The 104,914-nt window shown below is 39.4% G+C and overlaps 1 protein-coding gene and 1 long non-coding RNA gene across 4 annotated transcripts; one reads left to right on the forward strand and one right to left on the reverse strand.

Moving 5' to 3' along the window:
• Positions 1-14,128: 14,128 nt before the first annotated feature.
• Positions 14,129-51,640, reverse strand: LOC119703987. Of its 3 annotated transcripts, none has more exons than XR_005257813.1 (5): positions 46,176-51,640; positions 37,163-37,290; positions 19,328-19,424; positions 17,135-17,299; positions 14,129-14,528 (listed from the first exon to the last, which is right to left on the reverse strand). It is a non-coding gene; the product is annotated as an uncharacterized LOC119703987 (long non-coding RNA). The 3 variants fall into 3 exon arrangements; XR_005257814.1 differs by lacking the exons at positions 14,129-14,528; positions 17,135-17,299; positions 19,328-19,424 and adding exons at positions 24,526-26,619; positions 27,471-27,644; positions 34,358-34,451; XR_005257812.1 differs by lacking the exons at positions 14,129-14,528; positions 17,135-17,299; positions 19,328-19,424 and adding exons at positions 24,526-27,644; positions 34,358-34,451.
• On the forward strand, positions 45,110-74,851 carry SNX7 (sorting nexin 7). The gene is made up of 9 exons (XM_038144547.1): positions 45,110-45,846; positions 51,653-51,835; positions 53,671-53,781; positions 54,187-54,351; positions 55,298-55,499; positions 57,329-57,528; positions 60,894-60,980; positions 66,461-66,613; positions 74,457-74,851. The coding sequence occupies exons 1-9, from the start codon at positions 45,673-45,675 to the stop codon at positions 74,535-74,537; spliced, it is 1,356 nt and encodes a 451-aa protein (XP_038000475.1). The 5' UTR covers positions 45,110-45,672; the 3' UTR covers positions 74,538-74,851.
• The last annotated feature ends 30,063 nt before the right edge of the window (positions 74,852-104,914 follow it).

The following is a 104,914-nucleotide window of genomic DNA, read 5'->3' on the forward strand; positions in this document are numbered from 1 at the left end:
GAGACACCGAACTCGGCTCCGAAAGCAGAGTGGAGCGAGACAGCCCCTGCCAAAATGCCGCTATTTCTTCACGGAACACGAGGAGAAGCGTGCGGGAGCGCTCACGGTGCGCGCTCAAGCGCTCCGAGAGCAGGCTCGGGGCAGGCCGGGCAGCGGGGCCGGGATGAGCTCACCGTGCCCCGGCGGCGGCGCTCGCCTTCCCCCGATGGCGGGCATGGGATGGCGTCACCCTGACCTGCGCTCCCCGAGCGGCAGAACAAAAGCAGCGAGGGCGAAGCAACCGCCAGCCCCCCCAAAGCCCCGCTGCAGCCTTCCATTGTTGTGTGCGGTGCCTAGATTGTATGTCAGCGATGCAACATAATTAATTAGATTTAGATTAGATGGGAATACATTAGACACAGTGAGACACTACCTTCCTGCCTGTCCATCCCTGGAAGAACTGGGCACAGTTTCTTTCCTTATGCATATTCCCTTAATAATATATTTGTCACAAGGATTCTTCCTACACCCATCTGGCATATAGATATTTTTCCAAATTTGTCATTTTTTTATGTTCCAAAACCTATTTTACTTCACATGCTTTCATAATGAAGCAGCAAAAGCCTGCCATAGCTTGATATATGGAGCAGAAATCACATCTGTGCCAGGCTGTTTTCTAATCAGATAAAGCACTGAATACCTGCAGTGCTTTTTCTTCTGGCCTTTGAATAGATGTACCTGAGTGACTTCCAGTGCTTGTCTAGCTTTGCATTTACAATTACTACAAAATACCATTCCTACTTCTAGCTTTCAGCTAATTTCAGTGCTTTTAAAGCAAAAGCAAAAGAACCATTAGAATTGCCTAGTGGTCCCCAGCACAATGGGAACCATGGAAAGTCATTCTGCAACTTGGGCACCAGCCCAAACACTCGAGCTTGAACTAGAGTGTACTTTTCAGAAGGACATTTGCCCTCATTTCTCCTTTTAATGCTGTCAATCACACCACAGAATTTAGATATCTGTTACTAGTGAGGAGTGAAATGGGCAACAGAGTGGGGACTTCAGTGAGTTTGCTCTTACCAAATTTGGGCTCCAGACAGAAGGAGAAAAAGAGGCGTGATGTCCCATTTTCACCAGCAGCATGTGGTGCAAAGAACTTCACTTAGCAGAGTCGTAGGAAGATGCTTCTACTTTTCTCTGAGCCTTCACCTGCCCTGCTGTGGCCTGGCTCCTCACCACTGCCTGGCTCCTTTGCATGCACTCAAACAACAGGCAAGATGGATTCTGCAGGAGATAATTTCATCTGAAGCCACATTAACTCCCCAGACACACTGTCTGCTTCTTGTGGTACATCCCAGGAGAGGCTTCGTTGGCACAGCAGAGACAGGAAGGCTGATGGTTTGTGGCACTCCCCTATGCCAAATCCCGGGAGAGACTTCCTCCTACTTTGAATTTCCTCTGTTCATATAAAGCAAAAGGACAATCTGAGGCATTGCTCTCAGTATAGTTCAAAACACAGTTTGAAGTGTGAATTTTTCAATATTTGAAGCATTGGCTTTTATGATTTATTTATTGATATTCCAGGACAAGCATCACAGAGTGAGGCTGGCACCTAGTCCAAATATAACAACAATCATTGGATGAATAGCAATATTTTCATAGACATTTTGTCCATTACTATGCAGATAAATTTTGTCTCTGTATAATAACACAAAGATATCAAGATGATAAGATCAAGCATATTGGAGAAACACTACAAAAACTCTGCTGTGCACTGGAACAGTTCATATTGTTTCATTTCTGACAACAGCATGCACTTTATGAACAGAGCCTGGCTTTATAGTGGGTGTGACTCAGGCATAGGAGGTGTGCAGGTTTTGCTGTCTTTTATCCCTTGAGTCCACCTTGCAATATTGCTGGTATCCGTGTGTAACAGATAGTGTTGTGCACTGGGCTGGAAGATAATAAATAGATGTGAGCTGATGATTTACAGGAGGGTGCTTGGAACTCCTTGAACCGCTGGGGAAGGGAAACTGTGTCGGTACAAGGTTGTGCTGTCAACCTCGCAATAGTTTTTCCTCTCTCCTGAGGGCAATTTCTCCAAGATGTAACTTGCTTCCTGCCTCATCATCTGGAAATTCACAAATCAGAGGAATTGTGGTTAATTACTAAAATGGCTGATCCATAGATCCTTAGCTGTCAGAGCCTGGGGGGAGGGGTTTAATTGTTGTTTTCCTCTGAAAAGATTTCTCCTAAAGTGATGAAATAACTCACATTAATGAAGATTGCAAATAGAAGACTTCTGTGATTATTTCCAATTGTTGCAAGAATTGCTTATTTAAAATGCATTGCTTTCTTAAGTGAAGAAACAGATATTTTTCCAAACATCCAGAATAAATTTAGCCCTAAAACATTCATAACAAAGGATGAATGCATATCCAGGCTACCACTGCATGTGATCTCTGATCACATCAGTAGATCAGAGTAGTAGTTAAGTTTTACAATCACAGTGATTTATGGTACTAAACTGTGGAGCCTCATATCTGCAGAGGTGTGGGTAAAGGGGTGGAACTCTCATCAATCAAAAGACTATACTTGTTCAGCATTTGGATAATTAAGGCAGACAGTTAAAAAGCATGAAATAATATTTTTAAAAATGAAATCAGAATATCTATTTGCATAGGGGTGTTAAGCAATACAGCACTGAGACACCTTCTCAAAAACCTTTCCTAGAAATCCACTTGTTATCTTGTAGCACTTGGTATATGTGTTCTTCAAATTCACACTGAGGGTATTTGCAGAGTTGTTATATAATACACATACTGTCCTCAACTCAAAAAAACAGGATTACAAATAAAGGCTGTCCTTTCAGTTTATTCCAAGACATAAGCAAAACAAAAGAAAAAAATTTAAAAGCACAAGCAATTTTAAAGTGCAAAATTCTGAAATCTCACTCATCCTATTGATAGTGCTTTTCTTTCAATTCACCAATCCCAGGTAGTCAGGCATAATGAGGGGCTAGCACAGGGGAACTGTATTAATCAAACAATGTTCAAAAAAAAAAAAAGTTTAATTAACTGCATATTTTGTAAAAGCCACATTTCATTACTGTTTGTTAGGAAGATGGAAGCATGCACTGGAAACACTAATTCTAATTATTACTTGAAGTGGGAGTTTTTGGCAGAAGGTCAAGGAATAATAGAAGAATGTGTGAATCTGTGCTACAGCATAGCAGTAAGACTAATCATTTGAATACAGCCAGTTGCTTTTTCTTGGACTGTCTGTGTGCTGTTCAATGTTCTGGATGAATCTAACACAATCAGCCTGTTCTCTGGTGTATATCCACTTCCTGCTGACTCAGGGCAGCTTGCCTCTTCTGCCATTTATTAAAATGAAACATTCCTATTAAAACACAATTTTTCAGAGAGATGACCAAAGAGATATTAGTAATGACATTATTAAAACTATTTTGTTTAAAATGAACTGTCACACTTGTGTGTTGCAAAGCAACACAAACAAATCTATTTCATTTAGCGAGAGATTGCTTTGAAAAGCTGGATTTCTTTCTTTCTATTAGAAGGTATTGCAGAGGGGATGTGATATGTGCTCCAGGAAACCTCCAGCTTTTATAGCTATTAGAAAGGAGGAATATTGTTTCTAGTACTCTCCACAGCAAATAATGTATAATTCATGGATTTGATTAACATGCAAATATGATCCATGGTCTCCAATGTTTATATCTCCTAATAATCTATTAATGGGGTTTTAAAAGTAAAGGGTAATAGAAACGTTTTGTATGAGCAACATTTACTCGTGGCTGTCTGTGTTTTTCTCTAATTGTACAGTATAAGCATGTATAGAATTAAAACAGAAACAATGGAAATTAATTAACCTATGATTCTCAAATAAATATTTATTGAATATAAGGTCACATGGCAAATAATTTGAGATTTGCTAGTGAAAGACCCTATTATCATCAGATGACAACATGCCTTAGAGAAATTGTGCTAGGGAATGGAAAGGTACCTGTTCTATAACTATTGCTTGAAATGACCCCTAGATTTGGAAATAGGATTTGTATGGAGATTTCAGTTCCCCCATCAAACATGGAGGGGACAAGAAACAAAGAAATTTGACATACATCTCAAAGACTTGGACATTTTCAGTTCTCTTTGTAACAGCAGTGGATAGATGAGAGTTCATGCGGGTACAACCTTGTTTAATGTTTTAGGATCAGCTGCTCTCCACTTCCACACTTTATCTGAAACGTTAGAATTGTCAGTCTGAAAAAATGCCAAAACCCACTTCTTGCTTTGTCAGAGCAAACATACAGCAATGGCAGGCAGGTAATTCCAGATTTTGGGGTTTTCTTCTACTCTGAGCACTTGCTGCTTGAAGGCTTGCATGTTTTGCCTCCAACTTTCTGCAGTACTGTTGCACAACCCCTCACCTTCCCCAGCTGGTACCGCAGCCCATTGCTGAGCCCCTCACCTTTCCCTCTCCCTCTCCACAGGAGGATCTGCCAAGGTAGTGATTCCCTTCAGTATCAGAAACCACAGAAACAGTGCAAGACACGGCCACATCTGCTCTTTGTTAAAAAAGACATTTAAAGTAACAATGCTGTAGGCAACAATAAACCATTTTAATCAACTAATGGAAAGAAACATCCTGTCAAGGACAGTTTTGATGATTTTCATTTTATAACCCATAAGAACTGGACAGTATTTTAGACCAGGGTTGAGGACTTTTTCTCTGAGTCTGAAGAGTTTGTCTGAGGATAAGGAGAAAAAAAATATGTCAATCTCCACAGCATCTCTCTATATATCTAATAAAAAATATTCCTCATATCACATAAATATGAGAGGAATGATGGACTTCTGAACATTTATTAGCAAATAAATATAGCGCAAATGCACATATGATGTCAAAACCCTTTATTGTATGAGCTGTTCCCTTCCTAGAATGCTGATTTCTCAGAGAAATCAGAGCAAATTATGTAAGGCTGGGAAACACAGACAGGACTTTGAATCAGCACCTTAGCTCATCCCTTTGTGGGTGACTCTGTGGCATGCAGATCCTGACCATAAGCTTGTGCCAGTGCTTTAATCCTCATGTGTGATGATCTTTTTCAGGCTAACTGTGACTAAAAAATCAGTCTCTTATCCCCACTCTTGTATGTTATACCTCTTTATATCTTCCTCTCCTTTGAGGCATGGAAGAACACTCATAACCCTTCCAGAAATGAGAATTGCCTGAAAGCTACTGCTGTGTGAATTTGGGAAGCTGGGTGGTGGGTCCACTTCAAGAGAGGCAGTTCAGAAAACAGTTTATATGCTATTCATATTGACCCATATGTGTAGAAAAAAAAACTGATTTCTTTAGTAGAGGTTACCTGTCAGTATAAACAATCACAATCGCATTCACAATGAAAATGCACCAATTTTGCACAACAAAAAAGCCTGTTGGTACTTAGACTCCACAGTTCGCTACAGATTTCCTTAATTAAATGAATGTAACAAGTTGATTAGACTTGAGAAGCTCTGAGAAAAGTCAGATCCATTTATACTGAAAAGTAGGACTCAGAAATAAATTATTCACAGTTGATTAGACTAAGACAAGCATTTCTCAGACATTTCTCAATACTTCAGAAAAAGCAACATATTGAACTCTATTTTACTGTGAGGCTCAAAATGGCAATTAACAGTCCTAAGCTGCATATAAAACCCAGTATGAACCACGTTTACAAGAACATTGTGTGTGAATCAAATTACTTTATCTTTGGTTTGAAGAACTTGGAAATAATTGCCAATAAGTATTCATGTATAGGACCAGTTTTTTGAAACAAGTTATTTTAATTACTACTAGTGTCAGGAGTACATGTAGGCAATTTTATTAGATTTAATGTGTTTAGTGAAGCTCCCTGAACTGTAGCTGGTTTATTTCTGTAGAGGATGAAATATTTAATATTACTTTATTATTGTTACTTTCTAATATTGTATTTATTTCTAAATGAAATCCCAGCATTTGAAGTTTTCTTTGTGTTCACAGAGAATACCAGGATGAAACACAGCAATGTATTTATCCTCCTGAACATCTGAACATCATGTAGACATGGCTTTCTATAGACTCCCCTTGTAAAATACATTCCTTTCAAGCTGCATGTATTTAGAGCCTTTTCCATTTGTACCCACACCTGGACCCCTACACAATGATGAGCAGAAGCTCTTCCATGAAAGAATGTGAATCTGAAAAAAAAAAACAGAGAGGAAAGGTTCCTGAAATGTAAACATCACGGTCCTGAAAAATGATATAAATCCTCGATGATTTTCATTTAGCAGCACTTTCACTTCTAGCAACATTTTTCTCAAACATGGAGTTCTTTGAACTTTCCACATCCAAATTACTAATAAAATTAACAAACAAATTATATCAGCAACTCTGTCTGTAAATAATGCTAAGAAGGCAATTCCTAGATATCCATACAGGTGAATGATCAAATCTCAGCATATGTCTAACAGCCTTTCAAGTGATATGACTTGTGGATTTGCTTGCTCTTCTGTTTTCCTTACCCACTGAGGCCATAGACCCAGGCCATTTCCAACACTGCAGGGACAGTCCAGCTGCCCAGAGCAGCTTGTACAGCTCAGGACACTCCACTGCATCTGCCACAGCTGAGGGATGGGCAAGGGCACAGCCTGCCTGGCACAGGAACAGGCACTGAGCAGCCACGGGCACAGGAACAGGCACTGAGGGGGCACAGGAACAGAAAGAGGCATTAAGGGGTCACGGGCACAGAAAGAGGCACTGGGGGGTCATGGCACAGGGACAGGCACTGAGGGGTCACAGGAACAGGCACTGAGGGGTCACAGGAACAGAAAGAGGCACTGAGGGGTCACAGGAACAGGCACTGAGAGGGCACAGGAACAGGCACTGAGGGGTCATGGGCATAGGAACAGGGACTGAGGGGTCACGGGCAGAGGAACAGGCCTGTGAGGGGTCTGTTGAGGGATCATGGCCACAATGCCACTGTCTCCTCCCTCCTCCAGGAGCAGACTCAGCCAGCTCTACACCATCAGGAAGGAGTAAGACAATAAAGGTAAAAGAATGTGGCACCACCATCCATATTCTTCATCACCCAATTCCAAAGGTAATATCCAAAGGTATTATCTTGAACATGTCAGTCCCATGCGAAGGTTTACAGACGTCTGCAAACATTCATACTTCAAGGAACACAACAGTTATGCACTTTGCTGGTGTGATATAAATTAGCAGTTTCCCACTCTTCATTGCCACAATAAATTGACACAGGAAGAACTGTTGGTATATACAACAACATCAAAGAGCCTGGAATAGAAATAGTGAATTGCAGTTATAAAAATAAATTCCTATAAAGAAGAGAGAAGTGAAAAGGAGACGAATGTTCTAATCTTACCTTCATCATAATCTTATTAGCATTTCTCAGTGAGTAGTTCAAGTATCAGTCTATACTCTTATGAATCTGTCTCATAAATATGTCAAGTGCAAAGTATAGTTATTTTAATAGTCTGTGTTGGTGGGCTATCATGGATTTAATTAAGAGACAACTAGTGTATGAAATATGACACAAAAGCACCAAACTAAATGGAGAAATGTTTTACTGCAGATTTAAATCAGGGACACAGAAGTAATGATGATCTGGCCTTACAAACCTACCTACATTTAATTAATGCAGACCAGCACAGACCTGTTCATACAAGGAAAAAAAAAATAGGCATTAAAAATAATGATTTAAGCTATAATATGTTATTTATAAAGACATTTGCATTATCTCCAACAGCATTATGTTATTCATAAATGTGTGTTAGTTTGTGGATCTTAAATTAATTTTCAAAAGCCAGAAAGGCACCTCCAATAAGAATTAGTAAAATACTACTTTCAGCTATCCGTTTTTCCAAAATGAAGCCGTTATTGAGCTTCCTGCCTTCCTTTGAAGGGTCTCAGAACACTCAAATAATTCTGTTACAAAATTGCCAATAGTCTCCTAAGGTTGCAATGAAAACTGTTATTTTCCACCCAAATCTGCTCTTTCTCCATCTTTCTCCATCTTTCCCCATCCTTCCCCATCTATTAAAAAAATGAGGGCATGCTTAGCACTGTGAGTATGCAGGATTAGATATTTGAGCACTGCACAATCCTTCCTGCTATCATTTTGGTGCACTGCTTTGATTTGATAGGAGATTTGGCAAGATAGACTAGTTTTAAGAAGCAGTGCAAGCGCATATATTTTCACGTTTAAATTCCTTAAATTCCTACTTACGAGTTTAACACTATTTTAGAAAGAAAGAATCCAATAATTCCCTGAAACCATTCCAGTATCTTGAACTGATCTTGCAAAATCATTGACTGCCAACAACATCAGCTGCACTGAAGTCGAAAGCAAGGTTTACTATTGATTTGTAAGGGCACAGAAGCAGACTCTGACAATAAACAGTTAAGAATACGCCTGTCTGGCTGTAAGAATTGATACCTGGGTCAACTGCAGGAACCATATTTATACATGATTTTCATGTCTAAGGCTTTGCTTTTTATTAACCTGATCCAACAGGTACTAGCTATTTCATGTTAACTTTTATAAATTCAAGTAGCTTCCAGTCATTTAGAATAGAATAACCTTTAATTGGTTGGTTGATCTATCAGGCAGTTAAAGTATTCAGAGATTTTTATTAACCTTTTATTACTAGAGAAGAAAAAAGACAGTGGCTAGAAAGCATCATTAAGTAAACTTAGTCCTTATTTTTAGAAAACTTAGAGCTGTGGACTCTAGGTGCTCTCCAAACACCATAATTTGGACTGCCAGAAATGTAATAAGAACTGTAAAATGACACAAAAATGAAAGTACTTGGAAGAAATAAATTCGTAACTAATTTTATTTTTTGGTGAAGAAAACATCAAAGGTTTGCAACTCAGCCCAGAAGGCAAAAATGGATAAAAGGATAGAGCCTATAGTTTCAAAATATTTTTCTCTTTAATGAACAGTTGAAAATATCCATAAATCTCTTCCAGTATCACTGTATTTAAAAAGCAGTCAAGTCTTTTGTGCCCGACATGTTTACAGTAAATCTATTATCATCTGTCATGTTTGCATAAATTGTCCAAAAGTTCATCCTGTCTTGGCTGTCTTTCAGTATTCATTAGTACTGAAGTAATTTTTGGAGTAAATGAAGGGAAAAATGCCCAGAAATTGAGATATGCATAGAAAGAACGAGACTTCATATAACTAACAGGAACAAACAGAGCTTTTTTCAGCTAAATTCACAGAAATTTGGTTTTTTTTATTGAACTAACCAGTACATAAGTGCATAATAAATAACCACAGACAATCAGGATGAAATTATAAATAATATATGATAAGGTAGTAATATAGTCCCAAATAGGTATTTCTATGGGCACCTAACCCATCAAATGGCTCTTGTCACAGGTCTGCTGTGAGCCGTCACCTGAATTTAGCATACCTTTGCACCTTCTCTGATAGTAAGAATTACAGTGCAAAACCACAACTGAATCCCTATCTTCTACCTGCTTCCTCAATTAAGAAGACAAAAACAACAAAAATTGAGAAAATAACACTGACAAAGAGTTGCTATGGGGGTACAGGCTGAAACACAAGGCTCCTGTCTGAGGGGAGGCACGGCACAGCTGAGGGCCCCTGCCTTCTCATGGGACAGATGATTTGGGTGCCTCCAACCTCCAGAGTGTGTCCTGGCTTAGCCATCCACTCCATCCAGGATGTCCCCAGTGTGTCCTGGCTTAGCCATCCGCTACATCCAGGATGTCCTCAATGTGTCCTGGCTTAGCCATCCGCTCCATCCAGGATGTTCCCCAGCACCCATGCCCTGCCTGTTTCCTCTCCCAGCCTCCATGGGTGTTTGCAGGAGGCAGCACGAGCATGGCCTCCTTCCCATCAGGGAGGAAGGAACAAAACCAGAGCTTTCAGCTTCTCAACCAACACTACCAAATTCAAGCGCTTCCTCTCAGAAATAATTAGAGGCACTTTGGGTGGCATTGTAACTGGAGCATCTAAACACCTTTTATATTCCTTGTAGCACAAGGTGACTTGTGACTTGTGCACAAGGTGACAAGTGACTTGATAAAAAGGGTTGAAAATCAAGGACATAATCTTGCTGAGTTATTCAAGTAAGAAAGAGGTGAGTAGGTAAGAAATAGCTGTATTGCTTCACTGCAACCAAAGAAAAAAGGAAACACAGGGCTTTCTAGTCTAGACTCCCATGGAATCAAACCTGAAGATGTGCAGGAAGAAATTTACCCTGGTCTACTCTCCACACAATGTGTTCATTAGATTTTAAAATAATAGGGCACTATATCTCTTCGCCTCAGGGCACAGTTGCTTGTGATTTCCATTAAAAGTCTTGTTGACAGCAGGGTTTGTTCAATGAAGTGTGAACATAACAATGGTTTTACAGAGTTTTACAAAGTAACTTACATTCACAGAAAGCTCCCCACACCTCTGTATCAAAAACAATTTGTAGAATTAAATATTTAACAAACAAGTTTGAGATCTGCAGTGATTAAATTAGTGAGATAATTAGCAAGATATTTAAGGTTAATGTTTACAAGTAGGTTAATTATATCCTTTCCCAAATCTCTGTTTTCATTTCATTTGACACATGTTGCAGTAACAGTGAAAGTGAGGCCACACTTGCAGAGGTGGCAGTCAAGGCAGCATGTGTCACCAAAGGTGACTAAATGCACACTCTGAGGGAACTTTTTTCCGATACACAGTGTTAGAGCCTTATGTTCTTCATGTCCCAGCAATTCTCCACCTTTTAGGGTGAATTTGTTCAAATAACACCTCAGATCTGTATAAAGAAATGCTTTCTACTGGACTTCAGGGATTTTGTAGCTTCAAGGCTTCCTAAAGCTGTCTAATGTTAATTACAAAAGTGATGGCATTTAATGCTCTGTACTGAATTTAGTCTGCATGAACAGCTCCTCTGTACAAGACTGCAGACCCAGGGCAATGCAGAGAGCTGAAATTCCCTCTGATTGGATGTCAATGAGGTTACTTCATGTTTATTATAATGAAATGAAGAACAGAATCTGCGACAATGATCAGCAGGATGGTTGTAGAGAATCAAGAAGGGAATCATGTGCTTCAATAAAGTTTTAAAAAACTATTTAGCAGATATTTGTGCAGAGACAACAGGACATGCCATCTGGATTAACTTACATAAAGCTATTCTGAAAACATGTCAAGTCACCATGGCCATGGGCTCTGAGATTCCAGGGAACACAGCCATGTATGCAGTGAGCTCAGCTACAAGCTGATGCTGTTGAAGGGAAGGGTGCTGAAGCTTTCCAGTAGCAGAAGAAACATTTTTCAAGCATCTGACCACTGTTCCCTCTTCCTCCTGACAGAGTACTTGTGCTGTCTTCTCAGCACACCAGAGCCCAGGACCAAACTTCCCAAACTGATGGGACTAAAATCCCACATATGGGGATGAGCCTCAAAATTTCCGCCTCTAAAACAAGGTAAGTCGAGAACCAGATATTGTCAAACATTACAACATTTGATATTCAGATCTTATTTAGACAGCACATGTGACTTGTAACCACTACATCTGCCCCAGCACATTTTACAAGGTTTCCTCCTTGGTAAACATACAACTTGTAGTCTGCTGAAGGCCTCTCAGTCCAGCCACCCTCCTCCAGCCACTGGCAGCCTCAGAAAAAGTTCATTTTTCATTCATTGCCAGTTTTTGGTTCTTCCATCTGTAAAGACAGTTGCCATTCCCACAGGGTGAGGGCTGCTGGGGGACCTGTTCTCATGAGCCATGGGATGCTGTCCTGCCCAGTCCCCTGGAGTGTGCGCTCTAGGCTGTCACTGCACAGCAAGGGGGACTCTTGGAGAGGCTGGGCTAATTTTCATTTAACACAGTTCCACTGCTCCCATCCCCTGGAATCAGGCCCATTCCTCCCCAGGAAGAGGTTGCTTTCTGGCTGTTAATGACACCTGCTTTCCCTCACGTGGACTCATGGCCCAGCCTTCCCTTGGGAGAAGCACAGGCCAGGCTGCCAGGCCCAGCCTGCCCAGCTCCTCCATCCCTGCCCTCCGCTGAGGGGGTCATAAAGCTGTTACCGGGAAAGCAAAGCACACTCACCATGCCCCAGGGGAGGAGGGCAGCCAGGACTGTGGGGGACAACTGGATATTACTGGACGAATGGTTTGTGTAAAACTTTATCCAGCTACCATTTTACTGAGCAAAAGGATGGATCTGGAAGTCTTATCCTGTCTAGGGAGGATGTGTTTTTCTATACCTCTGCAGCTATAGGAACCAACCTTCTGAGCAAAAGGAATCACCTTTTAAACTAGAGTGAGCCACAGCAGTTTGTTCTTGGGTTCTGCATTCTAAGAAACTCACTGCACTATGTTGAAACTTTAATTGTTTTCTGAATTTTTTAAGCAGCAACATTTTACTCAGTGTGATTTTGTTTGTTTTGTTTTGGTTTATTTTTTTTTTGTTGGTTTTTTTGGGGTTTTTTTTGTTATATTCTAGTATGGTGCTGTTATTTGATATATTATTTGATCATTTTGCCATACCATTATAAAACATTAACATGCCCACGCCTGCTGGACACTGCTGATAAGGAGGCTCACAAGACAGGAGCTGGTGCAAATCAGTCTCTGTCCTTTTGAAAAATTAGTTGAAATAATTTTACATTTTTACTTTCCCAAAGAGACACTGCAGCTATTTCTTTCCCTTTCTTATTTATGGTTCAAATCACTGCAATGTAAATATATACCTCTCTATCCTACATCCCTACTGCCAGAGACAAGCCCTCACCTGCAGCATTTCAGGGGCAAGCACAGAGGTGGGGATGCTCTGGGCTGCATTGCATTTTCACAAGTGACTACTGTGAGCATACACACAAGTAGAGCAACTGATTTTTGAAAGGCAGTTAGATACCCAACCAGTAATTGTGTGCACAATTACTGTGATTACACATGTAATCATGGTCATTGTGCTTTTAAATGATGCATGTGCTATTCTAAAAATTCACTGCTGTATTACTAAAATTAATGGGAGCTTTGCCATCAATTTAAACTGATGGAGGATCAAACACTATGCATTGTGACAATATTCAAGATATATCAAAGAGCAAATGCAATTTTTGCAACACAAATGCTAAATCCTCAGTATACTTAAATAGTCAAAGAGGGATGGGGACATAGTTTTTTAGCATATGTAGGTATATATTCATTATGCATTCATTAATAAATTATCATTTTTAATAGAGTTCTGGATTTGATTCAAACTACACTGACATGAAGAGAAAACCACAGCTCTAGATCAAGGCTTCTCCCTCTAATGTTTCCAATTAGCTCAGGTTATAGAGATCTGCATGCATTTGTTCATGACAAAATCTTTGGCTTTTGACTGCCTTGTCTTTCAAGAGTTAAACAGGATTTTGCAGTGAAGATGCTGTGCAATACAGTAGGTATAGTGATATGTAGTATTTCACATCTAGTCTTTGTCCATGTTCTAACAATGTGCATTAAATGTGCTACTATTGTCTCTTTTTCCGATTAGTTTACAGCCCTGTAGTTCCAGCTGTTTTATTCTGAAACTCTAAAACCCTGTCACTAGGGAGTTCTGTGTAATTGCCCATAATATGCACCACATTATCCATTTCAGGAACTGTGCTGAAAGACAGCAGCAATAAGGGGTTTTCTAAAGGCAGTCTGGTTTACACTAATGGATCTAACAGGAAGGAAATGCAATTTGAAAGAAGCTGATGCATATGTTCTATTGTTGAATATAATGTTTGATTTAATTATTAACTGTCTGTGATGGAAAGTCAGATCCTGCTCAGTTCTGCTTACAGTTTGGTACTCTGCTACCAGTAAAAACAGACGAGATTCAGTCTTAGGATTTAAGAGTTCTTTGTAAAGTACTGACATTTAATTGTGCTTTTATAAAATATCAGCTGAGGAACTTCAATTGCACACTTCTTCCATGCAGACTGGCTTCCTTTTATCAAGCTAAATATACAATATAGAAGCCAACTCTCTTTCATTTTCCCTTGCATAAATCAGGAGATTCTCAAAGTTAACAATCTGCTGTAATTATTTAAATAAATATGATCCAAATTGAGTTCATATTCACTGCTGTTCATGACCTATTCATTTTTATTTTATTTTACTTTCATGTCATACACATAGCACTGCAGTCAATCTACCGTATCACCGAGGATCTTCACAATGGACCCAAGTGAATTTTTAGGAAGGAGTTAAAATGTGCTGGCATGACTACACCTATCCTTCTTTTATCAGGAACAGAGGATTTGGCAGCTCGTTTCAGTCCAATTCTATAATTGGTGTTTTGTGATGTCTAGTAAATTGTTGCATTGTGTTACAAAGGTCCCTAATTCCATGGGTGGGTGTTAACATGCTGTAAGGAATGAATTCATTATGGAGAACTCTTACCTGAAATTCCATTATCCTTTCCTCACCATGGTGACTCCTATCAAATTCATTCATATAACGTAATCTGGAAAGAAATAGGTACTGATGCTAAAGCTGTATTTTCAGAGAAGCTTAAAAATCACCGCTCTTCTGCATGATTCAGAAAAAACCAGTGGTTTAACACCACTAGTAAACAAAATAATTGAGCAACCTAATTGCAGTTTTGTATTTTATATCTGTCTGGTGAGATTATTATCTTTGAAACTATCTTAAACAGATGCCGAACTGCAGCTGAAATTAAACAATAGTAATGATATTTGGAGTGCATCCAGAATGCAGCTTTTGTTAAACATACCTTTCTACAAGTAGTGCACACAGCATTAGCTCTGTGGGACGCACCTTACTTTGCAATCTCCAAAGAGATTGGTTGCTTTTGTCGGGAGGGTAATAGAAAGAAATTAAGTTCCTAGGAAATACACCACCACGCCTCAGATCCCTAGCTGATTTTGGCAGCTTAAGAAAAAGTAGAGACCCTGTCCCTGGCATATTTGTGTTCTTGGTGTCAGTCAGTAAACTTCAGGCAAAGAGTATGAAAGAGCCATTAGAGCAAAATCCATCTCACTTTTATCTGGAGAGTTTTGCTTGTAATCTGTTTTCTGTTGTAAGGATCTGAAAAGATTTTCTGAAAATCTCAAACATTATGAATATTTTGTTCTAGAAAAATACCTAAGAGCTTAGATCAAAATATATCCAGACACCTTCAGCCCATGGCTCCCATCAGAGCAGACAGGATTTCTGCTGGATCTTTCCTGGGTCAAGAACATCATAAAACCATTCATAGGTTGTTGCGGGACTCCTGAAAAGGACTTCTTCTGAAAAACCTTGCCAGAAACCAACAAATGCTAAGGTGTGCAGCATCTTTTAAAAAGTTAACAACAAACCACAAAACAGGTATGAGCTGAGGTCAGCTCTCATTTTGCCTGAAGTTTTCCCTTAGTTTCACTGTTACTCCTACTCCCAATTAAAAGTTTATTGAAGCACTTTGCATACTCTAGTGTATTGAAGAAGCAATTGTTGGAGTGAAAAGGAAAACTGTCAGTTCTGAAAATAGCTTGGACTACTCATGTGTCATTCTCAGTGTATGCTGAAATATCCAGAAAAACGTGGCTCACACTGCGGATTGCATCAGATACCGACACATGTATAAGCAACTCTCTCCCCACTTTCTCCTCCTGAGGCTCATTTTTACAAAACACATGGCTAGAACTAAGCTGCGCTTTCTGCCATTGGAGTAAACTACAATGGAGCAGAGCACAAAGGAAATTCATTCCCCATGCGTGTGTAGGATCTGCCTGTAGAGCACAGTGTGAGAATTAACGGCAGACACGTGTAACCAGCACACTGCAGGGGAGGGGGGAGACAGCCTGCTTCATTCTCTTCAATCTCATGACCAGACCTCAGGTGAAACTCTGTATGTGCCGAGTGTCAGATCATTTGCAGATGACAAACACAAGGCTCTTGCACAGGTCCTGGGAGCTCATCTTCCTATCTTAGCCATGCCAGAACCCATCTGGCCTGAGCATCCCCAGTGCTACCCCAAAGCACCTGTGTGACCAATCCACCCACTCATTCCCTGCTTCCCTTCTCAACATGCAGCACACCCTGCACTGTTTGTGCTTTGTCTCCATCCCAAAGTACCTCTCTGTGTTTGCTGGCTTAGGCATGTCCAAGAGGGGGATTGAAAAGGGTCTCAGGGGCTACACAGAACAGCAATGGAACAAGGGTGGAAATCATATTCACAGGGAGACAGAACTGAACTCACGCAGGTGTTCCTCCATGTCTGCTGTGACTCCTTTAGGCAGCAAAACAGGTGAGTTCACTGCATGCTAATCAGGAAAAAACCATCTGAAATATGCATCTGCACAAGAGCATCTGTGCAGAGTTTCTCCAAACCAGTTCTCAAGTGCATTTTTTCCCTGTATGGGCCTCTTTTGTACTTTGTTGTGCCAAGAGGCTTATTTTGTATAGGTGGAGAGACCCCTACCCACCAGTCATCAGGGAGTGCTATTAATATGCAACATCTTGAATGCATGAGCTGAATGACAAGTTGGCAGTGTTTGAGAATGTGTGGTCCAAGTTTATGTCTCTCCCTGAAGAGGCGAAAAGCCCCTTCCCAAACTCTCTGCCAAACTGTGCAAGAGATGAAAGAAAGGAGAATGGGCAACCTATTTTTTTTTGCTTCTCTCTTCCTAATACCTTGACACTATCGTTTCCTTCCTGTGGCCACAGTTACTGTCAATGGCCAATTTCAAATAGTTTGCTACTACTTTCAACATTGAAACAGAACAGGACAGCATAGTTGTTAATTTTTTTTTTCTTAAATGCTTCTGGAAGAAATTGGAAACATTTATTAGTCTTTTTATACAAAAATTATCTTTTGGATTCATATGTCATTATCCTGTCTGAAATGAAAGTGAGTTAAATTGAGGTCCTGAATTTTAGGCATTTTTGCACTTTGCTTTTGATCACACAGTGTCACAATGCAAGGCTCAACCCAGCGAGTTTTTAAGCCTGGAAAAACTTGCTGAGTGTTTTATGCGCCTGAGTAGTAAGAAAGGATACCAGCATGTCCCATTATGGATTAGCTACAGGATCTAGGAAGAATAAATGGGTGTTTCTTGTACTTCTCACCAAGAAGATGGGAAAGGATGGGGAGGGAGGAGGAGGAATCAGGCAGTCACCATTCCTGGTCTCTAAACCAGCCTGTGGCTGTTCCCAGACATTCCGTGGGGCTCAGGAGCTGGACTCTGCTTGTGCAATGTAGCTGCATCTACTGAGATGTTCACCTAGGTCCTCCTGCACAAGAAATGGGCTGGATGCTGTTATGACATAACATAACAGAACCATGCTGTGGTTTGTTTGCAGCACTGGCACCTTAAAGACATATCTTTGGACTTCACCAGCTGTTCAGCTTTGGGGTGATCAGAAAGAATTAGAGAAACAAAGGCCCACAGATTAAAAATTTGCTTCTGAGTCTTGTGATAGAAGAACCAGAAGTACCCAGACATGCCCACATGCATCCATGTAGTCTAGGAGCAATGTCTACCATGCTAGCAGAACTGAACAAGCCTACCCCAGAGATTTTTCCTTGGTAGTCACTCCCACTGAGTCCATGTGGTCAAGCAAGAAGCTGGTTTTACAATTCTCCATGGCAGTGTGGAGTTAGGACCTGCTTTTGCTGTACTCGATCCCAGCTGGCTGGGGCCTCCCAGGTTCCAGACCAGCATCTCCCCAGCAGAATCCTGGCTGGAGCCTGGCCTGATCAGCAAAGGGCTCCACCCCAGCTTCCACACAGAGCAGGAAGGGGAACAGCAAACTGGGCTTTTCAGACACCAGCTGTTTCCCTGGCATCACTGCCTCCCTCTCTGCATGTGCCTTTGTCATTCCCTGAATCTCTGCCCACTGCACAACTCTTGGAATCAGTTAAAATGACTTTTGGGATGTTTTCCTCTTGCCTTAAAGGACTCATGTGCTTTGTTTTTCCCTCAGTCACAGTAGAACATAGAAAATGGTCTACATGGAAAATATGAAAGATGGTTTCTATGTAAATGGAAGGTAATGTCAGCCAAATTAATTTGTTCATTCAACATCTATAAATAATTTTGTATTCTGCATTTACAAATTTATATTATTTCTTATAGGGAATCTATTTTCTGCATATTCAATTATTTTTTAACTGCTCCAACCATTTTTCACCATTCCATAAAGCAGGTTCATTTACAAATTATGCTTATCAATCACAAGGGAAATTACCTCTTTTTATTTCTTATTATGAGATTGAAATTCTGTCCTTTTTTGGGGAAGATTTTGTAGTATTTTACAAAAAATTCGATTCAGGGAGCAGGGGAAAGTAGGGAAGGTCAGACAAATGCTGCCAAAGGAGTAAAATTACTAGCTACAATAATCAGCTTAAGAAAAAAACAGCTACAGTTTGTAGAGTGACATGGAACAAGTACAAATACATACTTTTATAATGTTATGACCTTCCTTAAAACTCATTTATGCAAATTGGTTAAAATTTAGGTAAGTTATTAAGAACCCCATAAAATAGACAATCTATTAATGCAGAAGGAGCTAGCAACATTGATACTTTAAATCTAGGAAATATGGCTTTTTATCAGCTTGCCCTCAGAATGAGTGAAGAGATTTTCCAGGATAAGAGACACCTGAGTGATTTAAACTTTCAGGCTGACATAGCTCTGTTGTTGAGTGCATGTAACCTCCCCAAGATCACAGACAGGTGCTAGACACAGGTCTTCCACAGAAGAGGAAATCAAAGCTTTGATTCATACATTGAAGGGCTTCTCACTGAGAGAGAAGTGAAATAATTTTAAACAATATTCTGGATATTGAATAAACACCACAGCAGCATGGATAGCAGCAGCAGAAGCTGGAGGGTACCTGGGCTGTTCCCCAGCTCTGGCCCTGGCTTTGCATAGTGCTGTGCCTGGGATCGGGGCAATTCCAGCTGTGCCAGAGCAGATGTGGGAGCGTCCCCACAAGCAGATGGATTAGCCACCTCCTGTGTGGGCAGCACCAACCTCTGCCCACTAGAGTGGCCATGCCTGCAACATCAAGCATCCTTTCTCCAGGCACACTGTGGTGTTTTCCAGTCACAACCCCTCTGTGGATGGCCAATACCCTTACAAACATCCTGTTCCTTCTGTGAGACATGGTTGCTTTACACCAGCAGGCAGCATTGGAAAGAAATAATCCCAGAGTTAAAATGCACCATCTCAGCCTCCTGCTCTACTGCCCGCCAGAAAACACCACACAGATTCAGGCTAGGAGCTACTTTAATGACACCAGATAGACTCCACTCACCCTGCTGAGGGTGTCCTCTGATGCCACTACAGTGAGGAATAACTTCTCCCTACACTGTCAGCAGGACAAATGTGGATTTCTTCAAAATAACAGAGATCTGAAAATAAAAAAGATATTGATTTAGGCAGTGTTGTCAATCACAGGAAAGAACAGTCCAACAGGTATAGCATAAAGGGAGTTTGTAACAAAATGTGCTTTTGTTTCTGAAGACCAGCAGATATACATGGTTTTATTGTTGGTTGGATGGACTATAAACTTCCAAACATTTCCTCTGAGACAAAGTATTTTGCTGGAGACAGGCAAGACCAAGAGAATTTCCACTGGACCAAAAAACATCATTCAACTAACAACTTCATTAGCACCTTAGAAGGGCAGCAGCAGGAATATCTGAGCAACGTGCTATGCAGCTGAACTTGGCAAGCATCTGGTAATCTCACCTTGTGCAGATCCCTCAGCCACTGTTGGCATTCATGTATTGCCCAGGTTCCTGATACCTGGTTGTCTTGAGGTGCTACTTACACAAAAGCCTCCACCACTTGGATCTTGCTGTGTTCCCCCTCATTCCCAGCAGGAAGGTTCTGCCAGCCTCGGGCATGCTGCTCCATGCTGCCAGTAACCCCAGATCCTACGGCCAGCAGGCATTTGCTATTAAAATGCACAGGGAGGCAGCCCAAGGTCTCACAGCACAGGCCTGCAAAGACAGACCCATGGCACGGGACACTACACAGTCTTTATATTAAACAGAGCTTCAAAGCTGCAAAAATATTAACAGACACCAAAAAATAGAAGCATAAAGGTCCTTTAATAGCCCTATGCTGCTCTTGCCATGAGCTCAAGCGCTTAGTGAGGAAGTGACCTTTACAAAATTATTGTTTATGATCTCTTCGTGTGTGCCAGTATAGGCACAAAGAGTATTCCAATTTATTTAAAAGGTTACATATCAAAACTGAATATGCAGTACAACTGTGTTATCACACTGTATAGCTTTTACACGGGAAATCCAATCCTTGAGTATGACTTCTAGGCATTGGAGCCAGATTCTCTCTCACTATTCAAACCAGAAATGAAGATGCAATATAACAAAATAATTTATTCATCCTACATTTCTTGGTTTTAAATTATCTAAAAATCACTCAGAAATTTCCCCAAATAATTCTTGGCTTTAAATTACTCACAAATTTTTTTCCAAAAAACAGTATGTTAGCTTGCAAACTATTTAAACATAGAATTCAAGGTACTCAATATCCTAACAAGCCAAGGCTGGTCATGCTGAAAAATTTGTTTGTCTCAGTTTCAGAGCCTGATTCAATTTCTTTGGAGTAGTATGGTATCTCTTATGGTACCTTATGCATCATAAATAATCTCCCCCTCGCCTGCTGCTTGTTAGAGGCACTGGCTGTGCCTGATGAGGGAGATTGACCCAGCACTGCCTGTTACCTGCCCTCCAGCTGGCTCCAGTAACAAGGTGGGAAACCACTCCCCTGCTCCGAGGGAATACTTGTGTGTGTATATTTCCTTGCTCCACCAGTAAGAGAGCGCCTCGAATCAGCCATAGGGAATACACTCTTCAGCTGCCAAGGTGAAAGATGAAACCAGGACACATTTAGTCCAGAAAAATAAGTGCTTACGCTCCTCTGCACAACAATGGATGAACTCACAAAATAAAAACTAAACAGAAATTTAAAAGTGCATTTCTAGACTGCTGTTTTGATGAGGACCTCTCCTCCCCTGCTAGATTAGTAGCACAGGGGCTGCTAAGGCCAGGTGCAAGCCTCACTCAGGCTGTTCCCCCTGAGCAGCCCCTTTCCCTTGTTTGAGCTGGGTGAGCTCACCTTCCTGGGCTGGCCTGTGGGGTCCTGTGGTTGCCTCTGCAGGCTGCCAGCAGCTTCTCCTCTGAAGCCTCCCCACACATCACAGCTCTGGCCAGAACTGATTCTACTGCATCCATGGAGGGGTCAAGCATCCTTCCTGCTTCTCCTTGTTTCTAGGAACACAAAAATACCTGTGCCAAGCAGGCCCACACCCCATCCTCTCACCTCACTTGCTGATGTTGGTTTCTTCTCCTGATATGGAAGACTTACCAAACTATAATTTCTCTTGTGTCCCTTAGTAAGAGTATTGTTTTCACCTTCAGTTCTTCCTGCAAGTCACCGGGCTCTAGATAATGTTTAAACTGGATACACCATGAGAATAGTTCTATACAAACATCTTCTTAGATCTAGGACTTCTTTTGTGAAGTCAGCTTCTAATTGAAACCACACATCCCATGTTGGAGCTCCAATGACAGTCATTGCATGCATACCACTTTTTCTAAGCTACCCCAAACTATCAGCCATTGCAATCTATCATGATTCTTGTCTTCAGTGATTAAAAATCCAAACAATCACTTCTTATTCTGCTTGGTTATTCTGCTTGGACATAGTCACTGAATTCGGCCATGATCACGGCCTGACAACACAAATGAGGAGAAATTGGCCTCAAAGATTCACCTCATACTGAAGTACAATGTTCAATATATTTTTTTAAAAATCCTCAAATGAAAATTGGAAATCTGTAGAGTTTCTTATTTTCTTGTATATTCTCATTTGTTTCTGCTTCTTGATGAATCCTGTAATTCACAAGGTAAAGGTTTTCCAAAGTGTTCCATCCACCTAAAGCCTTCCTGGAGGCCTTCAAATATGCAGTCCCACAGAACACATCACAAATATCAGGCAGCATGATGTAAAATCCAAATCTCACAATTAAATATATCACTCAAAAATTATTTTCTGCAAGTATATTAAATATCTAATTGAAAATTTGCTTTTTCAAATATTCATGAAAGGTAATTTCAAGTGCATGTATGCTCATAGAAAGCAAATTCACAAAGTCATAGGCATGATCAATTTGGAGTTAATTTTTGAATTTAAATGAATATTCATAGACATTTTCAACTATTCGCTTAACTTCCATACAGATTCATCAGCACTCATTTGCACCTAGTTTTTATTAGTGCAAATCAAGATTAAAAACACTGAAATTAAAAGTTGAGCATGTCTGAAAAATCCTTAAAAATCACAATTAAACAGCTTTTCTTATCTTCAGAATGAAATAAATCTAGCTTTCTTTTTCTAGCTTCCTTTTCTATCAAAATTTGAGAATGATTAGTTAACTTTTGAAGTTATTGTTCTGCTGTCAGCTAAAGCTATTTATATGCTTTGATACTAAACATTACATAATGGTGTCTCTTCCCCCCAATTCCTTAAAAATTACTCATCTGCAATACTTTCTTCCACATTTCCTAAGATTCATTTAAATGAAGTTTATAAAACTCTCATAAAATTTTCTATTTCAAGCTGATTTCAAATGCTATCAAGTTGAATATTAAAAATTCTTCCACTTACAAAAAAATTTGACAATATCAAGAATAAGGAGGATTATATTTTAGGCAGTAAACCTAAGCAATGGGAGGTCAATGAATTATTGAACAATTTTCCTAAAGAGCAGCAACAGTCATGCTTAGGTTACTTACATGCTTTGTGTTCTGATGTGACTGAAGAACTAGTGGGATATGACAATAAAGTTGCATTGTTTGAAAAGGTTTAGTCATAAAACTTTTTTTTTCACATCTTATGATTTATTCCTTAGTTTGACAAAAACACAGCAGTTCCTTATTTTATATTTCTTCAATTTTATCTGGAAGTGCTGGGATGACCCTGAAGCTGTTAAGAAAGATGGGACTATATTAAAGGTCATGTTTTCAAAGATATTCTAGGTGAGTTAGAAGTGTAAAGTCTGTTCTCCTATGGGATTCAAAATGTCCTAGTCACTTCTAGAAAGGGCATAAATCTGTGACTATTTGGCTCTTTCGACTGTCTCACTAACATGACTTGATCAGAGCAATGCACAATGACACACACTGAGTTGCATCACAAAAGCTAACAAATTACATTAGAGCTAATCGAGTTTGTGCTCTATGATATCAAACATAAGCCTTTTCGGAAAATCCAACAATGAACCTGATGCCCATCATTCTTGAAGACTAACCAAGCCTTTCTTCCTCCTTTCTCTTGGAAAGATCAAGAACAGATGTGGAACAACATATCTTAAGAATGTCATGGCACATTCTGGATGCCACAAATGCAATATTTGCAGTTATTATTTGCATTTCTATGGAGCTAATTACTTCACTACAAAATAATTTTCTGGGAAGTATTTGCAACAAATGACAAATCAAAAAAAAAAAAAAGAAAAAAAAAGAAAAAAAAAAGAAGAAAACAGGGTTCCTCTCCCCTTTTATTTTTGAACCATTTTTTTTAGATTATCCTAACATCTAAAATCAATATTTTTCCTTCTACTTATTTTCTTCACAATCCAGCTTCTGGGCATGTTTTATACAAGGCAAAGTGAAAGGCTTAGCTTTGAAGTCACAGAAAATTCACTGGCCAAGTGTATCAACAATTCATGGAAATACATGTGAAGGCATAGAGCAGAGAACTGGTACAGATCAGAGAAACTACCCAAGCTGCTGTATCAGTTCAGCTTCATTTATTAACAGGAACTGACAAGATACTCTGTATTGGAGTCTCAGATATATTACTTACAGAACAACAAGTCAAACTTTATGAGAAATTTCTGTTGCTGTCTTTTGAGGATGCAAAGGTCTTACTGCAGGAGGATCATTTAACTCCTCCGAGACAAGACATTCTCGTTCCATCCTCTTCACCTTTATTTTTTAGAGGATATTCACTCTTCTGCAATAATCAGTAATTATCTACAGTTCTGAAAATACAAAGGAAACATGATATTTCCTTAAATCCTTTCCTATTAGAATACTGAGACAGTCAATGCTAATTGATTAGCTAAGACATGTCTTAGTGAAGGAAACTGGTTTAACACAGGTTTTAATTTCAATTGCAGAATTCTGCAGTATTCTTCCCATTCAGCAGAAAGAATTTTCATCCTTGTCCTCTTTGCTTTCTTATTCGCCCCACAGTCATTTATTCAACTCTGTGGTTGTGAAGATTGCAGTAGCTGTTAGTCTACATGAAGAAACTGTTACAGGCACACCAAATAGATGATATGCAAATATACCATTGTGATTCATATGTTTCTTTAGGCTAATTTATATTTTAATGAATTTGGTCATTGGGAATTGAAGTACTTTAGCTTCAGAAATAGAGCTTGTTGAAAACCTTTCACTGAAATACATAAATTTCAAGCATGTTTTCAGCCAGCTCAAATCATTGTTGAGATCCTTTATTTAGTGAACCAACACTTCAATAAATAAGACAGAGATACAACTTTTGTATAATAATCCATAATTTGATATATGAGAGATAGGGATAGCAGAGAAAGCCATGCCCACTGGGACAAGCTATTTCTGAGGTACATCACAGTTATAAACCACAATCTGAAAATTCTAAAATCACTTTGCCATTGTTTTGTTGCAGGAGTAGCTTCTTTCAGGAGATAATTCAAAGTAATTTGAAAGATGGCATCAAGATTGAATAGACAAGTTCTAGTCATAATTGGGAAACACAGGAGTGGCTCACGTGTCAGACAGGCAAGAATAGGCTGATGGGAGCACTCATGAGGTGGAAGTGGTCAGTGTTGCAGCCTGGTGTCACTAGAGCTGATCTGAGAAAGATCATCCATACCTAAACTCCCACAGATCCGAAACAACTGTAAAACCAGCAGAGTTCTGATGTTAGCATGCAATATAGAATTTTGGTGGGAAAATCCAGAACTCTGGTTGGTGAAGAGAATTCAGGCACTAATGAAACTGCTTTGAGAAGGGGTGTAAGCTCTACCCGCACTGGGTGTCACAATGACTAGCCAGTGCCTTCTGAATTCATACTGAAGCTATAAGGCATGCCTTTTCCCTGAAAAAAAAGCACTGCATTTGAATTTTATCTAGGCTGGATACAGTCCAACATCTGAAAAATCTAGACTTCCATTGTCAACACTCAGCAACAGGAAATCTGAGATTTTAAAGAAGCCCCTTGCGCAATGGACATTTTGGAGCTCTGGCTCATTAGCTGTGGATTACTGAGCTCACTGCTGCTGGAAAGCCTGCTGCTCACTGCTGCTGCCATAGTCAAGCCAGAGTCCACGGTGGCCACTGTTGGCTCTTTAAATAGATTACTTCAGTTTGGATGGAAAGAACATGCAGATCTAAGATCACAATCAGGAGGATAGGGAAAGACAGAATGAGATTAAGAGATATCACTAGAAAACCTCACATGCTGAAAACAATGGCAGTAAAATCACAATGACAGAACAATCATTTATGTCATACCAGTTTGAGAGAACATCGATTTAAAAGGTGTAATCAGATCCATTTATTGCAAGGACTAAAGAAATATGAAAACTGTGAAAGTGAATACAAATACATCCTTTGCTGTATTTTAAACCAGTAGCATAGCTTTACCCAATTAGAATGAAATCCATCTTATAAGAAATATCTAATTAGATATGGTAAACTTATTTTATTTTAAAAGAAAGACATTGATGACTCCTAATTATACACATACATGTTCTCTAAGTAAATTACTCATTGTCTAAGGCATTACGCCCAACATGTCCTTATACAACAGTGGCATCTAGTGGCCAGCGGCCAGGCTCTGCTCCAGCTGGAAGAGGGAGACGGTCAAACGCAGGAGTAATGATAAACACCACCGGGGTTTTTGTTTGTTTAATAGATCGCATTATTTCAGATAACGAAATTCTTCATGGATTATTATGCTCACGGTAATTACGGGCCTTTTAGCATCCTAGCAGAAGGCACGAACCGATTGATACTTGCACACTGGGAGAGGAAAGGGAAAGCCCATCCACTGCCAGTCCAATGGAAACTAGGGCTGTGCCAGGTGCTTTCTGCCATGCTAGCAACATCGACACATGTAGTCTCTTTCTGTACCTCCAGATTTGTTCCCTGTAGTCCATTTGGTCCGGGTTTATCGTTGAAGTTGTGAGAATTTTTGCCGTCAGCGGGGCGTTGAGCCGGGAGCGGACGCGGCGGCCCCAGAGCCGCGCCGGCAGCAGCGGCAAGAGGAGCCCCGGGCGCCCCCGGCAGCGCCGCGCAGCCCAGAGCCACTCGCGCACTCCTCGCATCCAGCTGCTCTGCTCCACGCCCCACACCTCGGCTGTGGCCGGGAAAGTCTTTTGCAAGCCCCTTTGCTTCTTGATAGCCACCCAACGGCACACCGGTGAGAATACAGCAGCATATGCTGCCTCTGATTGCAGCATTAGAGATAGAACACCCAGTGGAATAAATAATTACATTTTACAGACCTGCATCCTGGAAGTATCTGTAATTAATGAGAAACAGAAAAAAATGATGTGATGACAACATGCCCTAAAAGCAATGCATCACCATGACCCTGACTAACGTGCCATCAACTGAGCACTGCAGTTACCAATAAATATCATTTTATGAAAAATAAGAACTTTATATTCTAGAACTAGCTGTATGTTCTGGATAACAACATCCTGAGTATACACTCTTGCTATAGATGACATACACAGGCTTCAGTGAAAGCCACATTTTAAAAAGTGTATGCCTTCAAGATCCATTACTGATCTTACTGGTCAGACATGCAAACCCAAATAGTATTTCTCAGCTCCTCATTGTAACAGGCTGCTTCTATTCCCAGAAAAGCCTTGGGGCTTGATACCAGAAGTCCTGAAAAATCAGACATCATTGAATTGTCAGATTGGCAAGCTGTGATCTTGGTTATCTGTGATAACCAAATAAAATTCAGATTCCACCTCAACTCACAGGAATGCAGTACTATTTCCGAGAGTCTATAAACTCAAACATATTCCTGGCAGATCTGAGCCCTTATTTCTCGACAAATAAATATCATAATTGAGATCATTAATTGAATTTGGAAGGTCTTTTTTTTGTGTGTTCTCAAAAAGAAAATCACAATACATTAAATACGGATTTTCAGCATCATCCACCTATTACAACTAGCATTGTCTTATATTTAATTTGTCTGATCAATGACATTATAAAAAGACAGAATATCTTGTAGAAATCAGCTGCTTTGTCCAGTTTTTTTTGGAGGTAAAAGACAAGTCAAGGATTTCATGCACCAAACCTCATCTCTAACTAGTCTGGGATTTTCCCAATTCCCTGCTGCTGGGTCCCACTTACCCGGCTTTTTCTCTCAATCCAGCCATCCTGCGAAGGGCTGCACTAAGTCAGCATTCTTCGACTGGATTGTTCCAGTGATCAATAGAAAAAGGACAATGATTTATTTATAAAGCAGCAATGCAGCACTGCAAGAATTAGTTCTCTTCTGGAAACGTTTCCCATTTTACACATTTCCTACATAAAAGAATGCACAATAAACTTCAGCATGAATTGCAGTGCAAACCACATTTTAACTGTACTCCTTCATTTGCTTCTTTTTAGGAAGCATTTTGTGGTTTTGTTGTTTGGCTGTTGTTGGGGTTTTTTTGGGGGGGTGGCGCAAGAGTGTGTATTTATTTATTGATTTATTTAAAGCTTGTTGTGTATTGATTTAGCAAGGAACAGGTAATAGCCATATCAATTTTCTCATAGTGAGATGTATTGGTAGAAAAACAATTTTATAACTAAACAGAAATGACTGATCTATTGGCTCGTATGAGCTATTGTATTATACATAGATTACAGAGCTGATTTATATAAATAACTTAAGCGAGGTCTGTATTTTAGATATGCTTCAACTAACATAGGCAGTATTGTTAAAAGCAAAAGGGCCACATCAGCAGTATAACATGCACTAGAAGCTAATACTGTGCACAGGAAATGGGATATATGTCTCTGAGTTCCGTATTATGTTGATTATTACATTGGGAGAAATAACATTGAGTATTATTATGGCAGCTTGAGAAATAACAATATATCTGAATCTGCAAAAAATACAGCTTGTAACAATCTGAGCACACACTCAGTGTTTCAGAGAAAGTAAATGTGATAGAAAGTACGTTTTACATCTTCAAGAAGAGATTCCCTCCCCCCCCACACACCTTTTGGGTTGTATGTTTCTTCATAATCATAATTTTGCAATCTAATGTCAGAACGAAGCACAAAAGAGAATTTTTTTCCAACAATTGGAATTGCCATGGCAACACCCCAGATCTCAGATAAAGTTTGGTCCTGTACTGATAGTCACATTAGCATTTGTTTTTGTCCTAAGTGCAATACTGCATGTGAAAAGTACCTCAGTCTCTCTAGTTATGTATAAGAAGATGTAATTTGATTATTTCAGAAATGTGAAATATAAAATTTTGACAGCTCCACAGAAAGCCTCACCTTAAAAATCATGCTTTTGAAATGACACAAATCATCAGAAGAAAATTAGATACGACTATCAATATTAAATGCAGTTGTTTGCATCTCTAGTCTCACTTATGTTGAATCTGAGTAACTGTCCACTGTCCCCTTTCCAGCAGCTCTTAAGTTTCCCAAACATATTGATCTTCAGTCTTTGAATTCACATACATATATAAAGAAACTGATGAATTTAAGCAACACCTACTAAAGAATCAAAGGAGACTATTTTTACCAGACATATTTATAACTGCCTTACACTACTGCAAATAATCCGTTGATGATAAAGACAGACATTTCTTTTCTGACACACAAAAATCCTGTCCAAAACATAAGGCAACTAAAATCCTCGAAATTACAAATATTCCATGCTGGCAAATCCACATATCTATAAAAAATAATGCCAAAACATTTAGGATGTATTCAGGAGGCTTTTATTCTGTATCATTAATCTTCAGGTTTGTAGAACAACCTACCAGAAACAAAATACAGAGGGACAACCATGACCATTTGAGCTGAAACCTGATTCCTCCCCAAGCAGAAAACAAATCCAGCATATACTTTCTATCATGGTAGCATACAGTTCAGATTTCAATCACTGATTTTTTCAAACACTGTAGAGCCAAATGCTGTGTTTAAAAAAAACATGATGGAAATATCTAGGAGATAATCATAATTGTTCCCAAATAAACTGCCAAACAAATAGACACAGTGCCAAACCACTTCTTACGAATTTTAACAGTTCTGATGACAAAAGAAATAGCAGAGAATGCAAGAGGAGACTGAAATTGTGTTGCAAAGAATAAGCTTTGAGTGTAAATCATAGGGCAAATGTCATGAACAATTTTTTAAAAAAAGCAGTTCAAGTATGTGGTCTTGCTATACTCAAGCAAGTACCACATACTCTGCAATAAATACAGTATACAATGTACCACACAATGTTTCCAGCTTCAGAGAGTAACTCAAATGCAAGATCTGTGTCTCCTTTGTCTTTAAGGGACAGATAGGTAAACAGCATTGGCTAGGAAAGGATCTTCCAGAAGCCTGACAATAAACAAAGCAGTCATGGCTGTCATTGGAAAGATCCTAAATTCTAACATTTTATGAGTATACAGGGTCTGCCTGAAATACATGCTGGTGTTTGAAGTGTAACTATTCTCCTGTTCCTATTACAGATACAACTTCATGGATCCAGGATGACAAGCTTAACTCCTCAAATTCAAAACCTGACAAGCTGCAAACTGTATTTAAGGGCAGAATAAGCTAATGTCCAAAGCATGAAGCTATGAAAATGAAAAAGCCTAGGACCAGATACTGCTGGCTGTTGTGGGGCTCAATTTCTGAGAACCCAGAAGAACTTTTAAATCCTTCTTTACTCACCCCAAGAAGTGAACATTATTCTTTACTGGGTATCTCAATACCTTCACACAACAGCATCCTACCCTGACACAAAAGCCCTTAGAGCTAGATTAAGAGTCCTGCTCCACTTTTGAGATCAACAACCTCGACAGTTGCAAAATCCTAGGCAGATAACTTCTGCATGTCCTGAATGAGGTCCTGAGAAGCCAGGAACACATGCTGCACCGAAGTCAACTAAAGTGTGATTCCTTTCTAATATTTACTGTGGGATACTAGGGAAGAGAAAGGAACATTATGCTACAATTCCTCAACATTGTTTAACTTTTTTCTTTATCCTATTAATTTCTATCCTGCAGAACAGGCTGCGAACTTTACAATCATCATTTGGGTTTACCCCTGCTTTAATGCACAAATTCTAAATTAAGAGACCTTCGTTATGGAAAAGACAAAGTAGTCTGTTAATTCACATCATATTGCACTCTCCCGAGCAAAATATTTACTTTGTGCAGGTAAAAACTGGGACCTTTTTGAAGACATAGGCATACTTTGAATCAGCTTTTCTATATTTGACATTGTTAGGCATTCTCTGTGATGTGAGGCAAAAAAATAAGTTGAGCTATGAAAACTCAGTATTTTGGAGATCATAAGCTGAAGCAGAAAGCTGGGAGGGAGATGGGAAGACAGACAGCAGTAAGACTACATCACTAAGCATCTGGTTTTTCCACACATTTCCTTGCTGCCCTACAATTTTTCTAGTAGCTCCTCTTTGAAGGGAATAACACATAAGTAGCTGTGTCACTGGCAGCTCTATCTGCAAGCATGCAGTTGTGATTTGCTCATGTGTTTTAGCAGCCATTTGAAAGCATGACTGAAATATCCCATTGCACATTACGATGACTCTTGCACCACTAACTAAGGATGTAGTCCCCAGGAAGTGCCATTTGTGTCAGTGGAGCACAGCTGCTCTGGAGGAAAAAGCCTGGGGCACCTGCAGCAGCCACTGGGAAGCAAAGAGAACCAACAGCTTTGCTCTGATTTGAAACAGGATTCACCTCCTTTAAAGTATTTATCTGAGAACACCTTGCCCAACATTTTAAAGGGGTCTCCATTTTTTTTTATTCTTAATTGTTTATTTCTTCAGGTGTTTAGATTATTTTGCTAATGTTTCTCCACGCAAATATATCTATTCCTTTTTAAAAAGTCCATTAGTTCCTTTTTTAGCATCCAGTATGTTTATACATGGAAGTTACACATTAAAAAACGTATGCCCCTTTTCAACTTGTTCCTGAGCTCAAATGGAGGAAAACCAGAAACCTTTGAAACGTCTTTCTTTCTATGAAAAAAGGGTTTTTTTTTTTTTCATTTTAGAAAAACATTACAGAATGACAATTGGAAGCAGTAGTTTCTGAAAATGTTTCAAAGAGGTTTACAACAGCTACTGTATATAGTTATAATTATTTTGGTAGAGAGGCACAAAAAGGACAAAAATAAAATTCAAGACAATTCCAAACTCCTCACCTCTTCCTAAAAATCAGGACTATGTTTCTGATGACTCCTTATTTAGTAGGCTGGGCTAGGAATCTGCTTCTCATGCTGTCAGACTTGTGTGTTGTGATATGGAACAGGTCACTCAATCTGTATCTGCTGCTCTCCTCCCTTCCTTAGCTGTCTAATTTATACAGTGAAATATCAGGACAGACTACAACACTGCTGCCGACACAGCACATAGAAAAATGAGGCATGATCTTTTAAATATAGTATTCATTATAACACTGGCACTGGAAACACTTCACTCTTTTACAATGCAAATAAGCACATCTTAGTTATGGAGGTTACATATACAGATGTCACAAAAGCACATTTAAAGGCAAATATATGAAAAAACCCAGAAGAATCTGAATGAAGATTAAATTTCATGGGGTACAACTCTGATCATGGACACTTTCAGCACAGTGCATAATGGAGGGTACAGTGTATTCTTTTTATATTCCTCAAATGTGCACATTTTCAGTGTGTACAGTTTGAGTAATTAGAAAAGAAATTTGGATGTTAGAGTTTACATAAATAACAAAAAACATCAAGATGCCTTTCTCTTGTGATATTTTTTCTTTTTATCTGCTCTATAATTTTTTAATTTCCTTTATACGATCTCAAGATATTACAGTCCAAAGCACCTAGCTATATCACTGACAAAATAAGTCATATGTCATGCTCAATTCTAGAGTCATTAGCTATCTGCAGACACTGTCTTATGCAGTGGAGTTAAAAAACCTAAAGAGAGAAAGACAGAATATATCTGAGGGTAAAAAGCCTTTGTGGGTGTTGATGGGAGTATATGGAAGAAACCAGCAAGAACAGTGGATAATGGAAGATTGCTAGTGCAGGTAGTGGGCTTATCTATATGACAAATTGATGAAGAATGAGGAGGAAAACTATGTTGATTTAATGCTGGCAATTTGAAGCATAGGCTGCACAGCTGTTTCAGACAGAAATACTAAGATAAATTCAGAAGCAACCCCTGCTCTGACAGATTAATAAAAGACCAGGAATTATTTGAGCTTCTTAGAGGAAGGGATCACTAAAGAGCCCTTCAAATACCCAAGATATTGCACATAAGAATAGAAGAACAGCTCATCCAGCCCTTGCCTGTCTGTTATCAAGAACATGCTTTAAACTGAGAGCCAAGCTTTTCTAGCAGACATGAAAAAATACATACTACAAGTAAAAAAGTAAAGAACAAAGCGAACACTTGCTACTGATACAATTTTAGGAAAAAAAGCCATTGGTAGAACCTTTGAACAGGCTACTTAAAAAAAGGCTTACCTAACATAAATTTTTAAAAAAGCTGTTCTGGGTCTTCTGATTCAACTTGTTTCTTAAAATCATTGCTAGCAATAGGACCATTTATCCATGTGAAGTGAAAATACAGACTTTTTACACTTCAAAAGTCAGACAAACAAACTCCATGTAAACACTTCTCCCAGTGCTTTAAACGCGCCTGTGGTCACTGAGCCCTCCATTCTCTGGTCAAATACACAAGGGCTCAGTCCCCTGGTTCTGCCAGGAGTGTACTATGTGTCCTGCATGCTCACTGCTGGCCACGTAAGCCTACACAGTTATTTCAAACATATTTTAGCACATTTTACTGAACAGCCAGCCATGCTTCTTAGCTGGCTTTCTGAAAGTTTGATTTAGTGGCATTATTGTCCAGTTCCAGACAACCCAGCGCTATCAGAAAGGTTATACTGCATCAGCAACTCTTCACTGCTCTGATCCAGAGCCCTTTGGAAAAATCATATGGATTAAAGTTCAGAACTGAGAGTTACCTCTATGTTAGGAGAGAAGGTTTGTATGGAAGACTACTTCACAAGTGTTAAGACTGCAAGGTAGCATTTAAAAACAACAACAAAAAAAAAAAAAAAAAAAAAAAAACAAAAAAACAAAAAACAAAAACAACAAGAACAAAACCAAACAAACAAAAACCCAAAAAACCAAACCAAAACAAAAACAAAACAAAAAAAAACCCCAAACCAAAAGTAAGTAACTTTGGTATCTCTCCCCTGCTCCCTCAAAAGGAGGGAATACTTCAGAGTGATAGCTCACTAATTAATTATTCACAGAAAGGTAGGGCTTTCTTTCCCAGAGGTTACAGCAATGTCAAGTGAAAACATGTCAGTCTGCCAAGAAACACCAATGGTGTGGAATATTTCAACAGAAGGTGACACAATCACCCCGCTAATGATGTGAGCTCTTTTGGTGAGTGTATCTGAATTACACTCCTACAAAGGATGCCAGGTATTACCAATAATTTGATATTTAATTTTGGGAAAATTTAAAGATTAACAGGCTCCTCTGAGCAAATTCTAAAGCCAGGTTTTATTTTTAATTTATCAGCATTGTCTAAGCTTATTATTCATCACACAGTCCTCTTCCAGCACTCTTCATAGAGAATAAGCACTCTAAGTAATAATTTTAATACTAAAATTACCTATGTTGTAAAAATGGCCACCACCATCTCATCTCAGTTTTGGAAAGAACTTCTTAAACTTCAGTTCAACAGGCAGTCCTAAACGGTGGGGAAGACCACAGGTCACAAAATGTGACTTTCTCCCTGATATTTGGGTTAAGCCTATTTCTCTTATAGTCCCTGTAGATATAGTAGAGCAAATGTGGTATTTAGGATGCTTTTTGTCAAGCTGTTGGTTCTGATGGCCAAGAAGAAAATTCCTTTGGGAAACCTATTGGCAAAAGATCTGTGGGTCTTTTCACCTCTTAAATACAATTTAAAAACAAATCTAATTTTTCTGAATAGATTGCAATTCACAATTTATGCCTAGTGCTAGTAAAAGGTCTAAAGCACTTACCTTACAGGACAAAATTTGAAATTCATCCAGTGGACTTGATTCTTACAGGAAAATATTTGTAGACTCAAGTGTGTTCTTCACAATCTCTCTCATCCTCAAGAAGAAAGTTAAGATCATTTCACAGAGTTTGCTGCAGTCATAAGTCAGTGGGAGGGGAATCTCACAAAAACTCCACAATCTTTATTCTGCACCTATATTAAGTTTTGGTGCATTGTATGAGACAATTTTAGCCTATAACTGAAATTCATGTTTATGCAAATCTTGATCTGCCCAGTATGCACAAAAAGTAAGTTACAGGCAAGGAATTAAGAATAATTTCTAGACTGAGGCATGTTTAGACACGTAAAAAAAAAAAAAAAAAGTCTAATACTGCTTAAAGATCCAAATTGTACAGAAATGTTCCAGCCCAAAGCTGGGGTAAACTGGCCCCTAAGAACACGTGGCGTCTGAGAAGGTGTGTGTGCACTGCCTGCAGCGCTGCCAACACTGGCTGTCCTGTGACAGCCCACGCTCAGAACCAAAGCTGGAATCAGTCAAGCATTTATTGGCAGGTACAGAAAGGATTTCCTTTAAAAGTTCTTCTCAAGCCTCAAGGTAGGACTAATGCACCCATAACCAGTTGGGTCATTATTCCTGCTCCCTAATCACTGTGTATTTGCTGTCATATGGTCAGGTATAAGACTTCATGAGCCAGTGTCTTTCTGGCCATGGAACAGTTGGTTGCCACCCTTCACTCCACCAAACTGCTCGGATCTCAGTTGCAATGGTTTTTAATCAAGCTTGTGGACTTATTCCTATTATGCAACCTCCATTTCTCACCATAATCAGCACCAATGCCTCTACTGAAGACAGAATAAAACATTTGGTTTTTTTAGGGCAATACATTTAATGCCTGAACAGTTGCTACATGTTGTTCTTAGGAGTTTGTTTCTGAAGCTGCTCACTTAAGGCTGAGTAATTTTATCATGTTTAATATCCAGCACAAGGTCTAGCTTTGCTTGACTTTAATTCACCTTACTCCTATACTTCTTAAACTCTTTTGCATACATTTCTACGCCTGTCAGTCCTTTCTGCAATATTTTTACATTCTGCTAATTTACTTTTAATTACGTGGCTATTGATCCAGTTATATTATTTCTACAATGCTTCTTTCTTTGTTGCAGGTATTAATGCCAGAGAGTGTTAAAGCTTTTGAATAAGGAAGTTCCAGACCCTTTCCATATTTAAGTTTCAGGACTTCTTTGGTAGATTGTTTCACATCTGTAGAGTATTGAGCTTTGAAATCCTCAGTTAGGTACGGATTTCTTTTCCTCTTGTCATTTAATTTTATCTGAATCACACATCACACATTCATCAATCAGGTCATCTAGAATATCTTCATCACTTAAATGAAACCTTATTGAGGAAGTGAAAAAACTGTCAGCTATTATCAGCAGAAATAACCAGTACTATCAGGATTTGTTCTCCAAGCTATTCTGAAGAAGTTAAATACTTCCATATGCAGGGCTGCCCACCCATCTGGTCACAACTCCTAGTAGTACTTAAAAGCTTTAACCAAGCACAGAATGTTAAACATAAAATGCTTTAAAAAGATCCCCTTTAGTATGCAAATTCAACCCTACAATATCCTACAGACTCACAAAACTAATAGACTTTTTCTACCATTCTCTGATTTTGAGGTGTTTTTGATTCAAAAGGCATAGTTACACTAGAGCTATTGACAAGAATTTGTGCAATTCTACCTTTTGTGATTACCACATCAGACTTCTCACCTGTTGTTCCACTACACACCTGTAATCCATCTAACACAGAATCACAAAGGTTGGAAAAAACCTCCCAGATCATCAAGTCCAACTTTTGACCTAATGCACCAGGCCCACTAAAGCCTATCTCAGTGCCACATCCCCTCATTTTTTGAACTGTTTCTCCTCATTTTCAGCTCCATCATCATTGGAAAACACTTGAACTGACTTTTTCTTTTAACAGGAGGTAGGTTAGGCAGTCCAAAAATCTGTCTTACCCTGTTTCTTGGCTTCAGACTCATTTTGTCCATCATGCCAACCTCAGCCCCCAGAGGCAGATTACTGAAGCTATTTCCTATTTCCAGCTTCTTCAGTACACAGCAGTACATTCCATTATCTACCAGATAATTTGTATCCATTCTGCTCTGCATTGTGGTTACCTAAAAACTGACTGATTCATTTTTTAAATACACATAATTTTGTTTAAAAATCCTTTGCATTTCAGGCCATACTTTTACTGGAGACTCATTCCTCCAGATTCCATGTTGATCTGCATGTTACTACATTACCTGGCTTTTTTTGTACTAAAAATAATGAGCAAAAAATGCTTAATTAATTAGATTATACTTTTAAATAAATTGCATAAACAGGGGATTGTCAAAACCTTTTTTTCATCTGGGTTTAAATTCATAACTTCCATGTTTGCTTTTATTGTTTCCTTTCACCTCCTTTCCTTACTCCTATCAGGCATGACTCTCTGCTCCAGTGTGCATATAAAATTAAAGTTAAAGCATCCTAAAACCAGTAACATATTTTCATGGAAACCTTCAGCTAATTTGTTGTCTCGTGAATAATCTGAATAATTCTCTCGTGAATAATCTGGTTCTGCTAAAGCACAGGAATTTGGAATCTTCTTGGGGTACGCTCCTAAACCCCTCAAAAGGCACAGAGATATCAAAGGAGATTTGCTCCAATCTACTCAATGACTCTTTTTAGCAGAGGGAATAGCTGGAAGCAAGAATGGCTGCAGCACTACATCCAAAACACTTCTGTATTGCCTTACCAGCATAGGGCTTCAAACAGAATCCATGCAGCTTATAGGAAATTATATGAGATATTTCTGGTGGAGTGGGAGCCAAATATGAGTCTTCCAAGTCTTGAATCATTCCTCCTGGTGGCTTGAAGGGCTTTCTGAAACACAGAGATACAAATTCACATGAAGGCACTCCTAAAGTATTCCAGCCTGCTAAAGATCTGGAATAATTCCCAGCTGGCTCAAAACCAGATGAGTTTATCACTGAGACTCTTCCCCCTACACTCAAATACTGAGTCTGGCCTCAACAGAGTTTGCCCATCTAAGATATAGACTCAAAGGTGCTAGAATGGTTAAACTGGAATGTCTCTTGAGCAAAACCAAAGGTGCTTTCAGAGATGTTGCACATGGAAAATGTACCCTTTCCAATAGTTGTGCTCTCTTCATTGCTTCTTTTCCTTATGTGTGTCACAAGACAACAGAAAAATCTTTCAATAGTTTCATATACAGTTCCATATAGAGTTTAGAAATGTGAACAATTTGGGAGCATTAATCATTAAGTCAGTTTGAAGAGAAATTTTTACAGAATACCAAAACAACTATTATTGTGTATGTGGCCACAGGCTGAGAAATGCAATCTAGCAGATGGTCATTTGCTGTCTGAAGTGATACGGCATATAGAAAAGAAAATATTATTCTGTTAATACTTCAGAAGCCAAACAAAGCCAAAAATAGCATGCAACTTTGCTTCATGGATTAAAAAAAAAAGCACAACTACATACTTATGGCAGAAGGAACTGACCTCTCTGATTTCTGAACTTTTTCAGAGTATGGAGTAGGTTAAGTGTAAATACTGTTTGAATACCTCTTAAACTCTCATATATTCTTTCCAAAAGTCTTTCTTTTTGAAGTCTACAGCATCCTTCTAGCAATTCCTTATCAGAAAGATGAATAAAGAAGAGAAATTTAATGTATTTAAGCTTTCATGTAATATGATAGAGATTAATTCCTAGGAGCTGGAGAGGCACACCTACTCTTCCCTGCAATTTCATCTTGCCTAACAGCTTTTCTCTTTCTCTCAGTGGTAAACAAGTACCAACGCTAGCTACAGAGCTCACTGCAACTCACCAGAACACAATATTTCAATGCCATAGTCTACCCACCAACCTCATTTTAAACAGAAGTTCTCTTGCAAATCCACAGGGACAACATCATCAGTGCATTGCTATCACATCATCCCTAAGTGAAAAATCTGCTGGATATAATAATGACCTAATTAATCCCATTGTTTTCCCTCTAAGTCACAGACCAATCTGGTCTCTTTCATTTTCTCACAAAAGAGAAAACTGCAGGAAGCAAATGACTGCTTGTGTTGCCACTGTAAATCACATCTGCTGGAATACTTCCTTCCCATCTGATCTAGAGCTCTTGCAGCTGCAGTCTGACCATACTGTCCAAAGTCACTCTATTCCTGGACTACATCATGGTATAAAGACTTGAAATTCGTTTCCCCTGCTATTCTTTTCTAGAATTTGGCAATAGTTCTTAGTATCTGAAGACAAATACTCCTCAGTTTTCAAGACACAGAGCCTCCAAAATTGTACACAATGCAAACACATTAAGACATGCTAAGAGGAAATAAAAAACAACTCCAATCTACAAAATTCCTGAAGTCTGCTCCCCTGTGCACTTGTGCTCATGCACACATTCGCTGTATAGCATTCCCACCAGATACACCACAAACCTTAGCTAATCCCAAGCACGTTGTGCAGTGGTGAGGGAACAGACAGTAGCTGGTTTGTTGCTTTTTATCTGTTCTGAGCAATGGGAAATACTCTGTCACTTTACTGTCCACCAGAAGCAACAGATATTTTTAAATCATGAAGACATTTGGGGTTAAATATAAAATTAGGGCACATGAGTAGAACAGTTGTCTACCATACTGCCAGTTTTATATGTATGTATCCTGGCAGGGAAGTTTTGAGGTTTCCTGCAAAGTTTTACCTAAGGGGTAAGAGATTAACCTATGGCACAGTGCAAAAAACATTAATGCTTCTATAAATCTATCTCAGCTCTTTTTGAGATTTAGGCATCTCTTTTAACAGTGTTGAAACTATTTTGAGCTATTTAGCAGCTTCATAACAAATAAAGTTCAGAGAAGAAGAGGATGTCAAAGGGAAGAAAAATCTTAGACCAACTGTCAAGTTTTCCCACAAGGGTTTTTCCACATATTAATCTTTGATAAGATAACTATCCTTAAATAGTACTGTGAACACAGCTGTTCCCATTTTAAGCTTGACATCTTCTGTGTTGGGTAAGCTCAGTCCTCACAAAGGACCCAAATGTTACTCCTTTGTATTTTTAAATTATTCATAAGCCAGCTTCCCTGACCAATCAGATTGTCTGATAACATCCATTGTTCTTTGGTCACTTCGGAGTCTCACCAGTTTCCAGATTTTTAAAACAACCTCCACTATTAACTAAAATGCATCATTGGTTTGCCAGGACCTAAAAACAGCTCCTCATACACTGAGAACAGTTTTTCCCTTATAGATTACAAAAAACAAAATCCAAAAAACCAACAGTTACTTTGCAAATGACAAGTCAACTTTGCAAATGACAAGAAAGCTATCCAAGAAGTAAATTCAGAATTTATACCTGAAGACACTTCAGGTATCCCATCAGGCTGTGTGGATTTTCCTCCAGCTCTGGCAGAGTGTAATTGTTTACTTAACCTGGATATTGATTGTCGTTAGACTGCTGGCTCACTTCCTTCAGCTGCAATTCTCATTTTGGCAGTTTCACATACATCACGTAAAATTCCTCTCTGCAGCCCTGCTGTTCACATTCTTTCCTCTGGGTCATAATCTAGTAACATGACCATACTTTTATTTCTTCATTATGATGAGGGGGCTTTTTAAAAATTCTCTGATCTTTGTATAACAAAAAGCAGAAGCTTTTAGCAAGAATGACCTTGAGTCACTGTCCTTTACAATTAGTATTATACTATAGAGTTTTATAGGAGAGCTCAGATAAAAGGGAGAGATTCTCCAGCAGTGTAGCTGCAATATGAATTTTCTATGTGTTTTATGAATACCTATATACCTGTCACTTTCTATCAATTAGTACTAAATTGTTAATTAGGTTGCGTGCTGTTCGAAATTTTATGTCAAGAGTTCAGATGTGAATTTGAGGACTAAAAAAAATCTCTAATATAAAACTTTTTTAGTAGTCATCTTGGTAGCAATAAACTAAGGCAAAAGGCACACAAATTTGCTATCTAAAAAGTAAATCTATTAAAACATTATGAATAGGGAGTGTAAATTCAACCATGATGTGTATTCTGTATTGGTTTAAGTTCTCTCACCTACTACAAATGTACTTAGGCTCACCTACTAAAAAGTTTTGAGGATCACTGAAAGCACGTGCAAACATTAAAGATTGCCAAATCCATACAAAGCAATTCTGTAAAGGTTAATTAACCTTGAAATGGTGGCAAAACCTGTGCCTAAAGGTCAAAAAATGATCACCAGTTTGCACAGTGTTTTCAGAGCCATTACACTGTACCAGCTGAAATACACAATTCTTCAACTGAAATAGATTATAAACAGACACATGTAAAGAAATAACATTCATATCAACCATTGTCACTTTTCTTGGATTTTTTTAGCAAGCAGGACTACACCTGGTCATTGACAAACAGAATAACTGAGGTCCAGTATTACTCTGTTTCTCTTTACCTAGAGTTCCAAACTAGGCATGAGAAAAATTAAAACCAAAGAGAACTCCAAGTCCTGTATCAAATTAATTCAATCAGCCTTTAAATGTATTTAATGTATGAATATTTTTGCATACTTTCTGACTAGGAGATACTCTAGTATTTCATGCCGTACAGTACAGATTGCTAAATATACAGTTCCTAAAAAAACTAGGACAGCAGCATTTATTTGAAAACAGGAAACCATTTTTTTCAGCAGAAAAGACAATGCTATATTAGACCAGATAGACTCTATTTCACAACAATGCAAAGTATTACACCCCTTCACCCTCTCCCCCAAAAAACGATGCTTTCATATCTAATGAAGCTTGACAACTGGTTGTAGATATTGTAAAATATATGAGACCAAATAGTGCTTCACCTCGAATATTTTCATGTCGAAAATTTGACAGTAACATAACTTAAAAGGATAGCACATCTCCAGATATTGATCAGGGGTTTGTACAGATGCAATGCCATAAAAATCATCTGCAGCTATAAAAGAGATAACATGATTATGAGTACACTACATTGTAATTTCCTTTGGGCAGTCAGAAAGGAATAACAGTCCGACAGTCTCTGAAAAAAAATAAGCTTGCAGGATATCCACCATCTGACAGATGAATCATGTTACAATATTCCAATTAAAGAATCTTCCAAATTTAAATTAACAGCAACAGAGAAACCCCCACAATAACTTAACAATTACCTTTCAACCACAAAACAAGAGGCAGCTGAAAAGCTAAGCAGCTCACAATGTAGAGAGTTTTAATGTTCCAACTTCCTTGTGAGTTCAGGCATGGAACACAAATAGTTAACCTTATCCTAAGCCATTAAATGGAGCTTACTAAAAATCTTGCTCTAATAAATGGTATGATATGAAGGTCAGCCCTTAATTCACCATCAAAATATCTTCTGGGTGTAAACATAATGACTTCTGCTTATGCACTACACAACCCTGACAAGAATGCTACTTGACAATCCATTTCAGACCTAGAAAAACGTTCTCATTTGCGTCAAGGTGCTGAATGTCAGCAGATTCACTAACACGCTTATTTGCACTGCAGTGGTGGAACAGAGTAAAACACCATGAGCCCTCCATGCCCCGCTGCTGCCTGGCTAGGGAGATGGTGAAATAAAACAAGATTTAATCCTGTCCATATCACTGTGCAGTTGGTGAAACTTGACAAGTCAACATTAAGTATTCAACGTGGTATTGTGGCCTAAAGGGATCACATGCAGCCTGCACATAAGAGGAAAGGAATAGCTTGGTTCTGCTTCGGTGTTTGTAAATTTAATTTGTTCAAGGAAAAGCAACTCTGGAAGGGATTACTAGCTAAGATCAACACTCTTACCAAAGAAAAAGAGAAAATGCAAGTAGGAATAATACTGATGTTTTTGTAATACAAAATAGCTTTTTAGGTTTAAGTGAATAAATGAAATTTGGAGGCGATTGCAGCTTAACCCCAGCATATGAGAATATTCCAGTTAGTGTTCCTGAGTAGGAGGGCCTGGGAAGCTAGAGTATTTCATGGAAACTGCATAGGAATTTAGAAAGAAACATATTTTGCAAAATGTTACAATTTATTTAGCAAAATATTGTCAAGTATTGTTTCAGTGCAATACCTATTTCTTTAAATAAGTGGGGCAACAATACTCATGGTACAACATCTAATATATTGACTTAATTATTGTCAAGATCTCATTCCAAAGGTTCAGTAAAGGTTATCTGCTGATATGTAAATGTGTAAATGTGTAAGTAAAATGTGTAAATCTCTGGTGCCCAGAAAACATGGAGCTTATGAATATACACACATGGAAATGAAGAAAAACCAAGATCTAAAGAAATGCACTTCTGAAATTAAAGTATAAGACACCCCTGCAAATCCCCTTTGCTAAGTGTAGCTCTGTATTTACACTATCTACAATATCATTGAGAAGAACAATTATTCAACTATTTTAAGTCACCTCTGATCCTCCAGCAGGAAATGAGCACAAAATTCCTGAGTCTGTAAAATGCTCGGTTTGCTAAACAATGCAGGGGAGAGGTGCTGGCAACCCCCCTGGGACTCAGCATGGGTGGGAAGGTGCCCTGAAGGTGCATTTGCTTACTCAGCCCTTTTAAGAGAAATTAGGGACAACTGGCGTAGAGGGTGGGGAAGGCAGCTGAAAGTAATCACAAAACAGTCTCCTATTTTGTTTCAGCAGGAGTCCTTTTGATGATTAAACCTCCAAAATGACTGTTAAATGCAATGCATATTTTTCTAGAGTGAAGGACAATGAATACCTTTTCCTTACTGATGGATACTTCAAATATAAAGCACAGAAAGAGAAGCACTGCCAGAAAGGAATCTAAAAATATGTCTTCTTAAGCTTGATTAATGAGCTAATAAAAAGCAATAATAAGAAAAAAAATTCAATTAAAGCATCTTGTAATATTTCTCTCAAACAGAAATAAAAAATCCAAGAGCACAGTAAAACTCTGGAATATTAGTATGACTCAGACAACAGCCTTAATATTCAAGCCTACAGTACATCAATTTTATACTTTCTTTGACTGGCTGTCCTTTATTTATCATCTCTGATGTGTATTGTCTGAAATTATGGTCCTTGATGAGTTTTATTTTGTTATTGTCTCAGAAGTATATAATCTGAATTTAAATACAGACATATTAAAAACTCGGGCATTATACAGGTTGTAGGTACTTACTCTATTCAGAAAACCTGCAGGCCTCTAGCAGAACATGTGGAAATAAGGGCAAAGCCACTGGAAACTATATGCTATCAGCTATAGATAAAGTCAGAAAACAAATTAGCCACACTTCTCACTGATGGACAAAAGACAGAGTGGAAAATTTATATTGTAATAGTCGCTTTTCATCAGTCTTTGGTACCTGAAGGTAATCAGAGGGAACAGGAGCAGCAACGACACTGGAAAGGAGCCGTGAATGACACAGAGGTAGGAAGAGCTGGAGATTTGACACCAGACGAGAAGCACCTGCACCACAAGGAGCCCCAGCACGGCCCTTGCAGCTCCTGGAGGTGAGCAGCACTCAGCCCAGGGCCCGGGCACGCTGCGAGGAATGCAGCGCACCGAAGAACCCGCGGGCCCCTCAGGCGCAGAGCTGGGGCACAGCGAAGAGCAGGAGGGCAGGGACAGACTACACAGGGGCACAAAGAAAAGAAGCCTGGGCATCTCGTACCAGGGTCAGCTGGTTTTTAATACTACAGGAGCCATTTGTTTGCACTTACTGCAAGGTCCTCAGGCATCAGCGGGTGTCCGAGGCTCCAGGACAGGCGGATCCCACCTCCCTGTGCCGGCGGCTCCCTGCGAGGCCTCCTGCAGCAAACGCTGCTGGCGCCTCAGGTGCGGAGCGGGCCACTGCCCCCGCCTCCGCGTGAATTGCAGGGTATTTTTTAAACAAAAATTAAAATGTCTCAGTAAACACTCTCTAATTAGGCAGACGTAGTCTTTGTCTCTTTGCACAGTTCAGTGAACATTTGGTGGTTTTTAGTTTAATCCCTTTATTTCAAGTTGTGGTTCAAGACTTCGCCGAAAACCGTGAAATATCAAATGCATTTCCTCCATCAGCTGCCTGCAGCGCTTCACGAAGGAATACTTTTCAAAATATTTTCGTTTGATTACGGGGTTTGCCTTTTCTAATTTGACAGCAAGGGAATCAAGATACAACATTGTCTTTGTGTATCTGCCTGTTTAAGAACCCGCCCACGACTCCTGAAATTTACATTAACAACAAAGTTGACTTCAGCTATTTCAGGCGGCGCCTGGAGAGACGCGCCCTGTTGCACATTGAGCGAACGCGGGTCCCGGGGACGGGGACGAGCCCGGCCCGGAGTCGGTGCCAGGGAAGCGCTGAAGCCCAGGGCAGGTCTGAGCCGCCTTCCCCTCCCGCCGCCTCCCTGGCTCCGGCAAGGAACAGTGCCAGCCATTACTTCCAGTTCATTACTGGAACTTCGAAATCCCACAATTTCTATGGTTTTACTTTAAAAAAAAGGGGCAGCTTTGAGCTTTTAAACGTTTGGTGTCTCTCTCCCCGCTGTTTTTCTGATGTAACGTGCTGTCACTTTGTTCTCACAAGCACATTTCTGATACCAAAGAGTCCCTGGCCTCAGCATCAGGACACACGCCTGACCTCACGGCGAAGGGGTCCAGCTACGAGCGACAGAGCGGCTGCTCAAGAGAAGCTGTACGAGAGGCAAGAGACAAAGCAGCAACGCGCGGGTTTTGCCGGCTACCCGGTGGCGGCACCTGAGTGCCTGCCAGGAGGGAAGAAAGACCGACCCGGAGAGCGCAGGAAAGCAAGCCTGTGTACGCCCCCGCCGGGCCCGGGGGCTGCCGAGGGAGCGCACGGAGCTCTCCAGACCGAGACACTGCACACACTTTCCAGCGCCTGCGGCCAGCGGCAGCCCCGTGGGCGGCTCGCCCAGTCCCCTGGCAGCCCCGGGGGCGGCCCGGGCGGCGTCCCCCGCGCCGCCACGAACACGCCTGTGGGCGTTGAGCCGCCCCGTCCCGCCTCCGCAGAGGCCGCAGCCGCAGTCCCCACTGTTCGGGCCTGCCGGCAGGCTCGACATCTCCCGGCCCCGCTCCCTCCCAGCCCTGCCCGGCCCGGCAGCGCGGCCCTCCCGCCGCCGCTTCCACTCCTGCGCACTGGGCGCGCCCCCCGGGCCGGCCGCGGCCAGGGGCGGGCGGCGGAGCCGCCAATTGCGGCCCCGCGGGGAGCGGCCGGAGTGGCGGGGCTGCCGCCCGCGCTCGCAGGGCAGGATGGAGACCGAGGGCCGGGTACCGGGGCCGGCGTTCCCCGCCGGCGGGGAAGGGCCCCGAGCCGACTCGCATCTCGCTGCGGGTGCCCTCGGCACGGCCCGGGGGCCGCTGCTCGCCGCCGCCGAGGTGCTGGCCCTGGACGATGAGGAAGACGACCTCGAGGTGTTCAGCAAGGTACGGCAGCACCCTCCGCAGCGGGGGCGGCCGGGCGGGCTCGCCGGTACTTTGCCCCAGCGGGCGCCGGGCGAGCCGGGGTGGCGCGACGGGACGGGACGGGACGGGACAGGACGGCTCCGCCCCGGGCGGCGATCGCGGCCTCTGCCCGCCCGCCCGCCCGGCGGACGCGCGGCGCTGCCCGCTGCCAGCGGGGCTCCGTGACGGGCCCGGGGGCGCGGGGCTGACACGGGCAGCGCTCGAGGGCGCCCGCAGTCCCGGGTGATTCTCGGGCACGAAACGCGGAGTCGCTGCTTCGGACCAGCAGTGCGAGTCATGACTGCCCTTACCTTAAATGTTCCATCTAATCTGGTCTCGCTGTACCCTTTTCATCACTCATGCTCGTCAGGTGCCATCTATGTATCTGTAAATTAAATAAACAATCGTGTTTAGTAATTGCAGTTGTGTTTGAGCGTAAATAAATGTTTCCAAGTTTCAGTTTGAGTTTTCTTTTAAAAGATGAAGTCTCACACCTTCACATGGGAGATTTGAGAAGAGAATACCTGAATTTTGATGAAAGAAATAAAATGAACGTAATTGACAATGTATCAGGGTCCACCTTCAGAGAGCACACAGCCAGGTACACGTGTGCCCGTCTGGCTGATAGTGCTGGTTTTGATTAAACCAACGAAGGGGGGGGGGGGGGGGGATGGATTCCACTTATATTGTTTCCCATTTAGTACAGGTGAAGGAAGACAAGACTTACCTGTTGTCTCCTCAGTAGTTAAAGAAGAGAGCATGTCATGGATCTATTTGCCTTATCAAAGCAGCATCTAAAACATAAGTGCATACAGAGAGCTAGAGTGGAAAAAATGCGTGTGGGGCTAGGGTGTCCTTCACCACCTGAGACTGGTGAACTGCTGTGATAGGATGTGTGCCGTGGGGGAGAAATAGCAGTTACATTTCCGATTTGAAAAAGTGACAATGTATTTCTATTCAGTAGGACAGATTGACATAGGGAGTAAATGTGTGGTTTTTGTATTTCTGTAGGTGAGAAACTGTTGTGGTATGAATGAATACTACTCTTGGAATAAGGATTTCCTTCTTAGGAGCTATGTGTTTAAACTCTGTAATAGAATTTATGTATATATTGCTATGTATTTTAAGTGTAATAGAATTTTTGAAACTCATGGCTTTTAAGGCCAGAAGCGACTCTTAGGTGATTTGATAGTCTGTAACGTGCAAGAGATTAGGCTAAATTTCACCAAGTTACCTGTATTTTTCTGAAGCATAACTAGGGTCAAGCTGAATTATATTTTCTTGGAAAGCACTAGTCCTGATTTGACTTAAGAAGATGAATGATTCACTGAACTTGCATGCAGAAGCAGTGCTAAAATATAATTTTAGTTGTTTATGCTCACTTTGCATCCATTTCCTTTTATGAGTGAAGTTCAGGCAGTTCTGCATGAAGGTATCTGCTTATCAAGACAGTGTATTGGTGCTTGTGCTGCTTCCTTATCAAGAGCAATTCTCCTTAGGAATAAAAAATAAAAACAAGTAGAGTTGATACACATTACTGCTGCTTTATAGCAAATAGTGAGATCTTTACATTTCTGCCTAGATTCATGCCAAATATTTTTTACATATATGAAATCTTAACTACTGTTAATGCATGCTACCTGATAAGTTATTCCTGCAAACAAGAAAATTTGTCATATTACATGAAAATACAGCTTTCCTTCCAAAGCTTGGATACCTGCATGTAGTGGTTGCATATATCAACCAGAAATTCATGGTTTGTTTTCAAGTGCAATTTGAGATCTGATCTTTTGATCTGATGAAAATCTGTGACATTGGTTGGGCTTTACACTCTATTTATTCATGTTCCATATATTCAAAGGAATCTGACAGGCTAAATGTCGCTTACAACTAAGTTTTGTAAAACCAATTTTTCCATAACATAGTGTTCCAGGACTGCCTTGTTTTAAATTGCATCTTAATGGGGTTCCTCATGCAGTGTTTGTAAGGCAGTGGTGTAGCCTTTGCAGGCCAAGTGGGACAGCAGCAGCCATGCACAGCTCGCTGCCTGCCACTCTCCTCAGCTTCATCTTTCTCACTCTAGGCAGTGGAATGTGCCAGCTAATAAAATGGTGAAAAATGAGATTCTTAAAAATTGTCAATCTCAATACCCTGAGTTATTACTCAGAATGTAAACACTGGGCTTTTGTTTTATGGAAATCCATAGACGTTTAACCTGATAGTGTTATAAACCATTGACCTGGTATCCTCTGCCATATCTCAAATATTACAGACCAGCATCTTCAGCAGCTCTGATAAAGCATTTCATGATGTGATATGCGTTTCACTTTATCCTGGTTTCCACTGCCACTGAAAAAGTTTGTAATTTTTTTTAGCAAAGACAAATTCTGGGAGCTGAGTTATGAGTCAGACAGATGGAATGTTTTCAACCTGCTTTCTTCCCTTAGCTTCAAAGTACAGAGTACTGCCTGTATCACAAATACCCATTCAGTTTTCTTTTGCATTCCTTGATAACTGATAGGTAGCATTGACAAAGCTGTCAGCAGTTTGTTTAGTACTTAAAATCTTTAGCACCTCTGCTTTCAAACTCAGTTTCACAGTGGTTGTCTGCATTTCATAATTACAGAAAACTTAATGATATTTCTGAAAAACATGTATATACCACTTCAGAATTGCATAGAAGCTAATTTTTCTTCAAGATTTTTCTTCAAGTTCATCAAGGATTTGAGACAGAATAGTTCCTTGACCAAAAAATGTACTTATAAATCAGTCCTTCTGAATCTCTTTGCTCTTTGAAGAATGCTCCAACAACCAAGCTATTCACTTGTAAAACAAACTCTGCCCCATGTCCCGTATCTCAAGACCTGGTTTTGGATCCTGGCTTCAGATTGTTGCAAGCTCTGGATCCTTGCTGGGATGGATGGATGGATGGATGGATGGATGGATGGATGGATGGATGGATGGAGCACAGACGTAACCTTGGGTCAAGGACCTATGCTCTGGGAGAGGGAGCATTGTTTAGACAAACCCCCAGGCTTAGTGCCTTCTCCAAAGAGCTGCAGTCTCAGCTCTGTGCGTAGCCTGTTTTGAGGCTGCTCTGGCTGCAGGAGTGTTTTCTTCCCTTATGTATTTTGGAGTGTTACTGACCAGTTGCAGTCAAATGTGAGACTGAGATAAGGTAACTGCAAGTGTTAGAGAAAGCAGACACAGAAAAAGGCCCTCATGCTGCGAGGAGCTCATTGATTTTCAGTTGCTTTGGTCTCTTGGCCAGTAAATCAAAAGGCATGAACCTGTTCGTGGACTGGCACTCACAGCTCTGCCAGCTGCTCTGTCAGGAGGGAAGGGGCTTGGAAAGAGAAGGGGTACTGCAGGTAGGTGGGGATGAGGGAGGTGTGGGAAAGGACATAATTTTCTGGGACAGGGCCTTGATGTTCTTTGTATGGATGAGGAGGAAGAAGGTTACACAACCTGAGAGCTGTCTGTTTTTCCTGTGCTACAAAACTCCTGCCCTCATCTGTATGCACACAAAAACATAGTTCCAGCCACAAAATTACAGCTGTATAGAAAATTATCATGGGTTTTTTTAACTGTGATGTGATGTTATCAGGCTTAGGTCACATGAACTTCAGGAATTACTGGAAGTAAACCTGAACTATCATGAGGATAAAGAGACAGATGCTTCTTTAAAACTCAGGTGTATTCTTTCATGTGCACGTGAATACTAGAGCTGTATTAAACAAAACCAAGGACTTGCTTATTCTGTGGATTATTATTGCCCATATTTTGTTTCTCAAACCACATATTCATAAGCCCTTCCACACAAACACATACTTTCAGACACCTGCATGAATAGAGCAATTTTTAGTAGCAACCTAGAAGAAGGAAGGAAACATTATGACATTAATGCTCCATGTAAAATGAGAAAATACGAAACACATTTACTTTGATCCAATTTAGGCCTTGCAGAGTCATTACGGCTCAAATTATATGGCCATTCAAGTCCCTTACATGCTCACATGCATTTTTCTTTCCCTAAAAATTTCCCATTGCCTCAGCACTTTGAATTGCATGGGCTGCTCTGAGCTAGCAGTCCTCATTCTTCATCTAGACCACAGGCAGCCAGTGCTAGCAGGCCCTGGGAGCAGCTCTGTTTATTCTGCACGACTCAGAGTAGTGCTGGCTGTATAGAAGTCATGTAGAAACACACTGAGAACAAGTAAAATTACTGACAGGCGTATAAGGAAGCCACTGTGTAATATTTAAAGTGCTGTCTTCAGTCTTCTGTGTTGCTTTTGTCTCCCTGTTCAAAGAACTGCATGTAAGTGAGGGGAGGAGAGCTAGTACCTAAGCACTTTCTGGGCATAATTCCTGGTAAAAATGTCTCCTCCATATTTGAATGAGTACATTGCTAAATCCAAAGAAAACGAACAAGATAAGGTGTTTCTTTCCAGAGAAAGTTTTGATCCCATTGAATTCAAAGGACAAAAAGCAACTCTAACACAGTTCAGCAGCACTAAAGTGGGATTCCCTTCATTCCTGTGAGATCAGCCTTGGGATGATGCTGTGACTCCAGTTAGTGTGGACTTGCACTATTCCAGTCCTGTCATTTGAGCAGTTTTCTCTTTAACTACATCCCTGTTCTCCTTCCTCCATAGATAACAACCACAGCAACCATAACAACCATATCTATCCTCCATAGATAACATTGGAGAGGGCAACTCTTTGCCACTCCTAGTCAGTGTAGTCTAACAACCCTTTTAGAAAACTTCTAGAAAATACATTAGAGTTTGTTCTGAAAATAATTCTTTGTATTACATATATTAAAAAAGCCATATACAGTATTTGATATTTAAAATATAATGATTAATTTCAATTTCTCTGTTGCCTCTAATGATTTATTAATTTGTTATGCTCTTTTATGAAGTTAGTGAATTCAATTTATTTTCATGGTAACTGTATCCTTCAAGATTCTAGATTAGTAGATCTCACCCAGATTTGTATCTAAGGAAGAAGATGAGATTTCTGGCCCATTTCCAATTTCCACCTTGTTTCTCAGCAGTTGAGTGAGCACCATTGAATGTACTAGCAGAAGCAGCTGCTATGGGGACATATTATTATTGAGTTGTGTGGAAGTGGTCAGTGGTATCAAAAAGAGGTTTTTCACTTCAGCAGAACAGTGGTTTGACTTTTTTTAATTTAGAAATTAAGCAGCAAATTTGTACTGCATCCTTACTGTTTTCCTTAAGAAAAAAAATATTAATTTATATACCTTTAATTTTTTTCCATTTAAAATTTTATTTAAAATAAATGCAAACTGAAATATCCACTTCCAGTAAAAATTCTGATTTGGATTTTGCCTTGTTTTCTCGAATCATCATTTTTTTATCCATCCTGTTCAGGTAATTAGAGATAATTCAAACATCATAAGTCCTCAGTAACTGGCTTCTAACAATTTTAATAAAACTGGTAAGTACCCTACACAATTAGTGGTGCTTGGTTCATAACTAATTTTACTATTCATAGGCAAGTTCTCTTTCTATGCATAACATTCTTCTCAAATGGTAGTATTTTGTTCTTTCATCCATTTTAGAATAAATCTCATTTCTTACATCCTCACCAAAGCAAATACTGAAAAGGATAATGGATTTGCTGTGTACTACATAATTCTTTCATTTGCTCCAAGTTTTATCTGTTCTATCAGATAATTTTAAAGCTTGCTATTTCAGCATCAGAGTTGTGTTTGTATGCAAAGATTATTGATATGGATGTCCTCATGTCTTATTTGTAGGATACATCTCTGACTGAGGTAAACTCATTCAGTCCTTCAGTGCCAATATCCCCCTCATCAATGATAAACCAGTATAAATTTGAAGATGGGCCAGAATTAAGAGATCTCTTCATTACAGTCGATGATCCTGAAAGCCACATTACAGCCATTGAAACATTTATCACATACAGAGTAGTCACAAAGGTAAATATCTATTTGTGGTTTAACAGCTTGCTTTGATAACAACTGGCATTTTCACTCTTCTTGCACGCCATTCTCTGGCATATTGCTAAATTTAAACTTTAATTTTCCCATGAGTTATAGACAACTAAAACTGCATGAAACTGCACTATGTAATGGAAAAAAAATCAGTGTGAGTCTGCATACACATGTGCTTAGATTCTTTATGTAGAGAAAGTAGTTAATAATTCTTCAATGGCAAAATGAGTGCTGTGAGGCAATAACATTTTCTGTTGTGATCTTCAGCAGGAACAGGAAACAGCCAAAGGACTGACCCACTGTGACGACACTGTATTAGCACAAGTTTTGATGACTTTTGGATGACTTGCAGGCTCCCAGTCTTAGATCTTGCATAAACGTTACCTCCTACAGTCTTTCAGTTCCATTCTTTTCTAATTGCAGCGTCCATTAACTCAGGGATGTTTGCTTCCCATGTACAGTTGCATGTAATTTCTGGGGAAACTGCCACAATTCTCTAATGAAAAAGTAGTATTAGGAAACAAGTGTATTTTTAGTTGTCCTGCATGCAACTTATTTACAGGAAATAAGGAAGAAAATCAGCCTTGTGATACCAGCCAGGTCTTCTGAGATTACCAGTAAATATTCTGCAGGCTCCATTTTGAGAATTGCACTGTTAATTTATTTTACTTTGAGTTCTTTTTAAAATATTCATTTAAAAGCATATTTTCAAATGGGAATTATTCATCTTTAAATAAGAGATATCAATTCCTCATAAAATATTTAATGAGTAGGAAGAGAGCTATCTTTGTTATGTTGCTAGCAATAATTTTCACTTTATGCCTGTTTCTGTAGACGAAGGAACATTTTTTCTTCAGGCAAGTATGAAGGGGCTGTAAGTTGGATTGGTCGTGCTTTTTTTATCTTTTCTATCCTTTCTTATAATATTTAATTTGGAGTGCTGGTTGCTGATGATAAAGTAATAGCATTCCTCCCACATACCTTGAAAAATTTTTATTCAACTCTCAAAAATGTTTGGATTACCAAAAGCATGTTTTGAGGTTTTTAGAATTTACTTGCATCGCATTATAAGTCTCTGTGCAACAAAGAATGCTAAATAGCACATGGTAATGAAAACATGGGCTCTTTGTGGCTTGCCTTCAGAAGACAGAGCAGTGGTAAAATAAATCTCTGAGTCTGACAATTTTTTAAACTGTAATAAGCATTTTTTTATAAGCATTAAAGGTTTGTTGGCAAGTTCTGACAGGGGGCTGCAAAACTGGAATCAATGATAGGCTGCAGAACCCCTCGAGCAGTGCAGGAAGTGTTATTGCTGGGATATGCTGAAGTTTTCATGTTTTGAAAGTGAGGATTATTGAGTAATGTCACCAGGTCCCAAGGACGTGTGTCAGCTCTTTGGGCTTTGTTCAGAGTGCTAAAAAATGGACTTTCCTCACTTGTAGATTACTAATCACTTCAAGAGAAGTGCCCTCAAAGTAACAAACATAACTGTGATTGCTGAAAGAAAAATGCCACGCTAAAGTAATTATTGCAATAATTTGGAAACATTGTGGTAAGATAACCATTATATGTCACTGCGCAAAGTGCAGCTTAGTGCTCACTTTTTTTTTCTCCCCCAGTAGAACTTTGATTTCATGCTGAAATATGATGTGTTAACTCTTCAAGGAGTTGATCATTGTTCTTTAAGATAACAGCAAACCAGTAACAGAGATCAAATAGAATTATGCATTCCCTCAAGTACTCAGTTTTCTCCAAAATCTAAAACTTTTCTCTCTCTGGTATTCTAACCTAAGCCTGTTTTTTCTGCTTTTGGTTTTCAGACAACCCGTGGTGAATTTGACTCCAGTGAATATGAAGTCCGAAGACGGTACCAGGATTTCCTTTGGTTGAAGAGCAAACTTGAAGAAGCACATCCAACACTGATCATTCCTGTTTGTTTGCTAAAACTTAAGTTATTTTTCTTTGTTTATAAGATGGCTCCAGTTTTATACAGAGATGTTTAAGGTCTTTCTTCAGCTTCTGAAGTTTCACAAATATTAAGCCAACCTATTTTCCTTAGCTTTATGTGTATGTGACAAAAATCACATAAAGGTATTTCTTAGGTTAATTTGCAGTGATTTATGTCCTTTCTTAGTTGTACTTGTGTTCTTCTGCACTGTATATTACAAGAAAAATGGTACACCTTAGTTGAATATGATAACTTTATATAGCTTTTGGGTTGTTGCATGGTGGATTTTACAAGGTATGCCTGTGTTTTTTAGTAAGCAGCAGAACTGTTATAATACTCCGAATATTTTATGCAAATTATACAATCTATTTCTTTTTTTTTTCCTTAGCCGTTGCCCGAAAAATTCATAATGAAGGGAATGGTGGAACGATTTAGTGATGAGTTCATTGAGACTCGAAGAAAAGCTTTACATAAATTTTTGAACCGTATTGCTGATCATCCAACTTTAACTTTTAATGAGGACTTCAAAATTTTTCTTACTGCACAGGCCTGGGTAAAATGACTTTGTTTTTATTTACAGTTATGTGAAGCCACCTGTTGTGTTAGTAGGATATATCAGGAGCCTCCCTGGTTCAGTATTCAGTAGTGTCATCCCATGGCTTGTTAGAGAAGTGGCAGAAACAGGCAGGGATTTGTGGAATATTCATTACCTGGGATAACCTTTTCTTCTGTGGTTGTGGTAATAATGCACGTGACCATAAATAGTGCTGTACCTTCCAAAATTGTTTTTGTTACTGCATTTTGGATTTTTGTGGCAAATTCTTAGTATTTTAACTCTGAATATTATTTGGTACACATACAAGTTTCCAAGATTATGAGTAAAACAGTGGTATTAGTTAATTACTGTTTTGGCATGGCAATGTCTTTTCCTTCTTTTTTTTATTTTAAGTTTTATTAATCTCATAAAAGAAAAATACAGGATTTTCCTGTTGCATTGTTGCAGAATGTGTCCAGTTGCAAACTGGAGTTTTGAACTCAGAAAAGCCTGCCTCCAAATTTCAGCAAAGGTTATTCTAGCAACATATAAAAACAGTTTAAAAAGTAGATGGATTGCTTCCTCCAGTAGGAGCATTGTCTGCTTTTCTCAAAGACTTATTTCATCAATCATTACCTCTGCTTTCCTGTTCAAAAAGCTAAATTGCAAACTAGCTAACTCACCCTGAGGAGCAAAGGGGTGAAGGTTCTCTGCCATCTTCAACCATTCTTGCAACACTGTCATACATGGCATGGCTGTGTTTGCTCAGAAAGGCTTAGCTAATACATGCACAAGACGAGGATGGTTCTGACACTGGTCTAATAATGATAAGATTTATACACTAAAAAGACAGAAGTTTATGTATGTAGTTTTGTTAAAAAAAGATAAAAGCGTGCTTTTATTTATTGTTTTCAGAGAATTAACAAAAGTACCTGGAAGTAAAGAGAGCTTGTTCTGTCTTTAGGAACTCTCCTCCCACAAGAAGCAGGGTCCTGGTTTGCTGAGCAGGATGGGACAGACTGTCAGAGCTGTAGCATCCTCAGTAAGAGGAGCAGTTAAAAATCGTCCTGAAATGTTTACAGAAATGAGCAATTACATGGAAACATTTAGTCAGAAAATAAACTTACTAGATAAAATAGCTCATAGGATTTACAAGGAAGAAAGGGGTAAGTAGAAAATTTGTATCAGTTTTACTGATTGAAGCAATTTAAAAGTAAATTAGTTTTCATTGTGGCAGGCAAAATACTCTTTCCAGGAAAAAGGGAGATGTTTATATTTATGTTGTGTTTTTCTTTCTGGTCATGTTTTTGACAGACCTTCAAGTTTGAATAGTTTTTTAATAAGAAGAGTTTGAACATGTCATTCAGCTGCTTATAAGGAACTTAGAAGAATATTTTAACATGTGCTTTTTGGAAAGCTGCATGACCTTTGGTTTTTAACTTTCAAGGGAATGTACAGTTTTCTGTGCAATCTCATAGTGATGCGAGGCTGTCTTGATTCCAGGTCTCTCAACTTTGTTTAATTTTGTTCTGCACCTTTTTTCCATTGACAAAGTAGATTTTAATTTTTTAATAGCTTTACAGTTGGCCATAATTTTTGTCATGGAAAGCTGTGCCTACTAGAGTTTTCTCAAGAAGGATGGGTTAATCTGAATTTTTTCCTTAAGTAAGAGCAGTTCACACATCTAGTTGGAATGCTAAGTTATTGACTTTCCTGAGATTCTGAGATGATCCTGATCTCAGACTCTGCCTGTTCAGTAGCATTTCCACTGGGCAGCACTTGAAGTATTTACTTGTCTATATAATATAATTTGAAGAGCTGCACTGTCTTATTAACTGAGTCCTTGAGCTTTCTTGTGCAGTACCAGGTCTCAGTGTGTCCTCACTGAAAGGGTGTTATAAAAGAAAAATACATGTTGGTGAAAATTGATATTGTTCCCTCCAGTGAAAGTAGCTGTCTGAGGTCTGTAGGTTCAAGCTATCAGTGCCAAAATATTTCTTGGAAAAGCTTAAGAATTTTGACGAGCTCCCAAATGTTGTGGGTTATATCTTCTTTCTAGATGTTCCAAATAACACTTGTCAGAACACTTGTGTGCAGAGCCACACTGTTGTGAATAGGAATTGTTGATAGCTGTGATACAGAGAACATTCCGGTTTGCAGTACCTTAACTTGGGATTCTTGATTACGTCTTCCATAGAAGGGCTTTTTTTAATCCAAATAATCTCAAAGTAAACATTACACTCTTTATGCCATACAACTACTTTCATCTTTCTTAGGACATTTATTCATTATAAGATTAGCAGAGACAAAATTGCATTTTCAATGCATGACCAATGTGTTCACAGTCTCCTCCTGTGAACTGCACCTTGTCCATGTTTAGCCCTACCAAATGGCACAGTGATTTGTGGGCCTTGTCCGTTTATGGATTATCACTTGGTCTAGAAACATAAAAGAAGTAATTAATAAGATCTCTGTATTTAAATTAATAAAAGCTATTGAAGGAGATACCTGCTAAGCAGGAGTGAATTTCAGTGTTTCTTCTGAAGCTTTTGGGACATAACAAAGCTTCTGGTTTTAATAACTGAGTCTGTATTTGGAACGTTGCTGTTACCTAGAAGCAGAGGAATTCAGGGCAGTAGAAGTCAGCAAGTCAGACCGACTGCCGTGGCTTCTGATGCTCTGTATGAAGACAGTGTGAAGTAATGGAGGTCATTGGTGTCTGAATACAACTCTTTAGGTCTGCCTGAGTATATGTGTCATTGTGAAATGTGTGGGGCACTTTTGCTGATAAATTTCTCAAAGCTACTTAATTACAATACATTAATTGATTAGTTTATTCATAAACAGTGAACTGGGGTTTACTTATCTGGGTCATTTGAGCAAATTTAAAATTAGCGTCAGTCTCCTGCTTGGTTCACAGTAAATACAAAGTTGCAGTTAGTATCACTTAGAACTCTATTAATGAAGAGTAATATGTGTATATGTTCCTTTTAAGACTATTTTAATGAAATGAAGGAGTTTGGCCCCATCCACACGCTGTGGTCAGCATCAGAAGAAGACATAGCCGACTCTCTGAAGGGCCTGGCCAGCTGCATCGACCGCTGCTGCAGGGCTACGGAGAAGCAAATGGCAGGACTCTCAGAGCACCTGCTGCCCATTCTACATGAATATGTTCTCTACAGTGAAATTCTCATGGTAAGGTTTCCTGAAGAACTCTTTATGGCTCAGTATAAAATTGGGCTTAGTCCAGTGACCGTGTTCAGGAGGGAATTTGTAGCTGATGAAAATGACTTCACAGTCCCTGTATTTACTCAGTACAAAGCGTGCACGGCATATGATATCTGTCCATTACTGGGGGGTCTAATTGGTCCTGTTTCTCTTGCTAATCAGGCAAGAGGTGCCCCTTCCAAATAAGAAGAGCTTGATTTTGCCTGGCAGGCAGCCATGGGTAGCTGTGCTAGGGTGTCTAGTGTTGTCATCTTCAGTGAGCTCTGCATTGTAGCAGTGAGGGTTTGGGAACAGCAGTTGAGAAAGACCTTCCCTGACACTGCCAAAATATGAACTCATTGAGTAACAGATTGTGTGTGGGAAAAGGAGTGGAGAGGTTTTTCCCTTTCTAGGAGCTCTTCCTAAGTATGTTTTATTTTTCCAGAACAGCTGGGAACTTCCAGTCCCTGCACCATTATATAAGCATGTGTTAGTTTTTGCCATAAGCTACTGCTCTCAGTTCCCTTTATGTATGTATTTTGCTTACACTTGGAGAGGATGTAAAAAATCAGACTCCAGATACAGTCAGTGCTGGTGGATAATCAACATAATAAAGTAACTGGATTCAGTATGTCATAATTCCCACTTTGCTGCCTACAGAAAGCAGAACATGTGTACAAACCCCTCTTTGTCTAGGCTTTGAGCAATGCCAGCTGCAGAATCTGTTACTGCTGGGAACCCGCTCCTGCTGCAGTGGTTTCTGGGTAGGGCTGCAAGAGTCTTACAGTCCATGGGTAGAGCGAGACCCAAGTTTACTGAGCCTTTGGTGGCACTCTGCAGGGTATTGCCACTTTCTCAGTAAGGTTTAGCTACTGAGATTTAGGAATTCCTGCTGCAATGACTGCTGTCTTTAAAATAAGCTTCCCAGAAAAAGGGGCCATACAAAATGTCCTGTATCTCACAGTCCTCATTATTTTCTGGGGGATGGAGGTAGGTACTGCTTTGCTTAAAGATCTGAAGAGATACTGTCCTAGCAATTGCAGCGCATCTTCTCCCCCACTTCCAACCTTGTTTTACAGAATTTCTATATCTGTTACCCATAATCAGTTGTAGTCTTCATGCTACTGAGGAGATGCTGCCCACCCATTGCCTTCTGTTTTGCAGCCTGACTCACCCTGACCCTTTCTCAGGCATTCTGTTTTGTGCAGAGCACAGAAAGATTTCTGGGGACGAGCCCCGGGATGAGTACCTGTCTCTTCGTGCACACCGTACTGTTGCTTACTGCTTACCTTACTGCATTTTTTTTTGCTTGTAGCTTTCTTGATGCAGTGCTTGTAACACAGTATTAGGCTGCCATGAGGTCCTGTCCTAGGGAAGAGCCTTCAGTAGCTCATCCCTGTTTCACAACTGTTCCTTTCCCTTCATTCACCATGGATTTTTATTTTACTTTTGCACTTTGAAGAGGGAAATACTAATCACTAAAATAAAATACCTAAAAATGCCCTATGGGAGTCACCCACTAGTAAGCCTTTCAGAAGTGTGTTTAACCCCTCATCACAGGGACCTTGGTGCAGTGCTGCCAAGATCACATGCAAATGTGCAGAATAAGGTGTGACCAATACAATACAATCCCTGCATTTTCCAGTGTTGAACATTCAGCCTGTAACTAGGAAAAGAGTTGGATTCATAACTAAAATATTTACATCTGGACCAACCCCTTCCTAGCTGACCCACAGAACAAATCTGCTGTCCCTCAGGGTACAAATTACATCATTAATTAGTTATGGGTCCACATAAAATTATTTGTGGGTTTTGTGGCAAGGTACCATTAAGTATTATACAAAAAAAACCCTGTAGAAGTATAATAATATGTTTTAAAAGTGTAGTGCCTTTGCCTGCAATTAGAAGTCAGCACTTGTTGATGTAGCACCTTAATATTAATAGGTTTTGTCTTGTAATTTAAAGTGTATATGTGATAAATGTTGCTAAGCCATCATTAAAGTTTTAAAAGAGGCAAAAGAAATAGGAAAAAAGAGAAAACATTTGTATTATGAAGAAAAGCTGTTCCAGACATTTTTTTTTTGCTTCTGTGCTTCCAGATAAACATTTTCTGAATTTATCTAACTGAAAGATTCCAGGGTATTGATCTGCATTCATCTATATTGCTGATCTATTGCTCAGAAAAGCCCAAAGTCAGATTTACCAGATTTTTATAGTGATTACCTGTTCAAAAAGAAACATTGAAAAATTACTTGAAAATTAAGCTCTTAAATTATTCTACCATGTTTGATGAAGTATCAAGATTTCAGAAAGAACTCAGTCAAAAAAGAGAGCTAGAGAAGGTAGAGCTGCTTGTGCCCTGTGCTGTTTCAACATGCCCTGTGCTAGAGGTGAATACTGAACATCTCTGCAAAAGAAGCAGTAAAACCAGTTGTGGCAAGGTAATGTAAAAGAAGGCTTTGAGATTTGTAATTATGTATGTCCTGGTTCTGATTTTTTTTTCAAAAAGACTAAAGCTTTGCAACACTTCTGCAAGATAAGCATACCTGAGTGTGCTTTTACAGATGAGGAAGCTAAGACAAAGAGACATTTGTAAGGCTTCATCAAGGTCTCAGAGCAAATGAGCATTGAAAATGGAAATTTAATCTGTAATACTGTTCATGTTTTGTAGCTTAAAGAATAATATTGCTTCCCCTTTCTAATTATTTTTTGACATTATGCTAAAAACCCAATACCTGATAAGAGAGTTTCAAAGGAGGTAAAAATTGTATATGCTGAAAATAAGCACATATATTAATGGTAGAAAACCTCTCATTCCTATGATAATTTTATCTGATTTTTCTGATTTTTTTTCTGATCTGCCAGAACTATATTTGGCACTTATAAAATAATATTAAAGGTTAAAGTCACAATTTCAATAATGCCTTGTATATTATTTCTAATCATTCTACTTTATATTGTAAATTTTACTCAAAGAAGATACTTCTGTTCATGAGATTTGGCAAACTCATGTTGCTGTTTTTAAATGAATATATTGTAAGTTAAGCTGATACCAAGTAAACTGCTGCAGCAGTTCTGCTCACACAACTGGCAGTGATATTGTGTATGGCAGATTCTTGTGGCACTGATTTTGGATTTAGTAAGAATATTGAAAAGCCTGTAAGATAAAATACAGGTATGAAAAAAGTATTCATTATTTTAATTTTTTTTGAGAAAGCATATATCATGTCAAAATTATTAAATGGTATAATTCTGTGCTCTTGTTTATCAAATAGCCAACTTGTTTGATGGTTTTCTGAAAGAGCTAAATTTGATGCACTTCTTCTTTTTTTTTTTTTTTCTTCCATACTAAGGGTGTTTTGAAAAGGAGAGACCAAATTCAAGGCGAGCTGGATTCCAAAGTTGATGCTTTAGCCAATAAAAAGACAGAGAAGGATCTGGTAAGTGTTTTCAGAAAGCCAGACTCTTCCAGGCCGTATGGTACCGGCAGGAGAGGCGCAGAGGGACGCGTGTCCTCTGAGGCCACGGGCTGGGACTGGGGGCTGTCCCCACCCCTGGCAGCTCTTTGTGCCACACAAAGGCCATCACCAGGAAGAAGCAGCGCTTCAGTAGCGGGGCTGCTGGTCATGGTGGGCACCCACTGGCCTGTGTCAACACAGACTGTACCACAGCTTGTTTTTAGCTTTTCCATTCCACGCTTGGAGTTAAAAGAAAGTAGCAGTTGCTGACGTGCTCTTGTAGCTGCTGCTTCATTGGTGTAGGAGAGGTAGAGGAGGAGATTAGAATCAGCAAAACTGTTCATTGAAGTTATTTAAATTAAAGTGTTCTGCATTCTATTCTTACAGGTTTCTGTTTTTTCTAGTTGGGCCCAGGGATATTTTTTTGCTTCCAGTATGAAACCTCCATTCATTCTAGTGCAGTGAGACAGTAACTGGTACCCCATGGGGACAGGCATCCCCAAAACCACCAGCAGGGCTCAGCAACCAATTAAAAACAACCTCTGGGATGGGAATAGGCATTTTTAAAATTTTTGACTGTTAAACTCTCCAGCCTAAATAATGTTCTTTTAGCACAGTGTTGCACCAAGTGTTGTACAGTGTAAATAATATGTAAAAATGACTAATACCTTTTTAGTACATCAAAGGAGAAAATCTTTAACATTTCAGATACTTTTTATTTGGCTTGTTATAATTAGTTTCCATGTAAAGATGAGCTGTTTGGATAGTTTTTTGGCACTTGAAATGCATATTTTCATTTCATTTTTTTTGGCACTGAGATGAATAAATAAGAATATATTGCTGAACTCTGATATCTGCAATGGCTATGGTATATTATATAACAATTTGCCTCTGTGTACTGCAGTGGGACATTAAGTAAATATCTCTGGTTTTGGGGTTTTTTCCCTGAAGCAGAAATTTTGTGTTCTGTAATTTGTATTTGTTTTTCTACTTTATTAGCTGTTTCTCCTGTCCTTTTTCTTAGTTTAAAGCCTGAAGCTCTTATAAAATGCACAGAGGATGGTGAGTTGGAGAAGCCCCCTAGGCTGGGAGTTGGGTAGCCATGGCAGGTGCATTCAGATATGAATTCAGCTCCATACAGCTTGTTCAGCAGCCAGACTCATTGTTTACTGTAGAAAAGACACCATAGCCTGGCAGGACGTGCTGTCTTTTCAGGATGCATTTCCTGGTATAATCTGATGGAGCTCTCAGACAGTGTGCATGCACTCCCTTTTACTGAACTATTACAAATAAAAAAGGAATATTTTTATTTTAGCACAGTATTGATCGTACTGTGTCGATTTGATACTGACAGTGGTTTACTCCATCCTGAGATGTTTGTACTATTCACTAGGATTTTGAAATCAGTTTGCCCAAACTTATTTTTTTCACTGTGTATATATTTCCATATCTGCATTTACAGTTCGGTAAAGGCTTTGGACACTCTAATTACCCAGGTGTACAGATCTTTGCTCTATCTTTCCAACCCCTCTATTTCTTACTAATTTCTGAGAATCCTGTTTTTGAGAGTCTGGTTCTCCTTGCAGTCTCAGAAGAGCAGTAAAACAGATGTCTGTTAGTCTAATCTGATAATAAAATCCTGTGTTCTCTAATTGAGTGGCAGCTGTATCCTGAAGACTTTTTCTTAATTAGAAGCTGAAGCCTTTTTCTAGTAAGCATAGTTTGGCAACAGAGAATGGTGTACCGTATTTTTAACCATTCAAGGGACTTAACTATTTTCTTGGTCATTTTTTTACTATGTTTTCATTTTTATTATGTGTTGAAATCTTTTTCTAACACTTCTAACAAGACTTATTTCTTAATAAAGGTGGTCATAACACAGGTATGTTGTTGGAACGGGTCTCAGACACCAAATTGGGGTGTATTTGCACATACCTATTTCTAAGCAGAACCTTGTAGCTTCTAATGATCTCGTAGATGTCAGATTGAACTTGTCAGTGCAATCTAGTAGCCAGAAATTTTGCTGACAATGAGTGGCATGAACCCTAATCTCATTTGAAGTACATTTCCACCACAGATAAGGAGTCTCAGACTGTCATTAGAGCTGATAAAAGGCTGTGAGATATTTAGCATTGGTCGTGGCAAACATTAAATGATTTAACAAACACAGGATTGTACAGCAGAAGAATGTAAAACATCCCTAAGGTCAGCGCAGATGAAATAGACTGGAATTGCAAATTAAACCTTATGGGACATTAAGCTCATCAGCTGGGAAAAAAAATGTTTTCTTGAATTATGTTAGAAAGCTGCTTCTGGTGCTGCTACAAAAGCCAAAACCTTGGCTTCTACTTCAAAATTTGGTCCACAAAGGAGGTAGTCATTCAGGGTATGGATGGTGTGAAGACTGTGATTTTGGATGCAGGCTCTGACAGAGAGATTGGGCCCAACTTTGGTACCCTCCTGCTTATCTAGACATTTCTTACCTCCAGAGCTGTGGCTGTAAAGACGGTGGGATATGCTGCTCCATGATTCCCACACTCCATCCTGAAGGTTACACAGCAATGCTACTGTATCCCTCTATGGTTTGGGCATTTTTAACAGTTTTAGTCTTGCCACTAGGGCTGATAATAATTCTGAAAAAAGGTTGGTATTAATGTGCTCTGACAGAGCAAGATAAGCGTTAAATGCCAACTTAAGGATTCTAGTGTTCAGGCTTGAAACTGAGTAGTAAAGAGATGAAATGCTGAATCTCTTACATTCTGAATATATTTTGTGTTTTAACTCCAGGCTAAAAAGGGGTTAGTATCACCAAGCTGTAGGATTAATTCACATAGCAGATAGAAATTCGTGCTATTTTGCATAGTGAGATGGTGTAAAATGCTGTGTCACCATGTAGTTTGGCTGTTGGGCCATGTCTCTTTGGCTACAGTCACACAGTCCGTGTATGGCAGCACTCTGCTCTAGCAATGCCTGGCTCCCACCTTCCTGAGCTCTGGTCCCATGTCTGATGAGTGCTGTGCTGGCCTCTGGCCATCACTGGTGGGAGATTTCATTTCTCACACTGGCTGCCTCAGTGAGATCCATGTAAGAAAATGGATTCAGAATCCTGTTTAATTTGCAGGATCAATTATAACAATTTACATCTTGTAAATGAGGAACACACTAGGTTTCTTTTGACTTGGACTTAACAAAAACTAGATTTTTTTGTTAAGTTCAAGCCATTCTTCTTTAATTTCTGCTGTCATGGCACCTAAAGAGAGCAGCATTGATGGGTTTTTTCAGTCTTGAAAAAACTTGAATGTGTCTACTTGACATGGAGACAATGTGGCATAATGCTGCCTTTAGATAATAAGTCCAACCCCTGCCTTAATACAGCATGTGGTTTCTTTGGGGCTTTGGAGTGGGATGTTTAAACTGCATATCCAGGCAGAGTTGTAAAAATAGTCTACCTGTCCATATCATGTTCTGACTACAGTATGGAAGAAGTTTGTAGTTCCTAGAAAAGGCTAGACAAAAACAAACTGTAAAATAACTTAAAATTATAAAGACCGAGGTAAGGGGAAGCTGCTGCAGCCAGGATTTCTAAGTCAGAGAAGTTCTTTATGTGTGTAGACTAGTGTATTCCTACATAGGAACTTCTTTTTTTTTTTTTTTTTTGCAAAAGCAGAGAATGGATTCAGCTGCCTTTCCTACTCTAAATCACCTTTAAAATGTCATCGTTTTCAGTATTCTGTGCACATTCATTTCTTGGTATTTGAAGGAAAGGCAATTAGCATGGAACATGGTCAAAATACCAAATCCAGTTGTCTGTAATTCCTTTAAAGGTAATCCCCCCACATTTAAGCTTTGGATTAGCCTTTTCATTTTGAATGCAGTGTTAATAGTTGAAATTATCCTTGTCTGTAGCTTGATTAGTGGTATGGCCAGATAACTGAACTTGGGCTTTTCAGTAAAGTAGAATTATTCTTTTTTCATTTTGTTCCTCATTAATAACCAGTATGTCATGAACCTAGAAGTGTGGCAAAGAAAATCTGTGTGGAAATCAAATCCAACTAAAAATGTTTGCTATTGACTGTGGAAAACGTTGATTCAGATGAAATTTTCAGTTTTACTAGCTAAGGAGTTCATGGCTTCTTTAAGACTTGAATGGGATCCAGGTTCTGTGACCCTTTCAGGCAGTGTTTGATGATTCAGTGTGTGTTTGATGGCAGCATCACTCCTGTTGCACTTGATCACTGTCCTCCCCTGCATGGTCCAAGCTGGAGGCTGTGCACCCAGACTTTCCGTGTCTTGCTCTGAGTTTTGATGTTTCTGTGTTCTACCAGGAGCATAAGCATTCCTTTAAAATCCTGGAAGTTAGTCCTGGAATCCTGAACTTCCTATCAATGAAAACACCAGCTCTGCAGAAAGCAAAAGTAGCTAAGTAGCTATCCAACTTTACACAGGTGTGGTATAAGGAGGAAACTCTTTGCTTTATGGCACAATATAAGGATGAAGAAGAAATGTATGGAGCCTGAGTTGTAATGGAAGCAATTGGAGGAATTAAGTTTTCCTGCTTGATGTTCCTTATTTTGGTGGTGTTTGTGCCTGCCTTCTCTCCTGCTGCAGACAGTGGCTCTGCAGTCCCAGCAGGGGATTTTGCACTGTAGCCACAGGAGATGTACCCTGTTCTGTGACCTGGTGCCAGCCAGAACAGACACAGCTGATGAGTAAATGACAACAGGCAACCGAATTACTGAGAAGACCAGAAAAACTCATTAAAGACAGGGCTGCTGTCCACTTACTCCCATTAGCTGGCAAATCAGCTTGTGCATCTACAGTAATTAGAAGCAAGTAATGTTTGAAGAGCCCTCAAAGTTTTGGGTCCTGGATTGCTGTGAAAGAGTTTCTTCTCTGTAGAAGTCCTTTAATTTAATTTCTTTCTCTACTTCTGTATTTCTTTTTCCCTAGTATGGTCACACACAGTTCCACAAGAAAAGATGGTAATGTGACAGGCAAGAAATCAGAAAGTTTGTGATTTTGATTTCTGCTGTCTTCTCCCCATTCTGTTTTCTCCTGTTATCAAAGATTCTGACAAGATTTTCTCAGTTTTCCTCGCCAAATCTAATTTGTACAATCGATTCTGCTTCAGTAAAGCCCTCTATATATTTCTTTTTTGATGCATTAATGTCAAGTGCTAGTGAAGAGGTGCCAGGGTCTGTAACTTCTCTCAGTGAAAAAATATATCTCCAGGAACACTTTCATTCTCATCTATATTTTCTGTTATTAATATTTCAGAAGTTGTAGTGACTTATTAATTAAGAATTATTTTTAAATTTATCTCTGGGGAAAGACTTTCTTTGCTAAGTTAAGTACCAGCCTTGGTTCTGCAGTTCTCTCTCTCCACTACAGTCAATTGATTTAAATAATTTTGGAAATGGTGATTTTCTTAATATTTTTTAATGTTTAAAATTAATGTTTAGTTCTCAGAAGAGATTGGAAAACTTGAAGACAAAGTTGAACGTGCCAATAATGCTCTGAAAGCAGATTGGGACAGGTGGAAGCAGAACATGCAGTGGGATATGAGATCAACATTCATGAATGTGGCTGAGAATAATCTCCGGTATTATGAAGAGGTAAAACTCTTTCTCACAAAAATGTTATTTTTTCACTATTTCAGTGAAGAAGTCCATGGGTTGTTTGTGAAGAGGAATTTTTCCATTTTATTTCAAACATTTGATAACTTAGGAATCGGTTTCTGTGGGAATAGTGGAGCAGTTATCCTTAATTTGACAGATTTCAATCAGGATATGTTTTATTGTGCCCAAGTCGTTGATCCTGAGTTCATCATCGACAGAGGGCACTCTTGTTTTACTAACCACAACAACTTGGAACATGATTTTTGGTTCAGTGTCAGCTGCTATATTTCAGTTTGGAAACATTTTGCTGTGAGAGCATGAAGAAGCCCTCTGGAAGGCTCAGACCTGTATGAGGAAAAATTTAAATGTGATTCCATCAGATTTTTATTTTCAGCTCAAATGCTGCAGGTAATATTCTTGGTAAGAATTTCCAAGAATATATGCTAGGAAGGAGAATTTGAAAACATGTAACAAAATACATTAAGCATTCTGTGAGGGTTCCTCATGGGGAACAAAATGTTGATTGAAATGCGCATTTTGAAAATATCCCAGATGTCTTGAAGATTTTTAAGTCATTTCTCCTTACTTTTGGGGAAAAAATGCAATGCACTGAGCCATCTATTAATCATAAATTAGTCATTTTTACAGATATATTTTGGTATCTGTAACTTCAGTCCTGTAGTCTGAGTCTTTTATGGATTGCACACCAATGGCAGTGCTCTGATTTTACAGATCATTTTGTTAAAACATAATTGAAAAGACAGAGCTCTTGATCATCAAGTCTAATTAATTAACATGCAGTCTGTGAGATGCATGGACATTGACAATCTGTTGTTACATATTAAGATCAAAATATTTTCAGAAATCAGGCAGCAAGCTTTTGGCATCCTCTAACATTGTCTTCATTTATTGATGGTCTCTGACTTCTATAGCAGCAATATGTATGTTAAAACAATGCTGAATATATCAGAATATTTTCTTTGTGAATGATTAGCTAAAATATAAAAACAATTATTTGGTTCTTTTTCCTATCTAGAAATGGTTTTTTTGCTGAATTAGAAGTTTAATCCAGAGCACCAAAGCACATATTGTACTTTAAATTGCTGTTCTTAAGCCACAAACTGTAGAAAATTATTCAGCTGTCTCTGTAACTGCCAGAGGTTCTTCTTAAATAGCCTCTGAAATACCAGACAAGTTAATTTATACTGAGACACAATCTTTTGTTGGTGCTTTTCTTGAATATTGAAATCTTCATTAAATGGTTGTGCTGTTACATCTTTGTAGATCTACATTTTAGAAAAAGCACCTTATGTTACTACAGCAGTTGTAATAAAAAGTAACATTGTGCTAACTCTATCCTTGTTTGCAAAGTAAGAGCTTACCAATTTTTTTCTGTTTTATCAGAAAATCATTGTCTAATCATGATACTCAAAAGAACTTGATAAAGTTAATATTTTGATTGGGAGTTTTCACCTAAAAATCATTTATTTAAGACGCGTGGTTAATGGTGATAGTTAAATATTAGAGAAGTGATTACTGTCAGAGGGCCGTGTATCTCAAACTACAAGTGTGTACTCCAGAAAGCAGCAGGACAAGAAGCTCTGGCATCTGCTCCTGCCGTTTGGGAGTGAAACTTCAGGAAGGGAATCTCAGAAACCTGAGAAGCAGAATATTATTTTTATGTTTTCAGTAGGAAAGAGAATGCAACCTTAAAATGTAATAGTTAGAGTCTGACTCATTACACCCATGCACAAACACAGTGTCTGTTACTGTGTTTTTCACTTGTTCAGTTATTACTTGCTTCATTAGCATTCTTTCACATATCTGAAGTTTCTCATTCAGACTTTTGATGCACCATTTGATGCTTACTAAGCCTTTTCTTGCTGTAACATCCCTCGTGTTATTTCCTGCCTTTTCTCTTCCCCAAAGCATGTTCTGTCCATTTTCCCAGGCATCATGGATGCTATGAATGTGCTTCAGTTGCCCCGTTCTTCTGTCCAGCTCCTATGAGGAATCGTCTCCTGCTTTCTAACTTAGTGACTACCTGCTTCTTATCCTTTCCACTAATTCCCCCACCCCTCAGGTAAACTACTTGTGCCTCTCCACGAGCAGTGTCCCATTCTCTTCTCTACAGCAGCATCTCACTGTACTTCTCATTATTCCCCTTGCTGACTGCATTTCCCAGGCACACAACCAAAGAAGGAGTCATTTCTGTTCACATTCATTCTCTGCAGCCCTTAAAATCTTGGGAACCACAAAGTACTGAGAGACAGGCATCTTATATTTTCTGATGGTGCTGCAGTAGAGAATGCAGCCCTTCAAAACTGTATAAAACCTAAGCCAGTGTGGTCAAAAACAACACAGCAGCATGTCAAAGTACACTAGAATTTCCAAAATGTCATTTCATCTTTGTCACAATGGGCAAAGAATATGACCTTACGTTTGTTTGGGTTTCACCTTAATTGCAGTTGCCTAAGGATTGTGCTGTCAACTTGTCAAGCATCACTTAGCTAGCATAAAAGAGTATCTCTTCCTTAAGCTGAATTAATGTTCACATGAATTAAATGTTACTCTGAAGTGTTACCTGTAATTATGTTTCTCCAGATTTACAATTTTAAGAGTTACTCCTGTAGTCTAGTTCACTGGCTATCTGCATTTATTAAACTTGAATAAGAAGTGTTCCTTTGTTTCTACAGCTGTTTTGTCTCTCAAAGCTGTGGTAACAAAGACGTGAATAAAAGCCCAGTGTTGCAGATTTACAGGGCGCTCCTGTGCCGGCCTGGGAAAAGGAAAGCTTTCAAGTGATAATGTGCAAGCTTTGTTATAATATATTTAAAATCATTTAGGAGCCAAGAATTACCATGACTGACCAATCATTTGGTATTCCTGTAGCTGGTCTCAGTGGTTCATACAGTTCTGTACTTCCTTTCCTCTGGAAAAGAGTTGAATACATTCTTAAGTCTCTCTGTATTCCACAAGGTCTTAAATCCAAAATAATATTGTACTTACAAAGACAGTAAATGCATTGCTAGAATAAGGAGGACTTTCTGAAAAAATGAAAAGGTTTTAGTTTTTAAAAGTTCATCAGTTTACTTCTATTTCTGAAGTAAATAGCATTGATTCAGCACGTGTTAACACTGTACCACTTATTTTATTCCTTTTCCTCGGGCCTTAGGCATGACACCATTGTCTGACAGCTTAGTCCAGAAGAGGCATCTGCCAAACAGCTGGAATCACAAACTGTCCACAGGGTGGAGCATTCCTCTGAGGAACTGAGTGTCACCATGAATAGTTTCATTAATTTAGAAATAGATATTCTAAAGATGCAGCATTACTAAATCCAAAGCAGGATACAGAGTTAGTGGTGGTGCTGGCAGTGTTACTTAGCTGGCAGGTTTGAAGTGTTGCTGCTGCAGATTAGCAGATTCAAACCAGGCACTGTTGAACTCTGGCTTTAAAGAATAGAAGCAGTTTAACATATGCTAATTTTTAAATTTTTTCTCATCTGTTTAATATGGCTAGTAAATATGCAGCCAATGAATTTTGGTAACCTGTTCTTTTCAGGAAAACCACCAGAATAAGTGGCTAGGTTTTACAGCCCAACCCAAAGACTAATTAGACATTGTAAATCCAGCAAACATACCAGAGTTTGGGTTTCCACTGCTTGTTGGGTACTCCAGGAAATGCAGACGATTGGTGTTTTTTCCTAAAATGGGATGATAGTTAGTTTTGGCATTGAAAGGATGTGTTTTTTCTTGATGAACCTATTCTTCGTGGATGAACTTTTGTTTTAAAGCATAGCATTTGATTTCATTTATCTCATGGGAAATTAATCCTGTTAAACCCTTGCATCTTAATCAGATAATCACTTACCTTTGATATAGTCAGATTCTTGTTGGTATTGGCACACCTTATTATTTTTCAAAAACATAAATAATTTCCTGATTTTTTAAGTGTTTCAAGCACAATTTAGTATATTTCTGTGACCTATATTGTTGTACAGGCATAAATTGATCCAAAAGATTCATTAGGGCAAAGCAATACTTGTTCCCCATTACAGCAACTTCTCTCTAACTCCAAAGCCTTTATGTACCTCTTGGTCTTGTAAAAGCTGTAGAAAAAGAGGTGAGATTTGTTATTTGCCCTAGAGGCCTCTGTACTGGTGCATTTAAGCAGTCATTTGGTCGTGTAGCAGAAAGTTGGCTGCTCCTGGGTGTTGATCACATCCTACCTTAGCCACGCCTGGGAGTTCAGCTACCAAACTTCAGGAGATTTTCAACAGCTCCCCCATCTGAGCCTGTTTGTCCCTGTGCAAGTTGCTTCAAAGGCAGATCCATCTTTAAACCCTCATTCACTTCAGCCTTTAAAATTTTTTAAAAATAATTTCGGGAAGACGTTTTTTGGAGTGCGAATTACTCTTTCTGTGTGGTCCAGTTTTTGTTCCCCTGCACACAGAAATCATGAAAATACTTTCTGTTTCTCTCAGACACAAACAAGCCTTCATTTTCAGATTCTACTCCAGAAAATTCCATCATAAGTGCTATTTTTAAAGTATCAGCCATGGATAACTGGGAACTGGAACAGAAACACACATGGCGTGTGACACACTGCTTCTGCTAGCATCCTTACTACATGTTCTATTTTTATATCTCCTTTTTCATTATATATGCAATTGTACTGTATGAAAAACTTTTTGCTGCTTTTTCTAAGAATGATGTTCCAGAATAGATATGTGTCCTCCAGTAGTAATCAGAATATTTTAGGTAAAGTGGCCTTATTTAAGTTCTTGGTATTTCATTTTGTGTATTTAGGCTTTTTTATGTTTTCCATCGGGCTTTTATGAGTAATTGGATTATGAATTTCAATCCTTTGCAAACACATTTCATTTTCTCAGTTTGGATTTTCTGGGTTTTTTCCCTTTCTGTCTGCTTTGTGAAAACTGGCTGATCCTCTGTTTTGATCTCCATTTTCAACCTCCCAGGAGAATGGAGTAAAATCATTTGGTAATAATGTTGAAGTGTACATCACTAACAAAATGTCGTTTATGCAGTTCATGCTTCACAATGTGAAAAGCTTGAGCCTAAGGCACAGGGACCTAGTTTTGTTTTGGTGTGGTTAATGATAAAATTTGTCATCTGTAGGAGCACTGAGATGTCTGACAGTGAAATGAGCCACCATTGCTCTTACATTTTGAAAAATGTTTTGGTTATATAAACAGGGATAAATTATACGCTGAATGACTTGTGTGAAAAAAGTGCTTTGCATCTTTGTCTGGACAGACTTCAGTAGATCACATCTATCTGGTTAAGCAATGTATTATGATTGCATTTTAATATGTGCAGCTTGGCTCAGTGTTGCAAAGATAACACAAAAACATTTTTACATTGCAGCCAATGCTGATACATGTATTTTAAGTCACATTACTGAAATTATGGAATAACAAAACTTGGACTTATGTGGTAAATCAATTAAACTGTGGTTCAGAAAAAAATCTGTCATTGCCAATGAAAGACTCTTCAAGAAAAAGTGATGTTTTCTTGTACCACACCTAGAAAAAGCTTAGAAAAACAGCTGTGCCTTGCAGCTTTCTAGGATGGTGATCCAGGCTGGGCTCTAACAAACAGAAACTGATAGGTTTGAGTGCCACAAACTGTGAAGACACATTGCTAGCAGCTGCCTCTCAGACATTTCAAAACCAAAAGGCCACGTTCCAGCTCAAGCCTCTCAGATAGATTCAGCTGCCACAGTGTCACATGAAGTAGGGGAGAATCTAATGATCAAACTTTAAGTCTTTATACAAAAGGTCAAAAAGACCTTTTAAATCAGAAATCAGTTTTCAACACTTGTAGTTCACTGTTCAGGTTGGCAGAATCTTCACTGTTTCTCCCTGGTGTACCATTTCACAATAACATTTCTCCCAAAAGTCAGTGAAGAAAGCAGATTTCCACATGAATCTTACTCTGTTAGTCCTCTCTTTTGCACAGTAATTCAGACCTTAGATACACTCTGAACAGTAGCATAATGTTGTTGTGTGCAAGAGCAGCAGAAGTTACTTGGGGCTTTTTTCAGCAAGATCTGAAGAGAAAGACTGGGGCAGCAAATTCATGGTATCCCTAGTCTAGGGGACAAAACGTGAATAACAGGAGTGATCTTGTGCCTGATAACAGCCAAAAACCTGTGCAAAAATAAGCTCATGCTTTTTCTTTGTGATCTTTTAGTTCAGTTGGCTGTTTTAACTGCTCTCATTTTTTTGCAGACCAACTTGTTCTCCTTTCTTATGTCTTTAGAGACAAAGCTACTGCGTCCTTTTTTTTTCTTTTTCTTGTTACTTTTGCCATCCTTAATTTTATGGGTATTCCTGGTTCTGTGTCCTTGAATCATCATGGATTCCCCCAGCTCCAGTCATCCTGTGTGTATTCTTTGTTTCTCTCTTCGAGCTTATATTTAACATTATCAGATCCTCCCACTCTGCTTACACACAGACATGCAGTTATACCAGGACCTAGCTCTTCAGTGTAGTATGATCAAATCTCCATATTTCATGGCAGAGTTTGGAAGTCATTCACAAGAAATGTCTAATGGAGTTAGGTGGTTGCAAGTTCAAGCAGGGTCATTTTCATATCTCCCGAGCAATGACAGAGGGATACAGGGTGTTTCAATGAGCTGGGCTTAGCAGGTTGTTGTGGCTTGAATGGTTTATGGCAAAATATTTCAGTTAGGAAACAACGCTGTTTTCAGGGCACTGATTTAATTCAAAGTTCAGCTAAATGGAGTGTTCTGTCCAGGTTTTAATATATATTTCCTGGGAAATTTCAGAAGACTTATTTATGGTGCATAATAAAGATCCTTCATGGAAAAAAACTGTGTAGAGGAAGTAGTAAATCAGCTGCATTGTCAAGAACAGTAGGTATGAATGTGTGAGTCAAAATTTTGGAAGAACATTTCCATTTCAAGGGCTTTTTTTCAATAGCATCAGAACAAGGAAATTACTGCAGCAATTTGCCTGTCCTGTTCTACTGACAGACTTGAAATAGTAGAAACCTGGTGCTTTGGGTTACAAGCATCAACTCACTGCAGGTTACCTTGTGACAGCCTTGCCATGGCTCTCAACAATAATTTATGATTTGGAATGGCTTGCCAAGCTGCCAACACTCATTTAAGCTAAATTGAACCAAAGTCATTGGGTTGTTGGTTTTCTGGGTTTTTGGTTTTTTTTTTCATTTTATTGCCTGCAGAATTGATGCTTCAGATAAAAAAATTAGTTTTTACAATTGTAAATACATTTTTCCATAAGCTGAGAAACACCACTTGTAAGGATAACAATTTCCCTACTCCCAGCCTTTGCCTTTCTGGTTCTATTTCTTTCCCATTACTCTGGGGAAAAATGAATTCTCTCCTTATTTAGAAAAATAAAATGGTTTAATTTAACTTGGAAGGAAAATTGGGTATACATTAGGAATCCTCAGAGATTACAAGGGAACAGTGCCTGACAATGTGCTTTCTATTTGGAAGAGATCTTTGCCTGTAACTAAAGGAAGAGATTAAAGAAGAGCATAATTAATGTTAGCATCTTCCATGCTACAACATACAATTACAGTGCTCACAGTGTGTGCCTGTCATTATGTAAAATTGACCTTTACAGCTCACTCAGCATGTTAGCTAACATTTTGCATATACTGAGCTGCCTAGGAAACCGTATTTTGCTCTTACCATGGTCCTACAAAAGCAGCTTGTGATAATGTGTGCGTATTCTGCTATTTTTAAAATTCTTTTTCTCCTTGGCTAGCAGTTCACAGAAATCTCTCTGCTCTACTCAGATGTATGTGTTTGGTTTTTTAAGTGCCTTGCTACGTGGGAGTCCTTCCTAGCATCTCAAGCAGTGGATCTTCATGTGGATGAAGATTCTGAAGACAGGCCTTGAGTAATATCTCCGCTTGATCTCTGCCTTTTCCATGCAGTTTCTCCCAACCAAAGTGCTTTATTTGAGATCAGATACATTATTAAATTTAACTGTTAAAATCAGTGAAATGCAGGAAACCAGCTTGTTGCACACTCAGGTATTCTAGTCCTGAAATACATTTTGAAACATGCTATATATTGCTTTATATTGCTTAGCTCTGATTTTACATATTTTTATGTATTTGCATACAATTGTTTTCATAAACATTGTGTAATTTTGATATAAAGTATTTTAAATATGTAAAAATAGCTCAATTTTAATAAAAAGTTGAATAATGAAAGTTTGTCATCAGTCTGTATCCTTGTCTTTTTTAGAAGTATTTTGGTATTTTAGCATGTGTCTTAGATTCTCTTTCTTGAGCAATTTCTTGTACTTGCAGAATTATGTCATGTAGTCCTCAAGGACTAGTACTTTAGTATTATTTTAATAGGTCTTTCTAGTTGCCCAATGGCAACATAGGACATAAAGATGCCAAACATGTTCTGTGAGATTAATGCTGCTTTAAAGTCTTGATAATTTAGTTTTCAGTTTGCATTATTTACATTTTTATTATCTTTCTAGTTGCCCAATGGCAATATAGGACATAAAGACGCCAAACATGTTCTGTGAGATTAATGCTGCTTTAAAGTCTTGATAATTTAGTTTTCAGTTTGCATTATTTACATTTTTATTATCTTTCTAGTTGCCCAATGGCAATATAGGACATAAAGACGCCAAACATGTTCTGTGAGATTAATGCTGCTTTAAAATGTTGATAATTTAGTTTTCAGTTTGCATTATTTACATTTTTATTAGACATCTTCAATTTGACATTTTTTAAAGGAAAAAGAAAAAAGGGACAGTTCACAAAACAAACTGTACAGTGATACTATTAGTCACGGCACTGATCCTGCCATCACAAGAACTTCCATTTGGAGTTTACAGGGTGAAACCTGCTCCCATGGCTGACACTCCTGTAATCCTCAACTTCTTTCCTCTTTAGATAGTCAGTGTGGAAGAGGAGGAGTTAAGAAATTAAGAGGTTTGTATTAAAATGATCAGCTGATTCACTCATGCAATATGCATTAAAGTCTTCCAGTCACTGAATTATTCCACCCAGAAGATCCTCCAGTCTGCAGCTGTAGTTTCTGCAGTTCTCCCTGGTGGTTAAGGTTTGAGCAAGCCACAGGCTTTATATGGAAAGAATGAGGTGCAGTATCAAAGACAGCCTAACCAGGGCTCTGGCCTTGCAGAAGAGCAGCGATTCAGCCATCACCTGCCCCTTTTCTGGTGGCATTTTGTGAGCTTGCTATGGTCAGTCACCTAATGGCTGCTGGGGGCAATTCCAGAGCACGTGGCTGCTGCTTCTGGGTGGCTGTGGAGCTGTCTAAGCTGGGCAAGGATTTTGTGGCTTTGATCTTAAAAAATGCATATTGCAAGTAAGACCTGGAATACCAGCATGACCTTTTCAGCAATGCCAGGAAAAGTGCTCTCATGCTGCCCCCATGAAGCAGTAGTGAAAGCTCAGCTCTCTTTTTTTCATCTATGAAGTGTCAGTCAAGGTGCTCCTGAAATCTTGCAGGGAGCATGAACTCTCCCAAAGTGGATGACTCCCCGTGCAGAGGTGAGCCTGTGCCCAGAGGGCAGTGCAGTGCTGAAGGGCTGTGCCTCACAGGCTCTTCTCCAGCCATGCTGGCAGTGGATCCTTGCAGGAGGAAGGGAAGAACAATGTGGCTGGACTGTGCTCTTTTCCCACCGTACATTCCTGATGATTTTTTTAATGTCAGAGCTTCTATCAATATGCTTAATAGCCTTAATGGCTTTCCCTGGTTTTTTTTTTTTCATCTAAACTCAGGATTTACCATGATGAATATCAATGAATTCCACAACTTAATATGTAGGAAAAAATCAATTACTTTTGTGGTCTCCTAAACCAGCTGCCCAACAACTTTCAGGTAACACCTTCTGCCTGTTAAATTGTGAGAAGAGATGAACAATTCGTTCCTATTTGTCTTTCCTGTGCCACTCAAGAATTTACAGACCTCTAGCGTGTTCTCCAAGTACTGCCTGTTTTCCCAGAGGAAAAGCCATAGCTTAATACCATATTGTACAAAAGGCACTTCACATCTGTCCTCATTGTTACTGTGTTTCTCTGTATTTTCTAGTTCTGCTGCAGCCAGTGCTCAAAATGCAGACACACCAGAAATGTACATATTGTCATAATTATGCTTTGATTTTTGTCATCATATTCCTAATTTATTTTTTGAAGTACCACTGAATGCTGAGCTGCCATTCCACAGAACTGTCCACAGAGCTATTCTGAAGGTTACTGAATAATTTAATATCCATCAGTGTGTATATATAGGAGAATTGGCTTTTCCCCAGTGAGAATTTATTTGCATTTATTAATACTCAATTTAGCCTGCTGTTTTTAGCTCCTAATCTCTCTGTAGTGTACAGTTCTATAAACAGGATTGCAACAAGACAGACAGCAGTAACAATCTGAATACCAGATAAATGGAGGCTCAAGGAATTGAGCTTGAACAGGCTTACTGGAAGGCTAGAAATATTTGAGTGTAACCAAAAGTTACTACCATGCTAATTTAGGCACCTCTAAGGACATATAATGTCTGGTTAGCTGAGATGGGGAGTGCCAATGTGTGTTGCACTGATTTTACCTGTATATTCTGCTGGACTAGAACATTGTTACCTGGGACATTTGGAAATCAGAAGCATTTTGCATTCTAGGTAAAAATGTTCATTATGTTCATGATGTATTTTTCATTTCTTTTTTTTTTTTTAGCTAGGCTGTAACTTAGGTGGGAAAGACTTTAGCAGTCAGTTTTATAGAGGCCTTCTTGTGACCATGTATTCCTGATTTTTAGTAGCTCTATCATCATGTAACAAATAAGTTACATCATGTAACAATCAGGTCTGTTGTTGAGATCAAACATTGTCCTTTTTGTGTCAAGCAAATACTTCTGAATGCTTAGGATTTTATAAAGTCTATTGCCTATTTAGACTTATTTCCAAGGAGTTTTCTTTTGTGGAGTCTTGCCTTCCTTAGGCTTATGATTGGAAAGTGCTTAAACTATTTGATTACTGAAAATCAGCCTGTCTCTTACTGGATTTTCATGCTCTGTGTACATCAGTGGTTCATATCTAGAGCCTGTAAACAATGCATCTCTCTCTCATTAGACTGAAAACACATACAAAGAAAAGAACAAAAGCCTTCTCTGGTCCCTAATAGGGGAGCTGTCCCCAGAGCAAACTGCTGGAAGTAAAGGTGAAACAGGGATGTGTGTAAGAAATCAGTGGCCCTAAGCACTGAATGATTTGAAAGGGTTGCCTGATGCAGAGTCTTCACAACTGATCTATGGCAACATGCATGTCTGGAGCAAAAAGAAATAAACACAGGTTCTTCTGGCCCCTGCTGCTGTCAGCCTATGCCTGAAATAGTGACCATTCAAAAAGATTTGTGCACTATGTATCAAATTCTTTTCATTTACCTGATAGCCGTGGACAGGATTTCACTTCTAGTATCACTAAAATAAGGATAATGCTGGCATAAATTAATCATGAAATCAACCTTTGAGCGGGAGCTTTGCAGGCCATGAGGAGTATCAAGTGGTTTTCTTTCATATGTCTAAATCATATTTAAATATCACACATCAGCAGTGCCCACTATTTTGGACAAACAGTCCCTTACAACTTCATGAAGAACAGATGAGGGCAGAGGTGAGTGTAATCAGCTACTCTGATACGTTTTAAATTTACTCAAAGAAAATGGCTAAATAACCCCATCTCTAACAAATGGAGGAGCTCCTACCTATCAGCTGGTGCAATTGACTGGAGTGAGTCGAGGATGAGATTGTAAAACCTTTGCAGAAAGCACCTGGACAGCAAAACATTCATAAAGCACTTGCTAGCTCTGCAGCTTTTACTGTGTGGACCTGCTGTTAACTACTGTGTGTCACACAGGCACCAACTTTACTCTAGTCCTGACATCCTCATGAAGAGAGAGAAGCCTTATCTGTGTAATTCCACAGAGGCTCCTTATTGAATACAGAGTGACTGAAGGAAGGGCTGGCCAACAGGATAACCATGAACTCCTTCACAAAACCCACTGTGCTGCAATGAATGTTTGGATGCAGCCCCCAGTGTTGGTGCCACTGCCTCACGGGGAGGAACAGAGAGGCAACAACTCATCCAAACCTGAAAGGGATGGACACAAACTTTCAGCAGATTTGGGAGGTTCTGGAGACCTGAAAAAATGACGGTACATCCTGTTTTAGGTAAGATACACAACTGAAGAAATGAAGAACAGTAAGAGGATCTCCTTGTCCAAAACATAATTGGAAAAAATATATGAAAAAACATTGTATTCATTTTCCTACAGGCAGAAACTCTTATTTGAGGTTTAAAAGTTTTTACCTAGATTGGGACAAGACAGTAAGTGTTCAGCAGGAATAATTCATTTGATAGTTGTATTGCTTAGAAGTTTACTTAAGGAATAAGCATTATTATGTCTGCATTAATATTTAACTAAGAGTTACCAGAAAGCCATTAACTCTTAAAACCAAACTAAAAAATTTCCTTGGAATCAAAGCAACAGTGAATATGTGGTGTGGGGAAGATTGACTGTTCTTTAAATAATTGTTTAAACACCACGGCAGCTTAAAGAGCAACTGAACTGCTTTTTTGAATTAACCTCTTTAATCAAAAATAAGTAGCTGCAATGGTTTCTTTTTCTTTTTTTTTTTTTTTTCCAAAAGTGAAGCATCTCAACAGGCTCTTTTTGCAAATGAAAACAAATAAGATTTTTTTTTTTAAATCTGTACCCTGGAGTTTGTTCATTTAAATAATAAATAAATCTTTCACCAGGTGATAAAGAAATATTATGTAAAATGAGAGCTGAGCAAGATGCTCTGTACATGTACAACTGTCACAAAGCTCAGGTGTTCCCACCTGGCTGACTCCAGGGGGTCTTCTTTTCTTTCCCTCACTCAAAGCTCCTCACTTCTAAGTGGAGAAATGTTTTTTCACTCAGGCACTGCATTATTTGTCAAGTTAGAAGACAAAGCCAGAGCTGCTGTGAACATCAGGACCTCCTGCCCACGAGCCTGTAAGAATTGCTTGGGCCCCCCAAAGCTGGTCCGGAGCCCTTAAGGCTGGCAGGGTCTGTAAAGGAGCAGCAGCTCACTGAAGTTTCAGAATCACTACATTTTCATCTCTTTTCACTGCTTGATTCTTCAATAACGGCACAAGAGTCCAAAGTTTCTATCTAATAAAAGGTTAAAGAGGGAAATTTATGAGAGTCCTTTTGAACCTAGAAAATACCATATGAGTCTATGAAATAGAGTGGAAATTAAGAGAAAAATTATTACAAGAATTCAGTACATCCTCTCCTGCTTTTGTCCACCAGCAATACCTTTTGCAATAAACAAAACAACCTGGCAGATACTCCTCTGATGTAAAAGTAAATCCAAAGCAAGGTTAGAAGAAGATTTTTAATTTGGTTTGAGAGAAAATACCTAAATGAGAATAGCTCTTCAGAGAGTATGTGTTCATTCACTGACAGGACAGGACAAATTTTATAAATAAATTAATTGTGACAGCTTAACATTGTAAAATAAGTTGTTCAATATTTATTGGTACATTGCAGATGTTCCTTTATTCCTATGATTGCACCTGTTTTGTTACCATCCCATTGTAGGGAAAAAAATTAATGGAGAAGTATAAAAGGGGAGGCACTAAAGCAGAAGAATCAACTAAAATCAACTGATTTCTAATCTGTGATGACGATTGTGCACTATGACATACAATAGTTAAAAGAATTTCAAAATATTATACAAATACAGTTGTGCCTCATTTTGTCAAATAGTTACAGCAAATGAAAAATACACTCCTGCTACAAGCTGAACCTAGAACCTTTTGTTTCTATTAGCCTTTTCTTCATGTGTGACTTTCTGCTGAAGCAGAGAGAGACTCTCAGCACAGGATGATCATCATCCCTATCCAGAATACCTAATACAGAATGGCAGTACTGGGTCAACCTGGCAAGTCTCAGCCAGGCTCTTATAACCAAACCAAAAAAACCTATCTGGTTAAAACGCAGAGATGCCAATAGAAGACATCCCCTATTTTCCCCCTTTCCATAATGGCTGTAAAGCCTCTTCTGGCCCTACTTCCTGCTCATGCACTGAGCACCTGGCCCAGGTTTAACAAGGACTTTTACAGGCATGCTAGGACAGAGTGCACAGTGCCTGGTCTGAGGAGGTGGCACACAGCAGGGCTGGGAGCCAGGCACACGCTGGGCAAGGACAATCCATTAATCCATTTCTCCTGGCCACCCCACTGCCGAGAGATGCTGAGGAGCAAAAGGAGGAACTGTACTTTGTCTCTTACTCAGATTCTGGGAGTGGTACAAAGATAACTGGCATCTGTCACTTGGATTGCAATCTAGACATAGATTTCAGAAAATAGAAAATCAGAAAATAGGAAGGAAGGAAAAGAATACCTTGGATACAATTAGAAAGATATTTGCTTTCATGGTTTAAATTATATTTAGCTTAGTTTTTAACACTTAACTTGAAATTTTCCTATATTATATGGGTTGCCATCTACACTGAATGTGTATGTGGAGTTTGTGAGGGTTGCCATGGGAATTCTGGCTTCCATGCCTGGAAAATCATCTGCAATTTGACAAACTCATCAGTGCTATTGCTATATGTGTTCATTTGCCCTTGGAAGCATTTGTCTTCTGGAAGACCTTTATGGGAAAAAGTACTTTCTCATCTCTGCTTTGTAATATGTCATCTCATTTATCAAAAGTATTTATTCAGAACAAATACACTGCAGGGTTTTGAAGATTTTCCTTTGGAGTCCCTCTCCAATAACATGGATCCAGATGTTAGATTATTCTAATTTATTATTTCTGGTACAGCTATTTTACTAATTTATTGGTATTAATTTTAGTTTTAAACAAAATGTAAGGTCAGAGAAGAAATTGATCTCTGAGTAATTCTAAGCATTCTAATGTATTTATATGGTGCCTCTTGGGTTTGTTCATTCATTCTGAGATACCTGAACATTCCCAATATGATTGCCGATCACACCATCACCATGCCGTGATCCAGGATCCATGGAAATTAATGAAGAGACCAAAGACTGCCTCCCAACTGATCAACATTCATATTATTAATAGTATTTGGGGAGAATTTGCTCATTGAAAAGAAACAGGAGCAGAAAACTATAATCACTATCTTGACTTAGTCCTATATCTGGCAATGACCACAGTCTTTCTGCCACCTTTTTCTAAAAGGTTGGAAGGTGATTTTTTGGGGGAGGGGGCAACATTTTCCATTGTTTCATTTAAATTATCTCAGCTGTTCTTCAGCAGCAGCAACGTGTTTAGAAGGGAAGCAATAAAATCTTAATTATAGGGCTGTAGAAAACAGCTACAAATGCATATTCTACTGCTACATGTTCTTCAGAAGAATGTAATCAATTCACACTGTTTTTGAATGATGTTTCATATTGTCAGCTTGTAAACAGATCTTAAAATAGCAAATTTATAAAGAAAGCTAAATCTCTGTAATTATGAAAGCTTTTCTTTTTCCCCAGCTAATCCTAAAAGAAAAGGTGGAAGCTGGAGGTGCAACAGTTTTGATTTTGAACCCCCTACTGAAGTAAAAGAATGCTAATAATTGGAAAGTGGGTTTGTGGTTTTTTTAAGAAAAATGTAGAGCCATGAAACAACATAGCTAAAAGTGGTATGTCAGAGATGAACTAAAAATGTTGTTTCTGTAATGCCTCATCACCATGACTTTGTTAATGTAGTGAACAGTGACACATTGTTTTGGATTTCAGTAAGAAAGATGAAAACAGAGTTTACAGAATTCAGCCTTTACAGAATTTGTTTTATTCTGTATTATTTCACTAGTGGCCAGTGGCTTCTGATCCACACTTTGAGGTCCTGTTGAAAGCTCAGATCTCTTGAGAATTGAAGTGTAATCTTGGGTTTTAAACATGCCACCAACTGAGGTTGATAATGTACTATCAGTGAAAAATTTAACTAATGTTTCATTACAACAGATTTTGAGAAAAGCTGCAAATCCCATGTCATGGAGATGGAACTATCCAGAGTATATTTCATTTTTTGGGGTGAACTTGGAAGAAGCTGGGATCAATGGATAAATGGATAATCACAGTTGTAACAGTGTTTCAGAATCTGTATCAAGACAATTACTACTGACTAATGAAAAAAAGGAACCTGAATGGAGTCCAAGGGAGTTACACTAGCCCTCTGCTTGTCCCTTTTTCAGAGACTAGTCCAGTGTATGCAGGGGCTGAGCATTGGTGAACATGGAATAGTTCTATCCACGAGCCAGTGGCACAAAGGTACCATTGAACCAACTTTTGGTTGCTGAGGCAGAGCTCCATTTTGGATTTTAAGTCACTCCCTCCTTAAGCACTTGCCAGCAAACTTGAGCAGAGCTGACAAAAAGCTGATCAACAAGCTGAGAGTTTCCATACTCGCTACATATGAGTGTCATTTGCTGTAGCAGGAGCTTCTCATCTTGGACTCCCATGTCAAAACTTCTGATGAGGCTCCCTGTCCATCTTATCTAACATTTCCTTGCAAGGACAAGTTCATAACATTTTAATGACTAGGGAAAGAAGGTATGCCTGTTTGGGAATACTATGTATTTTTAAACCATAAATTATTGTTCCAAAGTGATCACTAATAGTACAAACTATACATTGCTGTGCCTTATCTCTGGAAGTTGCTTAGGACACGGTGATATCCCCACCCTGTGGCAGAGGGCAAGAAAAGCTTCTCAGTTTCCTAAGTCTTCAACAAAATACACGTAGTAGGAAGGAGAAAGGCTGTCAAGTCTCTTGGCCTTTTCTGTTTCCTAAGTTTTATCATGTACTTCTGCAGCATATGGGTATAACTAATTACATTTTCTGAGCAGATGTGCAAGAGATGGATTGATATGCCAAGGCTGGTAAATGTCCAATGAGGAGGCGACTGGTGTGCCCATGACAGATTTTGTAAATGAGACATTTACGGAAATGACGAACGTAAAACATTTCATCTTAATATGTTACTCCTGAGGTTAAAAGAAGACCAGGTCCATTGTCAATAGGGAAAAAATGTGTAACGTCCCCATTTCTACTTAAGGAAAAAAGTTTGTTTCAAAATCTGTTTGGAATATGATGAGTTTTTTAAGCTTCTTTCTTCTCTCCTATTTTCTATTTACTGTTGTAAAAGAGAGGTCAATAGGAACACATTTGGAAGGAAAAGAAGGTTAAATTCCTCTCTCACATAAAAACAGGATTTAAAAATGGGGTTTTTTAAATATTAAAATGAAGAGTCAACTGATAAGACTAATGAGAATCTGTACAACACAACATCTGAGCAGAAGAGCAAAGCTGGAATTAACGCTGTTGCTCCTTGACACGGTATGTCAAAGCTGGTTTGACTGACCATTCAGACGTGATCAGTGGCACAGCAGTTGAAGCTGCTGAATGTGAACCCAAGGCACAATAAAAGCCTTATGGATTCTGTCCTTACGAAATACACAGTGCTGTTCTCCTACTTCAGTATTAAGATGTTGAGAAGTCACTTTGCAAAATAAAAAAGATACTGTTTGATATTAAAAAGGGCACTTTTCTGCATTAGCCCTTTTGTCAATCAGTACCTCTGATCATGTAACTCCCTCAGCCAGATCTAGATATGTTCCCACCTGGCTGACTCCAGGGGGTCTTCTTTTCTTTCCCTCATTTTGTTTTTAGACAGAGCTGAAGGAGGTTTGGGAAGTTTGTGTATTCTCTGTAGAGAAAGAACTAAAGAGGGAGAGTATTTTGCCTCTTGAAGTGACTCAGAGTTGTCACCCTTTTTATTTCCCCCCTTAAGTCTCTTCATTATTATTCACATATCTCAAATCTTTGTATTCACCTTCTCCAATTTTCAGGTGCTTTTCCTTTGCAGTTAATTTCTTTCTTCATTTCAAATTTCTTCATTTCCCTCTGACACCATGTAATATTTATTACATCAGTGCTAAAGCTGCATGAATAATTCATCAACTATTTTGCTTCTTTTCCTATTCAAGTATGGCCTATAATAATTTACTTGAAATATTCATTATTTGAAATGTGTCACTGAACAATTTTTGCAAATAATTCTTGGTTTGTATATTGTTCAAAGGTGCAACCAAAAACCCAAGTAGCAAAACCTCAACTTTCATCCAACCATCCTCTGATGGAAGCTCTTCTTCCCATGTGGTGTTTGGTGTGCTTGCTGAAAATGTCCCCACTTGCAACTGGCTTCTTGAAAATGCTCCTCAACAGTCACATCACAAGTTCTGATATAGAACAAAATACCCACCAAATGAGTGAATATTTTTTAGACTGAGTGGAAAGGAAGGACATAAGAGTCAGCGGGCTGTCATGCTCTCTTCATTCACTTCTGCCTTTGCTCCTCAGCACCATCAAACAGCATAAGGTACCCCAAGTGACGACTTTATTAAAAGTATGTATGATTTACATTCTTCTCCATGAGGGTGGTGAGGCCCTGGAACAGGTTGCCCAAAGAAGTTGTGGATGCCCCATTTCTGGAAATGTTCCAAGTCAGGTTGGATGGGAACCATGGTCTGGTGGAAGGTGTCCCCGTCTGTGCAGGGGAGCTGGAACTAGATGATATCGAAGGTTTCTTCCAACCCAAACCATTCTATGGCTCTGTGATTCTGCATAGCCAGAGATAGCACTGATACCAAGAGTAACAACAATGCTGGGGTTTCCCTTGCAGCACTGATCCTGGACTGAAGACATGCACACCAAAGGCTTCACTTATATTCAGCTGTGCATTTTTCAGCCACCCGTGGCAGCCCGAGTGTTCTGACCTCTCTCTGTTTACACAGATGAGGGATACCACACTTTGAGGAGTGAGGGGCTGAGCTTCCAGGAGTTTGAAACCTGGTGGGATCAGAAGGTCACATTTCTACAACTCATAGTCAGGTGACAGTACTTTCTTGGCTACTTTGGCTTCTTGATAGAAAAATTGGTGTCAGAAATAAAAAAGTGACAAGTTTTAGTAGTTTATGGTTGTTTCCAGGCATTTGTGTAAGCACCTACGTAAACACTGCAATCCTGATAGTGTCACCTTTCAAGACCTAGATATGTTTCAGTTTTCTTGAGAAAGCATGAACACAGCAGTTTCTGCCCTGAAGTTGGAAGTCCTACTTGCTGCCACAGTGGAATTAATACTTACCTCTGCACAGGTATTTTTACTATGTCCTAGGGTGCAGGCTATTTGCATTTGTACCAGAAGCAAGTACTCATTGCAAAGTCAGGGCTAGGCCCTATAAAAGTGTTACCTATGAACTACAGTAAAGCTGTTTGCAAAATACTGTCAGATACTAAAAGTTAGTTCTCAATGACATTTCTCTTGCAGTGGGAAGGCTATTTTTAATTTAATTGCAAATTAAATTTCAATCATTTACCACTTAATATTCCCAATGCAGCAGTAAATGAACATTAAGTGATGTAATGGTTGCTGAGGTCCTTGACCAAGTCATAAAAGGAGAGATGGGACAATCTTTCAAAGCATCAGAGCTCGGTCTGTGCTCATGTCAGTTTTCCACCTCCTTCTTTCATTAGCAATGCTAAGCTGAAACTGCTGACCCTCAGGGTTTGCTCCTCTTGAGCAACAAAATTGGAAGTGAAATGTGTGTGGCAATCTGCTGCAGTCTGAGAGCTGCCAGCTGTACCTGTGCTGTGCAGAGGCTCTGGGAGTGTGTCCAGGGCAGCAGGGAGAGAAGCACTGAGAGGGAGAGAACGTGGATCTAAGGGAGCTGTGCTTTGAAGAGGACCAGGGGAAGGTACTGTGTTACGCACCAAAGCAAACAAGTGCGACTAACTTAGAAGACAGAGGAAAACAAATATATTTTTTAAATTCTGAATTCCTAGTAAAACCTTGATACTTAGAAATATATATACAAGAAGACCAAAAAGCAGACAAATAGCACTGAGAAGTATTCTGCAAATCATTGCCTAAAAAGCTGTGACTTTTTGGAATCATGTCTTTTTCCTGTTAGGCTGAGCTGTCACACACTATAACCAGATTCTGTGGATGAATGTGTGTCCTTTAATTAATTATTACTTATTGTTTTTCTGTCTGACCCCTGGAGTTGGTTTTTGCAAAGTGCAAATTGTCAGAATCTGACTCACAGTTAGTGCTGCTGGAAGTGGGAAAGATCAGAAGAATTCACTTAACAAATGTAGATGATAAAATAAAATGTCACATTTTATTACATACTTTCATTCCATCTGTCTGAGCAATTTTAAATGCCAGATTTAAGGAAGTGCCAGCAGGCCATGTCTTTCAGGGATGCTTGCACATGGCTGCACTCACTTTTAGCATTTCCTTTCTATTAAGAGGATAATTTGGTGGCATGATAAACTCCTAGAAGATGCAAGAACACGTGTGCTTGCCTGCTCCTGCCCCTGTGCCAGCTCCTGGGGAGTGCACTGGGAATCACCACATCTTGATTTCTTTCTCCCTAGTTCACATTATTGGTTTTCATGGCACTGCCTTACCAGGGAAGCTGCATCCTGGTTTCCATACAGCTTTTGAAGGTCACCATCGCTCACCTCCATGCTGCTTGCTATAAGACACTACAAGCACATGTCTCTTACTGGGCTTTCTATCACTCACAGATTTCTCTTGTTCAACTACCAATTATTCAGGCTTGGGAAAATTTCAGATTATGTTTTCAGTATTTTTGTTTCCATCAGCGAGGCAGAGGAATGGTGGCAGTGGTTAGTTACGAGGTTGGAGTGCCTTTTTTTAACTCCAGTGAGCAGATCCCAACAGGCTGCTCCTACTTCATTCTAGTTTTTGCTGGGGACAGCACCTGCCCTGCTTGCCAAGGTTGTCTGACCAGCCAGATGCTCTGGGCCCACCCCATCCTCCTCACCAAAGAAAGAAGTGAATCCACATCAGCCCAGAAGTCCCTTAAAGACTGAGTGTTTTAAAGTTCTCTTCAAACTCAAAGCATCTCTTATGTATTTTTTGCTTCAAAAATGTGAAAAAAAAAATGAACAGGAAAAAAATTCCCAGAGGAAATAACAGTAGAGAAAAAAAGATTGGGAAATAGAGCACAAGGAGGTTAAAAAAAAGTCAAGAGTCTCAAGTTACAGAGTATTAAGGAGAAGAGAAAAAAAGAGATCAGGAATAAATAAGAAAATGGTACATAGACTTGTCCAACTCCTGCTCTCCATGCCTGCCCAGTGGCACTCCAGCTCTAATGCACAGAACTGGCACTACACAGGGAGGAGAGGTTTTTTTCTCCTTGGTAAAATCTGACTGACTTTCAAGAGAGACAACAGTAGTATACAGGACAATCTGTTACTGCCCCAGTATCGGTGAAAGTAATGTTCAAAGCAACGAGCTGCCAGCAGTACCTCTGTTGCCACATCCACCCCATGAAACAAAATTCTCATTCCATTCTTCATCCTTCAAGATTTTTATGGTTTAACCCCAGATGGCAACCAAGAACTTGGGCTGCTTCATGTAAGGCTTGTCCTCCTTTGGTTCAGGTGGCTACAGTAATTCCATAAAATGCAAATCAACAAGTCAAAGGTATCTCCATTACAATGTCCACTCCCAGTTCCTTTGGACTAGACCATCATGTTTAATGTTGCAATGAACTCCTGCCCTTACCCCTGCTCTGGCTGGGACTTACCCAGGCACTGCAGTCCCTCAGGCGCCAGCCCAGGCCATCGCCAGCGCCGGGGCCAGAATGTCCCAGGGTGAGGAATCAGCAGCACAGGCTGCAGCTGCAGCCAAAGCACAAAGCAGCCGCTCGTGAGCCCCAGATTCCAATGCACAGTGAGGCCAGTGAGCCCCATGGCAAGCACAGGAGCCTGTCAATCATTAGCCAGACAGCAATAACAGCTGCAAATTCCATCTAGCACATTCCAATCAAAACTATCATTATCTTGAACCCTTTGAGCCCCACAATGAGCACCAAAAAGGGCTGTTGTAGTTTTACAGTAGATGACGACTAAGCACTCCACAGAGGGGCACTCACTACTTCCTGGTGGATGGGGTAGAAGATCAGAACAGCAAAAGTGAGAAAACTTATGGGTTGAGATAAAAACAGTTTTATAAATAAAGCAAAAGCCACACATGCAGGCAAGCAAAGCAAAACAAGGAATTCATTAAGTACTTCCCATGGGCAGGCAGGTGTTCAGCCATCTCCAGGTAAGCAGTGCTCCATCACACATAGTGGTGAGATGGGAAGACAAAACATCATGACTCTGAGTATCCCCTCTTTCCTTCACTTTCCCTGAGCTTCATGTGCTGAGCATGACTCCATATGGTCTGGGATATCCCTTGGGTCAGCTGGGGTCACCTGTCAAGGCTGCATCCTCTCCCAGCTCCTTGTGTACCCCCAGTCTCCTCACTGGTGGGGTGAGGTGAGGAACAGATATAGCCTTGAATGCTGTGGAAGTGCTGCATTAATAGCTAAAACATCCCTGTTATCAACACTGTTTTCAGCACAAACCCAAAACACAGCCCCAGAGCAGTTACTGTGAAGAAAATTAACTATATCCCACCCAAAACTAGCACAGCTGTCCTGTATGTAATTCCCTTTGAGAAGTTCCCAACTCGTCAAAGCATGTAAAAAACCCAGCCATGTTTCAGACTGGAGAACAGACATTTCCTTCTACACACACACACACGTATTTCAGATGGAAAGACCTTGAAAGATGCAAAATTTCAGCCCCCAGATCCTTACCACTGACTGAAAAAAAGATTCTCTTCTCATATCACAAATAAGCAGCTACTTGGAAATATAGGCAATAAGTTTTTATGTGATCTTCCAGGGAAATTTAAATTGCATTTTCAAGTTAAAATTTGCACTTATTTGCAAGTGTTCACAATATCTTGCTTTAAAAAAAGCATTACTTCAGCTGTTTTAGGTGCATGTGTGAAGACAGGCATAACCAAAGCTAATTATTCCTCTTGGGACCTAATTTTCTATATTGAATTAATTAGACTTGGACTTCCCAATTGCTAGAAGTTAAACTTTCATATCTGTGAACTGGAAAGCAAGATCATAAATTGCCTTGGCTGGCTTTGAGGAACATAATGTATTTTTCAACCTTTCATTTAAAAGCTGGCAGTACAATGGTAATGGTCAGAGGAGAAGATGCCAAGCATTTATCAAGTTAAGGATAATTTAAAAAAAATATACCAGAAAATATGTACACTGCAGCCAAACATTTCACATATTTTAGCAACCATTAAGCACTGTTTTGCTGAATGAAAAAACTGAATTTATTAAATACTCCATCTTTGCACACTAAATCTTTGTAAAGACCTTGGTTTATTTTTCTTGTTTAAACTTTCATCTTGATACCTGATCCCTGCACATAATACCAGAATAATGCAGATTATTAGAGGAAGTAATTTAAGTATTGGGATTTGAACGTGAAAACTTTGCTTACTGCAGGCTACTATTAGTTTTGCACCCTGCCAGTGAGCAAAGTATGGATTAGACTTGCAGAAATACCCCCAGCTGTGCTCATGCCTTGGGGAAGATTTAGATCAGACTGATTGTTCCAATAAGTCTCCAGTCTGGTGAGGAGTCACACAAGTAATTTGCATCTTCATAAAAGAATTAGCAGAGCTGTTGCTTTGAAGTTCAATTATCCATGAGCATGTTTAAAGCAGAGTATTGGAAATTCACAGTGCTGTTTGCACAGCTGCAGAGAGCTGAATACACGGGATGTTTGCAGGTTTGCTACTGAACTTTCCACACACCCAGGGAAACAGGGTACTGGGAAGTCTGCAAAAGGCCTAAACCCATGGCAGGCACTGAAGAGAAATGAAGCTCTAAAGAAAGTTTATAACTGCATTTGTGGACATTGAGGATAAATTGAACTGACTGCTTAGCTGTTATGAGGTGCCAGCTGCAGCTCTATAGTTTAGGCTGAATTGAGCTTCGAATTTAAAGGAGGGGGTCATGTTCATTATTTCTCTGGATGACATGGTGCCCTTTTTTACCCAGTCTCAGAATTTACAGTACTTGCTCTTTGAGAGCATGATGGATTTCCTATTAAATAGAAAGTAAATCAAGCAGTTAAGGATTAAAACTAAACTGCAGAAATCGGCTTCTTGTGAATTTAGATTTTGTTCAGAATATTCCTGATTTTTTTCACATTGTTATCATTGTTAAAATTCAGTTATAGAACACAAAAATATTGGAAAAACACAATTAAAATAATTGATCAATTCTTATACAATTACTGTGATCAACAGCTCATTTCTACTTATAGGGGCTATTATAGCATCAAAGCTTATGCAGCCTATTATCCCTTCTTGCCCGGAGAGCCATTCATTGCCACCGTCCTCCAGCTTCCAGCTTTCCACGCCCCAGGACTTCCACTCAGAGGAGGGCAAGAGGCACCTTGGCCCAGCCCTTCCACCCTGTGCCACCTGTGAGCTCCTGTCCTGCGCTGCTCAGGGTGGGTGACCCTGCAGGCTCTGTCACACTCCCTGCACTGGCACAGCCCTGCACTTCCCGGAGGGCTGGGGCTGGATGCTGGTGGGAGTCTGGCACTTTAAAACCTTGTCCTACGGACCTGTGGGGCCAAACAATCCTAGGGGAAGCCTGACACCATCTGTGGGAGCAAAGAGATCACTCGAAAAAGCACCTGGAAAAGGCACTGATATTGGCCTGCTCACCTCAGTGAGAGAGATGCCACAGCTGAATGGGGCTTTAGACAAAGACACAGACTAGATTATCCACTAAGAAACAGAACACACCGTGAGAAAAATTGATATGAAAAAGATTGACCTAGGTAAACTGCAGCTGTAGTGGCCTGTATAAGGCACTTGATAAATGTATTGTTTTATGTCCTTCATCCTTACGTAACTGACATAATGCTGCATGGGTCACTCTACTGCTTGCTGCCACTCTGCCACATGTTGGCTGCTGGTCATTTTTGCAAAGAAAGGGAGGGATTGCTTCAAAAGAGACCAGCACGACACATAATATTTATCTATGAAAGAAGAAGATGCTTTGGTATGACTTTCATATTTATTGCTAATGACTAATCAAAGTTCCAGCTTGGCATGAGAGGATCAGAGTTCTAATTCAGTGGCTGCCCACCTCTTAAAGCACCATCTAACATTAAGGATTCTGCAGCCTGTGGCATCTGTTACAGGAAGGTACTGCCTTGAAATCCTAAGAGAAACAGACAGATCTGCTCACAAGAAAAAAATATTACCGTTGTCATGTTATCACAATTAAATGACTGCCTCTGAACATGCTACTATTCTTATGGCAAAGAGAATTACAAAAGGAAATAGAAGTGAAGAGGGTTTTTTGAAATGCAGAAAGGAAGGATTTTCATGTATGAAAATCCAGGGTGTTCTCTGTAATTTCATGCACTGATGAATCTTTGCCAACAGGAACAGAATACCTTAAGCTTACAACTGTACATGTGATTAACCACATCAAAATGATAACCCACAGGAATTCAATCGTTTGCCCCAAAACATCATCTCATTGCATATTGGGGCAAACTATATGATATACAATAAGCTCAAATGTTACAGTCAGATCTGCTCTGCTCACAGTGTGTTCAGACAGCTGTGTCTTCTCAAACGAAAAACCCCAGTGGAAGAGATAAAAATATACTGAATTTATTAAAATACTTCTGATTCTCAAAGAGCTAAGTTTGGGGGTAATCAGATTTACTGCAGTTTATCACTTTTAATGTACGAAATATTGGAAAAGCATCAGCCTGGTGCAGTCAAAACCCCTGAGTAAACTGCTAATCAATGTAAAAATCAATCCAGGCTCTTTTCACAAGTGTAAATGAAGCAAGTGTAAATGTTATACAACTTAAACTAAAACACCCCAAAACTTTAACATTATACCTGACTTCTGGCTACAGCTAAACAGCTCTAGCCCTGAAACCACACTTGCACTAAGTGCACCACAGTCTCTATATGCTGCTTTTCAGTCATTCATGTTCTCAGAATCTGCACAATGATTCATTTATCTGTATTTAGCACTGCAATAAATAATGTCTTTTCTCTGTATTATCATTTCTTTATTATTCCATGCTGTTCACACTACTCTTGAAAAAAACAAAAAAAGAAAAAGTTTTCCATAGTCTTTAATATTAGAAGGAATTCTGTCAGGCAAAGAAAACATGTAAGAAATTGCAGTGCATTACATTATGCCCTACCATGATTTATGTTATTCTCCTTAGCTGTTTATGATCCACATACTATTTCCTGTCTGCACAAATCATCTTTGTCAAACTTGCAGTATTACTGCCCCCTAATGAAGTGACTTTACCTTGTATTTTATTACTGACAAAACCCACTTTAACAAAAAAAACTTACACCACAGGTCTGTTTTAATTAAGTGTCTCTATATTTAGTCCAGCAGAAAGCAGAAACAATGCCACATTGATTTTGGCACTCCCAATCAGGACAGTTTAAACTGTAAATACTGCTAAACATCAAGTTAAGTCCCTGGTGAGAAAAGTCTCAGAGAATAAAGACTTTTTGTCCCAGAATGTGCACATCAGGGATTGGCAGCTACAAAGAGCCCAGTTTCAAGTCCAGAAACTTTAACTTGCAATCAGAAACTTTTCTGAACCATTCTTACAACAGCAGGTGATTTCTGCAATAGAGCATTTTAGAGCTTCCCAATAAAATGTCTTATGAACACTGTGGGGGCCTGCTGAAACAATAACTTCTCCTTGAGAAGTGCCAGTGCCAGGAGTGCCCCAAGGAGCAGTGGTAGGGTGTCCATTGAACAGCAGGCACTCCTTTCACTGCTGCGGCAGGACAAGGGGACAGCGGATGGGTGACAGCTTGAGTCGCGGCACATGTCTGCTTCCAAACCCAGCAGGAGCAGAAAGGAGGCAAAGGAAATCACTAGGGTAGAAAAATTAGCTCTCAGAAGCCTACAATGACATTTGTAGAATTAAAAATAAGTCTGTGGTAACACCCACATGCACAGAAGGTGTACTGTGGACAGAATTGCAAGTGGTTATGAACAGTATACAGTTCTTAAAGTGTCAGCAATCACCATCTAAATAAATACTCACTAATATGTTGGAAATATGTGTAAGAATTGTGCAAGCTGCATGATTGAGCAAGGGCAATTTTCCTATATCATTGCTAGCATATATAGCTATTTCTACTCTCAGTCCCCTTAAAAAATAAATTGTTTTCTAACTCCTGAAGGGGAAAAGGGAGAAAAAAAAATTACTCAGTTGGCAGCAATCCAGTACCAGACAGAATTTATTGACACTGAATCAACAAAAAACTCTGCATGCTGTGTTTTGTTCACCATCCACAAGAATGTTTCAGGGAGGTGATGTGTGGATGAAAATTATACAGTTTAATTGGCTATTATTACCTATAAACTACCAGGAAGGTCTTGAGGTGTTTTGAATAACTGTAAAAGCATCTGCAGTAAAGTGCATGAAGAACATCATTCTTTGCTTATTTACTACTTGGAAATATTTTAAATCTTGTTTTTATTTCCTAGTGATCTCAGCCTGCAAATGTACAATGCACCATTATAACAGCTGCAGATGATATTAGAAATGAATTGCAAGTACACTGTGCAGCACTGCAGTGAATCATAGATGAGTCCTGGAGAACTGTTGTTCCATTATTTTAAATGTGTACACATTACCCAATGAAATGAAAATATCATGTATTATTAACATTGTATTCCAACACAGTGGGTAGGTTGCATAAAATCAAGAAAATTATAACCAGAAAAACTCTATAAAGTTAAAAAATTTTAATAAGGCTTATCGAGTTTAACTCATTACCTGAAAAAATTATAAAAATGAGATATAGATACAGGATCTACCCTTAATCTCAGAACAAATTTCATTACATTAATTTCATTACAGAAGAAACCCAGCTTTTGCATGATTTGGTTTTTCCATATTTTAATCATCACAGGCTTCTCTAAATTAAATTGCATGTTCAATTGTTTGGACAAAGAAGCATAAATTATCACAAATACATTAGAAAGTATTTTTAATAAAATCCTGCTCGGCTCTATGAATTAATGGTGGTAAGGACTGTAAAATTTCATTTTAAAATGAACTCTTGAATATCAGAGAAACATTCTCATGCTTAAATGCAAGGACACAGATTTTTCTCTAACATGGGAATATTATTATGCAATGAAATGCTGGAAATGCCATAATATGTCATAAACACAATTTAATACTTTTTTTCCATTAGAGGACTGCTTGCAGGCACCAAGATAAACTTATTACAGCAGAACCATTGGTGCTTTCAAAGTTAATACTTCATTGCACTTTCATTTCAAATCTGTTTATTCTATAGTTGGCACTTTGATTAATTTGCCCTGGACCAAAACATGGTTCTCAAGAACCACTGGTATGGACCTCATTTAACAAATTACATTTACGTATCTATTTTTTAAATAGTGGAAAAACATTTTCAGTTACTGGATCCTAAAGCTTTTGACAACCACTGAGGATGCAAGGGAAGCTGATAGGGGTGGTCAACATCCACAGAGCAGGTTAAATATTTCCTTTTCAGCAGCTTCACAAGGGTTACCAATCTGGCCCTGAAAATCACTATCCCTGCCCATAGGAGCCATTGCTTTGTTTTACCACCAAGAGAAACAACTGACACTGGGAAAACATGAACGATCATCCATGCTGTGATGTGTGAGCAATCAAAGCAGGAAGGGTTCTCCATCCTCTGAAGGATCAGCCATCCTCCAGTAGCTCCTCTTAGATGCCTGCTCAGTAGCTGTGGGATAAGTCACAGCCTTTTGTTTCCCAGTGACTTGCCCAGAAGTTAAAAACTCCAAACCTTCAACCCTCAGCCTACATGGACATAAAACAACTCAGCTCCCCAAATGTTTCATCTCCTCTTCTCCTTCCAAAAGATATTCATCTAAACTGGAAGTTTGAAGTCAGCATCAGAGATACTGAAAAATTAGGCCTTGTGTTGTTTTCTTTCAGGTTTATTCAAAGACAAGTAGGGGCAGAAATACTACTAAATTGCTTGTGCTAAGTGCAGCAGAACTAGATTTCCCAAGTAGAACATTGCAAAGCTCTTTCCTGGAAGCAAGAGAAATCTCCTAATGCACACTAGAGTCAAAACAAAGATTTCTCTCCTTCAAGCAATATTCCAATATGGAATGTAAGAGCTTTAAAAAATCCATAGACTATGATTTCAAGAAAGGGCTCTTCAGAACCCACGAATCTGCCACTTAAAATTCTCAAATGAATAGCACAGACTGTGCTTTTAATAGGCACACAAAATCTTCTGAACTCCCATCAGAAACTAAAGCATTTGACATTTGATTTCTACAGCCTCTTTAGCAAATCTCTCAGCTATGGTATATAAGCTCCTTTCCCTGGCCTAAAGAAACAGCCCCCTGCACAGACTGTTTTATGGCCTAGCAGGAGCTGGCTGGGCATCTTAACACTGTGGCCAGGACAAACCTCAGAAGGAAGAAGCAAGGCAACTCCATGCAGGAGAGCACTTCTTGCCATGTCTGTCCTTAGAGCACATGCTAGAAGGGGGAATTCAAGGCCTGCCTTCTCCACCACCCTGCTCTAAGGAGGTATAATCTCCACTTTTATACTTTTCATTCCTGGGAATCTTTCCAGGCTAATCTGTTCTGCATGGACTGTTTGGGTCACCTCTGCCTCCACTAAGTGATGAGGCACTCACTGCTTTCAGCTCCTGCTGGCTGTGTCCAATGAGCTCATCAAGAGCTTGAGAAAAATCCAAAACCTCAAGCTGAGCTCCTCAGCATGTCTGGAAGCTCTTCACTGTGTCTGTCCCAGTAATAATAATCTATTTCCACAGCTCAGCATCCTCTGCAATCATACTTCACTGCATAAAGCCAAAAAAATGAAGCTTTTCAAGCTGACCCTTGTAGGATCATTCCAGCATCAGCTCATAACTGCCAGCACATTAAGCCCAAATACAAGTTTTTAGCCTAATATTAGACTGCTTCATCCAGACATAAGAACATTCAAGTAGATACAGGCAGTTAATACCTTTGCAAAAAGGCTAACTTTTGAAAGTTAAAATGCATTTGAAAACTTTGGTCAAAAGACAGAAAAAAATTAAAATTGCTACCAACAGTCAGGTGTAACTCACCTAAGCTAGCTCTACTACCATCTGTTTGGGCCTAAATTCAAGCTTACAGCAATCAAAAAGAGATCTATCGGTATAAAAATAGCTATATAAATAAAATAAAGGACTTTTAGAAGTAACAACTTCTTATAAGCACCTAGAGCACCTTCTGGATTTTACAAAACAATAAAAAACAACTCCATGCAAAACACAAATTGGAATGTGATTTCTCTGTGAAGACTTTCTAAGCACATCATTCCAGGGCATCTCATTCTTATACGCACTGCTTTTCAGACTGAATGTCCTGCTTTAAACACATTTTCCATATTTCCAACTCTGAATTCCCCATCTATCCCCTTGTTCTTTCACACTTTATAATAACATTTCATGTATTCACCTCACTGTTCTTCAGTTAATTCTATTTTCTACAGTAAGACAGGTATCAAAGTATGAGAAATCTCAGCCACCAATCTCTGCCACAGACTTCAGCCAAACCCTGAGAGGCATCACTGAGTGGGCTACAGAATTTGCAAATATGAAGCCTAGTAAACTATTGATGCCTTTCAAAATTAATTTTCGTATTTTCCTGCCCACAGACAGAGCTTTCCTTGTAATAGTCCTCTTATAGTTCTTCTTCCTGCTTTACGAAACTCTTTCCAAACAAGGTAAACATGAGGCAAGTTGCATGCTCAAAAACCAGTCTGGACACATTTTATGCACCTGTCATCCTTGTGAAAGCTTTCTAGGTACCTTGGCAACAATATCCCCTAAGCTAGTGAGGCCAGACCACCAGCCAGCACTGCGCTGCTGGGTGGTGTGTGGCTGGCCAAGGGCTTGCCTTTCCAGCCACTACCATTTTCCCAGTGACCACCTAGAATTGGTGGGTTTAGTGGTGGACAACACCACCATACCAAACTGAAGTACAGGAAGCCAAAACTATCAGTCTGCTGGTGGCACTGAGTAAATTAAGCCAGGCAGAATAAACCTGGAGCTTAGCCAGAATACAAAATGTACTACAGATTTCCTCATCCCAATGACTAAGATCTTGGATGACAAATCAGGCAAAGGAAATAAGACAGCTACAAACATATATGCAACTAAGGTGACCTTTAAAACACAACTTTTGAAAAATAGGGGAAGAGAGAGATGGGCTCAGATCTTTCTGCAACGTCCTGCTTTGTTACTAGCTGGAGGGACATGGAGACCAGGAGAAGAGAGGAACAGGAACAAGAGCAGTGCTCATTTCTAACAGCTGCTTCTTTGCTGCTGAAAAGAGCAAGTTGACAGAGGAGTATGGTCCCTAAGGCAATCAGTAGTTTTTAATTAGTCAGGGGAGACCAGCCAAAGCACCAGGTCCTTTGCTACCAGAATTAATACATAAGGACCAAACTGGCTGGTTTTGTTGAAAAACAAGTCAAACTGTAATGTGTTCTGCTTACCTGGGTGGTCACATTGGTTAATATCTGGCCAACCAAAATCCCCTGCTCATTTTAAACATCTGTTTAAGCATTATAAGCAAGCATGTATTTCAGAGTTTTTTTAATTGTTTTAGGATTATATTAGGTGAAAGAAATCAGAACACAGGATAAATAAAACAACTCTTAAATGGTATTTTTGTTTTGAGGAAATACAGCTTTATGTGTTCTATGTTTAGTCTTTGTTGTAAGAGTATCTGGTATATTACAGAAAGGAGAAATGCATTAATTTTAAATTTTCAGGAAAATTCAATGTATATCCTGTAATTTTACTGTCTGCCTCCAACTCTTAATGGTTTACTTCTCTGCCAACTCAAACCAAGATTTTCTATTGGCAGGACCTTTCATTTCCACTTTCCAGTCTTGGGTTTATTAGGTTAATTCTGAGGGCAGCTACTAAAAGATGCAGAAGACAACAATTACACAGAGAAAAAAAATTCCTCAGTTCCTTCAAATGGAACTTTCACTTCTCTGGAATCTCCTAAGTGCTTCAGAAATATCTGTGGGCTGGGCAGGTGTGGCAAGGAGCAGATGACTATGCTAGGATGATAATAAAACCATGATGTTGCTTTTAGATTCCACAGCAACCAAATGCTTCAACAGATGATGAGTGTGAATCCTCCTGTGACACCTTCTCATAGCTACAGAGTTCCTTAAAGCTGAGTACCTTATCCAATAAATGGAGCCCTATGTTATTACTCAAAATGCACCCACATGGCTGCAGAACTTTTTCCTGATGTTCCCTCACTCTCTGCCTGACAGATCTTTCTTCTAGACCTCTCCAGAAATAAATGAGCAGCAAGAAACATCAGAACTCTGACAGCTAAAGTCAAACTGCACCCAAATTGTCAGTTTGATTGTCTAGAAGCCTCTAATCACTGCTGTAATTAGAACTTGTAATGCTATTATCAACAGTCAAAATTCCTATTGGTCAGGTCATAAATAGAATGATTTGTTTATAACTTTGTGTAGGAGCATGGGTACACGATAAGGGAATCAGTGAATGATGGATTCAGTAGTCATCACCCCCAGCTGCTAGGCTGGTTTTTATCTAGCTGATATCAGGAGGTCCTGCCTGCAAAACCACATTCAGCAAAACTCCACTTGATTGCTCATAGTGATCATGATAAGCTCCATTCAGGGAATAGCGGGATGCAATTTCCTGCATAGGATGGCTCAGCAAATGGCTCAGTCTCACAGAAAAGGCAGAAATCTATTTGCATTTTTCTGAGTTTACATTGTTTCTTCAGTAAAATAGTTGGAAAACTCTCTTTTTGGCAGATATTTTTTGGTAATTTTTCATCTGATGTGCTTTTCATGGTTTAACCCAGCTATGAACTGAGTACCCTCAACCCACTCACCCACTCTGCCTTCCCCAGTGAGCTGGGGAAGGGAATCAGAAGCAGGTACAAACTGTGGGCTGAGATAAGAACAACTCAATAATTAAAACCAAGTTTAAAAGCCCCAAAAAACCCCAAAAACACCCCCTCTCCCAAAATTTCAAACATACATAATAACAAAAAGAAGAATGGAGATGAAAAAAGAGATGACTAAACCAAAAGAAACACAAGTGATGCACAATAGAACTGTTCACCACTGTGTGACCGATGCCCAGGCCATCTCCAAGCAGCAATCAGCAACTCTTGGCCAACTCCCCCCAGTTTATTTACTGATCATGACATTCTGCGGTGTGAATGTCCCTCTGGCCAGCTCAGGTCAGCTCTACCAGCTGTGCTCCTAACACAACTAATCAAACATCAGTGTGTCAGCAGCAGTATTCTCATACTAAATCCAAAACACAGTTACTAGAAAAAAAATTAACACTCTCCCAGCTGGAACCAGGATTCAGTAGGCAACTTTTCCCCTTCAGAATCTTAATATCTAAATATCTCTTTAAATACGTAGATACATTTCTTGCTCCTTTTAAATTTAATTATTATTTAATTTCATTCTCACACCTTCCCCCTTTCACAGAAATCTCAATTTCAAGCCTTCAGCAGAATAAAAGATATGCATATATCCTGGCTGCTCCTTCAAGTCTACACACCTGCTGGAGCATCCCTGCACTATAGCCACTGTTCCAGGTTTGCAAATACTGTGCTCAACAATGAGACCCAGGAGCCATGAGGACACCGCTGCCCAGGCCAGAAGGTCCCTCCCTGCTGCTGGGAAGTGTCACATTTGTCCTTGCCTGTATCTCTGCACTGAAACCAGCATTTACAACCAACAATACAGCACCTAGCAGAATTTCAGTTCCACCACTGCCGCAGGGAGCTGCGAGACCAGGTGCTGAAAAGCACAAAAAGAAGATGTATTTGTCTCTGATATATGCTAAGAAATTATAAACTGCAAACCAGCATCAAACAATGATGAAAATGAAATGCTTAAACACTGGTGAAGTGTAAAGCTCAGCAGAGAGAAATGGCATTGAAATGAAATGGAAATTTTTTTTATGTCAGGTTAATGTATGCTGCCATCTGGAAATAAGAGCAATAAAAAAACAACAATGGAAGAGTGAATAAGTTCAAAAACTAATCAAGAACAAGAAACTGGCATATGAAAAACAAGATGTCATCTGTTACAGAGAATGAATAGAAAACACATCTATCTCATACTCCAGGAGTAAGGAAAACTGAAAGACTATTCTGATAACATACTGTCCTGGAAAAGGGCTATGCCAGGACATCTGGAAGTTTCTGGGAGCCACAGCTAGTACATTCTCATCATAATTCTAGTCTCCATCTGGAAAGTGAAAGAGTCTTCCCATATTCCAGGGCTAACCACTGACTACGTGAGCTTGCAGCCTCTTGCAACAACCAAGTGTGTAAGGAAGAACAATACCGGTGTAACAATACACATGTGCAAACACTCAGCAGCAGCTGGCACCACGGCATGACTTCCCACAGCACGCTGTCCTGCTGAGGACATTCGCTATCCTTTTATCCCAGTAGGAGGAAGCAGGGCTGTGTATCTCAACTCTGGCTACAGATCAGCAGTGATAGGGGAAAGTGCAGCTCTCCCATGCTCTCCTCGAAGCTAATGAAAAAGCTCTGCTGATGGTCTGTAGGCACAGGCTGGAGTCACGGCAAGGGAAGAGGAGAGATGTGCAGGAGAGGAGGTACTACTAGATGTGCAGCAGGTGGCCTGAATCTGAGGTCCAATTCAAACCAGATCAGGGATGGGGTACAGGTTGCCTTTCTAAGCAGGAGGATACAATGTGGCTGTCCAAATTGCAAAGAACAAAAAGATATAAAACCAGCATCCTCCCATCCCAACTCCCACCTGGTGTTAAACAAACCAGAATCAACGAGAGCACTATCTAGGCTTTTCTTGACCGATTTTCTTTCCAGTTATATTGTAGAAGGTATGATCCACACAGTCCTGAACATCTTGGCTTTCCCATTCATTTTCGACTCGTCACAAATGCAGGCCATATTTGTGCCTGTAAACATGACTGTCAGACCACAGTGGGATCTGCAGTGTCAGAAATTAATTTAGTATGATCTATTTGCTTTAGCAGCTGTGTAAGGAATTCTTATTCACTGACTATGAAGTCATTGCAAGTTGTATCCTTTGAAATCTCACTTGTATTCACAGTTCTCTTTAGACGACATTATCTCACATTTATTATCAAATTTTCATCACCATGCTTCATTTTTCTTCTGAAACAATCTCATTTTCTGCTGTTGCTCTACTCCCATTAAAATAATTGGTACCACACCACTTTTTTCTATTTTTATATTCATACCTGCATCTGAAAAAGCAATTTTATGTTGGCAAAGACCTAAGTCCAATACAATTGCTGGTTATTACACAATGTGGCACAGCAGTATGTGACATCTACCGAGAAATAAAAATGCCAGAAGCAGACTCAGGAAGTGAATGCCGGGCACAGAGCCATGTAGCAAAATGCAGGTATGTTAAAAGCTAAAGAGGATGAAGAAGAAAGCCATGGTTCTGTTCTTTTTTGTGTTATTGTGTATGCTTCTTAACAACTGTCCTTCTAACTGAAACCACAACCACAGTGCAGTGAGTGGGACATCTGAAAATCGAAACACATGTGATCAAGAGAGCCATAAAGAGACTCCTAGGTGAGCAAACTCCCGTGATATCTTCCACCACACTGCTTAAGATTTGCAGCTCTTCCATTGAGCCCATAGAGGTGATTCTTCCTATCAACTATAGAAAGCTTTTACTGTCATGTCTATAGCAATATACAGGTAGAAGTGAGTTTACAATCCCAAATTTCAAACGAAATTACATCCATGAGAGAGATTTTCTTAAGCTCTATATACAGATAACCAGATTCCTGAAGAAAAAGTCCATTTTATTCATTTTATTAAAATGCAGTATACAGCCTTTTACCTTCAATATGGAGGGAAGCCAGGTCACCAGGCAGAAAAAAAAAGGCAGCAGCATAGTGTCGAATGCCATGGGAATATCAACTTATCTTAATCTGACAAAGAACTAAGGCTCAAACATCTCACAATTATCTGTTCCTCTAAACAAAATATTAATTGAATGAAACATATACACTATAAGCAGGCAGCATTCCCACAGGAGACCCTGGATGGCAGAATTCTGTCACATAATCAGCTGATATCAAGTCTTCCTACTCATCTGGTTTCTTTCCTGAAAAGACACAGCGTGGGAAATCTCTCACCCTCCAACTGACAAGAAATTGTTTGTTTGGTCTTTCTATTCCTCCTCTGCTGGGCTGGTGTTCACTGGCTTTGAGAGGGACTCCACCAAATACACATAATACAAAACCAATGGCATCCTATGTGATCCAAGCCAACATCCTTACAATGTTTTCTCTAAATCCTCAGGGGACCAAAGGGGAAAAAAAAAAGTATTAATCTCAAAGAAGATCTATCACCTTTATCACCTTGTCTTGGTAACTCATAAACTGTTGCCAAAAGACAAGGGTCTTTATCTTCTTCCTTGTATTTTCTACTAAGATTAGCTTCCAGTCCCCTGTCTTCAAAGAGAATGAATGGGCATTTTCTTTTGTTTTGCTAAATAAGCACTTTGCTCTCATCACATCAGACTTATTTTTAGAATATTTGAATAGAATATCTTTGTCAATTGCTGCTTTATAAATAGAGGTTGCTAAGGAAGGAACAGTAGCTGCATTTCCTTAAACAACGGTAGCAAAAGAATATGAAACAGATGATCTCTTAGCAGAAACAGCAGACTAAAAGTAGCATTTTTCTTCTACTGTGAAGAAAACGTATTTCAAAAATATAGAAATACGATCCCTCTAGTTTTTCCTCTACAGTTGCAGACATGTTCACTCCCTTTTTTAGGATTATTTGCCTACTTCAGAGCAATCCTAGGAATTCACAGCTTAAGGTTAGTCACAGCTTGGTAGCATTAAAGATTGCCGCCAAGACAACAAGTTTCCTGTACCTGCAGAACATATGTATTTAGGTTTAATTTTGGTATGTAGGAAGCAATTTGTCAGAAAAAGGATTTAGTTTCTTATTTTTGTTTATTTATTTTGCTGTGAGCATTGTCAGATGAGAACACTGGCACCAAGAATTTGGTTTTGGGGACCCAAGCTCTTACTGGGTCTTCTACACCCCCATTTTAGAGGATGGATTCAGTAATTCTTTAGGAAGCTGACTGCTGCACACTCTTCTGCCTGTAGTCACTAGGGGAAGATATTAAAACAGCAGACTTACTCTGGGGGAAAAAAAAGATAAAGGCTTGGGACTTGTCCACACAAGAGACAATTCAGTACAGTTTATTTGAATTAGCTAAAAACTTGCTGTGGATTAGTTAGAATCAAATAAAACTTCTGGGTGTAAACTTTTGTTCAGAATTAAACTGTCCTACTTAAATTAAATTAACCTTCCAAACGTTTTATACAGCCAGTGACAACAGACCAGAGTTGAAGGCATGAAAGGGTGTCTAAAATGTTCTCCTGATGAACACAGCCGTGCTCCCCTTCTGCCTCATGAATATCACATGTCACAGCAGAACATAGTATCAAGAGCTGACAACTGGAACAGAAGAAACTGAGTTCAAGGACACGATAGGCAGAGAACTGGCTGTCAGTTCTCAGAAAACATGCAGCTGGAGCCCAGGCACAGGCCAGTTACAGTGCTGCCAGCTCCAGCAATCACCAAATGCCTGCTTCACAGGATGGTTACGTGTCACAGGATATGCCACAGCCTATGTCACAGCTGAGACGGCCACAACACACAGAGTAACATCAAACAATTTCAGAAAGCTTCACCCCATTACAGAGTAACACCCTACCTCATCAGAAGGCTTCAGGCATCTGCTCATACAGAGTAACAACAGATCACTTCAGGAGGCTGTGAGCTCGGCACTTCTTATTCTTTGTCCCAACCTTTTATACCCCTCATATTAATGCATTGCACCTGTGTGCCTTCTGTTCCTTTGGTGGCTGCTCAGTGCCCCTGGGCACTCCATGGCTCGTTGCTGTCAGTGCTGCTCACCTGCTTCTCACAGCGCACCCATTGGGGATGAGGCTCAGCCCAGCCCCACTCCCAATTACCACAGACGGTGTGCCTACAGTGACAGCCAAGCAGAAGCTAAGCCCCTTAGAAGGCTTTACAATACCCCACTTACCTCCAGCTTGACTAGGAGAGCATCAGCAGACACGGGACAAGTTTCATGCAGGATATGCTGTAGTTCCTAAGATTTGGTACAGA

This window comes from Motacilla alba, chromosome 8 (genome assembly GCF_015832195.1).
Source record: "Motacilla alba alba isolate MOTALB_02 chromosome 8, Motacilla_alba_V1.0_pri, whole genome shotgun sequence".
NCBI classification, from domain to species: Eukaryota; Metazoa; Chordata; class Aves; order Passeriformes; family Motacillidae; genus Motacilla; species Motacilla alba.

Excerpts from the sequence above, each read along its gene's own strand:
- SNX7 (XM_038144547.1), top strand. The coding sequence starts at position 45,673 with ATGGAGACCGAGGGCCGGGTACCGGGGCCGGCGTTCCCCGCCGGCGGG. Across the intron at positions 53,782-54,186 it reads ATCCAACACTGATCATTCCT|CCGTTGCCCGAAAAATTCAT; the intron begins GTTTGTTTGCTA and ends TTTTTTCCTTAG. Across the intron at positions 55,500-57,328 it reads GATTTACAAGGAAGAAAGGG|ACTATTTTAATGAAATGAAG; the intron begins GTAAGTAGAAAA and ends GTTCCTTTTAAG.